The sequence below is a fragment of the Dendrobates tinctorius genome, unplaced genomic scaffold (genome assembly GCF_039654945.1).
Source record: "Dendrobates tinctorius isolate UK_male_01 unplaced genomic scaffold, ASM3965494v1 ptg000024l, whole genome shotgun sequence".
NCBI classification, from domain to species: domain Eukaryota; kingdom Metazoa; phylum Chordata; class Amphibia; order Anura; family Dendrobatidae; genus Dendrobates; species Dendrobates tinctorius.
The window spans coordinates 8741921-8886099 of record NW_027361692.1 but is presented as its reverse complement, the minus strand read 5'-3'; the positions used below and the strand labels follow the sequence as shown (position 1 = coordinate 8886099).

Below are 144179 nucleotides of genomic sequence, written 5' to 3'. Positions count from 1 at the left end.
AGTTCTCCAAAAAATATGACAAAGTTGTCATGGGAGATTTCAACTATCCAGACATTTGTTGGGAATCTCTCTCAGGCAAAACTAACAGGTCAAGGAAATTCTTATCCTCTCTTGCTGACAACTTTATCTTCCAAAAGGTAGGGGAGAAAACAAGGGGAACTGCTACCTTGGATCTAATCCTTATAAACAGGGAGGAAATGGTTGAGGAGGTAAAAGTGGCTGGAACCCTAGGAGGTAGTGACCATGCTATTTTAGAATTTTGGATAACTAGAGGAGGAAGACCTGTGAAGACTCAGACGTCAAGGTTAGATTTCAGAAAGGCAGATTTTAAGGGATTCAGAAAGAGAATTGGAGGGATCCAATGGCTGGATATCCTTAAAGACAAAAATGTCCAGGAAGGATGGGAAATCTTGAAAAATGAAATTCTCAAAGCACAATTGTTAACAATTCCGAAAAGAGGGAAGAATAGGAAGCATTTAAGGAAACCAGGATGGATGAACACAGAACTTAAGCACATGCTAAAAAGGAAGAAAAAAATGTTTATAAAATGGAAAGAGGGAGGCATATCTAAAGAAGAATATAATGCTGTCTGCAGAACCTGCAGGGCACAAATCAGATTACTAAAGCTGAAAATGAATTGAGGCTTGCAAGAGATGTCAAAAGCAATAATAAAGGATTTTGGGGATATGTCAAAAGTAAAAGAAAAGTCAAAGATGCTATTGGATTTTTACAGGATGAAAATGATGAAATGGTAAGACAGGATGTTGAGAAGGCTGAACTTTTAAATTCCTATTTTGCATCTGTTTTCTCTCAGAAAGGAAATGTAACATCAACTGTTCTTCACTGTCCTATTAAGGGAATAGAAGAATCCAGGATATCTATAAACAGAAAGATAGTGAGGAAACACGTAGCTAACCTAAATGAATTCAAGTCTCCAGGTCCAGATGAATTACACCCCAGAGTACTGAAGGAGATAGCAGAAGAAATTTTTGAACCCCTCTCCATAATCTTTGAAAATTCTTGGAGAACAGGAGAAGTCCCAGAAGACTGGAGACGAGCAAATGTTGTTCCTATCTTCAAAAAGGGGAAGAAGGTGGACCCAGGCAACTATAGGCCGGTGAGTCTGACTTCTATACCAGGAAAGATTTTTGAACAAATTATTGAACAACATGTATGTCAGTACCTGGATAAGAATGAAGTGATTAAACAGAGTCAGCATGGGTTTGTAACTAATAAGTCATGTCAGACTAACTTAATTTCCTTCTATGATGGAATCACTGATTGGGTAGATCAAGGAAATGCTGTAGATATAGTATATCTTGACTTCAGCAAAGCATTTGACAAAGTATCTCATACAATCCTTATTGAAAAAATGACTAAGTATGGAATGGACAAGGTAACTGTTAGGTGGATTCATAACTGGCTTAGTGATCGGACCCAAAGAGTGGTCGTAAATGGCTGCACATCCAGTTGGAAGAATGTCTCAAGTGGGGTACCACAGGGCTCTGTCCTGGGCCCTGTATTGTTCAACATCTTTATCAACGATTTAGATGAAGGAATTGAGGGTAAACTGATTAAATTTGCTGATGACACAAAGCTAGGAGGGATAGCTAATACTAGAGAAGAGAGAGAGAGGATTCAAAAAGATATAAATGAACTGGAGAAGTGGGCAGCAACTAACAGAATGGTTTTTAACAGGGAAAAATGCAAAGTACTACATCTGGGCAATAAAAATGAAAAAAGCATATACAGAATGGGAGGAATAGGGCTAAGCAACAGCACATGTGAAAAAGACTTGGGTATACTAATAGATCACAGACTGAATATGAGTCAACAGTGTGATGCAGCAGCAAAAAAGGCAAATGCAATTCTAGGATGTATTAACAGAAGCATACAGTCTAGATCACGTGAAGTCATTATTTCCCTCTACTCCTCTTTGGTCAGACCTCATCTGGAATATTGTGTCCAGTTTTGGGCACCACATTTTAAAAAAGACATCAACAAACTGGAGCAAGTTCAGAAAAGAGCGACCAGAATGGTGACCGGTCTGCAAACCCTGTCTTATGAGGAAAGGTTGCAGGATTTGGGAATGTTTAGTTTGCAAAAGAGAAGACTGAGAGGAGACTTAATAGCTGTTTACAAATATCTAAAGGGCTGTCACATTGTAGAAGGATCAACTTTATTCTCATTTGCACAAGGAAAGACTAGAAGCAATGGGATGAAACTGAATGGGAGGAGACACAGATTAGATATTAGAAAAAACTTTTTGACAGTTAGAGTGATCAATGAGTGGAACAAGCTGCCACGAGAAGTGGTGAGTTCTCCTTCAATGGAAGTCTTCAAACAGAGGTTGACAGACATCTGACTGGGATGATTTAGCGAATCCTGCTTTGAGCAGGGGGTTGGACCAGATGGCCCAGGAGGTCCCTTCCAACTCTACGATTCTATGATTCTATGATTCTATGAAAATGACTTCCTGAAACCTGTACAAGAAGTAACAGGATCAGACTCAGAAGGAGGAGAAAGAAAGCTGGATGCTGAAGGCTAAAAGCACTGGGCTCCAAGAAACCATCTACCTCAAACCGTCTACCTCAAGACAGACCCAGTCTATCTCAAAGTGTGTACCCTACGGTGGTTCAATGGGCACATGGCCCCCACACAGAATTGAAGACACAGATGAATGACCTGATTGGACTCAACTCACACCTCAACAGCAAAGATTCCCAGCAGCTGTTCGGCCACCGACAAATTTAACATCGGACAAGCGGGAAAAGTTCCCCAACATCGTCTGGCCTGAAGACTTCCCAGTAAGGAACCAGTTGGCGAAGACTACTGCAAAGAAGCTACTCTCAAAAATAGTGTGCAGATATGGGGGTTTCCAGAAGCAATAGCAAGTGATCAGGGACCCGCATACACAGCAAACCTTACACAAGGGATCTGATCAGCAGTAGGGTCAGACTTAGGCCTACACACTTCTCACCATCCCACACCATAGACTAGGTGGGACACTTAAGAGCAGCATGCTAAAAAATTTGCCCAAGAGACAGACAAACCCTGGCATTAGACACTCCCGTAGGCTCAGAAAAAAGCTGTCACCAATATGAGACTTTATTTGGGTAAAAAACCCAGTTTAGGGGTATTCTTTACTTAGCAGTTGACTATGCAATATGATACTTTGTCTGCATGTGTAATTGAATTTATCAAGAATCTTGCTAATATCCATTCTCGAGTTTTCTCCTTCATTGCCAGGTCCAGTTTCGGTGCCTGGTATGCACGTCCTGAAGTCAGGAGACTGCTGAGTGTTGGTGAAAAAAAAGTCCGTAAAGAGAAGCGCTCAATCCCAGACCGATGGCCCTTCTCCAAGTGCCGACGCCACCGACCTGGAGGGAAAACCCCACCTGGATCCATGCATCGCATTGCAGGAAAAGGCCTTCATACCAGAAGATACACCTGAGCTAGAATGATGCTGTGGATGACCTACCTGACAGAATAAATGACCTACCTGACGGAGAATACACATGTACTGACTGCATAGACTGCTAACTAAGAGACTTTGATTACATTGCACCACACCCCCTTTAGGGACAGATCTCCTGACCGCCCATTTGCGAAAGTCTGTACAGAGGAGGATGTATGCACTAGGCATATGTCAGTCCACTGGCAGCATAAAAGAGTTGCAGCGCTTTGGGCCAGGAGCAGGATTTTAGGGCAAGTGATATCTAAGGGGGGATTGTTATGGAAATATATATGTATATGTATTTCATATAGATCTAACTTGCCTGCTATAGGCTATATACTCCATATACTGCTATATACTTATGTACTCTTATATATTCTTATATGCACACAGATACATATTCACAGTTTGAACCTTATAACTAGTTGGTGGAAATAACCTGCTACCCAGTCATCTCATTGTCTTGTGACTTGAGAAATATCTAGCAGACATAGGGAGTGAGGAAGCAAGGCCAGATGGTCCGGCCAATATTGGAGACTTGCTGACGAGTGCAAGACTCCGGACAGTAAATCATGTGGTGTCTAAGTAACCCCAGGTCGGACACCCATATATGTTCATGCATTTAAACTGACCAATTAGCTAAGAAGTAAAGCCTTTATGTTAATGAGTATAACCACTCCTTTATACGAACTGATAAGAGACCATGAATATGAATAAAGTGCCCAGAGTTCTGCTGGAAGGTATTGCTGCTAACAACGTGTGGCGTCTTTCCTTCCTTGAGCACTCAATAAGACTCTGTCTAATCAGGACAGGTCACAGTATGCACAGGGGTAAAGTCACCCAAACCAAAAAATCCACGTCAAGAGAAATTTTACCACTATCATAAAGTACAGTATGTCACAAGTTATGACTTCATAAAGTGACAGTAGTCAGAATTGTAAAAATTGACCTGGTCAGGAAGGTGAAAACAGGCTTTGGGGTGAAGGGGTTAATGTAAGTACATTTTTACATTTTTAGTGGTCCTTCGGATTGGTTCGGTATGACAATGTAGCACTTGGACCAAAAAATGTTGTGCACCCCTTTGGTTAGAGGATCTGTTTACTGCTCTGATTTGACCACTGTTTGGCCACTCTACTGGATTAATCCCTTTGGCTCCTGTGTAAGGAGGTGGAGGGGACCCTCATGACCCCTTCTCTCTCCTATACACCGAGAATATATGTCAGATGCGGCACTCTGATGGTTCACTAATGTTTTATGTTGTTATGACATGTAGTAATGTCATTGTCATATGTTGTATCCTAAATGTGCATGTACTTGTATATATTTAGTTTAGGGATAGAATGAGTTAAACTGTTTGGGAGGAGTTGAAAGAGGGATAGTGCATAATCTCAGAACTTAGAGAAAGGACTTCCTGCTCCAAGAGCATAGCCCGGGCAGGCTTGCCCAGGGCAGGACATGCACCATAGTGAGGGCAGAGGAAGCCCCTGGGGGTAAAAAGCTGCAGCAGGGTGGCGAGCAGAGTGAGCAGACATTGGCTCTGCGGGATCAACCCCAGGAGCAATATGGAGTTCAGGACCAGGACAGGAGCTGGTGTCGTGCAGCCTACTAAAGTCGCAGGAAACATTGTCTTGTTTGCACCGTGTTCAGTAAAGTTTTGCCATTGGAATAGAGCTTTGGCTTATGGTGTTTCCTGAGACCTCGTCCCCTTTAACAGAAGTGAACATGTGCTGAAGGTAACTGACTGTTCCGCAGGACTGGAACTTCACATGTCTTTTCATGTGCAAGGTGCCGGGGTGCTCACTGACTGTGACTTAGTAAACTCGCCAACGACTACCACCCCGTGCCACCTTGTTACACTTTGAGTAGTGGGCAGGATCAAATCCAGAAGCCCTGCAGCTACAGGACTAGTGAAAAAGATTCCCGGGACTTGTGAACTGATGACTGAGCTGTGGTCCAAGATGGCACCAAACACTATCGAGAAAGAGACAGTCAGAGGTGCGAAAATGGAGAGCGGTGCTGCCTTTCGCGAGCATCCTAGAAAGATACTGGTGCCAAAAGGAAGGAGGCCGTGGCCTGAGTCGAGGCCACATCCCACTGTGATTAATGCCCGCCCAAAAAAGCTTCAGCCTTTCCAGCTGAATGTGAGGAAACGAGTGGAGCAGCGACAAGTGACCCCGCCCACGAACGGGAGGAGCCCAGAAGGACAAGACAGCGTGTCGGGAGAGGAGACGTCATTGCCTGACAACATACAGAGGCGAAGCATGTCCTTCCGCGGTGGCATCGGACGCCAGGCCAGGACTGAAAGCGATCTATGACCTGGGTGGAGAAGGGCCTGCACTTCGAGACCTGGTGGATGAGCAAGTGGATGAGCGAATGGGAGGAGTGGTGCCCTTTTCGACGGTCGGACAAGCAGGCTGTTGAGGATGAGGACATCACAGGTCTGGCCAAACCGAAACCGGAAACAGCCTGAAAGACCTTGGAGGCTGTTCTGAGAGGGGTCAACGCGACTGCAGTTCCCGGCTCAAGTGGTCGCAGGAAAAGATCATCAATGGGCGCAGCGGAGGTGAGTAGGGAACCTGCGTCCGACCAGACCACCACATTCGCTTTGGCTGTAAGTAGGTTGTTAGTAATTTTGGTCAGGGCTGTCTTAGTGGAGTTTTGGGGGCGGAAACCAGATTGTAGATTGTCAAAGAGCAAGTTAGATGAGAGTTGGGAGGAAAGTTCAGCGTGGACGTGCAGCTCCAGGAGTTTGAAAGCGAATGGGAGCAGCGATATTGGGCGATAGCTGGACATAGTGGTTGGGTCGAGGGTTGGCTTGTTAAGGATAGGCGTGATTGTGGCATGTTTGAAAGCAGAAGGGAAGGTACCAGAAGTTAGTGTTATGTTGAGGAGGTGGGTTAGGGATGGGATAAGAGTGGTGGTGAAGTTGAGGAGGAGGTGGGATGGGATGGGGTCGAGTGCACAAGTGGTGAGGTGTGATTTGGAGAGAAGATGAGCAAGCTCCGCCTCAGTGATGTTGGATAAGGAGGATATGGGGTTTGGGCATTGGTCTGATATACAAAGGGGTTGTTGTGGATGAACAATAAAGACTTGCTGTGTTTGGTCTATCTTGTTTTTGAAGTGCGTGGCAAAGTCCTCAGCAGAGATTAAGGAAAATGGAGGGGGCAGAGGAGGGTGTTAAAAGTATTGAACAACTGTTTTGGGTTGTGGGATAAGGAAGATACAAGGGATGTAAAGAAGGCCTGTGTCACGCTCGCGCCTTGGCTGAATGGCGCGAGCCGGGGGGGTTGTGGCCCCACTGTGCCACAGACCAGACTACCCTGGAAGGGGCGTGACTGCGACAGCTACCTTGGTCTTCACTGGAGCCTCTGATGGTGAGGTCAGGCTTGTGCGACAGATAGCTGTCGAGTGCCACTCTGGCTGTGGCTGCTGATCCCACTTGGAGACAAGTCACTTGGACAGGTGTGACTGACAGGCAGGCTGAGACACAGGGCAAGAAGGTATGACAGACACAGGGCAAGCAGGCGTGGCTTGGAGACACTGGTTAGGCGGGCACGGCTTGAGACACAGGACAGGCGGGCACGGCTTGAGACACAGGACAGGCGGGCACGGCTTGAGACACAGGACAGGCGGGCACGGCTTGAGACACAGGACAGGTGGGCACGGCTAGAGACACAGGACAGGCGGGCATGGCTTGAGACACAGGACAGGCGGGCACGGCTTGAGACACAGGACAGGCGGGCACGGCTTGAGAGGGAACAGGTAGGGACCTGTTCACACAGCAGGCGCAGGTATGGATGCAGGCAGGCAGGCGTGGAATATGAAGGAACAGGTTTGGACCTGTTCACACAGGAGGTGCAGGTGAAGGCAGGAGTGGAGAGAGAAGCTGCAGAAAGAGGTCCTGCAGTGGCAGCAGGAGTGGAGCAAAGCTGAACCACACGGTCCGTGGAGAGAAGCTGCATCAAGAGGTTCCGCAGCGGCAGCAGGAATGGAGCAAAGCAGAACCACAAGGTCTGTGGAGAGAAGCTGCAGCAAGAGGTTCTGCAGCGGCAGCAGGACTGGAGCAAAGCAGAACCACAAGGTCTGTGGAGAGAAGCTGCAGCAAGGGGTTCTGCAGCGGCAGCAGGAATGGAGCAAAGCTGAACCACAAGGTCTGTGGAGAGAAGCTGCAGCAAGAGGCTGTGCAGCGGCAGCAGGAATGGAACAAAGCTGAACCACAAGGTCTGTGGAGAGAAGCTGCAGCAAGGGGTTCTGCAGCGGCAGCAGGAATGGAGCAAAGCTGAACCACAAGGTCTGTGGAGAGAAGCTGCAGCAAGAGGTTCTGCAGTGGCAGCAGGAATGGAGCAAAGCTGAACCACAAGGTCTATGGAGAGAAGCTGCAGCAAGAGGTTCTGCAGCGGCAGCAGGAGCCGTGCAGACAGAGCGGCTAAGGAGCTGTGCAGACAGAGCAGCTAAGGAGCCGTGCAGACAGAGCGACTAAGGAGCAGACGCACAGATAGGGAGGACACAAGGAAAGACACGGCAGAGAAGGAACCACAGACAAGGAGACCGACAGACAGAGGTAAGACTGAGTTCAGACAGAGACACCGGGACAAAGACACAAGGACCAGGATATACTGCCTCCTGGCAAGCGGACAGAGAACAGACAAGGCACTGGGAACAAGACTCAAGGGCCAGGATATTCAGCCTCCTGGCAGGCAGACAAGGTACAAAGCAAGACTAGGAGTAAACCTCCAGAGAAGGAGCTACACAGAACAGGGCCTGGCTTCCTCAGCAGCAAGATACTAACTGAGATTAGACATTGCACAGGCAATGTTTCAGTGGGTGTGTCGGAGCTAAATAGTCAAGGGCTCAAGGTGATTGGTCAGGGACAGATTACACAGGTGCATCCTGACTGCATAAGAACCAGAGAGTTCTGGCGCCGCCCCCCTATACACACATAGCCAGGAAACATACAGGAGAGCAGAGACACAGAGTACGGAACATAGGGCTGGCAACAGACAGAATTCACAGCATGGCTTGAAGCAGAAAGTAAGTTGGTGTGCGGGGGATGGGAGGCCATGCAGTGATGCCAGCAAGGTTGTTATAGCCTGTTTAACAGAGGTGAGAGCTGATTTGAATGCAAGTGTTGCTTGTTTGGCTGCAGTGAAGTCGTCTTGCAAATGCGTTTTCTTCCAGCGCCGTTCAGCAATTCTGGATGCTTGCTGAAGCTTTTTAGTGGTGTTATTTTGCCAGGGTTGTCTATTGATTTGTTGCACTCTGTTATGCATGACAGAGGTGACCAAGTCGATGGCTGATGCAAGAGTGTCATTGTAGAAACTAGTGGCAGTGTCTGTGTCGTGGAGTGAAGATATGGAGGACAGAGGTAGAATAGAGTCAGAGAGTGTACGAGTGTCTAGGTGTGCGAGGCTTCTGCGGGGGTGCATGTGTTGCTGGACATAGGTGACAGGTGAGGAGGACAGGAATGAGAAAGAGAGTAGATGGTGGTCAGCTAGAGGGAGAGGGGAGGTTGTGAAGTTAGATAGGGAGCAGAGACGGGTGAAGACCAAGTCTAATGTGTGTCCATCTGTGTGGGTGGCTGAGGAGGACCACTAAGTCCAAAGGATGAAGTAAGGGACAGGAGTTTCGAAGCTGCCGACTGGTGGGTGTTAATGGGGATGTTGAAGTCACCCATGATGATGGTGGAAATGTCAGCAGAGAGAAAGTGAAGGAGCCAGGTAGACAATTAGTCAATTAAGGCAGTGGTGAGTCCTGGAGGTTGGTATATAACAGCCACTTTGAGGTTGGAGGGAGAGTAGATCTGGAAAGAGTGGACTTCAAAAGAGTGGAGGATAAGGGAGGGAGGAGGTGGGATTGGGTTGAAGGTGCAGTTGGAAGAAAGGAGAAGGCCCACTCCTCCACCATGTCTGTTGCCAGGGCGAGGACTGTGGGTGAAGTGGAGGCCACCGTAGCATAGTGGAGGGTGTCAGCCATGATTCAGTGAGGCCAAGGAGGGGAAAATTGCGAGAGGTAAAGAGATCGTGAATCGCATGGAGTTTATTGCAGACGGAGTGGGCATTCCAGAGTGTTAGGCATCGGGTTCCTGTCGCTGCACAGCAGGAATCCCGAGCCTTGCCTTCAGTGGTCTCCCATTCCTCTCCAGCTACAGTGGAACCTGCTCAGCAGACTCATTGATCCCGGCGCTCTGCCCACACCAGCATTGTGGGTTTGGTTGCTGCTGCCACCTCTGGTCCAGTTATAGCAACGCATGCTGGTCAGCAGCAAATGATTCCAGGGACTCTGTCCTCCTTTCGGTCCACTGAGCATGCCCGTGGGACGATCTCCCATTGTAGATCGGAGGTCTCATGCTCAGATCCTTCTCCAGCTCGGATTGGACCATCAGGAAGGCCCCGGAAGGACGCTGCTATAAAAGGTTCGCATGGCCGCCCCGCCATGTGCAATGATAGACATTGATTCTACATTGTTTAGAGGTATGAGTGATGATGGATGTATGAAACTGGTGACTGACTCATTAAGACTCCCTCCCTTTGATACGTGTTATAATTGGGTCACCGAGGAGGAAAGCAAGACCAAGCTAAGGCCGGTTTCACATTAGCGCTTTTTAAGCGCACGCACGGCCGGGGGTAGCTCCGCCCCCGAGCCGGCTCTCTGCCCGGCGTGCCCGCCCCTTGCTTGTAGCGCCGCCTACTAGCGGACAGCGGCGCCTGCGATCGGCGCACCCTATCTTTAGCATAGGGTGCGCAGATCGTGCGCAGGCCGTGCGCTAGTTGCGCTTTGACCTGCGCTGCGCACTTTTGACGGTGTGCTGTGCGCGCCAAAATCCGAAAAGTTTGATTTTGGCGCGCACGGCGCACCATCAAAAGTGCGCAGCGCAGGTCAAAGCACAACTAGCGCACGGCCTGCGCACGATCTGCGCACCCTATGCTAAAGATAGGGTGCGCCGATCGCAGGCGCCGCTGTCCGCTAGTAGGCGGCGCTACAAGCAAGGGGCGGGCACGCCGGGCAGAGAGCCGGCTCGGGGGCGGAGCTACCCCCGGCCGTGCATGCGCTTAAAAAGCGCTAATGTGAAACCGGCCTAAGCCACAGAAAACCAGAGAGGTTGGTAACTAAGCGGTTTGCAGACCCCTGATCCTATCCACATAACTAGCAGTAGCCGTGGAGCGTACCTACGATGATTCTAGATGCCTTGACACAGCCGGAGAACTAAATAAGCCTAAAGCAAGAAAGGGGAAATCTAAACAGAGCAGACCACAAAGGAATAGACAGCCCCCACACATATATTGTCGGTGAGACAAGATGAAAACACAAACGCAGGTAGGAAAATAGGCTGAGCAAACGATGGGGCCCAAACTAACTAGACAGGACAAGAAAGGAAAGACACTGTCTGCAATCACGCAAAAAACCCTGCAAAAAATGCCCAACACGTCTGATAGAAAAAATACTGAAGACACAAGACTTCGCCCACTATATCAGCACTCTGGTATATTCTGAAAACAGAGCAAAGAGAGGACAATCTAATAAGGAACAAAAACAAACTGGCACAAACAATAACATAAGGATGGAAATTCAGCACAGCCCCAGCCGGGGATGGCTAACCACACAAAACTGAAATAGACAAAACCAAATCAAATGTGAACAATAGCAAAAGAACACTTAGCTTGAGCATGCAGGGACTGAGCTGGATACTAAGACCTCAGGAGGCAGGAAAAAATCACCAGCAGGGATAGAGGGAGTCGGCTGTCTTAAATCCTGTCAGAAACTCCCAATGTCCAATCGTCCTCCTCATTATCAGGTGGCAGATCAGCTCCATTACCTCCTGTAACCACCAGAGGAAGCCCGGAAAGAGAACTTGCGACCCCTCTGTCAATACAACCATCTCCACTAGCTTCACCAGCAACCAGAGGTAGGCCAGAAAGTGAATTCACAACAGTACCCCCCCTTGAGGAGGGGTCACCGAACCCTCATCCACGCCACCAGGCCGATCAGGATGGGCCCGGTGAAAAGCACGAACCAATCTATCGGCATGAATGTCAGAAGCAGAGACCCAAGAATTATCCTCCTGGCCATAACCCTTCCATTTGACCAAGTACTGGAGTCTCCGTCTAGCCAAACGAGAATCCAATATTTTCTCTACCTCATATTACACATTGCCTTTAACCAATACAGGGTCAGGAGGTGCCGCCATAGGAACTACTGGCTCCACAAACCTCTTCAACAGAGATTTATGAAACATGTTTTGGATCTTAAACGTAACTGGAAGAGCCAATTGAAAAGAAACAGGATTAAGAATCTCCAAAATCCTATAAGGTCCAATGAATCTTGGCTTGAACTTTGGAGACATCCCTAAAAATTAACTTTTAATTCAATCACTAAAAAGCATATAATGGTAAAATTACCCAAATACACAGGGGGCCAAGGATGCAAGTCAAATCCAGACAGTACAATAATTCACAAGATAAAGGGCAAAAAAAGCTACTTCGCCCTAGTACGCCCTAATAAGGCCCTTCCTGACCGCGGAGGTTGGCACCCTAGTTGTTGACGATGTGGCGCCCCCGCTCAACGTCGGTGTCCCTAATAACGCCCTAGACCACCCTATGTATTCAAAAATAGGGGACACAAAAAATAACCGCACTCACACCCAAAATACCGAAAATGAGGAGACAACTAGTGTCTCGTGCAAAAAAGTGCTAAGTGCTGTAAACTTTAAAAGTTAATTTTTTAGGGATTATTCCTTTTCTGATTCTTCATAGACTATATAATCCTTTATACTTAGCTTTTGGAGGCTTTGTAGTTGAACTTTGGAGACGCAACCTTCATGGGAATATTCTTTGATGACAACCAAACCATATCACCCACTTTAAACTGGGGACCAATGGTCCTATGCCGGTTGGAAAACCGTTGGGCTTTTTCCTGAGAGAGGGACAACTTATCCACCACTTGGTCCGAAATCTGCTGCATTCTCTCTACCACAGTGTCCACACTTGGGCAGGTCAAAGATTCCACTTGCCCTGAAGAAAATCGAGGATGAAACCCAAAGATACAGAAAAAGGGCGACATCAAAGTGGCAGAACTAGCTCTATTGTTTAGCGTGAATTCGGCCAAGGGCAAAAATGAGACCCAGTCATCCTGATCAGCAGATATGAAACATCTCAAATAGGACTCCAAAGTCTGGTTTGTTCTCTCAGTCTGCCCATTGGTCTGAGGATGAAACGCAGAGGAGAATGATAACTGAATTCCCAGATTGGAACAAAAAGTTCTCCAAAATCTGGAAACAAACTGGATTCCTCTGTCCGACACAATGTTCACTGGAATCCCATGCAACCGAACCACCTGTTGTAAAAACAAGGGCACCAACTCTGAAGAAGATGGCAACTTTGGAAGTGGTACAAGATGGATCAACTTAGAAAATCTATCACAAATCACCCAGATAACAGTCATTCTCTGAGAGACAGGAAGATCAGAAATAAAATCCATTGAGATATGGGTCAACAACCCACTAGAATGAGAACAGGGTTTAGACCGAGAACAAGTCCCACAGGACTGCACAAAATTCCTGACATCACGAGATAAGGCAGGCCACCAAAAAGACTGACTCACCAAATCTCTGGTACTAAAAATACCTGGATGACCAGCCAACACGAAGCAATGAATTTCAGACATTACTCTCTTCCTTCACTGGTCAGGAACATACAATTTTCCCATAGGGCAACGCTCAGGTTTATCCTCCTGAAATTCCTCCAGGGCACGTCTCAAACCGGACGAGATGGCGGAAAGAACTACTCCCTCACCTAGAATGGCAGTAGGCTCGGTAACAATAAGAGAATCCGCAAAGAAACTCCTAGAAAGGGCGTCCGCCTTAATATTCTTAGTGCCCGGAAGAAAAGAGACCACAAAATTAAAACGCGTGAAAAACAAGGCCCACCTAGTTTGTCTAGGATTCAAGCGTTTGGCTGATTCAAGATAAATCAAATTCTTGTGGTCGGTGAGGACCACAGCTTGATGTCTAGCTCCCTCCAACCAATGTCTCCACTCTTCAAATGCCCATTTCATGGCCAGCAATTCCCGATTCCCCACTTCATAATTACGTTCAGATGGGGAGAATTTTCGAGAAAAGAAGGCACAGGGATTCATTTTAGAAGTCACCGGATGTTTTGGGGACAAAACAGCTCCTGCACCAATCTCAGAAGCATCTACCTCCACCTGAAATGGAAGTGAGACATCAGGTTGCCGTAGAACCGGAGCAGAAGTGAATCTCCGCTTAAGCTCCTGAAATGCCGAGACTGCCTCTGGTGACCAATTCACCACATCAGCGCCCTTTTTTGGTCAGATCAGTCAGTGGTTTGACAATACCAGAAAAATTACCTATAAATTTACGATAGAAATTAGCAAAACCCAAAAACTTCAGGAGAGCCTTCAAAGAAGTGGGCTAAACCCAATCATAAATGGCCTGTACCTTGGCCGGGTCCATTTCAATAGGCGACGGAGAGAAAATAAATCCCAAAAATGAAATCCTCTGTACACCAAAGAGGCATTTCGATCCCTTAACATACAGGGAATTTTCCCTCAAAATCCGGAACACAGTCCGGACATGTTCCACATGAGCATCCCAATCACTGGAAAAGATCAAAATATCATCCAGATAAATGATCAAAAACTTATCCACAAAGTCCCGGAAAATATCGTTCATAAAAGATTGGAAGACAGAAGGGGCATTAGTGAGCCCAAAAGGCATTACCAGGTACTCTAAATGTCCCTCCGAAGTATTAAACACAGTCTTCCATTCATCCCCGTGCTTGATGCGAATAAGATTATACGCCCCACTCAGGTCAAGCTTGGAAAACCAGCAAGCACTTTTATCTCTGGAAAATAAATCAGAAATCAGGGGTAACGTGTACTGATATTTAACAGTGATTTTGTTAAGGGAACGATAGTCAATACAAGGCCTTAATGAACCATCTTTCTTGGTCACAAAAAAAAACCCAGCACCTAAGGGTGAAGAGGATGGTCTAATATGACCCTTCTCCAACGACTCCTTGATATAAGATCGCATACCATCATGTTCGGGTACTGATAAGTTGAAAAGCCGACCCTTCGGAAATTTACACCCAGGCATCAACTCAATTGCACAGTCATAACTCCTATGAGGAGGCAAAGATGCAGACTTACTCTCACTGAATACATCAGAAAAATCAGCCAAATAATCAGGAATATCATGAGACTGGGGAGAGGTGGAGAAAACAGAAGTGCCACTGCGCATGACAAACTCCACTTACAAAGGACTTTCAGAACAGCAGAGAGAATTATAGGTTCCCCCCTGCCTAAAATCCAGGATCTTTATGATAAGAGTATTCGATCCCACACATTGAAAATTTCATCCGATCCCTCTCACCCGGGACACTCCTCATTCCAACTACTCCCTTCAGGATGTCGCTTCAGAGTCCCCAAATGCAGCACCAACCGCCATATGAACAGCTTCTATCCACTCTCTGTTCAACAATTAAATCGTCATGTGTAGACTATATACTGTATCTGTCTTGTTAGATGTTACTTGTTGTATCTGTTGTTATATATTATGTTGCCTCTTTGCCACAAAGAATTCCTTGTATATATGTAATATGTACTTGGCGATAATAAATTTGATTGATTGATTGATTGAACACACTGACAACCCCAACTCACCACAGACACAGATTTCCAATCCAAAACAGGATTATGAGCTTGCAACCAGGGAAAACCCAGAAAAATAGTATCATGCAAATTGTACAGCACCAAAAATTTACAATTTTCTTGGTGGTCCGGGGCGACCCTAATTATCACCTGGGTCCAAAACTGTGGTTTATTCTCCGCCAAAGGAGTAGCATCAATACCCCTCAAAGGGATAGGAGTCCGCAGGGGTATCATGGGAAAACCACAACGTTTAGCAAAGTTTAAATCCATCAGATTCAAAGCTGCTCCTGAATCCACAAAAGCCTTAGCGGAAAATGTAGATAAGGAGCAGATCAGAGTAATTTCCAAAAGAAACTTAGGTTGTACACCACCCACAGCAAATGTGTGTGCAAAATGTTTCTCTCATTTAGGGCAGACAGAAATAGTATGAGAGGCGTCTCCACAGAAAAAACACAGCTTATTACGCCTTCTAAACTCCTGACGTTGCGCCCTAGACAAAACCCTATCACATTGCATGGGTTCAGACGTTTGTTCAAAAGGCGGCAACGCCTCTCGTGTAGTTTTACGTTCACGTAGACGCCGATCAACTTGAATGGCTAATGACATAGAATCATCAAGACCAGAGGGAACAGGAAATCCCACCATAACATCTTTCTGATAACCCCTTCCGAAAGAGAGTTACCAAGGCACCGTCATTCCATGTAGTAAGGACCACCCACTTTCGGAATTTTTGACAGTGTAACTCTGCAGAATCCTGACCCTGGTTCAATGCCAATAGGGTTTTCTCAGCTTGATCAATAGCATTAGGTTCATCATACAACAACCCCAAGGCTTGAAAATATGCATCCACATTAGTCAGAATAGGATTTCCAGGTGTCAGAGAAAAAGCCCAATCCTGGGGATCACTGCGCAGCAAGGAGATGACAATTTTAACCTGCTGCTCAGAGCTCACCGATGAGTTAGGGTACGTGCACACGCTGCGGATTCTGCTGCGGATTGATCAGCGCGGATTTTTCAAAATCCACAGGTAAATCCTATTTGTGGATTAGCCTGCGGTTTTGCCCTGCAGATTTTGATCTCCATAATGGAGGAGATGGCAAACCGCAGTGAAATCCGCAGAAAGAATTGACATGTCAATTCTTTCTGCGGTTTTTAAACCGCAGCAAATCCGCGCGGAAAATTCTGCAGCATCTGCACAGCGTTTTTTTTTCCCCATAGGGTACAAAGGTACTGTAAAACACAGCAGAAACTGCTGCGGATCTGCAGGGCAAAATCCGCTGCGGATCCGCAGCAGAATCCGCAGCGTGTGCACACACCCTCAGTCTTCAAGGCAAGAAATAGTTTACAATTATTCTTAAAATTCAAAAATTTAGACCGATCCCCAGAAAACACATCAGGAGTAGGGATTTTTGGTTCAACAGCAGGTGATTGGGTGAGATAGGCAGAAATTCCCCGCACTTCAGCAGCGAGCTGCTCAACACGATCAGACAATTGCTTAATCTCCATTAAAGAAAAAATTCTCCTACAGCCCCAGAGAAAAAGAGGAAAAATATACATAAAAAAAAAATTCTGACACTTTTTTTTTTTTTTTTTTTTACAATTCTCTCCTGCTTTTGAGTACCCTAGAATCTGCGGTTTAGGCTCCTGATTCTGTTATGATTGGGTCACCGAGGAGGAAAGCAATACCAAGCTAAGCCACAGAAAACCAGAGAGGTTGGTAACTAAGCGGATTGCAGACCTCTGATCCTATCCACACAACTAGCAGTAGCCATGAAGCGTACCTACGATGATTCTAGACGCCTTGACACAGCCGGACAACTAAATAAGCCTAAAGCAAGAAAGGGGAAATCTAAACAGAGCAGACCACAAAGGAATAGACAGCCCCCAAACATATATTGTCGGTGAGACAAGATGAAAACACAAACGCAGGTAGGAAAATATGTACAAAAATACTTGGCACTCAAAAATGAAGAAGCAGTGTATTCTTTATTTAGCATCCAGACAAAAATAGACTCATATCGTATGAACGTTTTCGGTCCAACAACGGACCTTCATCAGAAAGGTTTTTTGGTTTCTTTTGGTAGAAAACTATAATTTACAGACAAGGTAAACAAGAGAACAAAACAAAAAATGTTTTTGTCAGAAACTGCAACGGACATAGGTTTCTATTATAAAAAAGGGTCAAACGTCAGAAGAATAATCTATAGTGATCTATTTTTGTCTGGATGCTAAATAAAGAATACACTGCTTCTTCATTTTTGAGTGCCAAGTATTTTTGTACACATTTACGGGTTGGAAACCTTACTTGAGCACCGAACAACCTTCCTTTTTTTCTCTGGAGTGCCGTGTTTTTTTTGCCTGCAGGTAGGAAAATAGGCTGAGCAAACGATGGGGCCCAAACTAACTAGACACGACAGGAAAGGAAAGACACTGTCTGCAATCACACAAAAAACCCTGCAAAAAATGCCCAACACGTCTGATAGAAAAAACACTGAAGTCACTAGACTTCGCCCACTATATCAGCACTCTGGTATATTCTGAAAACAGAGCAAAGAGAGGCCAATCTAATAAGGGACAAAAACAAACTGGCACAAACAATAACATAAGGATGGAAATTCAGCACAGCCCCAGCTGGGGCTGGCTGACCACACAAAACTGAAATAGATAAAACCAAATCAAATGTGAACAATAGCAAAAGAACACTTAGCTTGAGCATGCAGGGACTGAGCTGGATACTAAGACCTCAGGAGGCAGGAAAAAATCACCAGCAGGGATAGAGGGAGTTGGCTGTCTTAAATCCAGTCAGAAACTCCCAATGTCCAATCGTCCTCCTCATTATCAGGTGGCAGGCCTCTGTTAATTAGATCAGCTCCATTACCTCCTGTAACCACCAGAGGGAGCCCAGAAAGAGAACTCGCGACCCCTCTGACAATACAACCATCTCCACTACCTTCACCAGCAACCAGAGGTAGGCCAGAAGGTGAATTCACAACAGATACGCATGAGTTAGGGTCTTATAGTTAGAGTCAGTACCGAGCATTTGCACTGCTTAGCGCGACAGTGTACTCAGCTTTCCTTCCTGTAGTGCCTGAGGGCGGCAGTCAGTACAGGCATCACTTACTGCAGATACCGCAGTCTCTGACTGAGCGTCACCGTGCGCACTTAGGTGCGCTGTCCAGCACTGTGTTTACGCTGGTTAGGGGCAACCGCCAAGGCAGACATAGTACCCGCTCTGAGCAGTAATTTACTTTGAGTCGTGACCTGTGACGCTCAAGAGGTCACGCTTATTCGCCAGCTCGTACAGACTCTGTGAGGTAACAGAGTCTGTCCTTGCACGCGCAGGGTCTGAGGCTACCCGCCGGTGTCCGGCTACTTCCTATCCTATCCGTCATTGTCTAGCAGCAGTTTCCATCACTGCACGGTGGACCCCAGGCTGCGAACGCACCTCATTAACACCTTTTATTATTTGGTGCGTTCCACCAGCGCAAACATTATCATGGCGCCAGGGTCTGGCTAGCAATGGCGGACGATCAGCGTCTGCAGAGATATATCCAGCAGCTGGAGGGCAGGTTGACCGCTGTTGAGCGGTCAACCTCAGCTGCGGATGTCACTGCAGTCGCTGCTCAGGCAGTCGCGGAGGCTGTGTCCCGTGCCTCCACTTCCACTCCTGTCCCGACATTGTCCCGTCTTCCACTGCCCGATAAGTTCTCGGGTGATGGCGCCTCCTGCCGGGGTTTCATGAGCCAGTGCTCTATTCAGCTTGAGCTGCTGGCCACGCGTTTTCCCTCAGAACGGGCCAAGGTGGGATTCATTATCTCCCTCCTGTCGGGCAGGGCTCTGGAGTGGGCCACTCCCCTGTGGGAGCGTGGTGACCCTGTGGTTCAGAGTGCCGTCCAGTTCCTGGTATCACTGAAATAGGTCTTTCTGGGGCCACAGGTCACACACGATACCGCTCTCCAGTTGTTGGCACTGGTGCAAGGATCCTCCTCGGTCAGCCATTATGTCGTCCCTTTTCGGACACTGGCGTCCGAGTTGGAATGGCCTGACAAGGCGCTTATATCAGTCTTTTGGAGGGGTTTGGGGGGGACACGTCAAGGACGCGCTGGCCGCCAGGGAGGTTCCAGTTTCTCTGGAGGAGCTTATCACCATCTGCACCCGCATAGATATCCGTTTCACGGAGCGAGGGGTGGAGCGCTCCAAGTCCAGATTGAGGGTTAGGTTGGCTCCAACCTTCTCCAAACACCTGGAACCTCCCGATTGGGTGATCGAGCCTTCTGAGGCCATGGAGGTGTCTCGCACGGGATCCAAGTCTCGCTCAGTGCGCACCCCCGTGTTTTGTTTCCAATGTCGACAGCTTGGTCACCTGGCTAACAGGTGCCCACAGCGGTTGGGAAACGCCAGCGTCTAGTGGTAATCGGAGGGGGCCTTCTAGACACTGAAACTTTCTCCTCCAAGCTGTCCTTTAAAGGGACACTAGAGTGCGGTTCTTCCACCTTGGTGGTAGAGGTTTGCGTGGACTCCGGGGCGGAGGGCAATTTTATGTCTTCAGCCTTCGCCCAATGGCACGCAGTCCCATTGGTCCTGCTACCTCACCCCGTTACCATCAGGGTGGTGAACGGCTCGACATTACCCTCACAAATCACACATCAGACTGCTCCTCTTAGGCTCTCGCTGTCTCCGTCCCACCACGAGACCTTGTCTCTCCTCATTATGCCCGAGGGCATCGATCAGGTTCTCCTATGAGTTCCCTAGTTGTGCTGCCGCTCTCCTCACATAGAGTGGTCGTCGGGAGAATTCTTGGCTGGAGCAAGTCCTGTGAGGGTAGATGCGTGAGGGAGTGCGTTCATGTAGCTTCCACTGAGGTCCCCGCAGATCTCTCCTCGCTCCCTAAGCACTAACAATAGTACGCAAACGTATTCTCCAAAAAAGCGGCAGAGACTCTTCCGCCGCATCGCCCATATGACTGTCCTAGAGACCTTTTGCCAGGTGCGGAGCCTCCTCGGGGTCGCGTGTATCCCCTGGCTCTCCCGGAGATGGAGGCCATGTCACAATATATCAGGGAGAATCTGGCAAGAGGGTTCATTAGGAAGTCGGTGTCACCAGCAGAGTCGGGATTCTTCTTCCTGCAGAAGAAGAGTGGGGAGCTGCATCCTTATATTGAATACAGGGGTCTTAACGCCATAACCGTTAAGAACAAATACCCTCTGCCCCTGATATCAGAGCTGTTCAATAGGTTGTGCGGAGTGAGGATCTTCTCCAAACTAGATCTACGAGGGGCCTATAGCCTGATATGTATTCGTGAGGGGGACGAATGGAAGACGGCCTTTAACACCAGGGATGGCCTCTACGAGTATCTGGTCATGCCCTTCGGCCTCTGTAATGCCCCAGCCGTCTTCCAAGACTTTGTAAATGATGCCTCCCGAGACATGCTCTCACCTCGGTGGTGGTCTATCTGGATGACATCTTTATCGTCTCTCCAGATTTGGACTCCCACCAGAGAGACGTTTGCAAGGTCTTCGACCGCTTACGAGCGAACTCACTCTATGCCAAGTTGGAGAAGTGCCAGTTTGAGCAGGAGTCCATGCCTTTCCTGGGCTACATCATCTCGGCCCAGGGTTTGGCTATGGATCCTGCCAAACTGCAGGCAGTAATGGACTGGCAAGAACCCCACTCCCTTAAGGCGGTGCAGCACTTTTTGGGGTTCATTAACTGTTATCGCCAGTTCATCCCTCACTTCTCTACTTTGGTGGCTCCCTTGGTTGCCCTCACCAAAAAGGGAGCGAATCCTAAGATATGGTCGGAACAGGTATCTGAGGCCTTCTCCTCCATAAAGACCCATTTTACCGGCGCTCCTATCCTCCACCGTCCCGATGTGGATAAACTCTTTATCCTAGAAGTAAATGCCTCCTCCATCGGTGCCGGAGCAGTCCTTTTTCAGAAGGATGCTCAACGTCGGAGCATCCCTGCTTCTTCTTCCCTAAGACCTTTTCACCAGCGGAGAGGAACTATTCTATCGGGGACAGGGAGTTGCTGGCAATGAAGTTGGCCTTTTCTGAGTGGAGACACCTCCTGAAGGGAGCCCGTTTTCCCCTCCAGGTGTACACCGACCATAAAAATCTGGAATACCTGCAAATGGCCCAGCGACTGAATTCTCGCCAGGCCAGATGGTTACTATTCTTCTCCCGCTTCCGTTTCACCTTTCATTATCTATCCGGTGAGAAGAACGTCCGGGCCGATGCTCTCTCTTGCTCCGTGGTGTCATTGGAGGAGGAGTCTGAGACTCGGCTACTCGTCCCATCTGAGAGCCTGAGGACCGTGACCCCGGTTGCCCTTGAGTCGGTGCCTCCGGGCAAGACCTTTGTCCCTACCCGTCTGCAACCAGAGGTTCTCTCTTGGACTCACGCGTCCAGGGTTGGTGGTTACTTTGGGACAAAGCGGAACACCAAACTCCTGGCAAGAACATATTGGTAGCCCCATATGGCTCGGGACGTGGGAGATTACATTTGGGCATGCGTCTCCTGCGCCCAAAACAGGTCTTCTCGGCAGAGACCTGCCGGACTACTTTACCCCCTGCCGGTGGCGGACAGACCCTGGGAAATAGTCGGCATGGAATTCGTGAACTGCCCAAGTCCAGTGGCAGCAAGGTCATCTGGGTAGTCACCGATCATTTTTCCAAAATGGTGCACCTGGTGCCACTCTCGCGGCTACCTTCCGCACGGGGTCTGGCAGCATTGTTCATAAAACATGTCTTTCGTTTGCATGGTATGCCAGACAAGATAGTCAGTGATCGGGGTCCCCAGTTTGAGTCTCGGTTCTGGAGAGAGCTCTGTAGTTTGCTCAGTATTGTGCTAAATCTCTCCTCGGCCTATCATCCCGAGACGAACGGGTTGGTTGAGAGAGCCAACCAGACCCTGGTCACATACCTGCGATATTTTGTCTCGGACAGGCAGGATGACTGGGCATCCTTGCTACCGTTGGCAGAGTTTGCTTTGTACAACGCTGTGGCCGATTCCACCAATCAGACCCCATTCCTCCTTAATTATGGCCAGCATCCGCGAGTCCCTGTGCCCATGTCCGTGTTGTCCACTGATTCCAGGGAGGTAGACTGGGTGGTGGAGGCATGTGACATTTGGGACCGCACTCAAGATGCCATATGGGCCTCCAGGGAGAGAATGAGGTCCTCCGTTGACACGCACCAGCACCCCGCACAGACCTTTGCTCCAGGCGACTTAGTGTGACTCTCCACCCGTAACATCAGGCTGCGGGTCGAGTCCACTAAGTTTGCACCCTGCTACATTGGTCCCTTCAAGGTCCTTGAGCAGATCAATCCAGTGGTCTACCGCCCGGCCCGTCCACCACACTTGGCTGTCTCTGACACCTTTCACGTGTCCCTCCTTAAACCTGTTCACATGTCCCGATTCTCTGAGTCATCTGCTGGGACATCAGATCTGTCCTCGGATGAGTTTGAGGTCAATGCCATCGTGGGATGCAGGGTAAAAAATTTTATTTGGTGGATTGGAAGAGCCATGGTCCAGAGGCTCGAACCTGGGAGCCAGTGGAGAACATCCACACTCCACTCCTTATTGTGGCATTTGAGTGTAGCAAGGCTCAGAGGGGAGGGGGGCCCTAGGAGTGGGGGTAATGTTAGGCATCAGATTCCTGTCGCTGCACAGCAGGAATCCTGATCCTTGCCTTTGGCGGTCTCCCATTCCTCTCCAGCTACAGTGGAGCCTGTGCAGCAGACTCATCGATCCCAGCGCTCGGCCAACACCAGCATTGTGGGTTTGGTTGCTGCTGCTGCCACCTATGGTCTAGCTATAGCAACGCATGCTGGTCAGCAGCGAATGATTCCAGGGACTAAGTCCTCCTTTCGCTCCAATGAGCATGCCCGTGGGACGATCTCCCATTGGAGATCGGAGGTCACATGTTCAGGTCCTTCTCAAGCTCGGATTGGACCATCAGGAAGGCCCCGGAAAGACGCTGCTATAAAAGGTTCGCATGGCCGCCCCGCCTTGTGCTATGATAGACATTGATTCTACATTGTTTAGAGGTATGAGTGATGATGGATGTATGAGACTGGTGACTGACTCATTAAGACTCCCTCCCTTTGATACGCATGAGTTAGAGTCAGTACCGAGCATTTGCACTGCTTAGCACCGCAGTGTACTCAGCTCTCCTTCCTGTAGCGCCTGAGGGTGGCAGCCAGTACAGGCATCACTTACTGCAGATACCGCAGTCTCTGACTGAGCGGCGCCGGCGCCAGCACTGTGCTTACGCTAGTTAGTGGCGACTGCCAGGGCAGACATAGTACCCGCTCTGTGCGGTAATTTACTTTGAGTTGTGACCTATGATGCTCAACAGGTCACACTTATACGCCGGCTCGTACAGACTCTGTGAGGAAACAGAGTCTGTCCTTGCACGTGCTGGGTCTGAGGTTACCCGACAGTGTCCGGCTACTTCCTTTCCGTCATTGTCTAGCAGCAGTTTCCATCGCTGCACGGTGGACTCCAGGCTGCGAACGCACCTCATTAACACCATTTATTTGGTGTGTTCCGCCAGCCTAGCACAGAGTGATCCAGTTAGAGGGAGCAGGGTGGTGGGTGTCAAGGGCACGGATTTGAGGTTGGAAAGATTTTGGGTGTTTATATTGGGTTGGGAGCGATAGAAGGGGGTAATAATGGAAGGTATGCGCTGTGGGTGTCCAGGATTGGGATATGTCGCCAGCAGTGAGGAGAGACAGAGCAGGTGGGAGAAGGATAGTGGGCGACTTGTTTTGTGTTTTATTAGGAGAGATCTGAGGTTGAGGAGCAGGTCAGCGGAGGAGGTCACGTGGGGAGGCAAGAGGGAAGGAGAGATTATTACGTGGTTAGAGGGTGCTGGAGTTTGTGGATAGCGAAGGAGAGTGAGGATTAATGGAGCCAAAACCGTTAGAGAGTATCTCAGCATGATGAGAGTAAGGGTGGAGGAAAGAGAAATTTAGTATATTTAAACACATTGATTTGTGGTACCTTCTGTTTACTTCTGGCTCATTTATAAACATTAGGGTACTTTCATGGTCCCTCTGGGGCTTGCATCTGAACCCTCACCAGTCAAAACAGGATTCAGGTGAATGCGCCAAATGGGCTATAGACTATAATAGTGCCAAATGTATGCTCTGATGTGCATCATTTTTGGGGATATACACCTACTGGAAGTAGACATATGAGCATACCATAAAATTAGGAGGAAAACAAAAACGGAGGCCACTTGTTCTGCAAATACAAACACTGTATGAAGGAGGCCTTGGGTACAGCACAGATATTACAACAATTGTATCCAGTAACTGTGACAGACAACCTACATAAATAAAAATGGAAACTAAAATTCAGACTGAATTCTGCTCATTATACCACTCTACCTCTTTACCCTTAGATCATTTTTGCTGGTATTAAGGGAGCATGTAACTTGTCATACACAAAAGAAATAAATTACCATTATAAATAATGCAAAAAATAACTACAAAATAGTCTCACATCTGCACAATAGAATGTGTAAATGAGACAGCCTCAATGTCTCCTACATTCACAGAGAGGTGTGACTGTCCATTGTCCCCTTGGCATTAGCCTCACAAAGGCAACCTTATCATTGAGATGGTAATTTTACCACAGTACAGGTGTTTGAGGTAGACATAAACAAAGAAAAAAAAAAGACTATAGAACTTAGGTTCTTAACTCCTTAAGCCACTTTGTATTTTATGTTAATGACTAAGCCTCATTTTTCCAATCTGACCAGTGTACATGTAATCCCCAATGTAAGCATAGAGCACAAGATAAATGTGATTTTTTTTTTAGAGACAGAATAAACAAATCAAGGGCAGGTGAAGAATTTGTATTAATTTGCTTTACGCTATTCACCTTGCTGTATAAGTGATAAAATAGCTTTACCAGATTTATATTGTTTTTTAGTTTTTGCTACTGTCTCACTTTAAAAAGTGCTTTATCTTCAAGTTTTTTTTTTAATCACCATATTCTGAGAGCTTGAATTTCTTCACTTTTCTGCAGACAGCCATGTGAGGGCTTCTTTGAGGAGTTGAACTTTTTATTAGTACCATTTTGGGGTGAATAACATTTTTTGATCACTTCAATTCCGATTTTGGGAATGAAAAAAACCCAACAATTCAGGAATAGTATTTTTTCCCCTTTCTTTATTTATACTGTTCACTGAATGGTAAAAATGATATGACGGCTTTAGGGTATGTGCACACATTGCGGATTTGGCTGAATCTGCAGGTAAAATGACCTGCGTTTTACCTGCAGATTTCCTGCGTATTTTATGCAGATTTTGTGCGGATTCCTATAATGGAAGAGGTGTAAAAACGCTGCGGATTACATGGTACTGTACACCACATGGAAAACTGCTGCGGATCCGCAGCCAAATCCGCAACGTGTGCACATACCCTTAGGCCATGTGCACACGATGCAGATTTCCAGCAGATCCGCAGCGGATTTTTCCGTGCAGAAACACTGCATATCCGCATTGTGATGTACAGTAGCATGTAAGTCAATAGAAAAAAAAAACGCTGTGCAGACGCTGCGGACTTTTCCGCGCGGTTTTCTTGCGGTTCAAAATATGCAGCATGTCACTTCTTTTGTGCGGTTTTCCACCTGCTCCATTCTCCAAATCCGCAGGGGGAAATCTGCACAAAAACAGGAAGAAATCCGCAGGAAAAATACAGGTCATTTGACCTGCGGATTTCTTCAATTCTGCCCGGAAAAATCCACAGGGCTAAAAAGTCCGTCTGCACTCAGCCTTATTCTTCGGATCTGTGAGATTACAGTGCTACCACATTTAGGTTTTGCTGCTTTTACAAGAAAAAAAATTATAGAAAAAGCAATAGAGAGCTATCCCTTTTTTTTCCATTGACGGTGCTGAATAGGGGATCGTTTTTTGCGGGGCAAGAGAACGTTTTCAGGGATACCATTCCAATTCACATATGACATAGTTTTTGACATTTTTTTTAATATTTCTTTACGGTGTTCAAAGTAGGGGTTAAACAGCGCAACAGTTTTACACAGCCGGTTGTTCTGGATGCGGCAATTCCAAGTCCGTGTATTTTTGCATAAATATGCACACTCAGCTCCATCCATGCTGCTGGGAAAAAACAGCCATGTCTCTGTGTATTTTGCACGGTCCTTGTACAATCACGGACATGTGCATAACTCCATAGGTGATAATGGGTACGCGACGCATGTGGGAAAAACCAGATCCCTCACACTTATGCAACATGTGAACGAGGCCTAAATCTGGGTGACAGCCGCCAGCAGTTTGCCCCATCCAGATTCCGGGGTTTCCTCATCGAGCTCACATACAACATATGTTATTTAGGCAGATTTTTGGTGTCACCTTAGAAAATATATAGAAATTTAGAATGTGACTCATTTTTGTCAGATAATTAGCCCTAAACAGAGAAATAAATGCTGTACATGTGTAATGGTGAGACTAAATAACGAGGCGGTGGCGCAGAAAAATGTCGCTGTGGGGTCTTTTCTGTCACAACCTGGGGAGATGTTCATTGATAATAGAAACAGCAACCATGTTAGTATTTTGTCTGTTTATTTACTATTGGGGGCAGGACAATCACAGCCTCGCCCACTTTACTGTCCACAGACCCCACACACAGCCCACCCACCCCGTATAGACCCCACACACAGCCCGCACGGACCGTACACAGACCCCACATAGCTACGTGCAGCCGCGCCGCTCAGGCGGGAACCGCCGCACACGTGACCACAGGCTTATCACTCGCTACCACCAGCGCGTTGTTGCCCGGCTACGTGAAGTCAGCGGAGTATAGGGCTCGGCGGAACATGTCTGACTGGGAGGAAGAGTACGACACCGGCAGTGCAGAGAGTGTTAAGAAAGCGCCACCGGCCACGAATGAAAGACGTGAGCCGGCATGGAAGCGGCAAGAGTCTCGTGGCTGGAAGAGAGACGAAGGTGGCCGCTATTCCCACCAACCTAACCGGCAGACTGCAAAGGGGGCAATGGAGTTCAGAAGACGGGAGACTGACGACGACCCTGGAGCTAAACCCTTGTGTTTCCCCGTGGACAGCTCGATGGTCGGGAAGGTGATCGGTGAGTAGCTCCGGGGGGCAGCAGGGTGGGCATGTGCACGAGCGGGCACTGATCGCCCCCAACCGTTACTGGCTGCAGAGACACGGCCTGGCTCAGAGCTCTGCGCCTAATGAGGATGTGATTAATGTTATAATGTTGCGCAAACTGCAGGCAGAGTAGATCAGAGCCTGACTGCACAATACACATCTGGCCAGAACCAGATTCCTCCAACTCCATCATCCCTGGCCGCCTCTTCCCACTGATTGATGGGTCTTCCCTATAGTCAGAGACCTGTGGATCAGTGCTGGTAGAGTCCACCGGGTGCAGAGGAAAAGCGTCATAGAAACCCGTCACCACTTCTGGATTTGCATTTGGCCTACAAATATATAGAATCCCGAGTGTGGCTTTATTGGGTGCAGCTGTGCAGCTCCTCACCTTTCCAATGCAGTCTATCACAAGCAAAAACTAACATAAAAGCTGGCTGATTACATTTGGGAATGAGGAGTGGCGCAGGAGTGACGCTGGTTTCTAATGTAAACGTCAAGTATCCAGGAGCTGCGGCTCCTGGATACCGGATGTTTACATTAGAAACCAGCGTCGCTGGTCTCTCGCTGCCACATGCAGCGATGCGCGCTGGCCAGTGGGAGACCAGCGATCGAAAAACGGCCCTGGCCGATGCTGCACGATCAGCGATAACCGGCAGGGGGGCCCGGTCGCTGATCCCCGTCACACAGGGATCTCACTGGCGAAATCACTGTGTGTGATGGGGCCTTAAGGCTATGTGCACTCGTTGCAGATTAGATTTAGCTGCGTTATACAGTACCATTGTTTTCAATGGTAAGCTGAAAAACGCTGTGCACATGCTGCAGATTTTTCCGCGCGGATTTGCTGTGCGTTCAAATCCGCAGTATGTCAATTCTTTGTGTGGATTCCGCTGCGGTTTCACACCTCCATTGTAGAGGTGTCAAACCACAGGCTAATCCGCAGGTCTTTTGACCTGTGGATTTACCTGCGGATTTTTCCAAATCCGCACGGAAAAATCCGCAGCACCTAAAACTACGTGTGCACATAGCCTAAAGGTTCAATGCACCATCACAGCACTCGTCTCATTCATAACGAGCGTTCACTATGCCATACATCGTACTCCCTTTGATTTACAATTTTAACAGTATGGTTTTTAAAGACATTGCAATAAAGATGAAGTTTCAACGTCTATTCAACAATCTGATTTGGCTGTTTTGTTGCTGGAGCTTTTTTGTTTGATCGTACTCCTGCCCACCTTTTTATGTATCAGGAGACCTGTGTAAACAACTCTCGTCTTGATGAAGTGAGGCCACTGTGCTCCTGGCTTCGGTAGTGTCAGTCTCTACTTAAAGTCCAGATCCTTGGATCAGGAACAGAACAGACTTAGGAAAACATTTACAGCACATCCTGCGTTGTACTACTGTACCCAGTTTATTACATATTTTAGGAATTTGTCCATTTTATACTAACTCCATCAAAATGGGCACATACTTCGCAGCCCTGTTATAGGTGATATCTTGTTGTAAGCAGCACTCAAGGGGTCTCAATGTATTAAATAGCTGCACACAGCCACCATTACATCTAAAATAGGTAAATAATGTATATTTGCCAATATCATCCCTGGTGTTCTAGTACTGTGTTCCCAATCTTCCTAGTCGGCCTTTTATTGCAAAGAAGACCTACCGTAAGCCCTGTATGGTATACCCAAAGTGACCGTTAAAATGACCAACAGGGAGGATTAGGAAGGCGGCAGTGGATTACCAGGGATAACACTGAAGAGCTTATATTTTTAGCTGTAGTGATACCTGTGTGTGGCTTTTGAATGAACTCCTGTCCCCAGTTTGCCAACAGGGCTATGTACTCCAAACCTCCCGACTCCCTCAAGCACTGCCTCACTACTGAGCATGTACAGAAAGTGTAAAACAGATTCATCTCAACTAGAAGCCGAGATCCATAGATCAGGAACAGACATTTAGGCCAAGTTCACACTGGGCGTTTTTGCTCCTTTTTATATGCTAATTATCTGATGCTTTTCACAGTACCAGCAAGCCTATTAGATTTCAGAAATCACATGCATGCACATTTCATATTTTGTGCTTTGCATGTTTTTTTGTACATAGAGCATATCACTTTTAGTTTTTTTTTGTTTGTTTGTTTGTTTCAGCGTTTTTCACCCATGTAATCGAATGAAAAACAACTTGGCAAAAATGCAGGTTTGGCTCCAGCTTCTTTCCTGCCAAGCACTCAGGCTTTGCTGCAAAAAAAAGCATCAAAACTCCCAGTGTGAACTTGCCCTTATAGAACATTTCATAACTTTCCCAAAATTGTTATGAAAACATTCACAGCACATCTTGCACTGAACTGCTGATCCCAATTTATTATATATTTTAGAAGGCGGTCCATTTTATACCAACTCCACAGCCCTGTTTGCCAGTGACCCAATTGAAAGTGGAAGACCTTTTGATCGTGGTATGGTCCACATTTCACCACAATTGAGAGAATTGTACTAAAAAAAGGTTTGCAAAGACATGGCTCTTCTCAGTGCAGAAAGCTATTCTCATTTTGATACAGATTTCGGAGCAGACCGTTACCATTTAAAAGCACAAGAACTTTTAATCCCCCTTACCTTTTAGGGTACCGTTACACCTAGCGATGCACCAGCGATCCCGACTAGCGAAATGACGCGGTCAGGATCGCTGGTACATCGCTAGGGGGTCGCTAGTACATCGCTGGGGACGGGGATCGCTACTTACCTGTCAGACGCGGCGATCCTGCGTCCTTCCGCCCGGCTCCACGCGCCGCAGGAAGTGGCCGACGAGGAATGGTCCAGGAGCTTCTCGCGCGATCAGCGATAACCAGCGGGGGGAGCCGGTCGGAGGTAAGTATCACATGCAGCGATATCGCTAGCAATATCGCTGCAACGTCACAAAATCGGTGACTTTACAGCGATATTGCTAGCGATATCGCAGTGTGTAACGGGGGCTTTACTTCATGGATGCAGATTGACACTGTCACTTCTGATGTGATTGTCATTGAGGAGTTAACTTCTGCTGAGGATTTCTCGGTGTACTAACCAGGGCTGTGGAGTCGGTAAGCCACAGTTCCGACTCCGACTCCTGGATTTTATCAGGCTCCGACTCCGGCTCCGACTCCTTCATAAATGGCCAATTCATAACAACAAATTTACTGTTGTAAAATATTAAACATCGTGCTTATTCAGTTTCTCACCATCATATAAGTAATCAGACCACTTAGCGCAAAAACTACATTTATTAGAATACAATTAGAATATAGCAAATAACTTTTATAAACTTTTCTAAACTGTAAGTAAATATGCAATAAACACTTTTATGCAGTTAATAAGAAGAAATCTATAAATTTGTCCTCAGAAAAAGTATTGCCTCTGTCAGATCCTCCTTCATGGATGCCCTCAAATCTGATCTAATTATTTTGAGAGCAGAGAACAACCTCTCTACACTAACTTGTGTTGGTGGCAAAGCAGTAACCACTCGGGCAACATCTCTGACAATGTCAGGATACAGAGGAATCGCTTGTTGCACTGTTATTTTTGATGAACGGTCAAATTTCTCAATTTCTTTTAGTGCACATGAAAAATTCTGCTGAAATGTACTGGCTGTGTTCCTTGATGGGGATGACTCTTCTATGCGGGAAAGCTTTGCACGGTCCTTGTGATCCAAATATTTTTCGAAATTAAATTCTTCATCAGTTGATGATGAGGGTGAAGATGTGGCAGGACGCCCAAATTCTTCTTGTTCCTCCTGACTGTTCTGCAACCCTTTCATCCTTACTGCTATTTCAAACAGAGCTTCTTTTCCTTTACTTAGCTGTTGATCATCTAGAAGAATCCGATGCATTGGGTCTACATAAACAGCTGCCAAAAGAATGTTATTTTGTAATAGTAGCTCCTCTCTCTGTTTCATTGATGTAGCAATGCCACTTGCAATTAACCCTCCTCTTTGGGACAGGCGAAACATCAGGTTCTTCCACTCCTTTAAGAAAATACCTGGAGTTAAGTCCTCTGCTTGTAATTTTTTAGTCACAGTAAATGGGTGCTCTAGCAATTTTTCCAGCTCAGTCACCTGATTCCACTGACTTTCATTTAGCGTCAGTTGAGGGTTAGCCATGTCTACAAGAAATGTTTTCAGTTCAACCAAGCGCTGAATCATTAAGTAAGTACTGCCCCATCGTGTGGCTTGATCAATAATTGCCCCTTTTCCAGCACGTCTCTTCAAAATTGAGTCAACTTTAGGGGTTCTGGCAACAGTAGCCAATTTTCTCACCTTGCCAATCAGTGCAGCAGCATGTCCTTCTTGCAGACTGTCTCTTATAGCCAGCTGTAGCGTATGCACAACACAGCGCATGTGATGAATGAAAGAACATATTGACACAGTTTCAACAAGATCATCTAAACTATCATGTTGCTGTTCATCTGAAGCAACTTCAGTTTGCTCCTCAGTTACAATACTGTGTTCCTCTATTTCAAACATTTCTGTGTCTGTGGACCCAGAATGTTCTTCTAGCTGCTGGTCACCATCATTACTCTCATTCATTAGCTTAATAGTACTTATCATATTTGAAGCATTGTCAGTTACGACAGAAAGAACTTGCTCTTTTTTAAGTTCATAGTCTTGCAGAACCTTTTCCACCAAGACCTGGAGAAACTCACTGGTGTGATGAGCTTTGGTGTCTTTTACTGCCAATGTCTTGGTAACTATTTCATTTTTGTCACAAACAAATCGGACATTGATGGCAAAATAGTTCACTCTGTGACGTGTGCAGGCATCCATTTTAAGAAACAGAAAGCGTCCCTTGAGAGTTTTTTTAAGTTCTTCCTTTTGTTTAAAAGCTTCTTCGATTACTAATTTTCTAATACTCTCTCTCTCCAGAGAAACACCAAGCTTGCGGGCCATTTCCCCATTCAGACACATAAAAGCTGGTCGTGAAAATAATGAAATAGGCACACTATCCTTTACAACAAGCTCTATGATCTGTTTTTTAAATGTATCTACTGTCATTGTCACAGTAACTTTGTCACTGACAAAATATCTTGCAACTGATGGCTGCAAAGTTCTCTGCTCCTTTGTTTGGCTGGAAGAGCTGGGCACTGGTTCATTGGTTTGGATGCAGTCTTTCTCATCCACTGCTTTCAGTACTTCTGGATGAAAGCGCTGTAAATGTCTCTTTAGATTAGAAGCTCTGGTAGGAGCATTTTTATCTTTGCCTGAATATGCACTCATCTTGGCTTCACAGCATTTGTTTTCGTCTGGATCATTTGTCATACACTGACAGACATATGTTTTCTATCTTGAGTGATGGTGAAATGTTCAAATACAGCTGATTTAATGTGATGCTTCTTTGACATTCTCAGGTTTTTAATTCTGCATTCACAATCCAAATGACAATTGTTTTTCCTAAAAACAATTGTACAAAATTATTGCCAGGTCGTACAACTGATATAGTGGTCAGTAATACTGTTATTATTCCTCATGTACTCACAGTTAACTGATGCAAAGTTTGTTGAAAGGATAATACTTCTTAGGCTGGAGTCACACTAACCTGCGCAAAATACGCTCCGTATTTTACATGCGTAATACGGATCAATGACCCCTAAACAGTGCTCCGTAGGTCATCCGTAAGCAAGGTGTGGTCGCGTATTTTGCGCATGTGTGCATCCGTATGTAATCCGTGTGGCATCCGTATGCAATCCGTATGGCGAGATTTTCTCGCAGCCTTGCAAAATGGACATTTAACGGTTTTGAGGCCTGCAAACAATTTAAATCATTAGCCTGCACCCTATTTAGACACTCAGAAACAGGTTGCTGCCTACATTCTGTACATTTCTCACCTTGCTTTCACGAGGGGTGTTGGTGTTCTTTGTGCAGCATGGCAGAGGGTCTGAGATTCAATACAACTGAGGAGGTTCTCTTTACCTGGCTTTTGTCACGGCGCTTTGGCCAACCATATCCTGTGATAGTGGATCCGCGGAGGAGGAGACGCATGTGGGTACATCCACTTTTGAGGCAACGACTCACAAGAGGTCATTTTCACCGCCTCTATTCGTCTCTGCGGGAGCATCCGGAGAAATTTTACCAGTACTGTCGAATGAGCATTTCCACATTTGATCGCCTCTTGGAGACAGTGCGCCCTGGGATAACCTTTCAGGACACAAGGATGCGCCAAGCCATATCTGCAGAGGAGCGACTTCTACTCACAATACGGTATGTACTCCACGACCACATTCTCTATGTTCATAATGTGTGTGTTAATTTATGTTTTTTGGCCGCCTTGGACAAAGTTTAATACCCTCATATTCCTCAAAATATGTTTCACCTGACACAGCAGAATGTTACATCTAATATGTCCTGCATATCACTTAGTCATTGTGCCACCAAATATGTGTGTGTTCTTCTCTATCATTCCCTACCAAGTTTGGTCGGCATGTAACTGATTTTTTTTTTACTTTAGCCATTCTAAACTGTACTATTTCTGTTGTTCGACAGCTTCCTGTCCACTGGCCTGTCTTATGCCGCCCTCCACCATGAGTTTCTCATTGGAAAGTCAACCATTTCAGGCATAGTGAGGTCTACATGTGCAGAAATCTGGACAAAACTCCATCAGGTGGTCCTACCCGAGCCCAGGATGGAAGACTGGTTAAGGATTTCAAGGGACTTTGAGGAGGACTGCCAGTTTCCAAATTGTATTGGGGCCCTGGATGGCAAACATATCAGGGTGCGTAAGCCGCCGAACTCAGGCTCCCAATTCTTCAATTATAAGCAATACTTTTCTGTTGTATTGTTGGCTCTGGTAGACCCTCAATACAAGTTTATAATTGTTGACATTGGGGCCTATGGAAGGACTGGAGACTCTAGAGTCTTCAATACTTCCATAATGGGTCGGCGGCTACGCACCAACCAGTTGGATCTCCCACCACCACGCCAGCTACCAGGCTCCCCCGAACAATCAGTCCCTTATGTTCTTGTGGCAGATGAGGCCTTTCAGTTATCACGTAATGTCATGAGGCCATATCCCCGGCGCAACCTTGACCACAGGCGCAGAATTTTTAACTTGCGCCTATCACGTGCTAGGCGACTGGTGGAGTGTTCCTTTGGGATTCTTTGTGCCAAATGGCGGGTGCTCCAGTCTGCCATTCAGCTGAGTGAGCAAAATGTGAATGAAGTTGTGAAAGCCTGTGTTGTTCTGCATAACTTCACCAGGATACATGATTGTTCCTCCTCTGATGGTGTTGTGCGTAGGCCGGACAATGTGCGCAGGGTGAGACCACCTATCATCCCTCAACATAGACCGCTCTCTGGCCTCAAAGTGCGTGATATATTCACGAATTACTTTATCTCACCTGAGGGGGCAACTTCTTGGCAAGAGAATGCTGTGTCTATGTTATAATTTTTTTGTTTCAAAGTGTGTCTAAATATATATTACTCAAGCCTTTTTATGACCCTGCTTGAGCAAGCATCTGTGTGGATGGTCTCATGCGCATTAAATTTCTTGGTGAGAGCTGCCACCTCTCCAGAAATTCAAACACCTCATATAGGGTATTGGGGGGGGGGGGGGTGCTTGCATCAAGCAGGATCTGAATACACCCCCTAATACGGAGCCTGACCTCACGGGTAAGGGCACGGAGATAAAGGGTGAGGCTACGTGCATAGGCCTCCTCACCATCATCTGTAGTGACTCTGGACAAGTAATTCAGCACCCCAGTGTCCACATGGGTCCGGCTCTCTTGAATGGCGACCTGGCGCCTTCTTCTTATTCGCCGTGATGCAAGAGCAGCCTGTGGGGAGGGCCTGATCTGGGCAGTTGGGCTGCTGCTCAAGTTGCCCATCTCTTCCAGGATGGGTGAGGTTGCAGCTGCAGACCGTCCTGGTGGTGTGTTGTGTCGGGCACCCATTGGGTGGTCTTGTGATGCCTCCTTTTCAGACATCCTTCTTGTAGGGGGAGAAGATGGGCCAGCCACCTCATCCCCCTACAGGATCAATAATGGGCTCTGCCTCTGAGGCCGTTCCTCGATCCGTAAGGTTGGATTGAGTTCTGTTATGAAATAGAACAGAGGCAAAAATACATCAATATTTTTGTCCCTGTAAAGTATTTGTGTAATGTTTTTGTGTCATGTGGTGTGAGGTATGTACTTACGGTCTCAGAGCCAGAATTGGGGCTAGGAAGTTCAGCCGGTCATAATATATATATTTCCGCTTGACATGGCCAGCATCCCCACTCCTGGACCACTGCTGGCGTTCCCGGCGGTACTGGTCCCGGATGCTTCTCCACCGTTTCATCACATCTTCCACTGCAATGTGACAGGAAAGATTGTCAAAATCACATATTTGAGAGGTCACATTTTCAAACAGTAGTCTAGGCATGGGGCCTTATGGGGTGTGCGTTCTACCCATGGTGGCATATGTAATTGGGCCGATACCCAGGGTCTCATTAGCTCCCCTGAAACTAATTTTAGTGGCTAGGAGGATGAGGAGCTTGTGGCCTAACCCCTAATTATGGCTGTGTGAAGCCACGTGTCACATCCTAATGTAACGGCCTCATGAGGCTAAAATTACATGCCCAGGAAGGTGGGGGGGGGCTGATTGTTGAGTCATTTTATAGCACGCGCTAACGTTAATTATATTTTTATGGTTGCACTTACGAATTTTCTGCTGCTCATCACGTGGTCTGTCACCGAAGTCATGGTACATCTGGCGACAGATGCGCCTCCATGACGCCTCCTTTCTTGTGCGGTTCGCATAGTTTGCGTCGCGTGGGTCCCATATTTCTGGACGCTCCTGCACCAGCACAATTAGCATCTCCACATTTATGTAAGTGGACGCCATGCTGCTGCTGTACTCCGTGGAGGCGTACTTCCTGGATGTCTGGAGCGCTTTTTGAGCTCATTTGCATGTCTACGCTTCCTGATGATGGATTGGCCCATTTCCTGTTCACCAGCCAAAAGACCTGCGTATTGCTCACAGGTCACACGTGTGTTCAGTGTGTAATCCGTATTTTTTGCGCACCCATAGACTTGCATTGGCGTGCTACGGGCGTAGTACGCTGACAATCGCAGCATGCTGCGAGTGGCACGGAGCGGAGGATACGGAGGAGAAATATACGCCTGGTGCGAGTGACCCCATAGAGAATCATTGGTCCGTGTCTAATGCGTGCTTTTTGCGCCTCTCACGCACCCGTATTCCTCGCCAGTGTGACTCCGGCCTTACAGTCTTCCTCTTCTGAGTAGCAGGCAGCTGTGAGATGCTTGGAAGACGCACACCTAGTATGATCTAGTCTAGAGGAGGAGCTTTACTACTAAGAATTTGCAACACATTTTCACTTTCAGTTTCATACATTGTAAGTAGGGGGGTTGGGGCAGCATGAGGTTAACCAAGTATAAGATTAGATAAGGGCAGTGGAGAACAGTGACACACAAGAAGTAAGAAATGTCTCTATCTCCAGCAGAACTGCTTATCACTGTTGTTCATAGTTTGATAGAACATATATATTTGAGTAACATTTATAAAATTCATATGATAGTTCAATTATGAAATATTAATACATTTTTTTTAAAGCTGGAGTCGGTACATTTCTACCGACTCCGACCAAAACTAACTCCGACTCCACAGCCCTGGTACTAACATGGTTAATAAATGCACTTGTTATTTTTTTTGGTACCTGTCAAGAAAAAAAAATTGTATAAGATAATCTGGATAATTTTACTTATTGTCCATGTGAGTTTTTGGGAAATTGTGTTTTTCAGGGCGTGGAGGGGCTAAGATAAAGGAGCTAGAACAGACATCTAGTGCAAGGATAAAGGTAAGCAACATGAATCTCATTTTTTCCTCTTTTTTTTTTTTTTTGCTGCTTTTTTTAATGCTAATTTTCAGCTGCTTTTTAAAGTACCAGCAATGCCTAGGAGATTTCAGAAATCTCATGCACACATTGTTTTTTTTTTTTTTTTTGTCACCAGGATTTTGTGCTTTGCGTTTCTTTTCTTTTTTTTTTTTTTTCATGGAACATGTCACTACTTTCACTTTTTTTTTCAATCTTTTTTGCAGCGTTTTTTCACCCATCGATTTGAATGAATGGTGACACAAAGCTGCAAAACCGCAGGTTGACCTTTTTTGCAGAGTATTTGCTGCAGAAAAGTCAAGGACAGTATGATGTGACCTCAGTCAGCTCTGCTACATTTAGATGGCAGGTTGCATGATGCGACCATAGCCTGTCATCTAGCAGAGACACTGAGCAGCCAGGAAAAACCCACAGCTGGGTGCTGCAACCCTCAGCTGACCGCTTCTGATTGGTAGTGAATTCTTCCCCACCGATCAGACAGCCACGGTTCCCACGTTGTCAAAAGACAGCGTCCGCTGTGATAGGAGGTATAAAGTTTATCTCCTGTCACTGGTAGGACCACTGCTCCCTCCTTATGCCTGCTGCCGCTTCTAACAGTGAGAGCAGAAGCTGTTGATAGGAGTATTCATGAGCTGGCTCCTGTGCTGTAAATAAATTTAAAAAAAAAAAACCCTGCATGGACTTCCCTCTAGGTTGATAACTAGCAAGGCAAAACTCACAGCTGGGAGCTGCCTGCAACACTCAGCTGACAGCGTTGGCAAGGCTGGTTATCAAGAATAGAGGTGTCCCCGCGCCATATTTTTTAATTATATAAATAATTTTAAACTGCTTGGGGTCCCTTAATTTGTGACATCCAGCCTTGCTAAAGCAGACAGCTGGGGGCTGGTAAGAGGCCGTAGATATTGGGCCCCTCCCAGCTTAAAAATAGCAGCCTGCAGAAAAGGCATCTATATATCTGTTAGATGTGCCTATTCTGGTGCTTTGCCCCACTCTTCCCACTTTCCCTGTAGCAGTGGCAAGTGTGGTTCGTATCTGTGGGGTTGATGTCATCTTTTGTATTGCCAGGTGACATCAAGCCCACGGATTATTAATGGAGAGGCGTCTATAAGATACCTATCCATTACTAATCCTACAGTTGCGTTGTAAATAAAAACACTGCAAGAATAAAGTCTTTTATTTGACATAAAACAAGACACAGTTCTTCCTTTTTTATTTAAAAATAAGAAACAGTTATAATCACCTAAGGCCAGTTTCACACAACAGTTTATTTCCGGCACCAGAAATATCCATGTGTTGTGTGTGTATAATACATGTGACGGTTTGTGTGGTACTGATGCGGCACACGGTTGCCACACGTGTGCCGCATCAGTACCACACAAACAGTCGCCCAGGAAGAAGCGCTACAGTAAGCGCTGTTCCCCGGCGGCGAGTGTTGAAGACTGCTCTCCTCATTCTCCCCTGCTCTGCCAGCGATCGGCGTGAGCAGAGGAGAATGATGACTGTTGTATTCAAGTCAGAAAAATGACAGCAGATGGGGGCTTTTGGGACTATTACTCCCATCAACGTACACCTGGTGTCGCTAAGAACAGTTGCAGCAGGAGCGGATGATGGGGGTATTTCTCACCCGCCGCCTGCGCTATAACTAAATGAATGAACCCGACATGGGTTCCCCCCTATTGTTGGTAACAAGCCAGACAAAATTCACAGCTGGGGGCTGCAACCCTCAGCTGTCTGCTTCAGCAATGTCGGTTTTTTTTTTTTTTTTAAATATTTTACTAAACAATTTTAAAAAACTATGTGGGATCCCTCCCATTTTTGACAACCAGCCTTGCTAAAGCTCACAGCTGGGGGCTGGTATTCTCAGGCTGGTAAGGGGCCATTGATATAGGTTCCTCCCCAGCCTAAAAATAGCAGCCTGCAGCTGCCCAGAAAAGGCACATCTATTAGATGCGCCACTTCTGATGCTTTGCTCGGCTCTTCCCACTTTCAATGTAATGGTGGCAAGTTGGGTATTAGTTGGGGGGGGGGGTTGATGTCACCGTTGTATTGTCAGGTGATATGAGGCCCCGAGGTTAGTAATGGAGAGGCGTCAATAAGATGCCCACATTACTAACCCCATCATCACGTTGTAAGAAAACAGACACCCAGAATAAAGTTCTTTTAATTGAAAAATAACAGACTCCTTTAATAATCTCAATTAAACCATACTTACAACGTCGCCTAATTCCACCGAAGCCCTCGATCTCCTGTAATAAAACTAAAATGAAAAAGCAACAATATACCATACCTGTCAGTCTTTGTGTCCCACGTCATAATCAATGTCTGGGGGAGAATTAGTTTTCAACCTGGATGGTGCCAAGATACGACTGTCCAGGCTGAGAAACACTGGTGAATGAGATGCTGCGAGTGCAGCCTCAGTGACGTCACTGAGGCTGTGCTCCCAACTGGGCTGAACTGCGGTGTCCTCAGGACCGTGGGAAAATGCCAGTGATTAGGTAACCGCATTTCAAGCTCAGTGTCTTCATAGCAGATCACCGTGAGAATTTTTCTATCTGCTAAAAAGTAAGGGGGATTAAAAGTTTCATTGCATTTCATTTTTCACTATAAAAAATGCTCCCCAAGGGAGATTTTAATTTTATTTGCTCTTTGACAATCCCCTCAAGACTTAAGTATTTCAAAGATATAATTCATTAGTCCTTTTGGGCAAAACTATTTTTTTTTTTTTTTTTTTTTTTAATAAGCTTGTTGCATTTTACTTATGTTTAGATTGTGAATGAAGGTTACGAATCGATAGTAAAGATATTTGGAAATTGTGAACAACAGAGTAAAGCCAAAGAGTTGATTGAAGATATTGTAGGAATATATGATACACCGGAATTTGGTGAGTAAACTCTATTTTATAAATAAAATGCTAACTAGTTAGCACAGCGATGTCGCAAGCTTTGTTTTTTTTTTTTTGTTTGTTTTTTTTTCTCACATCTTCCCACATTTTTGGAACTTATAAATTTGGCTTGATTCTTACTTGCAAAGTGAACAAGTACCCACATTACACCTAAGATTTAAAAGTGGCGATAGCTGCATAAAATAGAAAAAAAAAGGACACACTTTTGCCCCCACCCTACCAAAAAAGTCTAAGGCTCTGTGCAGACGGTGCGGTTTCTACTGCGGATCCGCAGCAGAACTGCAGGTGATGTACAGTACCATTGTAGCCTATGAAAAATAAAACCACTGTGCACACGCTGCGGATTTTTCCGCGCGGTTTTTGTGCGTTTAAAAAAAAAAAAAAAGCAGCATGTCACTTCTTTTGTGTGGTTTTGCTGCAGTTTTTCACCTGCTCCATTCTACAAATCCGCAGGTGGAAAACCGCAGTAAAACCGCAAAAAAAAAGGAAGAAATCTGCAGGAAAAATGCAGGTCATTTGACCTGCGGATTTCGTAAAATCCGCGCGGAAAAATCTGCACCGTGTGCACATAGCCTAAGTGGGTAAACTTGCACAATTGGTGGCTGACTAAATACTTTTTTCCCCACTGTAAGCGCAATTCATATCGAAGAAACTTTACCACTATCATGAAGTGCAATATGTCACCTGAAAAACAATCTCCTGTTCAGTGGGATTCGGTGAAGCGTTCCAGAGTTATTACCACATAAAGCGACACTGGTCAGAAGTGTAAAATTTGGCCTGGTCATGAAGGTGAAAATGGTCTTTAGGGTGAAGGGGTTAAACAGCCATCAGTTTTTATTAGATGTTAAAAGTATCTGGTTTTTGCTGGGAGAGCATGAATCTGGAGATAAAACCCCTGTTTTGCTCAGCGGTGGAGAACATTTATTTCTTGTCACAACCCTGTGTTGACAGAGTTGTGTTTTTATGATATAGTGCCTCTGTCAGTTGAGATACAAGTGTCAAGAGTGGAGTTTCTTCTGTCTGCAACCTATCCTGACAAATGGCAAGTATGGGCTACAGTTGATACTATGGGGCCATTTTATCGGATTCTCAGAGAATCCCTTCAAGTTTGTGTTCTGTATTAGAAAAATATTCAGGATTGAGAGTCCTCAGTAGTTGATACCTTTTAATGGCTAACTGAAAAGATGGTAACACATTGCAAGCTTTCGAGACTACTCAGGTCTCTTCATCAGGCTAGACTAATACAAAATCTGAAGTCACATATTTATGCACAATACAGCCTAGAAAAAATGCAATAGATAAGACAAGTGACGTGAAGCAGAACTATCAATATGGGAGAGGGAGAAACATAAATATAAACATTGGACCAGTTCATAGATAAGGAGTCTGGATGTTTTATGGTCCTCTGATTGGGGTCTAGTTCTGTGTTGCCCCGCAAGGTTTTAAAAGGAAATTCCTTAATTGATGTAAAAAGACATAAATCCATGCGACACATTCATTCCAGCACTGAGAGTGTCAAAGTTCGTCATAAATTTGTACTCCCAAACTCGTCTCTCTCTCTGAGATGTGAAGTTACCTTTCAATACCAGTAATTTCATATCCATGCTGCTGTGATCAGGGATACAGAAATGTTTTGCCACAGGTAGATCCATTCTTTTTTCTCTTATTGTGTGACGATGAGCATTCATCCTTGTTCTAAGCTTTTGCCCTGTCTCCCCCACATACAGACCCCCAGTTGGACATTTAGTACAAATAATTAAGTACACCACATTAGATGTAATGCAGGTGAAAGTACCTGGGATCTTGTAGTCCTGATGTGAAGTGTTCTGTATTATAAATTCTAAGCTGTAAAAACAGTACAGCAGACTCCTAGATGCATTATTGTCTTGTAGAGCATGGGCCACAAAGATGTGTTCGGAGACTTTTATTACGTAGTTATAATCTTTCTCTTCAGATATCAATGTAATATAGTAGTTGGCGGATGTTTTTCATGGTGACAAATTCACTTTGCAAAATAAAAAATGAATTGGGTTATGGTTAAATTGTGCAAAGTAAATTGGTTAAAGTAACTTATTTAAATATAACCTTAACTATTGTTAAAGGAACTCTGGATCAACCTGATACATCAAGTCCAGAGCTGCAGGGTGACTGCATGACACAGGTCTTCTCTCATTAGCCGTTACTATAGACCCAGCACGTTGATGATCACATCAGGGATATACTGTATTTTGCACGCTATATGTTAAGAAACTTTACCCTCTATTAATGTATTTTTGTAATTGTTTAATGTAAACTGCATATTTTCTAAATGCAGGATGGGGACACAAGGATCGTTATTCCTCCAACTCTACGTCTACTCCTACTGAGGTTCAGGAAAAACCAGTGATAAATTGGGCTTTAATTCGACAAAATCAGGACAAATATCAAGCCGAGAAATGGGCAGGTTTGTGTGTTTTGATGTAATTTTGCACTGTCCTTTTGTGTTTGTTGAAGGAAATGTCAAAATCCTTTGCAGTGTAAATTGGGTACAAGTCTTCTTGTACCAATTTGTTCATAGAAAACTTTAAACGATACAGCTGAGTAAGTGGTCTGCTGAGTTCTTGAGTCTTTCCCTGCATGTCTTCACAGTGATTTGGGGGCTTTTGTATTTCTACATGTATCCTAGAGATTACAAGAACAGAGCAGACTGTTTTTTTTTTTTGTTTTTTTTGTTTTGTTTTTAAAAGATCCCATTAGTGATGTGGTTCACTCCAAAGGGATTCTGTCACCTCAAATGCATACTAAACGTGCTATACAGTGATAATTAGGGGACTAAAAAAATCATACTGGTAGGCTGAGTTCACACGTGGCGTTTTTTCCGCGTTTCCGTGGCGGTTTTAACCGCGCAATTTTGCAGCGAAAAATAAGCATCCCATGCATTCCTATGGGATTCCGCAATGCTGTGCTAATGCTCCGGTTTTTACCGCGGCGTAATCGCTTCGCGGTAAATAACGCAGCATGCTCATTAACTTGCGGAATCGCGGCGTTCCCGCACCCATAGGAATGCATTGTTCCGCTTACTTCTCGCATGTGCCTGTGCACACCATGCGGAAAGTAAGCAGAACAATTGCGGATGGTACCCACGGTCCGGAGGAGAGGAGACTGTCCTCCGGGCTTTGGGTACCATATCCCTGTAAAAAATAGAATTTAAAATAAAAAATATTGTTATTCTTACCTTCCGGCGTCCCGCGCAGCCTTCCCGCCTCTCTCCACGCTCTCGTTCCCAGTAAGCCTTTGCGAAAATGCCCGTGATGACGTCCGTTCTCGCGGGATCTCGAAGTCTCGCGGTCATTCGCGCGACGTCATCACGAATCACCGCGAGACGTCGCGATCCCGCGAGAACGGACGTCATCGCGGGCATTTTCGCAAAGGATTACTGGGAACGGATGCGCGGGACGTCGGAGGGTAAGAATAACACCATTTTTTATTTATTTTTTTTTTTTTACATTTTATCTTTTACTACTGATGCTGCATAGGCAGCCTCAGTAGTAAAAAGTTGGTCACACTCGTCAAACACTATGTTTGACGAGTGTGTCCAACCTGTCAATCAGTTCTCCAAGCGATGCTACAGATCGCTTGGAAAACGCTAGCTTTCTGCAAGCGAATTACGCTTGCAAAATGCTAGTTTTTCTGCGGGAAAATCGCGGGAATTTAAAATGCGATTTTCCCGCGGAATGGAATTCCGGAATTCTCGCGGTAATTTCCGCGAGAGTTCCGGTACGTGTGCACTTAGCCGTACAGTGCCTAAGAAAATAACTTGATTCATATACACATAAGGGAGCTTGAGTGCACTTTTTTGTAGCTAAGAGCTCAGTGCATCATTACGCCCCCTCATTTTGCATGTTGGGGTCTACTGGTGCATATAGTGGCTATGCGAGTTCTCTGGCTCCTGCACATGCTGCCCGCTACACTGAGACCTGGTAGTGTAGCGAACGGCCTCAACATAGAAGAGCGAGAGCGCAGAACATTGTCATCTTGAGGTAACACTCACTTTGGGACGTGAGTGCTGTCTTATCAGAAGCAGTAAAATCTCTGAACATGCAGTATAAGGTGGCATAATCATGCATTGAGCTCTTTGTCACACCAAGGGTGCACCAAAGCCATCTAATTAGCATGAAAATTAAGTGACTTTCTAAGGCACTGTACCAGTAACATGTACAGTACTAATGACTTTTATAGCAGCCAAGTCCCTTATATCCCTTTATTAATCGTTTATTGATGTTGGGAATGACAAATTCCATTTAAATGGGGTTGCCAACAGATTGTTTTGCATCTTACTGCCAACTTATCTTTTGAGAGCTGATAGTATCACCATGCTACCTTCTGCGACCTGCAGTAGACAGTGGGGATGGCTGCTCACTGTTGTATCCTCTTTAACTGCTCTGATTCTTAATCAGATGATTGATAAATGGAGATTTCCCTCTACAGTTGTCCCGGGGGTTTGAGCGCACTGCAAGGCTATCTGTTCAGTAAGCTTGCTGTTACCACATGCCTGAGGTGCCCCTATATATTACACTTAAGTTGATGAAAATGAACAATTTCAACATTCGACTGGTATAATTGAAGGCTAGATTAATGAGTGTAACAGCAATATATGTATGGCCTCAGTGAAATGATTGTTCACCGGATTTTCGTAGAACGATTGTTTAGCCATCAATTTTTTTTTATCTAATGTTTACAACCACCTTTTAAAGAGAACCTGTAAAACAAATGTAAGGGTCCCATTACAGTAAACGATGCACCAGCGATCCCGACAACGATACGATCTGGTCAGGATCGCTGGTGCGTCGCTACATGATCGCTGGTGAGCTCTCAGTCAGACTCACCAGCGATCATGACCAGCGAGGACGCTGGTATCCAAGGTAAACAGCAGGTAACTAAGCACGCACGGCGCTTAGTTATCCACTGTTTACCTTGGATACCTGCTCCCAGCGCGAGCACGCAGGTATCCAGGGTACACAGCGGGTAACTAAGCGATACATGCTTAGTTACCCGCTATTTACTTTAGATACCAGCTTACAGCGCTGGGAGCTCGCTGACCGTTGGTCTCCCGCTGCCACACGCAGCGATGCATGTTGGCCAGCGGGAGACCAACGATCAAAAAAAGGCGCAGGACATTCATGCATGATCAGTGATGCTCATAGACTGTAAGCTTGCGAGCAGGGCCCTCATTCCTCTTGGTATCTGTTATGATCTATGTGATTATTGTTATGCTGTAATGTCTATTGTCTGTACAAGTCCCCTCTGAAATGTAAAGTGCTGCGGAATATGTTGGCGCTATAGAAATAAAATTTATTATACCCGGCGGGGGGGTGGTCGCTGATGTGTGCCACACACAGCGAGATCGCTGATGCGTCACAAAATCGGTGACGCATCAGCGATCTCGTTAGCGATCTTGCTTAGTGTGAAGTACCCCTAAGAGTCTATCTCTTGAATACGTATGAATGCGCTGCTTGTCTTCAATTTCTGAGGTGGGCAGTTCTGACCAGTGGCATAGTTGAGCCACTCTTACAAATTGTACTCTTCCACGCTGTAAACAGACAGCTTCATCAATGAAGCTCGGTGGCATTGAAGCTGGCAAGATGCAGTGATCCAACCAGCTTCAGAGCAGTTCTTCTAAGCGCTAACAAGTGGCTTACTCTTCTTGTCAAAGAACATGACCTTAACTGTTAGCATGCAGCAGTGGCCTGTAATGCAGCTGAAGAGCTGTAAATATGAAACTAAAAATTCCTGATTCTGAGAATGGAGACCTGTTTTTAGTAAGAAGTAAATGCAATGTTATTTGTATTTACATGGACTTTACAATTTTAACCATTTATGAAGATGAGACTGCCATCATGCTCAATTTGGCCAGTGGTGACTGTTTTTTGTTTCTTCTAGATCTGCCTCCAATTCAGAAGGCTTTCTACAAGGAATCATCAAGTGTTGCTTCAATGTCTGAAGATGAGGTAACAGAATGGAGGTAAATGTGTGACTATGCTTATTGTGATGTGGAATGCTTAAAATGCCGCTCCGTTGTTTTTGGACTTTTTTTTATTTTTTTTTTTTATTTATTTATTTCACCGCTGGTGTTTTTAACCTGAGCTCCCTGTCTTGCGCACTCCCAGCATTTTTGCAGTTTTTCAGCATCACAGTGCCATCTTGTGACCACAGCTTCTGACTGTCCAGAAGTCAGACGCTACCTCACAAGCCCTAAATGCAAGTCTATGAGAGCCAGAACTAGGCTCTCATAGACATGTATTGAAACGTGACCTCCGCTCGCTCCATGAAATACTGGAGCAGCCGGCAGATCACAAACTGCCAGAGACCAACATGAGCGGCAGTGATAATAGATGAAGATGCCAGAAGGTGAGGATAATACTGGGGGCAGGGGACTTGGATTTAAAGCACCACGCCAGTGGTAAAATAAATTAAAAAAAAACAAACTGATGTGGTATTTTAACCCCTTAGTGACCACCAATACGTCTTTTTACTGACCTGCAATATGAGACTTGCTTCCCCCAATGGGTGATAATCCAGCAGCTGTCAGCTGTATACTATAGCCGACCAGTTGCTGCATCAGCCGCTATCAGTGTTGGTACCGACACTAGCTATTTAACCCATTAAATGCTGAAATAATGAATACAGCATGTAGATGATTAACAGAGTGTATGGGCTCCCTCTTTAATCCCGTCGGCACCCTGAGATCTTGATTGTGTGGTTCAAAAGTTTGCCATGGCAATTTATGGCCAAATAATGGCCTTAAAGTGTGCCTGCTGCAGTGGTCTGTTCAGAAGTTATCAACATTTTAAATGGTAAAAATAAACTTTTGCATTAATTCCTGGAAAGCGCCTGAGGGCTTATTAAACTACCTGAAAACAATTTTGAATTGTCCAATTTTTTTTTTTTTTCTTTTATACACAAACATTTAAAAAGAGGCACCCAAGCAACCGGTCCTAGAAAAATGAACAGATGGGAGAAAGGCTTTCACATGCAGTCCCACACTCATTTAGCTAAAATAAGCATAATCCGTTGATATTAGCTGTATCTGCTGACAGTCTATTTTGTATTGGTGACTCCCCACTATTCCTCAATCGATAATGTCGGAGAGAGAAGAATCCAGGCTGTTGTATTTACAACTTTCAATGCTTTTTCTCTCTGAACATGAGCAATTACTAGATAAGTCTTTGTTGGGGGGACATGGATGACTGACTTCTCATGCTCTGGTTTCCTCTGATGCATATAGAGAAGCTTTGTACACAGTTATGTTGAAAAGCAAATAAACTTCATATATCTATAACTGCCTATTTACCAACACAAAAATGAGAAACTAAAATAGCTGTTTGCCACTGTTGCACTTGGTCTAGATAGCCCTATTTTTATTTAATTCCTTTGTGTTTTGACAGGAAGGAAAACAATAACATCATGTGTGATGATTTAAAAGTTGACCAAAAGAGACCATTTCCCAATCCTGTCCGTAACTTTAAAGATGCATTTCAACCATTTCCGGAAGTAATGACTGCGCTACAAAATGCTGGATTTGAAAGACCTACACCAATTCAGGTAAATCTAAAGTAAAGGTATGAAGTGTGCAGTTTGAATAAAAGTGGGACTCTCGGAAGCAAATTCTTTTAGAATTGCTGTTTGTTACTTGTTGTAAAATCCCTTATATTTTAAGGGAGCCTGTCCTCAGGATTTTACACCCCAAACTTATTATTGAGAAATCCGTGTTGGAAAACATATGCAAAGGCAGCTGATGAATTATGACAGATCTGAAGCCTCTGTCTCTTCGTTCCTGTCCCAGTGCCCCCTCCTTTTTTTTGACTGATTGCTTTTTTTTTTTTTTTTTTTTTTTACCTGAAGTCACACTGCTTAGGGGCTGTCAGTGAAGCAGAAGGTGGTCATGCTGGGCAGGGAATAGAGCTGGTGTGACAGATGCAAATTAAGCTGCTGACATGAAGACCATCATTTCTAATGCTGATTTCTAAGTAGTGGAGGAACCGAACTAGCCATGTATAAGATATTGCTGGAATTGTCTCTGAAAGAGCTACATGCACACAGAGTTTGTGCAGGTGGAGTGGTGGGGGTGAAATCCTGTCGACAGATTCCCTTTAACACATGACGCTCTCTGCAGTACATGCAGTTAGCCATGACCATATGGGAACACAATACAAATGTCACCGAGGAAGTTTAGAAGCTCTGGAGAGGGACAGAAGTGCACACAAAATACTGTCTGGTAATGGTTAGGTATAATTCATAGTAGCACAACACCTATAAAGGGATGGAAAGTCACTGTTGCTGCTCCTTGGTTGGAGGAAATGGTTCTTCCAAAGGTATAAGGGCAAAAATGGAAGCTGGAACCTTTTAGGTGGGCTTCATTACAGGAATGAAGAGCCTTGGTGTTCCAAAACTGTTTTTATTAATACCAACACCTTTTTGTGCTGGACTTGCACCTTTTTCATGGTATAAAGACCAAATGACTTGGTTTTTATACCTTGAGAAAGGAGCCGGTCTTACACGGAGTCACGTTTGGGATTAATAGACTGTTTTGAAATCCCAAGGCTCTTCATTCCCACCTGCATCCCACCTAAAAGGTTCCAGCTTCTATTTTTGCCGCATAGAATAAGTGAGCACGTTTTTGTACTGTTCAGCTAAACAAATGAACTTTTCCCAGCTAATGCAACACATGTATAGTGGAATGATTTTGCCAGCTCGCAAGCAGAGTTAGCGGTTGTCAGCTATATGTCATAAGTGAAACGCTACTGCAATCTGTACTGGCACTGATTACAGCCATTTAACCCCTCAGATGCTGCTATGAATGGCGATAGCGCCATCTAGATGCTTGTTTGAGGAGGGGGCTCAATTTTTATCCACATGGCCACCCTTCAATTGCTATCATTGGGGCCTCATGGTTGACATGTCGATGCCAAGTAATTCTGTTAACTATCGTAAGCAGGGTCCAACACAGGTCAAATATCCTATACAGTATAACATCCAGCAATCACTGTAATTAGACCAGCAGTCAAACAAGTGAAAATGGTGTGTGGGGGGGATTCTAGTAAAATTTGGGGGAAAAAATGTGAAAACTTAGATTGTGCTCAGTAAACTACGGACAGTGTCAGGTCGGCACCATTATACTGATTACAATGCTACCTTGGTTGATGAATTCTGTCTTGTGGCTGTTGTTTAATCATTATTTTCAGTTAATGAGATTCTTGTGCTTCGGGGTAGGACTGTAGGGGGGATCTGCTCTGCTTAGCTATTCATCCTGATGGCTTATGACAGGTCCATCCCTGACCTGCCCCCTATTTTACATACTGCATAGAATATGGTTTGAAAAAAAAAATACACATTCATTAGGCAGGCACCCCCGAAACACGAGAATTTCAGTAACTGAAAATAAAGATTAAACAATAACCACAAGACTAATTTCATCACCCCAGGTATCATTTTAATCACTATAATGGTGGCGACCTGACACTGTCTGTAGTTTATTGAACACAATCCTGACAAGTTCACTTTAAGAAATGGGCAGCTTCATCAAATTGGTAAACATATATCTAGTTTTTTTTTTTTGTTTTTTTGTTTTTTGTTAGGCTCTTTTCTTTAAATATTATTTTGTGTATTATGGTTTGCTTTCAGTTTCTAATTCTGCCTTTCTTGATTTTAATTTCTTAAGTCTCAGGCATGGCCCATCCTCCTTCAAGGACTAGATCTCATTGGGATAGCACAAACTGGTACCGGAAAAACATTGGCATATTTGTTGCCAGGATTCATACACTTGGATCTACAACCAGTGTAAGTTTCTATTTTTCTTGTTTATTGCCTTAAAATTGCTTATTTTTCAGACTATAGGATGCTCTTCACGTTTAGAAGTCAGAAAATTGGAAAAATGATATTTCTGATGTATTAAAATTTAATTAATAAGTTTAGTTAAGTAAGCACTGAAGTCAATAAAGTATGAGGAGGTAATAGTTTGGTTAATATTCAGCTCCTGTTAGTGTTTCTCTGCTGCATTTTAGGCGTACACAGCTCTGGTAGTTTAGTGCCAGGTATGAAGTAGTGTTTTTCCCCATTGTTTTCTCTTTACTCAAGTCATGTGACTGATTATATATGATTGGGATATATTCTGGAAGGTGCTTCAGCTCCAGTGTTCAGTGGTTTGCTATATTGGGACCTGCTACATGGTGAGGATTGTTGGTTCAGCTCAAGGAAGGCCCATACACAAAATATGGCTGTCGGCTGATCTGTGGCTCGATCAGTCAGCAGCTATCTCTTCCCACTCTTCCATACACAGTAGTGCTTGCTCTATCAAACCCACCTTTGTTCTTTACAACAGGTGCCACTGGACTCCTCTGATGGTAGCTTCCTAAAGACAATCCGAAACTTGATATGCAGAATCCTTATCTCCCCAACATGATCTGTTGGGTGAGAGTTGTCCATGCATGTTATAGACAGTGACTGAGCTTGTTGAACACTCATTTTATCAAATGAAGTCATATGCCATCTGAGTGAAAGTTATTCACTAGTGATTGCAAACTGTAAAGGGTTATTCCCAAAATCACAATGTAATCTTATAATATACACATGTATTAATTTCTGGATATAGAATTCATGTTTTTACACATCTGCCCCATTTTGCTATGTTAATGCCTGCTGCAGGCAGATCAGTGATATTAATCTGCAAATACCACTCTGTAAAACCACACAGGCTTCCATACTATTATAGATTGCAAAAAGTATCATGCATGGTACTGAACAAACGCAGATGGTGCACAAAACAATGGTGGTAATTCTATACTTGGATCTGGAGCACAACTGATAGGGGTCTGCAGTACTGAGGAGTAGCAGGGTGCTTCTGGAAAATGTAGTTGTAATATTGTAAGAATATTCGCCCATTCAGTTATGAGAAGCTTTATGTACAGAGGGGCTAAGGGTGTGTGCACACGCTGTGGATTCTACTGCAGATCCACAGTGGTTTTGGTCCTGCAGATCTGCAGCGGTTTTTGTCCTGCGGATCCGCAGCAGTTTCTGCTGTGGTGTACAGTACCATTAAAATCAATGAAAAATTAAAACCGCTGTGCAGACAGTGTGGATTTTTCCGCGCGGATTTGCTGCAGTTTCAGAACCGTAGCATGTCAATTCTTTGTGCGGATTCCGCTGCGGTTTGGCACCTCCTCCATGGCAGGTGTCAAACCGCAGGGGAAAACTGCAGATAAACTGCAGGTCTTTTGACCTACGGATTCATCTGCGGTTTTTGACGAATCCACGTGGAAAAAAATCCACAGGACAATCCACAGCGTGTGCACACACCCTAACTGAGACACAGGTACAAGAATAAAGAAACTTTGGGCTTATACTGTATATATTAACAGTAGGTATATATTTACTATGGTTTGTAGAAAGTAATGTTACTGTGTGAATAAGCATTTAATCATTTTTCACAAATGGTACAACCTGGCATGACTGCTTTGCATTAAGAGCTGATTACCATTTACATACCAAGTTATTATTTCTTAAATCCAGGAATTGTTATTGAACACTTTTCCAAATCGGCATCTAAATTTAGATACTTAAGGTAGAGTGAGCTGTATCCACAAACTTTTTTTCTGCCCCCTTCTGTACAACCTGGATCTGGCATAGGTAAAGCTTCATGTAAAAATTGCAAAATCAACATTAACATGTGTTTTGCAGCAAGCATTCTGTAACCGCTCTTCAGTCTGAGATGAGGACACAGAGTATAGGCATTCCTTTGGGTTTTCTAAACTAGTCACCCTCTTGCAAGAGCTGTTTGTAACTATTAGAAATGGAATAGCTTTGAGAGGGGCTGAAAATGCAAATGGAGAGCATGTGTGGTGTGAAGATTTAAAGCCATTGCAGAACTACAGCAGATCACCCTTCAAGAATATTTACTTATTATGCGTTCCTTATATTGCGCCATCATATTCCGCAGCTCTTTACAGATATTATCACTGTCCCCAATGGGACTCACAATCTAGATTCCCTATCAGTATGTCTTGGAAAGTATGGCGTGTAAGAAAACCAGAGAACCCAGAACAAACCCACGCAAGCAGGGACAGAACATGCAAACTCTGGTGGCTTTTGAACACAGGACCCCAGTGCTAACCACTGAGCCACCATGAGAATATTAGTCCACAAGTTTCACATCTTTCTTGGTGGTCTTACAGTTTTGTATTCTATTTTGTAACATACAATACTTCTAATTCTCTCTTCTTAACTTAGTCCTAGGCATAAACGTGATGGTCCGGGAATGTTAGTTCTAGCTCCAACACGTGAGCTAGCTCTTCAAGTGCAGGCCGAGTGTTCAAAGTACAGATATAAAGGTTTCACCAGGTATTGTATTAGGGTGTGATAATGAAAATGATGCACGTGTCTTATGAATAAAAAAAAAAAAGATTGCTTCTATTTGTTATTAGACTTTTATCAAAAGTTTCACTTTTACCAATTTGAATTTTTGGCCAACCCTGGACCGTCCAGTATGTACAATTTTGTACGGTGTCGTGGGCAAAATGGATCACCTGTAGAATTTGATAGAGCAGTGCTCTAATTGTCACCTCACCAGGTGGGACTGACGTTGGGTGATCACTGATTTGGAGATGGGATGAGGGGGGGGGCGGTTACCAGTGTGAGACATGTAGATCCGGAGAGCTCACTGCATTTGTAACACCTCCCTTCATTCATTTAATGAGCTCTTTGCACAGATTCGCAAGGAAATCTATGTCCGGCCTATGAATCTGAACGATTCATAGTTATAGTTACATTGGTTGAAAAAAAGACCTAGGTCCATCAAGTTCAATCTTTCTCCTCCAATTATAATTTTTTTAATCATTAATTTAAAAAATGGATTTGTGTGGAATAAAACATCAGACCACAGATATCAAAGTGTCATTTTATTCTACTTTCTTGGACCTGTATGCCCATATAGAAGGTTTAGGAGGGTCTATCCTGGTGAAAGATTCCCTTTTAAATGCCTGATCACTGACACTGTATTTAAGTAGCACTAACATATTCCACAGCACTTTACAGTCTATGATTTGGCAAGAAAGTCATTAATAGAATTGTGTAAATGTGTTTGTGATCTCTATTGGGTCGTTGCCAGTATTCAAATGGTTGGTCACTAATGCAAATAATCTGCTTATGTAAATGGACTTTAAGGGTGTATTTACATAAGTGTGCTTTTTTTCGGTAATAAGCATGTATTTTTTTGTGTTTTTTTTGCCACACTTTACCCATTTAAAAAAAAAAAAAAAAAAAACTGTAATCGTGCAGCCAGGCTCTTGATTCATGCTGCCAGTGGATTGGGAAATGTGAATCAAGTGACCGGTTCCCTTTAAGTGTGTTTGCATCAGTTTGTATCTTAGAGCAGATACTGGCTAGTGACAACTGTTGACGAAGATACAAATTGATGCAGACACACTTAAAGGGAACCGGTCACTTGATTCACATTTCCAAACCACAGGCAGCATGAATGAGAGTCTGGTTGCATGATTACCGCCAGCAGGAGAGCAGATTTTGCCTGCAAAAAAAAAAATAGAATGTGTGAAGTTTCTACTTGCATATTTAATTTTCTAAGGGATCGCTGCATAAATCTCCGTAGTCTCACTCGTCACTCTCCATGAGGAGAAACTTTACACCTTTATTTTTAGACAATCATAGAAAGTTTGCACCAGTTTTATTGTTTCATTTGCTGAAATTGTGAAATATTGCACCTTTTTTATATTTTAGCATTTGCGTTTATGGTGGTGGAGATCGTAAGAGCCAAATAAATTTGGTTACAAAAGGAGTGGATATTGTTATTGCTACTCCCGGGAGGCTGCACGACCTGCAAATGAACGATTTTGTTAATCTGAGAAGCATAACCTACTTGGTAAGTGTAGAGCCTACTCCAGTAATTATACAAGACATAGAATTGCAGGAAATGCTAAAGATTCATTTAATTATTATACATTTTTATAGCGCCATTTATTCCATGGCGCTTTACATGTGGAAAGGGGCAAATATAGACAAGTACAATAAACATGAGCAGTACAAGACACACACAAGTACAGAAGGAGAGGGCACCCTGCCCACAAGGGCTCACTGTCTACAGGGGATGGGTGAGGATACACTAGGAAAGGGTAGAGCTGGTCGTGCGGCGGTTCAGTAGACTGAAGATCACTGCAGGTTGTAGGCTTGTCGGAAGAGGTGGGTCTTCAGGTTCTTTTTGAAGGTTTCCATGGTAGGCGAGAGTCTGATGTGTTGGGGTAGACAGAAGGGCGTGCACTAGTGTTTTTGTGGTTTCATGGTCAAGGAATGCACGTATCCGGGAAATATTTTTGAGTTTGAGACGGCAGGAAGAGGCAAGGGTTTGGATGTGTCTTGAAAGAGAGGGCAGAGTCAAGGATCACCCCGAGGCACCGAGCATGCGGGACTGGGGAAAGTGAGCAGCCATTCACATTGATGGATAGGTCTGGTAGAGGGAGATGGGCAAAAGATTATGAATTCTGTTTTGTCCACGTTCAGTTTTAGAAAGCGAGCAGAGAAGAAAACTGAAATAGCAGACAGATATTGTGGGATTTTGGTGAGTAAGGAGGTGAGGTCAGGTCCAGATAGGTAGATCTGCGTGTTATCGGCATAGAGATGATACTGCAACCCGCGAGATTTTATGAGCTGTCCCAGACCGAGGTTGTAGATGGAGAAGAGTAGGGGTCCTAGAACTGAGCCTTGAGGAACACCGACAGACAGGGGGTGAGGTGAGGAGGTGGTGTGGGAGAGGGAGACACTGAATGTTCGGTCTGTTAGATATGATGAGATCCAGGATAGGGCCAAACCTGTGATGCCAAGAGATGAGAGAATCTGTAGCAGGAGGGAATGGTCCACAGTGTCGAAGGCAGAAGACAGGTACAGGAGGAGGACAGTAGTGTTTGCTCTTGGCGGTTAGTAGGTCATTGGTGACTTTAGTAAGGGCAGTTTCAGTTGAATGCTGCAGTTGGAAGCCTGATTGTAAGCAGTCAAAGAGGGAGCAGGCGGAGAGGTGGGAGGACAGTTCAAGATGGACATGCTGTTCCAGTAGTTTGGAGGCATAAGGGAGAAGAGATATCGAGCAATAGCTAGACACAGCGGATGGGTCCGACCGCTCCTTCAGTGTTCTGTTTTCTGGCTCCACTTCATCTCCTCTTCCTCTCACTGTTGGGGTACCTCAGGGCTCAGTCCTTGGCCCCCTTCTCTTCTCTCTCTACACGGCCCCAATTGGACAGACCATCAGCAGATTTGGCTTTCAGTACCATCTTTATGCTGATGACACACAACTGTACACATCATCCCCTGACCTTACCTCCGCTGTACTACAGAACGCCACTGACTGTCTGTCTGCAGTCTCCAACATCATGTCTGCTCTCTATCTTAAACTCAACCTCTCCAAAACTGAACTTCTTCTGCTCCCACCATCTACCAACCTCCCTAAATCTGACATTTCCCTCTCTGTGGGTGGTACCATAATAACACCCCGACAGCAGGCGCGCTGTCTGGGTGTTATGTTTGACTCCGATCTCTCATTCACCTCCCATATACAATCTCTTGCCCGCTCGTGCCGCTTACACCTAAAGAACATCTCTAGAATCCGCCCTTTTCTCACCATGGAAGCAACAAAAACTCTCACTGTCGCCCTGATCCACTCCCGCCTGGACTACTGTAATGCTCTATTAATTGGCCTCCCTCTCACTCGACTCTCCCCTCTCCAGTCTATCCTTAATGCAGCAGCCAGGGTTGTCCATCTGGCTAATCGTTACTCAGACGCATCCGCTCTTCGCCAGTCGTTACACTGGCTGCCAATTCATTACAGGGTACAATTCAAAGTACTTGTTCTCACCCACAAAGCTCTCCACAGTGCGGCACCCCCTTACATCTCCTCCCTCATTTCTGTCTATCGGCCTAACCGACCGCTGCGCTCTGCAAATGACTTTCGACTAACCTCTGCCCTAATCCGTACCTCCCACTCCCGACTCCAAGACTTCTCCCGTGCTGCGCCAATTCTCTGGAATGCTCTACCCCAAGATATTAGGACCATCCACAATTTGCATAGTTTTAGGCGCTCGCTCAAAACACATTTGTTCAGAGCGGCCTATCACATTCAGTAATCAAAGTCATGTTATGTTTGTGTGTGTGTGTAGCCCATTCACTATCTCCATCTAACCCCCACCCCCTGAAGATGGCTGGACCATCGTTGTAAATACATCATTGTAAATACAAACCTGCGCTTTGTATCTCCCCCACCTCATTGCAGATTGTAAGCTCCCATGAGCAGGGTCGTCTTATTTCGCTTTAATTATTGTATTGTTAACGTTGTTACTTATGACTGTTGTTTTTGAAACTGTTCAACTGTAAAGCGCTGCGGAATATGTTGGCGCTATATAAATAAAGATTATTATTATTATTATTATTATTATTATTAAGAGAGGTCTTTTTGGGGATGGGCGTGATCGAGGCATGTTTGAAGGATGAGGGGAACACACCATTTGTAAGTGAGTGGTTGAAGAGGTGTGTTAGAGTAGGGATGAAGACTGTGGCGAGGTTAGGGATGAGGTGGGATGGGAGTGAGTCAAGCTTGCAAGTGGTGAGGTGTGATCTTGATAGGAGGGTGGAGAGCTGATCTTCTGTCATGGTGGAGAAGTTGGTTTTGGAGGAAGAGGGCTGAGCAGCTAAGAGGGACATTGGGGGCTATGGGCCAAAGCTTTCTCTGATCGTATCAATCTTCTGCTTAAAGAAGGAGGCAAAGTCTTCAGCGGTAATGAGAGAAGGTGGTGGGGGACAGTAGAGAATTGAAAGTGTTGAAGAGCTGTTTAGGGTTGTGAGACAGGGAGGATATGAGAGATGAGAAATAAGTTTGTTTTGCAGCAGTGAGCGTGGACTTGAAGCTGGTGAGGGACTGCTTGTATGCGGTTACATGCTCGGCAGAGTGGGATTTCTTCCATTTCCACTCAGCAACCCTGGAAGCCAGTCTTGGCTCTTTGGTGAGGCTGGTCAGCCAGGGCTGCCTGTTGATTGTACGAGTTTTGCTATGTGTGAGGGGGGTGGCTGAATCAAGTGCTGCTATTATTGTAATGTTATAAAAGGTGGCAGCAGAATGTATAAAGTGACCTAAATAAGTGATGCATCAACTACTATTGGTTTTAATCTTTAACACGGAAATATTTTTTGACAAAAGAAGCACTCCCACTAACTTTTTTTTTTTTTTTTTATGCATTAAATGTGTGTGTGTGTGTGTGTGTGTGTGTGTGTGTGTGTGTGGATGTAATGTAGTGAAAGTGTATTAATATACTCTCCTACCGCTGCTGTCTCCGGTGTCCATTGCCGCTCTGCTTTTCTGTGACATCACAGCTCTACAGACTGTCCGGGTCTTTTCGTTTTTGACCTTTTTCCTTTAGAGGATGTGTGGCTGATTCCTCATGTGGCCATTACTGATCCTTACAGAGAAGATGTTTTTCTGTTTTATTTTTGTTTGTTTTTTTGATAATGTAACATAGAGCAAGCACAAAGTGAAATCTAAAATTTTAAGATCCAATTTAGACAAGGTGTGAAGTGAGGGAGATATATGTAAACCAAGTCCAGTGCGGAGATGTGTTTCTAAACTCTATAGTAGAAATTGTATGCAAAACTGAGATGAGCCTGCTTCTACTGCAACGACGTCAAGTGAAGCCTCCGATTTTATGGTTTGGATTGTACTGTATGTAGATGTGCTATGCAATATATTTAGATTTATTCGGACTCCCATGACAGCACCACGAGAGAGGGGATCCGCCCTATAGGAACAGGAAACCTACAGATACAAAAGGGCGGCACCTCTCCCACGCATCAGTTGGTTTCCTGTTCCTGAGGGGACGGGATCCTACAGAAGATTTGGATCCCAGGCCGGCCAGCCGACGCCGGTAGCGAGGGGGTCTCCTACCTCGGCCTGGTTCGGATTTCCTGGAAGACGCCACGGTGGCCCAGGATGGGTGTCACGGCGGTGGCGTGGACAGCAGGGAGCGGCGTCCGGAGGATGGCCGTCTCCAGGAATTTAGCCGCCGCCGGTAAGTATACCCCCCCCCCTGGGGATTTCCGGCTCCGGCGGCGCACATGGGTGGCAGCGCTGTGCAGGGGGCTGCGACCGGCGCTGCTCCGAAGCTCCCGGGCGTCCCGCGGGGCTTCCGGCGTTTCCGGGGTAGCGGTGACGTCAGGGGGCGGGCGGAGGAGGCGCTTCCGGGTCAGCGCGCCACTGCGCATGCGCGGCAATTCCAAGATGGCGGCGCCCATCGGAAACACAGATGGCGCGAGTTCGGGCGCCAGCTGGGGTAGGGAGCTCCATTAAGGGGGGGGAGGGGCGCGGCATGGATACTGCTGACCGGAGGAGGGGGTATTTAGGCGGGACCCGGGCAGGGTTCCTTGCCTTGGCCACATTACTACATGCAGCAGTGTGCAGCAGCAGCAGTGGTAATGGAAAGCGATCGAGAGCAGCAGCAGCAGCGGCAGAAGCAAGGGCAGCAGCGGCAAACATCACTGCCGCCCCTGGATGACCTCCGGCAGGTCAAACAGAAAAAGAAAGGGTCCCGTGACAGTAATGCGGGACGAAGTGACCAGTCCACTCGTAAGAGCTCCTCCAGGCAGACAGGAGCATCGACCGAAAGAAATCCCCCTCGTTCTCCGGTACTTGATTGTGGCACTGGTAAGTGATCTTCGTGAAAGTTCACTCAGTGACGGGACCCCCCTTCTGTGTTTTTCCTTTTCTAGGGAAAGAAAGCTACAACTAAAAATAAGCATAGGGAATGCGCACTCTGTGCATGCCCATTACCGGATGCGTGCCTCAAAAGATTGTGCCCCCCTTGTATTCAGTAGACGGTGGCAGATGAGTCGCCTGCAGTAGCGGCGAGTTTGAGAGACATTGTCAGGGTAGAAGTGAGGGAAACCCTAAAGTCCTTGTCTCAGCCGCAAAGTCTAAGGGGCGAGGTCCCGGCGGAATCTGATTCCTCGATAGAGTGGAGAAAAAGCAGAGACTCCCAGGCTTCATCTCCCTCGTCCTCCTCAGGAGAAGAGGACTCGGGGCGATTTTGTCTGCCTCTTGACCGGGTAGATAAGCTGGTCAAAGCAGTCAGAGGGACAATGGAGGTAGAGGAGCCTAAGCCCCATTTATCCATGCAGGATGTCATGTTCGGTGGGCTGGAACAGAGGAAGCGGAGAGTCTTTCCGTTGAATCAAAAAATACAGGATCTGATCCACAGAGAGTGGAAAAAACCGGACAAAAGAGGGTCGCTACCACCCGCCCTCAAAAGGAGATACCCCTTCGACGATCCGGCAGTAAGTTCTTGGGACAGAGCCCCCAAATTAGACGCTGCCATTGCGAAGGCATCAAAAAAATCCTCGCTCCCATTTGAGGACATGGGAGCCCTTAAAGATCCCTTAGATAGGAAAGCTGATACTTTCCTAAAAAACACCTGGGAGATGGCGGCCGGGTCCTTAAGACCAGCAGTGGCTTCAACGTGCACGGCCAGGTCCATGATGGTCTGGTTGGACCAGTTGGAGTCACAACTAAAGCAGGGTACATCAAGACAGACAATTCTTGGGGCCCTACCGACCATCCAAGAGGGAGCAGCCTTCCTGGCAGACGCCTCAGCGGATGCAGTGAAAATGGCCGCCAGAGCAGCAGGTCTTTCTAACGCAGCTCGCAGAGCCCTGTGGCTAAAGTGCTGGCAGGGAGACATCCAGTCCAGAGCAAAGCTCTGTGCGATTCCATGTGAGGGCGAATATTTGTTTGGGACTGTCCTAGACGAGCTGCTTGAAAAGGCGGGGGACGACAAGAAAAAGTTTCCAAACCTTTCATCAGCGTCCTACCGTCGCCCATTTGGTAGAAGGAGATTTGGCCAGGGGAGAAGGCGCAACTCTTCGCCTGTTAGAGATCGACCCAGATGGGAAGACAGAAGGAGACGAGGCACGGGCTATATGTTTACACGCTCGTCGAGAGATCAAAAGAAACCAAACCAATGACTAGCGGTTCCCGTAGGGGGTAGACTGTCATCCTTCTTCCCGGCATGGTCACAGATTACGAATAGTGACTGGGCGCGTAAGGTAATATCCACCGGGCTTAGGTTGGAGTTTACCCAGATCCCGCGGAACACCTTTAAACTGACCCCCTTAAGATCTTCTCATCTCGAACAAGCGGCTTTAGAAGCGGAAGTCTTGAGCCTATGTCAGAAAAATGTTCTGGTAGAGGTTCCAGAGGCTGAAAGAGGAAGAGGGTTTTACTCTCCCCTGTTTCTAATCCAGAAGCCTGATAACACATTCAGAACGATTATAAACCTTCGTTCCCTTAACGAGTTTTTGATTAATCATAAATTCAAAATGGAGTCCATTAATACAACAATAAAAATATTGTTTAAAGGTTGTTTTATGGCAGTCAAAGATTTGAAAGACGCGTACTATCATGTACCTATCCATACAGACTTCCAGCAGTTCCTGAGGGTGGCAGTTTCAGTAGAGGGCACAGTACGTCATTTTCAGTATAGAGCCCTTCCCTTTGGTCTCTCAGCAGCACCCAGGGTTTTTACAAAGTTAGTGGCCGAAGTTATGGCTCACTTACGGGAGGTGGACGTCTTAATCATTCCATATTTAGACGATTTCTTGATTGTAGGAAAATCGGTGGGTCATTGTAAATCCCAGATAGAAAAAGCTAAATCCAGGTTAGAAAACCTGGGATGGATTTTAAACTACGAAAAATCCCGACTCCAACCCTTAAAGATACAGAAATTTTTAGGGTTGATACTAAATTCAGACACTCAGCGGTGCCTGCTACCACTAGATAAAATACAAAAGATACAGGAGCAGGTCCTTCGGGCAATGGATAATCCATCTATGACCCTCAGACAGGCCATGTCCCTGTTAGGTTCTCTAACTTCATGCATCCCAGCAGTAAGGTGGGCACAGTTCCATACCAGAACCCTTCAAAACGACGTCTTGTTTAATAGCAGGGCCCTTGGAGGCTCCTTACAAGGTCGGATGTGTCTAAGCCCCTCAACTGTTACATCACTGAGATGGTGGCTTGAGAGCGAGAACCTAGCGTCAGGGGTGCCCTGGATAACACAGATAACCCGTATTATAACCACAGACGCAAGTTCCTTCGGTTGGGGAGCCCATATGGGGGACATAGTGGTACAGGGCCAGTGGGATTCTAATTCTGAAATCTCATCCAACCAGAGAGAACTATTGGCGATAGAGCGGGCAGTCAAGAAACTCATTATCTACCTGCAGGGCCATCATGTGAGGATACACTCGGACAACCAGGTAGCGGTAGCATATGTCAACCACCAAGGTGGAACCCGCCCCAGCGCTCTGATGCAGATAACAGAACGGCTCCTCCAGATAGCAGAGGAAAATTGTCTATCTTTGACCGCGCTCCACATCAGCGGAAAAGACAATGTAAGAGCAGACTTTTTAAGCCGCAAGGCTCTAAGACAAGGAGAATGGGCCTTGAACAAAAATATTTACCGCCAGATTGTCCGCAGATGGGGCCAGCCAGAGGTAGACCTCTTTGCCACCAGGAAAAACAGAAAAGAAAGATTGTTCTGCTCTCTGAACCCCAGGGAAAATCCCCTGGCGGTGGATGCCCTACTGATAAGATGGGATTTTTCTCTGGCATACGCCTTCCCACCATTGAATCTTCTTCCTCTGGTAGTCAGGAAGATCAGAGAGGATCAGGCAAGAGTCATACTGATTGCCCCCTTTTGGCCCAGGAGGACCTGGTTCGCATGGTTGAGGACCATGTCGATAGGCGAGCCCTGGGTATTGCCGAACCTTCCGGATCTCCTCTACCAGGGGCCAGTCAGCCACCCACAAGTAGCGGGACTTCATTTGACGGCGTGGTATTTGAAAGGTCACTGTTAAAAAATAGAGGGTTCTCCAAGAACTTAATTGACACCCTCCTAAGAAGCAGAAAATTAACCACCACTAATATCTATGCTAGGACCTGGAAACGCTTCCTGTCCACCTTTCACTTTGACATCAGAGATGGAATTCCCACGAAACAGATTCTGGAATTTCTCCAGAAAGGTTTCGAATTGGGTCTCTCCACAAGCACGCTAAAAGTACAAGTTTCAGCCTTAGGGGCCCTGTTTGCAGCTGATATTGCAAAAGATTATTGGGTAGCAAGGTTCATCAGAGCAGCGGCCAGATCGAGACCTATACACAAAGACAGATGCGTACCGTGGGACTTAAACTTAGTCCTTACAGCCATGACAGAAAGTCCGTTTGAACCTTTAGATTCCGCCTCACTAAAGATTATATCCCTTAAAACAGCATTTCTGGTAGCAATAACATCCGCACGTAGGGTGAGCGACATACAGGCACTCTCCAGATTGCCTCCTTACACAGAGTTCTTACAGGATAGAGTGATCCTAAGGCCAGATCCAGCATACCTTCCCAAGGTAGCAACACAATTCCACAGGACACAGGAGATAGTTCTGCCTTCCTTCCTCCCTAACCCAACCAACCCTAAAGAGCAGAAACTCCAGACGTTAGATATTAGAAGATGCTTACTGACATATTTAGCAGCCACGGATCCTTGGAAGAAGGAGAACGCATTATTCCTATCCTTCCAAGGTTCCAGGAAAGGATACAGAGTATCAAAACGCACATTAGCAAGGTGGATTAGGGAGGCTATCTCTCTTGCCTACACAGCAGGTGGCGGTCCGGCTCCACAGAACCTGAGGGCACATTCCACTCGGGCCATGGCATCATCCTGGGCGGAGAGATCTGGAGTATCAATTGATCAAATATGTAAGGCGGCCACCTGGTCATCTCCTTCCACCTTTTTTAACCACTATTGGTTAGACATGGGTGCCTCCTCAGACCTCACCTTCGGGCTAAGGGTGCTGCAGGCTGTAGTCCCTCCCTAAGTTAGTTTACATCTCTGTAATTCTCTCGTGGTGCTGTCATGGGAGTCCGAATAAAGTTACGTACCGGTAACAGTATTTTTCGGAAGCCCATGACAGCACCCTTAGTTCCCTCCCTTGTTCACGTATAGAGGTGCACTCCTTTAGAAGATTGTTTATAGAATCACCATAGGTGGGAGATGGTATGAAATAATTTGGTTAAATAGGGTAGATAGGTTGTATATATCATATGTTGTGTACTAACCATGGTAGCCTCTCAAGCTCTGTAATCCAACTGATGCGTGGGAGAGGTGCCGCCCTTTTGTATCTGTAGGTTTCCTGTTCCTATAGGGCGGATCCCCTCTCTCGTGGTGCTGTCATGGGCTTCCGAAAAATACCGTTACCGGTACGTAACTTAATACTTTCAGACCATGTACACAAATATTTTTCTCATCCTAAATAGGTTTTGGATGAAGCAGATAGAATGCTGGATATGGGCTTTGAACCCCAGATTATGAAAATACTAATTGACGTTCGTCCTGACAGGCAAACCATAATGACTAGGTGAGTGCGTTTATTTGGCAATATGCCTTAAGCATTTTTTTTTTATTTTCTTTCTTGCACCAGTTTTCTTTTTTTTTTTTTTTTTCAATGATTATCAACAGCATATAATTTTTTTTAAGCTCCATTTACACTACTGCTCAGTATAAAGTATGCATACATACCGTACAGTATTGAAGGGCATACTGTGGCAGGTTTATGTTTCATTCCTGCATAGACTACTACACTTTTAAGAACAACAACCCCCCCCCAAATGTGGAAACCCATGGCAACCATATCCATAGGTAAATGGTGCGAGAACTTGCAGGCCACTGGCCAGTAAGATTTGGAACATTACTGATTGTCATTTTCTGAAGTGGGCCCAACAAGCTCATGCGCCCGGCCATGTTATGGCTCTGTTCGACTTTACATCCCCAGTTATACAGGACCGTAATACAGCATACCGAGACGTGCATCGGCCCTTTCTGTGATGCCATATGCCTCTGATCTTTCACAGCCTGTTGAAATGCAATATTGGCCTTGCTTCTAGGGGAGTCTTGGTTGCATGTGGCACACATTAGTCTATGCAGCTGAACACACAGGTGATGTGGTACTGTGTTGCATCTGTATTGCTCAGCCTAGAAGCAAAGACTACATGCGGTAGCATGGCTCATGTCCCCTTTCTGGGTATTTATCTGTACATTTTGTAAGCTTTTGTTCTTTATATTTTGTAGTGCCACCTGGCCAGAAGGAGTTCGACGTTTGGCCAAATCGTATTTAAAGGACCCAATGATGGTATATGTTGGCACTCTCGATTTAGCTGTAAGTTTTTGTTCTTTTTATGAAGAAAAGTGGCAGTTAGTCTTTAGGAAATGGTGTCATTTTGAAGGTCTGAACGTTGACACCCACACCGATGGAGAGTAAATGCTGTAGCCTTTCTCTGCACAGTGACTAACCATAAGTGCCACTAGTGGAAAAGACTGAACGGGCTGCAACATTAACCTCAGGATCATAAAGCGTTCGCATATCCATGCTACCCACCTCGTTTTTATGTAATGTAGCAGTGTGTTTAACAGTGCTAGCATTGGATTAACACCTATATGAAATGCTCCATCTTTTGAATTTCTTATTTTTATTCTTATTCCATACGTTATCACTGGAGTTAAAGTGGACTATTGCCAGACACCCTGGAGTAGCAGGGAATTTACCCTGGGGTTCATGGCTTATTTATAAGAAATGGGGAAGTACTTTTCTGCCATTATTATACTTCCGTAAACTAATTAAGAAATAAGTAGAATGGTTTTCTCCTTGTAGATTTATTTTGTTATGCTGTCGTATTTTATGGCTTTCATAATTTTACATCTTTTTTTTTTTTTTTTTTTTTGAATTTTTAGGCTGTTAATACAGTAAATCAGCGAGTCATTATTGTTGCAGAAGAGGAGAAAAGAGCATTCACTACAGAGTTTATCGATTCCTTAAAGCCTGAAGATAAAGCCATCATATTTGTGGGAAAGAAATTGATGTATGTTTGCAGCCCTAAATACATGATATGTACACATTTTGGAGACGTGACCATGTGGGGGGAATGCCTTGCTGTTTGATATTAGAGAGAAAGGCTGACTTTCTGATTTATGATGTGCGCACAAATAACATTTGTGGTCTGACAATACCAAGCTGTTCTATACCTTTTGTGGCTCAGTTATAGACTTTAGTGTTTTGGTTAAAAAGGGTGTCTCATTTTCTTAAATTGGGAAAGTTGCAAAGTGCTTCTAGAAACAAGCCACTTTGCAGTCTATTTAGAAAACACTCTTTCCTATAACACTTGAAATCACTGGCTGAAGGTAGCTGGATCTGTACAGTTGCAGTGCCCTGCGCTTCTACAATGCTGCAGAGGCAAAAGTACAGTTTTGGCAGTGGTGCAACCATGCAGCTGGTCCAAACTGTCAATCATAAAGAGCAGCTGCAGATCAAGTACTCAGCTGGAGATTGCTTACTGATATTGCTTTCTCAATCTCTCATCTTTTATTATTATTTATTTTCTTCCATTGTATATGATCTATAAATGCCTTTTCATTCAATTTCAGTGCTGATGATTTAGCCAGTGACTACTGCCTTCAAGGAATTCCAGTCCAGTCTTTACATGGTAATAGAGAACAGTGTGATCGAGAAGAAGCACTGAATGATTTTAAGACTGGTAAGATACATTGCATCTATTTACTGATATTCCCTAAAAAAAGTAAAATTTAACACTAATGGTAGATTGATAAATTGGGAAATTTTTACAAACACAATTGTTAGAAGTGGGTCATGCCATTTTGTTTTGGTGCAACTGTACCACGATTCTCCACTTAGCTTAGTAAATCTCCCTCACTGTATCCTGAAACTCTTAAAGGGGCTGTCCAGGTGTGGTACAAATGTCTCTCCAGTCTCTCCGTGTGACTGCAAACTTGTGATTCCTCACACTGTGTGCTGTCGGGATTCTCCATTCTGACTGCAAGTATGTGATGTACTCTCTTCCAGCCACATTCCAACTTCGTGTGTGTGTGTGGCTTCACTGAGGATTCACAAATTTGCAGTCAAGTAACTGCAGAATTTCTTGCCAAACCTGAACAATCCCTTTTAAAACCTGAAGGTTTTTTTTCTCACTTGTCATGAGTGTGAGAAGGTTGGATATCACTGCATTAACACACGGGTTTTGAACGTGCAACAATTCACACCATGAATCCAAAATCATTTTGATAAACATCATGGGGCACGTTTATTCAGACTAGTGTTAAACCAATTTATTCTTTTTTTTTTTTTTTAAGTTATTAAAAATAGCACTCTTCTTTTATTATTCTTTTATGCATTTGATACAGTTTTAGACCAAGAATCAAATCAACACTTCATATGTGCAGATTTGTTCCAAAATCTGCAACATTTTGTGACCTGACGGCATAGTAAATCTAACATCTGCTGGCCAGACGCCTTCTGGCAACTATTATTAGACATTTTTGGGACCCTCGCACAAAGTTATTATCCTAGTGTTCTGTATGCTAGTTTTAATGAAGGGAGATCTGGATTAAGATGCTTCAAGTTCATTTCTTGGCCATCACCTCTTGGTGAACTTGGTGCATCTTTCCCACTGTCATGCACCATCAGAAATCTACTCTAAGTAGCGTGTGATGTACACGTCTAGTGTAATATATGCAACTGTAATTTATGCCACTGTAATTTATGCAATGTTTCACCTTGTCAGGATCGCTGGTGAGTCGCTATGTGATAGCTGGTGAGCTGCCAAACAGGCAGCTTCACCAGCGATCAGGACCAGCGACATGCGGGTAACAAGTAACGCACTTCGCTTAGTTACCCGCAGTGTATCTTAGTTACCAGCGCGCTGATGCAGGGAGCTGGTAATCAAGGTACACATCGGGTTTCTAAGGGGCGCGCAGCACTTAGAAACCCGATGTGTACCTTGGCTACCAGCTCCCTGCATCAGCGCGCTGGTAACTAAGGTACACATCTGGTTTCTAGGCGTTGTGCGCCCCTTAGTAACCCGATGTATACCTTGCTTACCATCTCCTGGTCTCCCGCCTGTCACACGCAGCGATGCGTTCTGACCAGCGACCCCAAAAATGTCCAGACCTTTCAACAGCGATCAGCGATACCCAGCAGGGGGGCCAGTCGCTGATCGCTGTCATACACAGAGATCTTGCTGGTGAGATCGCTGTTGCGTCACAAAACGGGACTTTAGTCACAGCATTTTAGGTTAAAACTGTTTTGAATCAGATCCTTGGTATATGCCAGTGTGGGTAACATATATATCTAAAAATATATTTTACTTTTTATCTTTTCTGCTCCTGTCCTATATGTATTAGTCATCCTGTCCTTAGTCCCATTTGTTTGTGTGTGATGCATTTGAGGCAGCATCCAGTAGTTTACCTGTGTATTGCCAGACCATTGTGGTTTCACTGTACATAAATTTATAATGTGAAAAATTGAAGTTTTATGAGCAAGACAATACATAGTATGCTTATCTTGTTATATTCAGACTGGTAAATGGAGTGTGGTTTGAACTTTTATAGATATTTCTGCTATACGTGTATGGCACATCTCAGGAAGGGGTTAAAGATTAAGTGTTTTGTTTCATTAAAAGTTAATGCAAAAATTAAGTTACAGGTCATGAAAGATAGACTTTTACAAATAAAAATCGAAACATGCCTTAGACAGAACAGGGTGAACATTACAATCTTAAGCAGGTGAGCTGAAACGTTCCCATTAACAACCCAGTGATTAGGATATGCCGCCTATATCATATGTCTGGGCGGTCAACGCTTCGGTTTCCCACAATTGTGATTGTGCCGCAACCTTTTTTTAAATGAGCTCCCTGTGAAGCATGTCTTGTATAGATTGGTAACTTCTTTTTTTTTTTTTTCCCGTTTAGGGAAAGTAAGAATATTAATAGCTACTGACTTGGCATCTCGTGGATTGGATGTGCACGATATTACACATGTTTTCAACTTTGATTTCCCACGTAACATTGAAGAATATGTTCACAGAGTTGGTCGTACAGGACGAGCTGGGTAAGTACTAGATATGCTAACTTTAACGAATTGTATCTAGAAGCAGTATTTTCTCACAATCCCAGTGTTACATTAGGCTACAATGGGATAGGGTGCTATGGGTTATAATTGGCATAAAAGTTCCACAGTGCAAAACAGCAGACTGCAACTGTTATATGCACACAGCTATGCACCACATCCCTTTACCATTATGTATTAGTATGCTTTCCCCTCACTGTATGTAAAGCATAGTTTACTAAGCATTTAATTACAGGCTGAATACCTAATAAAGATGCTTACTTTTATTGCATATCACTAGGTAATTGTATGGCATATATTTACGTACATAAGGAGTTATATTTATGGTATACATGTTGGAAGCATGTACTACTGTATATGCCGAAAATAAACAGAAGCTGTTTAATCAGTTTGTGATTTCGCTTTTTTTTTTTTTTAAGTCGCTCTGGTGAATCCATAACTTTGGTGACTAGGAAGGACTGGAGAGTTGCAGGAGAACTTATAACCATTTTGGAGCGGTCAAACCAAGTAAGTTGCTTTTCAACAACTTTTCTTATTATAAGGCCGGATCACACATGCGAGAAACTCGGGCGAGTCTCTCATCTTGATACCCGGCACTGCCGCCGGCACTCAGGAGCAGAGCATGCGGCCGCATAGTTATACATGCAGCCGCACGCTCCTCTCCCGAGTGCCAGCAGCAGTGCCAGGTATTAACATGCGAGACTCGTCCGAGTTCCTTGCATGTGTGATCTCGGCCTAAGAGTGACAATATCTTCATTGAGAAGTGGCTGTGTACAAACTATTACTATATCCAAATGCTATAAGTAAAAAGGTATTTAAAAAGATTCTGTCAGTAAGACCACATACAAGGTATGTTTGCCTCTGAAAGCTAGATACATCATCACCTTTTATTGTTTCTATTTGTTGCTGTATTTGAGACAATAGCGTTTTCATCCATATGCAAATGAGACATTAAAGGGGTTGTCCGGGCTTTTCACATAATCTCGGTGCATATCTGGGCTGCAGAATGTTGACAATAAGTAATTTACCTTCTGTGGCCAATTTGCATGGTTTCCATGATATCATCTCTTGCGTATAAGAAAAACGTCCGGGGGGGTGTGTTCTGGCATTGATATGAGAACTGGTCGTTTCCTCCTCACTAGTTTCACTTTCCATAGATCACTGTTCAGCGTGTGTCTGGCGGAGGAGCAGCTGGGTGGTTCTGCTCTCTGCACTGAGGCTGCTAGAGGGGGAGGATTTGTTACTGTGTGAGGAGGGACAGGCTTGTTCATGTGGACAGGGAGGGCCTGTAGCTATGGAGGGTGGGGTTGTTGCTATAGAGGGCATGTTAGTAGAGTTGGAGGAAATGACCAGTTCTCATTTCTTTTTTCCATAAATGTGTTTATTAAACTTTTCAAAATAAGGTACAACAATCCAGAAAGATGATATACATATGAATACACCAGAATATACAGACAGGTAAGATACAACATTGTGAGGGACAAAACAAGCTTGTAATCCTAGACCTCTCAAATCAGACACGTCATGTCCATTCACATTTTAGTAACCTTTGGACTAATCATTCTGAGATGGTGTAGAAAAAAGGCAGATGTAGAGAAAAAAAAGTCAAGAAGAGGGAAAGAGAAAAGAGAAAGTTGGTAAGAAATGGGGGAAGGGGAGGGGAAACTAAACCAACCTCGGTCCCAGCTACCCTACAAAAATTATGAAAACTCAGTTAACCAGCCCGGAAACTCCAAACTCTCCTTGAATGTCTCCCAGAGGAACCACATTTGTCCCCGCTCGGTCACAGATTTGTCATCTTGAGCCATCAACGACTCCATTCGGTTCACTCTATCCATCTCGGACACCCACTCCACCGCAGACGGAACCCTTGTCGCTCTCCAGTACCGGGGAATAATTGTTCTGGACGCTACTAAGCAGAACCTCATAATTCCTTTCTTTATGGATGTTATAGACCTGGGAATCAGTGAAAGGAGAGCTATTTGAGGGGATGGCTCACAGCGAACGCCCGTCATCAAGCGAAAGGCTCCAAAAACGTCCAAAATGGAAGAAGACTGCAAGACCACCATATATGAAGCATAGACCCCTCCTCATTGTCACATCTCCAGCATAAGTTTGAAATTGCAGGATTTATTTTATGGAGGAGCACAGCACACCTATACCAACGCGTTAATATTTTATAATTTTTCCCTTGTGATCTGCAAGAGATAGAGGTCTTGTGGGAAAGGATAAAAATCTTCAGACAGTCTGCTTCAGAGAGGGTGATCCGCAGATCTCTCTCCCAAGCTGTAATAAAGCTGGGGGTGTCAATAGATAACGTTTCCAGGACCAAACTGTAAAGCAAGGAGACTGTGTGGGTAGGACCCTCTGCAGCCAGCATCAAGGACTCAAATCGGGTCGATGTGTTAAAGGAAATACCCGAAAGGAAGTCCTTCAACTGAGCGAATTCAAGCCAAGATAGCGATTTGCTATGGCAGGTGTCCCGCAACCTGCCCAGAGAGTCTGTCTGCCACCTGGCCCAGTCTCACCCGATCGGCAGATCTCCAGCATAGAAACGCAGTCCTGTCCACTGCTGGAGGGAAAGCAATGTTGTCAAAGAGGGGGCCCAGTCTACTCGGAATGTTAGAAAGTCTCAGTCTCCCCCGATTTCTATCCCAAAATCTCAACACTATCTGCGTAAGAGGTGGAAAGTCTGAGATCGGGGGCCTAAAATTGGCACCACACCATGGTATAGAGAGCTAGGAGAGAGGAGTTTTTCTAAAATCACCCACTGTTTATGTAAGTCGCTATATCTCCAGTCAACTATTCTAGTCAGGAGAACGGCATGATATCTTTTGAAGCTAGGAAAACCTGAGCCCCCCTGTGTCTTGGGTCTGATCAAAACCGAGAGCCTAATTCGGGGTCTACGAGCTCCCCAGACAAAACTATTAATAGCGGATTGTAACCGATTAAAAAAAAAAAATAGTCAGGAATTGCTGTTGGGACTGTTTGAAAAAGATAAAGAAAGCGGGGAAGAATTTCCATTTTGATGACGTTTATATGACCAAACCATGAGAACTGAGATCTATTGTATTTATTTTTTAAGATCCGATAGAGTTTTGTGTAAAAGTGGGACATAGTTTAGGGAAAAAAGATCCACTTCGTTACTGGCGATCCAAACTCCCAAGTATTTTATAGCTTTCTCTTTCCATTTAAAAGGGAATGAAGCCCGGAGTCTCTGGACCAGGTCATCAGGGAGCGATATATTAAGGGCCTCTGTCTTTGAATAATTAACTTTAAAGTTAGATACTTCTCCAAACCGTTGCAACTCTCTCATCAGCACTGGGAAGGCAATGGTCGGGTTAGTGATATAGATCAATAGGTCATCTGCATAGATAGAAAATTTAGCATGATTTAACATGATTCCGACCAACCTGAAGGCCCTTGATATCAGGAGCATTCCTCAGTGCGATTGCAAGATGCTCCATTGCAATAACATAAAGTAAGGGCGAAAGAGGGCCATTAGCTATTTGTAAGGGGTATGACAAAGTACCATTAACTGTAAGTCGGGCTGTGGGGCCTTGATATAGTGCCAGAATCCTACCCAGCTTGTCAGGTACCAAAACAAGCTGTGTCAAGGCAGATCTCATAAAGGTCCATCCTAGACGATCAAACGCCTTTTCTTCATCAATATAATTATAGAAGGATAGGGAAAATGAAGGGAGGTCAGCTCACCAGTCTCGGTTGCGATCCATAATCCTTCTGCGCACGGAGTCACCTTGATCAGGGGTGTTGACTGAAGCAAAATAAAGGATGGAATCTCCAGCGCTGGACTTCAGTTAAAAATACATCATTTATTGTAAATTCTTAAAATAGAACAGAAAAAAGTATGGATAAGGACATACAGGCAGATGGGGTCTCTGGTGGTCTCCAACCAACGCGTTTCGACCTAGAGGGTCTTACTCATGGTTCCATCCTTTATTTTTCTTCATCAATGGACAATAGACATGCTGGAATTTTATGTTTACGCATATGAGAGGCAAGGAGCAATGTTTTTACAGTATTATCTCTAGTCTCCCTGCGTTGTACAAAACCAGCCTGGTCCGCGTGAATGGAGCCAGGGAGTAGAGGGCTTAGTCTTTTGGCAATTGCTTTGGCGTATACTTTTACGATCAGTTCTCGTTTCAATGCCATAAATCACCCCCCTGGACGTTTTTGTTAGAAGCAAGAGATGATATCTTGGAAACCTGCAAACTAGTGACAGAAGGTAAATTACTTATTGTCAGCATTCTGCAGCCCAGATATGCACTGAGATCATGTGACAAGCCCGGACAACCCCTTTAAGTGCTTTTGATGTGACCTAGCTCTTCCCGTGCCTCTGCCTTCCAATGTCTCCATGCCCATTACCAGTCTCATTAGCTATCAATCAGGATTGTATTATTTGTAGAGCACCATTACTTCCATGGTGTTGTACATGAGAAGGGGTTGCATATTAAATATAAATAATAAACAAACCATGTCTGACTGGTACAGAAACCAGAGGGCCACGTCCTTGCGGGTTTACATTCTATAAGGTCTCAGTGGAGGTAGCTTTCAAAATCCAGTATGATGGAGGGGGAGGGGGTGGGGGGTTGGTTGATCTTGCTGACACAATTTCTCTTTTACAAAAAAGAATTATGAAGAAAAATCATAGGATATGATATGGACATCTTTTGTACCAGTAAAGTTTGCAATATGAATGTGACTGGCTGTATGTGACTGTCTACGTAGCACATGTTCTAATCTGGTCCATAAATCAAACCAGACTTGTCCATGCTGGGTTTTTTTTTGTGTATTTTTTTTTTTCACACTGTACCAATGTCCATGTGTGAAATATCCCATGTGATCTAATATATGGGTCCGTATGCTTTCCACACAAAAATGTCTGAACGTAGCCTAAACATATTCAAGGCATATAGTCCCAGATGCAGAAGGCCAAACATCATGGCTCTTGCATGTTTCACTGTAGACCATGTTAGATGGCCGCCAGGCAGGTCCTCGAGGGGAGATATTTGTCATCACGGTGGTTAATCTCGATGATGGAAACCCGGTAAGCAGGCTTCAGTAGAGATGGTGCTGAGAGTGTTAGTCGGGCATAGCAAGCTTCGGGTATGTCTCTTTCCTCATGTGCAGGACCTTAAGTATCCATGGTTACGACCACTGATATAGTGACAGCTAGTTGCTAGTGGTCATAACCATGGATACCTAAGGTCCTGCAATTCTTGCACATGAGGAAAGACCTAGTGAGTCAGAAAAACTATCCTACATTTCTAATTGGAGGTATTTGCTAATATTTTCATTACACCTATTACATATTGGGTAGGATCTTGGAGATGGGAATACCCCTTTTTAATTGAGTATGAGATCCACACACACAATTCCAGATTTGCACACCTTGGCTGCTATCCAGGGCTGTGGAGTCGGAGTTAGTTTTGGTCGGAGTCGGTAGAAATGTACCGACTCCGACTCCAGCTTTAAAAAAAAAATGTATTAATATTTCATAATTGAACTTTCATATGAATTTTATAAATGTTACTCAAATATATATGTTCTATCAAACTATGAACAACAGTGATAAGCAGTTCTGCTGGAGATAGAGACATTTCTTACTACTTGTGTGTCACTGTTCTCCACTGCCCTTATCTAATCTTATACTTGGTTAACCTCATGCTGCTCCAACCCCCCTACTGGCAATGTATGAAACTGAAAGTGAAAATGTGTTGCAAATTCTTAGTAGTAAAGCTCCTCCTCTAGACTAGATCATACTAGGTGTGTGTCTTCCAAGCATCTCACAGCTGCCTGCTACTCAGAAGAGGAAGACTGTAAGAAGTATTATCCTTTCAACAAACTTTGCATCAGTTAACTGTGAGTACATGAGGAATAATAACAGTATTACTGACCACTATATCAGTTGTACGACCTGGCAATAATTTTGTACAATTGTTTTTAGGAAAAACAATTGTCATTTGGATTGTGAATGCAGAATTAAAAACCTGAGAATGTCAAAGAAGCATCACATTAAATCCGCTGTATTTGAACATTTCACCATCACTCAGGATAGAAAACATTATGTCTGTCAGTGTATGACAAATGATCCAGACGAAAACAAATGCTGTGAAGCCAAGATGAGTGCATATTCAGGCAAAGATAAAAATGCTCCTACCAGAGCTTCTAATCTAAAGAGACATTTACAGCGCTTTCATCCAGAAGTACTGAAACCAGTGGATGAGAAAGACTGCATCCAAACTAATGAACCAGTGCCCAGCTCTTCCAGCCAAACAAAGGAGCAGAGAACTTTGCAGCCATCAGTTGCAAGATATTTTGTCAGTGACAAAGTTACTGTGACAATGACAGTAGATACATTTAAAAAACAGATCATAGAGCTTGTTGTAAAGGATAGTGTGCCTATTTCATTATTTTCACGACCAGCTTTTATGTGTCTGAATGGGGAAATGGCCCGCAAGCTTGGTGTTTCTCTGGAGAGAGAGAGTATTAGAAAATTAGTAATCGAAGAAGCTTTTAAACAAAAGGAAGAACTTAAAAAAACTTTCAAGGGACGCTTTCTGTTTCTTAAAATGGATGCCTGCACACGTCAGAGTGAACTATTTTGCCATCAATGTCCGATTTGTTTGTGACAAAAATGAAATAGTTACCAAGACATTGGCAGTAAAAGACACCAAAGCTCATCACACCAGTGAGTTTCTCCAGGTCTTGGTGGAAAAGGTTCTGCAAGACTATGAACTTAAAAAAAAGCAAGTTCTTTCTGTCGTAACTGACAATGCTTCAAATATGATAAGTACTATTAAGCTAATGAATGAGAGTAATGATGGTGACCAGCAGCTAGAAGAACATTCTGGGTCCACAGACACAGAAATGTTTGAAATAGAGGAACACAGTATTGTAACTGAGGAGCAAACTGAAGTTGCTTCAGATGAACAGCAACATGATAGTTTAGATGATCTTGTTGAAACTGTGTCAATATATTTCTGCAGAATTTTTCATGTGCACTAAAAGAAATTGAGAAATTTGACCGTTCATCAAAAATAACAGTGCAACAAGCGATTCCTCTGTATCCTGACATTGTCAGAGATGTTGCCCGAGTGGTTACTGCTTTGCCACCAACACAAGTTAGTGTAGAGAGGTTGTTCTCTGCTCTCAAAATAATTAGATCAGATTTGAGGGCATCCATGAAGGAGGATCTGACAGAGGCAATACTTTTTCTGAGGACAAATTTATAGATTTCTTCTTATTAACTGCATAAAAGTTTTTATTGCATATTTACTTACAGTTTAGAAAAGTTTATAAAAGTTATTTGCTATATTCTAATTGTATTCTAATAAATGTAGTTTTTGCTCTAAGTGGTCTGATTACTTATATGATGGTGAGAAACTGAATAAGCACGATGTTTAATATTTTACAACAGTAAATTTGTTGTTATGAATTGGCCATTTATGAAGGAGTCGGAGACGGAGCCTGATAAAATCCAGGAGTCGGAGTCGCAACTGTGGCTTACCGACTCCGCAGCCCTGCTTCTATCAGTGATCTTATTATGGGTTGTCTGAGGAATGTTCTGCCATGCTAAATGCACTTAGGCATGCAAATCATCCAGTTCCCTTTGAAGTGACGCCACAGATGTGCCTAATGGAGGACCGTTTTGGAGGTACTGCAGGTTAAGACGTCATGTAGTAGACCTTGATGAATCGTGGTCCCATGTGCTTTCAGTGAGGCAGAACATTCCTCATACAACCATTAATCTCATTGATGGATGCCAAGGGATGTAAGTGCCTGTATTTCTGCATGTGGTGTTCATACTCGATACCAGATAGATCAAGTTGTTTTAATTAAGTGCCGACTTTTTCATAATTTCTCAATATTGAAGAGTGATGTAACCAAGCAGTATGCCAGTAAGTTAACTACAAAAAATTATAGTGGTTATTCATTTAATATCAGGTATTTTCACTCATCTGTGAGTAAGAAGATAAACTCCTCATCTAGTTTATCAAGGAAGGTGCACCCAGCTGTGAGAAGCTGGCAGGGAGACCCAGCAGGCACCTCAATTCCATGTTTAAAACTATATCTCTAAAATGGGTTTAAAAGTAAAATCTAATATGGAAAAAGAAAAGCTGTCACAACATCGTGCCCATGATCAACATAAAATTTGTACTTTTTCTGAAAATGTTGAAGTTCTATAATTTGATGCCCCGATGCGAGCACAAAACGCAATGCGAAAGCACCCTTATTCACTTTTTATATAAAGAATGTGAAGATTTATACTATTCTGTGTTTTATTAGGAAGTTCCACATGAGCTGGTTGATATGGCTGAGAGGTATGTCCAGTTTAAGAAGAAAAAAGACAGCGAAAGAGAGATGATCCCTCGAAAAGGCAGATGGCGTGACAACTAATAGGTGTGGCATCCATTTTTGTAACCATTATCTACTGTATGCTCTTGCTGCTGCTTTTAGTGTAGTGGGTTCCAACCATGTAAGCCAACAAATTACTTTACTTCACCCTTTATATATTATAGACGTAATTCTTAATGTCATGTATTTCATACAGTGCATATTGTCATTCCCATGGCACATGATTGCTACAGATTTTTTTGTTGCATATTCACATTGTGAATTTCTAGTTTCACCCACACTGTAAAGTGTAATTGGACTATCAGGCTGCATTCACATATGTTTCACTCTGTGGGTCCTCCTCCAATTTTGATTCAAATGCGTTAAAGGCATATACATCCTTTGTATACCTATTCCCTGACTAGGGCTGCCCTTGTTATATAAGAAAACAGTAGTAAAAAGTGTTTTTTTACTAATTAACATAAATTGGAAAAAATGCTCAGACCTGCCTTTAATGCTACAACTTCTGGGTTGTGAGATGCTGTCATGGAACGCAATCCTTTTCAGCCCCCCTCTTGCTGGCTGAGCGCAAGAGTACAAGTTGTGTTATTTCCGCTCCATTCTTTTCAAGCGCTAAGCTGCAGTACCAAACCTAACTCATGGATAGTCATGTGGTTTTAGTACTAGATTACCCCTTTAAAGCATAATCCCTCCTCTGACACGCTATATCTTATTGCTCACTTGATAAATTTTGGCAGGTGCCTGCTAGAAATGAATTCTCATGGTGAATTATGAAGCCATAGTCTAAGGGTATGTTCACACTGGGCATTTTTGCTGCTTTTTTATGCTAAGTTTCAGCTACTTTTTGCAGTACTAGCACAGCGTATGAGATTTCAGAAATCTCATGCACACACGTTTTTTTGTCATCAGGATTTTGTGCTTTGCAACGTTCTTTGACATAGAGCATGTCAATTGTTATTGTTAGGTTCTTTAGAAGGACGTAGATCTGGGGATTTATTTTGACAGAATTTTATAGGCTGAACTGGATGGACTAATGTCTCTTTTTGGCCTTACTAACTATGTTACTATGTTATGTTAATTCTTTCAGCGTTTTTTCTGCATTTTTCACTCATTGACTTGAATGGATGGTAAAAAAAAAAATAAAAAAACGCTGCAAATACGCAGTGTTTTTTTTTTTTTTTTTTGCAGCGTATTTGCTGCAGAAAAGTCAAGTACAGCAGGGTGTCAGCTCCGCTACATCTAGATGGGAGGCTGCATGGTTGCATGAAGCAGCCATACAGTCTGTCATCAAGCAGAGCGGAACCGAACCCCATTCACTTGAATACGGGACCCGACAATACAGTGTTTGACGCGCTGTCATATGCATGATAGTGCGGCAAACACAGTTTTTGATCGGCAGTGAAACCATCCCCACCGGTCAGAGCCACGGTTCCCATGCTGTCAAAAGACATCGTGAGCGCTCCGCTGTGAGCGGAGGTATAAAGTTTACCTCCGGTCACTGGTGTGAGCAAATGGGACTACAGCTCCCATCATCCAACACCTGCTGCCGCTAATAACAGTGAGAGCCGGTGTGGATGATGGGAGTATTTATCAGCCACTCCTGTGCTGTAAATGATGAAAAAAAAAAAACCTGCATGGTCCTATTTTTTGATAACCATCCAGGCGAAACTCACAGCTGGGGGCTGCAACCCTCAGCTGTTGGCGTCAGCGAGGTTGGTTATTAAGAATAGAGGGGTCCCCACGCTGTTTTTTATTATTTAAATAAATAGTTTAAAATAAGAATGGGGGGGAACCCCATGCCATTTTAACAACCAGCCTTGCAAAAGCAGACAGCTGGGGGCTGGTATTCTCAGGCTGGTAAGGGGCCATGGATATTGTGCGCCCCCCCCCCCCCCCCCCAGGCTAAAAATAGCAGGCCGCAGCTGCTCAGAAAAGGCACATCTATTAACTGTGCCAATTCTGGCGCTTTACTCAGCTCTTGCCCTGTAGCGGTGGCAAGTGGGGTTGATGTCACCTTTGTATTGTCAGGTAACATCAAGTCAGCAGCGGAGAGGTGTCCATAAGACATGTATACTTTATTCTGGCTGTGTCTATATTTACCATAGCACTATAGTAAAGTCTTTTATGAGAAATAAAACAAAACACAGTTTTTCCATTTTTATTTAAAAATAACAAATAGTTATGCTCAACTAATTCCACCGAAGCCCTTGTTCTCCTATAATAAAATAAAAATAACAATATCCCTCACCTGTCTGTCGTTCTGTCCCATGCCGTAATCCATGTCTGGGGGATAATTTAGTTTTCAACCTGGATGGTGCCTAGATGCGACCATCCAGGCTGAGACCCACTGGTGAATGAGATGCTGTGAGCGCAGTCTCAGTGACTAGCGGTGATGTCACTTAGGCTGCGTTCCCAGATGGGCTGAACTGCGGTGACCTCGGTGAGATCCACGCTGGCAAGTACTCTGCAGTTGAACTTCACAGCAGTGAAATTCTCCCGGTGAACTCGCCACTGCACCTTTGCGACTTTCTTATTCTCTCAGTTGAAGGACTTTACTCTCGGGGTGTGTGTGTTTTTATACAATATGACTATGGGGTTAGTAATTGACGCCTCTCTATTACTAACCTTGGGGCTTGATGTAACCTGACAATACAAAGGTGACATCAGACCCCCCCCAACTATCACCCTACTTGCCACCGCTACAGGGCAAGTGGGAAGAGCGAGGCAAAGTGCCAGAATTTATAGATGCGCCTTTTCTGGGGCGGCTGAGAGCTGATGGTTTTTATCCGGGGGGCCAGTATCCATGGCCCCTTCCTAGGCTAGTAATATCAGCCCGCAGTTGTCTGCATAGCCTTTGGTTGTTATTAATTGTAGGGGACTATACGTAATTTTTATTTTTTCCGTGCATCCCCCATTTTAATAGCCTGTAAAGGCTAAGTATATAGCTGTGAGCTGATATTAATAGCCTGGGACTCAATTTTATCAGCATGCACAAAGAGACACTAGTTAGCCCCAAAAAACGCAAACGAAACACACCAAAATGTGCGTTTTTGCTGCAACTTCTTTCCTGCAAAGAAATCAGCTTTTGCTGCAGAAAAAAAATGTCCAGTGTGAACTTGCCCAACACTCCAGTGGGTCAAAGTCCAGAGGAAATGTGCACTGTGCCAGCCCACGATCATGTGTCTTTTCCATTCGTACCAGATTCATCCGCTCCACACCGCTAGTGTTCATGTGACTCCCAGAAGTGTCTGTGAGTGTTTCTTGAAATGTTGGGCCCAGCCAAGAGAACTTCTACTCATTATTGCTAATGATCTGTTTTCTTTGTCATTCTTGTGACATATCTAAAGAGATTGTTTCTTCTCCCAAGGACATTTTGTTGTTTTGGACTAATTTTAATATTCACCTTTTTTCCAACCAGGAACTGGAACAGAAAGCTGATTGGATGAGAGGCGATCAAGTTCTGTCAAGAATATTTTTATTTTCACTGTTTAAAAAAAGGCGGAAAGAAGGTGGTCTTCTCTGTCCGGCCAGCTGTTTTTCTGGTGAGACTAGTAAAATAGTGATGATTAAAAAGAACAAAGTAGGCTGTTTTTGCCCTTAGGCCAGGGTCACACTTGCAAGAAACTCGCATGAGTCTCACATCTCAATACCTGGCACTGCCGCAGGCACTCGGGACCGGAGTGCTCAGCTGCATAGAAATACATGCAGCCGCACACTCCGGCTTGAGTGCCGGCGGCAGTGCCGGGTATTGAGATGCAAGACTCATGCGAGTTACTCGCAAGTGTGACCCCGGCCTTATTTTATCCCTGCTGCTACCGAGGGTATTCCAGCTTTTGTTTTAAATCCGCCATATGGTTCCCGAGCCTTTTTGTTTGGTGGTGAGTTTTTGGTCTTTACCAAGGGGGTGTTTTTCACTTGGCAATAATGCACAGCAGCCCAAAGACCTGTCTCCAGAGAACACTGTGATCAGTGTCCTCTTTGTGAAGACCATAAAATCTATGTAAAAAGGCCTGTATCTGGTACTGTATGGCAGATTTAAAAGGAAGTGCAAATTGTTTACTAAGGGGAGCATACAACAAGCAAAAAGGATTCCAGTGTTGACCTGGTAACGGGTCCTTATCGATTCCTAGGGTATCATGCCACACTTGATTTTCTATGAGAATTTTTTTCTCAAAATTTAAACATTGCCGCATATTGTTAAATTATATATGGCCAGTCATATATTGGTAATTGTCTCATTTTCGAAGACAAATTTTTTTTTTTTTTTTTTTTTTTTTTTTTTTAACCACGTGATGTCCTTGAATGCAGATGTATAAATGGGAAGTAATGAAATGTTAAGTGCATTACTTGTGTGTAAACGTGTCAGCATGTTAAAGTGACAAATGACAGCATAATTTGCTGGGTAGCTGTCTCTACCAATATAGCTGTACTTGCTGTCTTAACATCTGATTTATTAATATAGGACACAATATTTTTTTTTTTGTCTAGAGCGGAACTCCTCTTTGCATTTCTAGTTACTTACACTTTTAATATTTAGAGTCCTATGGACTGAATTACTGAACTATTTAGGTGGAAACTATTGCTATTCAAACCCTTTTCCTAATTGGATCCGAAAAAATGGATTAGGAATTAAAAAATCTTCTGACTAAGGGCTGGAGTCACACTGCCGTATTTCTCATGCGATAATTTGCTCTGCACGGACTGGCCGGCACCTCTCCTGACCTGAGCATGACAGCGTGATGGATTACTATGCAGCTGTCAAGCTCAGGTCAGGAGAGCCGACAGCCAGTATGAGTTTTACGATGCGACTCTCGCATGAGAAATACGGCAATGTGTCTCTGCCCTAAGGGAGGCTTTACTGCTTGTATGCTAACTAATGCTTTTGGCGAGCAGTCTATTGATATAAATTATAGAGGAACTGGCATTTCTGTTGGGTAAAAACTTGCAGGCTGTTTAAAACCTGTATCACATGGTTCAACTAAGAAGGCCAACTAAAGGATACAAAAGCAGAGACCAAGTACCCCAGCTAGTTACATATTGGTGGCATATGGTCATTGTATGCTTTCAAGGCTTCTGAGATGAGCCCTTTAAAATAATAGGCTATTTAAAGAAAACATGTCGTGTGTGATCTGATCGGTATACAGCATAGTATAGAGAAGAAGCTAAGCAGAATAATATAAAGCTGTTGGAAAAGATTTGTTTTAACTTGTACACATACAATCATCAGGGATTTCACCATATAAAATCTGAGTCCAGTGGGTGGTCTTTCTTGGTAATTGACATTGAGTAGGTCCCACCCACTGGACTTAAATATACAGTCACAAGTGATTTCAATAAATGCAAGTTTTACTGACGCTTTTCCCGCAAAAATGTATAAGAATCTGATCAGCTCCTCCTGCCTTATAACATCCGGCCTGCAGATCAGATACTATTTTCATCACGACAGGCTCCTTTTATATCTCACAGCAGATTCTAGTTTTTCAGTCCTGTCGTGAGATGGCTGATCATTTTTAACACATGGATTTATGTGAATTGGCACACTCTTTCTATATCTTCACGGGTGCTGAAATTATTCCAAATACATGAGCAGTTTATATGGAATAGTAAAAGTTGCCTGTATTTTATAGTGCCTGCCGGATCACCAAAAAACACAGTTCAGTCCCATACATGTTCAGTAAATTGTGTCCCTTATGTACTACCAATAATAATTTGTTATTTTTGGGTTAGTATTGTATATTCTTGAAAATTCCTTTTAAATGAGGCTTTGGTGCAACTAACCCACTTTTTTTTTTTTTTTTTTTTTTCCTCCATTATTTTAATTTTTTTTAACGCTACAGTTTGCAAGAAATGAAACGTCTTTTACTGAAAAGATTGTTTAATAAAATAAAACTGACAAAATCTGTTGTAAAAAAAAAAATATTTAAAAAAATATTGATGGTATTTGAACATATTTTGCTAGTATATAGTTGTAAGTTGCCATGACACGAAATGTTCCAGTTTCTTAACATGTTATTGTTGTCAACAATTTTTGTGTGAATAAAGTTTGTTATATCTGGACTGAGGGGTTTTTTTGTATACGTTTGGTGTACAAACTTTCTCTTTTGCTTAAGTATCCATGTTTAAGGTGCCTCTTTCAGGTTTGGGTTAAAATTACCCGCCAGTGCGATTCTCAATATCGGCAAGATTACGGTGATGCCAAAATTGCATTTTTTATTTATTTGTTTTAGTTAACCTCTTCATTACATAAGACTTAAATTTGCATCATATGTTGTGTCTCTGCCTTTGATGCGGGCTTGCAAGCCAAGCCGGCATCTTTCCAGGTAGATGATGTCTGAAGTATTCAGCCATATTCGGTCTCTATAAGTCATGGGTGAGCACAGCTACGCTTTCAACTGTTAGTTAAGTGCCGAAAAGCAAACTCTTTTAACAGCATTTAACAAGCCCATTGGCGAGCCCTTGACTTGATCATGGGGCATCGATGAGTTGCCATGACAGTGGAGGGTCTGCTGAAGATGCCCATGCCTGTCATTGAAAGTCCTGTGAAAGCCTACGGATAGCTGGCGTCAAGAGGAGACTGTGAATTTAGCTATAAATGTACAGAAGAACAAGTGATCGGATGAGAGCAGCTTCAAATTCCCTAAGAGGACTAACAAATACAGTAAAAAAAAATTAAAAAAAACAAAACTTTTTTTTACTTTAGAAGTTCAAATCACGACCCCCCCCCCCCCTCCTCTTTTGCCCCATTAAAAATTAAGCAATTAAAAGCATTTGGTATAGCTGTAATTGTGATAGTCTAATCTATCCATTTATAACATACACTGTTAACCGATCGGGTTAATTTATGTTATATACACGATACACTGTTAACCGATCGGGTTAATTTATCGTGTATATAACATAAATTAACCCGATCGGTTAACAGTGTATCGTGTAAAAAATCAAAATGCAAGAATTACATATTTTCGCCACTGCAAACATTGTAATAAACATTGTATCTACACCAAAATGGTATCAATAAAAACGTCAGCTTAGGTTGCAAAGAAAATACGTCTTCACACCGCTCCATATGCTGAAAAATTAAAAACGTTAACAGGTCTCGGAAAATGGTGATACAAGCAAAAATAGTTTTTTTTACAAATTTTTGAATTTCTTTTCACCCTAAAGATAATTAAGGGGTTAAATAAAAAAAAAGCTATACTTGTTTTGATATCTCTGTACTCGTACTGACCTGGGCAAATATATTGCCAGATCAGTTTTACCATATGGTGAGCATGGCAAATAGGGGCGTCTTCAGCAAATGATTGAAGAAAAAAAAAAAGGGATCGTTCCAGCTACTAAAAAACTTGCTTTATTGAAGAAAATTAAAATAACAACATGTCTGTTTTTTCCTCTCCAGCAAAGGATACGCTGGGGGGCACTAGAAACGGCTATGCGTTTCGATCCACTAAGGATCTTTTTCACAGCTGTGGAGTGATGGAGTAACACAAATCTTATACACATCAGGAACCAATAGCAGATACACTTAGTCACATGATTAACCCCTTCACCCCCCCCCCCCCAAGGGTGTTTGCACGTTCATGACCGGGCCAATTTTTACAATTCTGACCACTGTCCCTTTATGAGGTCATAACTCTGGAACGCTTCCATGGATCCCGGTGATTCTGACATTGTTTTCTCGTGACATATTGTACTTCATGATAGTGGTAAAATTTCATTCAAATAACTTGCGTTTATTTGTGAGAAAAACGGAAATTTGGCAAAAATTTTGAAAATTTCGCAATTTTCCAACTTTGAATTTTTATGCCCTTAAATCAGAGATACGGCACACAAAAAACTTGATAACTAACATTTCCCACATGTTTACTTTACATCAGCACAATTTTGGAACCAAAATTTTTTTTTGTTAGGAAGTTATAAGGGTTAAAAGTTGACCAGCGATTTCTCATTTTTACAACACCATTTTATTTTTACGGACCACATCACATTTGAAGCCACTATGAGGGGTCTATATGATAGAAAATACCCAAAAGTGACACCATTCTAAAAACTGCACCCCTTAAGGTGCTCAAAACCACATTCAAAAGTTTATTAACCCTTTAGGTGCGTCACAGGAATTTTTTTTGAATATTTAAAAAAAAAAATGAACATTAACTTTTTTCACAAAAAAAAAACTTCAGGTTCAATTTTTTTTATTTTACCAAGGGTAACAGGAGAAATTGGACTGCAAAAGTTATTGTGCAATTTGTCCTGAGTATGCTGATACCTGATATGTGGGGGGGAACGACTGTTTCGGCGCATGGCAGAGCTCAGAATGGAAGGAGCGCCGTTTGACTTTTTCAATGCAAAATTGGCTGGAATTCAGATCGGACACCATGTCACGTTTGGAGAGTCCCTGATGTACCTAAACAGTGGGAACCCCCTACAAGTGACCCCATTTTGGAAACTAGACCCCCCCCCCCAAGGAACTTATCTAGATGTGAGGTGAGCACTTTGAACCCCCAAGGGCTTCACAGAAGTTTATAATGCCAGGGCGTGAAAATAAAAAAATCGTATTTTTTCCACAAACATGATCAATTAGTCCCCAATTTGTTCATTTTCCCAAGGGTAACCGGAGAAATTGGACCCCAAAAGTTGTTGTCCAATTTGTCATGAGTACGCTGACACCCCATATGTGGGTGAAAACTACTGTATGGACACACGTCGGGGCTCGGAAGGGAAGTAGTGACGTTTTGGAATGCAGACTTTGATGGAATGGTCTGTGGGTGTCATGTGCGTTTGGAGAGCCCCTGATGTACCTAAACTATTGAAACTCCCCACAAGTGACCCCATTTTGGACACTAGACCCCCCCACGGAACTTATCTAGATGTGTGGTGAGAACTTTGAACCCCCAAGTGCTTCACAGAAGTTTATAACGCTTGGACGTGAAAATAAAAATATCATTTTTTTTCCACAAAAATGATATTTTTGCCCCCAATTTTTATTTTTCTAAGGGTAACAGGAGAAATTGGACCCCAAAAATTGTTTTGCAATTTGTCCTGAGTAGGCTGATAACCTACATGTGGGGGTAAAACACTGTTTGGGCGCATGGCAGAGCTTGGAAGTGAAGGAGCACCATTTGACTTTTTCAACTCAGAAGTGGCTGGAATTAAGATCAGACGCCATGTTGCATTTGGAGAGCCCCTGATGTGCCCAAACAGTGGAAACCCCCAATTCTAACTCAAACCCGAACCCCAACACACCCCTAACCCTAATCTCAGCCCTAGCCCTAAACCTAATGGAAAAATGGAAATCCTTTTTTTTTTTTTTTTTTTTTTTTTGTTATTTTTCCCTAACTAAGGGGGTGATAACGGGGGGTTTGATTTACTATTTATGGCGGTTTTTATATTTGGCAGCTGTCGCACGCTAAAAGACGCTTTTTATTGTAAAAATAGTTTTTGCATCACCACATATTGAGAGCTATAATTTTTCCGTATTTTGACCCACCGAGTCATGTGAGGTCTTATTTTTTGCGGGACGAGTTGACGTTTTTATTGGTACCATTTTCGGGCACGTGACATTTTTTTGATCGCTTTTTATTCCGGTTTTTGGGACGCAGAATGAACCAAAGAACAGCGTTTCATGAATTTCTTTTGGGGGGGTGCGTTTACACCGTTACGCGTGCGGTAAAATTGATAAAGCGGTTTTATTCTTCGGGTCAGTACGGTTACAGCGATACCTCATTTAGGTCGTTTTTTTATGTTTTGTCAGTTTTATGCAATGAAAACTATTTTATATAAATAATTATTTTTGCATCGCTTTATTCTGCGAGCTATAACTTTTTATTTTTTTTGCTGATGATGCTGTATGGCAGCTCGTTTTTTGCGGGACAAGATGACGTTTTCAGCGGTACCATGGATATTTATATGCGTTTGATCGCGTGTTGTTACACTTTTTGTTTGGCGGTATAATAAATCATTATTTTTTTGCTTCGTTTTTTTATTTTTTAAGGGGTTCGCTAAAGGGGTTAACTAATGGGACAGTTTTATAGGGCGGGTCGTTATGGACGCGGCGATACCTAATGTGTACTTTTATTGTTTTTTTTATTTCCAAAAAATGGATTTATTGGGGGAATTTTTTTTTTTCTTTCTAATTTATTTGTCGATTATTTTTTTTTTTTTTTTTTTTTTTTTTTTTACTTTATTACATAGTCCCAGGTGGGACATCACTGTCCTGTGACAGATCGCTGATCTGTCACAACTCAAATCACTGTGACAGATCAGCGATCTGTCACAGGCAGTGCAGAAGGCTTCCTCATGCCTGCGCTTTGCAGGCACTGAGGAAGCCAGCTTCCTGAAGGCCCCCGTCGCCATCTTGGATTCGGGGGCCTGCAGGAAAGGAGCCCCCCGCTGCACATTGCGTTGCCGTGGGGAGCTCAGGGAAGCACGGAGGGAGCCCCCTCCCTGCCAATGCTTCCCTTTAACCCCCGGTACACCGCGATCATGTTTGATCGCGGTGTGCAAGGGGTTAAGGTGTCAGGGACGGTCCGTGACCGCCCCTGACACATTGTGCCGGGTGTCAGCTGTGATAATAGCTGACACCCGGCCGCGATCAGCGGCACTCACCACGTGGGCGCCGCTGATCGTGGTAGACGTACTATCCTGTCCATGGGCATAGGGGCCCGGGTCCCATGGACGGGATAGTACGTCGGATGTCAGGAAGGGGTTAAACACTAAGGTCCTTTGCACTTTTCTCAGAGAAAATAGAGATTTGCGTTATGCTGACGATAAAATAATTATTTCACATTAATAACAAATACAAATATATAAAAAAAATAGAAATAACCAATTAGTAATGGTACATGATTTCAGTTCTCTTATTTAGACCATTAGGATATCTGGACCCTAAGCAAAAAATCCAGAAAGCCTCCCTTGTGAGAAGTCGTCTTTTTACATCTCCATGTTTCAAATTTTTAATGCATTCAATTCCCACTACAGACATTGCATCCCAATTACCATTGTGGTGCATTAAATGTCTTGAAGCCATAGAAATATTACGTGTGCTTAAATTATTATTTATTCGGACTCCCATGACAGCACCACGAGAGAGGGGATCCGCCCTATAGGAACAGGAAACCTACAGATACAAAAAGGGCGGCACCTCTCCCACGCATCAGTTTGGTTTCCTGTTCCTGAGGGGACGGGATCCTACAGAAGAACCGGATCCCAGGCCGGCCAGCCGATACCGGTAGCGAGGGGGTCTCCTACCTCGGCCTGGTGCGGATCTCCTGGAGGACGCCACGGTGGCCCAGGATGGGTGTCACGGCGGTGGCATGTGCAGCAGGGAGCGGCGTCCGGAGGATGTCCGTCTCCGGGATTAGGCCGCCGCCGGTAAGTATTTTCCCCCCGGGGGTTCCCGGCTCCGGCGGCGCAGGTACGACGGCAGCGCGGCTGCAGGGGGCTGTGACCGGGTGGCGCTGTTTCCGGGGCTCCCGGGCGTCCCGCGTGGCTTCCGGTCTTTTCCGAGGTAGCGGTGACGTCATGGGGAGGGCGGAGGATGCGCTTCTGGGTCAGCGCGCCACTGCGCATGCGCGAAGGATCCAAGATGGCGGCGCCCATCGGAAACACCGATGGCGTCGGCTTTCGGACCGGGTCCGGCGCCAGCTGGGGTAGGGAGCCCTGTTAAGGGGGGGGAGGGGCGCGGCATAGATACTGCTGACCGGAGGAGGGGTATTTAGGCAGGACCCCGGCAGGGTACCTTGCCTTGGCCACATTATTACAAGCAGCAGCGTACAGCAGCAGCAGTGGTAATGGAGAGTAATCGAGAGCAGCAGCAGCGGCAGAAGCAAGGGCGACAGCAGCGACAAACATCACTGCCGCCCCTGGATGACCTTCGGCAGGTCAAACAGAAAAAGAAAGTGTCCCGTGACAGTAATGAGCGGCCGGGACGAAGTGACCAGTCCACTCGTAAGAGCTCCTCCAGGCAGACAGGAGCATCGGCTGAAAGAAATCCCCCTCATTCTCCGGTATTTGATTGTGGCACTGGTAAGTGATCTTCGTGAAAGTTCACTCAGTGACGGGACCCCCCTTCTGTGTTTTTTTTTCTAGGGGAAAAAAGCTACAAGTAAGACTAAACATAGGGAATGCGCACTCTGTGCATGCCCGTTACCGGACGCGTGCCTCAAAAAATTGTGCCCCCCCTGTATTCAGCAGACAGTGGCAGAAGAGTCGCCCGCGGTAGCGGCGAGTTTAAGGGACATTGTCAGGGCAGAAATGAGGGAAACCCTAAAGTCCTTATCCCAGCCGGAAAGTCTAAGGGGCGAGGTCCCAGCGGAGTCGGATTCCTCGGTAGAGTGGAAAAAAAGCAGAGACTCCCAGGCTTCATCTCCCTCGTCCTCCTCAGGAGAAGAGGACTCGGGGCGATTTTGTCTGCCTCTTGACCGGGTAGACAAGCTGCTCAAAGCAGTCAGAGGGACAATGGAGGTAGAGGAGCCTAAGCCCCAATTGTCCATGCAGGATGTCATGTTCTGTGGGCTGGAACAGAGGAAGCGGAGAGTCTTCCCGTTAAATCAAAAAATCCAGGATCTGATCCACAGAGAGTGGAAAAAGCCGGATAAAAGAGGGTCACTACCACCAGCCCTCAAACGCAGATACCCCTTCGACGATCCAGCAGTGAATACGTGGGACAGAGCCCCCAAATTAGACGTAGCCATCGCAAAGGCATCGAAAAAATCCTCGCTGCCCTTTGAGGACATGGGATCCCTTAAAGATCCCCTAGACAGAAAGGCTGATGCTTTCCTTAAAAACACCTGGGAAATGGCGGCCGGGTCCTTAAGACCAGCAGTGGCTTCAACGTGCACGGCCAGGTCCATGATGGTCTGGTTGGACCAGTTGGAGTCACAACTTAAACAGGGTACATCAAGACAGACAATTCTTGGGGCCCTACCGACCATCCAAGAGGGAGCAGCCTTCCTAGCAGATGCCTCAGCGGATGCAGTGAGAATGGCCGCCAGAGCAGCAGGTCTCTCTAATGCAGCTCGCAGAGCCCTGTGGCTAAAGTGCTGGCAGGGAGACATTCAGTCCAGAGCAAAGCTCTGCGATTCCATGTGAGGGCGAATATTTGTTCGGCGCTGTCCTAGACGAGCTGCTCGAGAAGGCGGGAGACAAGAAAAAATTCCCAAACCTTTCGTCTGCGTCCTACCGTCGTCCATTTGGTAGAAGGAGATTCGCCCAGGGGAGAAGGCGCAACTCTTCGCCTTTTTAGAGATCGCCCCAGATGGGAAGACAGAAGGAGAAGAGGTACGGGCTATATGTTCACATGCTCGTCGAGAGATCAAAAGAGACCAAATCAATGACTAGCAATTCCCGTGGGGGGTAGACTGTCATCCTTCTTCCCGGCATGGTCACAGATTACAAATAGTGACTGGGTGCGCAAGGTAATATCCACCGGGCTTAGATTGCAATTTACCCAGATCCCGCGGGATACCTTTAAACTAACCCCCTTAAGATCTTCTCATCTCGAACAAGCGGCCTTAGAAGCGGAAGTCTTGAGCCTATGCCAAAAAAAATGTCCTGGTAGAGGTTCCAGAAGCTGAAAGAGGAAGAGGGTTTTACTCTCCCCTGTTTCTAATCCAGAAACCTGATAAGACATTCAGAACGATTATAAACCTTCGTTCCCTTAACGAGTTTTTGATTAATCGTACATTTTAAAATGGAGTCCATTAATACAACAATAAAAATATTGTTTAAAGGTTGTTTTATGGCAGTCATACATTTGAAAGATGCGTACTATCATGTACCTATCCATACAGACTTCCAACAGTTCCTGAGGGTGGCAGTTTCAGTAGATGGCACAGTGCGTCATTATCAGTATAGAGCCCTTCCCTTTGGTCTCTCGGCAGCACCCAGGTTATTTACAAAGATAGTGGCCGAAGTTATGGCTCATTTACGGGAGGTTGACGTCTTAATCATTCCATATTTAGACGATTTCTTGATTGTGGGAAAATCAGTGGGTCATTGTAGATCCCAGATAGAAAAAGCTAGATCCAGGTTACAAAACCTCGGATGGATTTTAAACTACGAGAAATCCCGACTCCAGCCCTTGAAAATGCAGAAGTTTCTAGGCTTTTTACTAAATTCAGAGACTCAGCAGTGCCTGCTGCCACTAGATAAATTACAAAAGATACAGGAGCAGGTTCTTCGGGCAATTGATAATCCATCTATGACCCTCAGACAGGCCATGTCCCTGTTAGGCTCTCTAACTTCATGCATCCCAGCAGTTAGGTGGGCACAATTCCACACCAGAGCCCTTCAAAACGACGTCTTGGTTAATAGCAGGGCCCTGGAAGGCTCCTTACAAGGTCGAATGTTGCTAAGCCCCTCAGCTGTTAAATCACTGAGATGGTGGCTCAATAGCGAGAACCTAGCATCAGGGGTGCCCTGGATAACACAGATAACCCGTATTATAACCACAGACGCAAGTTCCTTTGGTTGGGGAGCCCATATGGGGGACATAGTGTTACAGGGACAGTGGGATTCTGATTCTGAAATCTCATCCAACCAGAGAGAGCTATTGGCGATAGAACGGGCAGTCAAAAAACTCATTATGTATCTACAGGGCCATCATGTGAGGATACACTCGGACAACCAAGTAGCGGTAGCATATGTCAACCACCAAGGTGGAACCCGCTCCAGCGCGCTAATGCAGATAACAGAACGGCTCCTCCAGATAGCAGAGAGAAATTTTCTGTCTTTAACCGCGCTCCACATCAGCGGAAAGGACAACGTAAGAGCAGACTTTTTAAGCCGCAAGGCTCTAAGACAAGGAGAATGGTCTTTGAACAAAGATATTTACCACCAGATTGTCCGCAGATGGGGTCAGCCAGAGGTAGACCTCTTTGCCACCAGAGAAAACAGAAAAGAAAGATCGTTCTGCTCTCTGAACCCCAGGGAAAATCCCCTGGCGGTGGATGCCCTCCTGATAAGATGGGACTTTTCTCTGGCATACGCCTTCCCGCCATTGAATCTTCTTCCTCTGGTAGTCAGGAAGATCAGAGAGGATCGGGCAAAAGTCATACTAATTGCCCCCTTTTGGCCCAGGAGGACCTGGTTCGCATGGTTGAGGACCATGTCGGTAGGCGATCCCTGGGTACTGCCGAACCTTCCGGATCTCCTCTACCAGGGGCCAGTCAGCCACCCACAAGTAGCGGGACTTCATTTGATGGCGTGGTGTTTGAAAGGTCACTATTAAAAGATAGAGGGTTCTCCAAGAACTTAATTGACACCCTCCTAAAGAGCAGAAAATTAACTACCACTAACATCTATGCTAGGACCTGGAAACGTTTCCTGTCCACCTTTCACTTTGACGTCAGAGACGGAATTCCCACGAAACATATTCTGGAATTTCTCCAGAAAGGTTTCGAATTGGGTCTCTCCACAAGTACATTAAAAGTGCAGGTTTCAGCCTTAGGGGCCCTGTTTGCAGGTGATATTGCAAAAAATTATTGGGTAGCAAGGTTCATCAGAGCAGCGGCCAGATCGAGACCTATACACAAAGACAGATGTGTGCCGTGGGACTTAAACTTAGTCCTTACAGCCATGACGGAAAGTCCGTTTGAACCTTTAGATTCTGCCTCACTAAAGATTATATCTCTTAAGACAGCATTTCTGGTAGCGATAACATCCGCACGTAGGGTGAGCGACATACAGGCACTTTCCAGATTGCCCCCTTACACAGAGTTCTTACAAGATAGGGTAATCCTAAGGCCAGATCCAGCATACCTTCCCAAGGTAGCAACACAATTCCACAGGACACAGGAGATAGTTCTGCCTTCCTTCCTCCCTAATCCAACCAACCCTAAAGAGCAGAAACTTCAGGCATTAGATATTAGGAGGTGCATACTTACATATTTAGCAGCCACGGATCCTTGGAAGAAGGAAAACGCATTATTCCTATCCTTCCAAGGTCCCAGGAAAGGATACAGAGTATCAAAACGCACGTTAGCAAGGTGGATTAGGGAGGCTATCTCTCTTGCCTACACAGCAGGTGGCGGGCCAGCTCCACAGAATCTGAGGGAGCATTCCACTCGGGCCATGGCATCATCCTGGGCAGAAAGATCTGGAGTATCAATTGATCAAATATGTAAGGCGGCCACCTGGTCATCTCCTTCCACCTTCTTTAACCACTATCGGTTAGACATGGGGGCCTCCTCAGACCTCACCTTCGGGCTAAGGGTGCTGCAGGCTGTAGTCCCTCCCTAAATTAGTTTACATCTCTGTAATTCTCTCGTGGTGCTGTCATGGGAGTCCGAATAAAGTATTAAGTTACGTACCGGTAACGGTATTTTTCGGAAGCCCATGACAGCACCCTTAGTTCCCTCCCTTGTTCACATATAGGGGTGCACTCCTTTAGAAGATTGTTCATAAAGTCACCTTATGGGGGAGATGGTATAAAATAATTCTGGTAAATAGGGTAGATAGGTTGTATATATTATATGTTGTGTACTAACCATGGTAGCCTCTCAAGCTCTGTAATCCAACTGATGCGTGGGAGAGGTGCCGCCCTTTTTGTATCTGTAGGTTTCCTGTTCCTATAGGGCGGATCCCCTCTCTCGTGGTGCTGTCATGGGCTTCCGAAAAATACCGTTACCGGTACGTAACTTAATACTTTTCTACATCCCTAATATGCTCCAAAAACTGAAGATTATAAGAATGAAATGTTGAAATTGTTATCAGATCATGAGGTTTATGAAAAATTGAAATGTAATCCTACTACGATATATAGTCATTTAGCTGGAGATATTATTACTGAGGGTCGCAATCTGGGCATTTTAACTAAAAAGCAAGCTCAGTACTTAGGAAGTAAAAAAAAAAAAAATCCGGTTTTCCCGATTTATATATGGCTTGCCTAAGATTCATAAGGCCAGACATCCCTCCTATGAGACCAATAGTATCAGGCATAGGCTCTGTTAATGAGCACCTGTGCGAATGGGCTGATTCTCTGCTTCAACCGTTAGTACGAAACCTTCCTGGTTATCTCAAAGATTCCAGAGATGTATTGGCTACTTTTTCTAATAAAATCTAGCAGGATAATTTTACATGGCTGAGCTGCGATGTTATATCGCTATATACCTGTATTCCACACAATTTAGCTATGGAGGCACTGAAATACTTTTTATCCAATCGAAGTGGTTATTCAGAAGACTTTATTAATTTTCTGCTACAAGTAGTTTTTTTTTTTTTTTCTTTTGAAACAATTTTTTTGCTTTTGATGGAACTATTTATCTACAGAGATCTGGAGTTCCAATGGGAGCAAAATATTCTCCTTAAGCCAATTTGACTATGGCATACTGGGAAAAGGAGTTTCTGTATTCTGTGAATAATCCTTTTGTGGGTGATATTAACTGGTATGGTAGATACATCGATGATACCCTAATTATTTGGGAGGGCGATGTATCTACCATACCAGTATTTATGGAGTACATAAATTCTAATAATTTTAATATCAAATTCACCCACAGAATTGAAACAACTAAAATAGCATTTTTGGAATTGTAGGGAAATGTGGGAAAAATTATTAAATCCAGCACTTACTGTAAACCCATTAAAGGTAATACAATATTGCATGCCCACAGTGGACATCCCAGACATGTTATCAGATCGATCCCCGTTGGAGAACACATTAGATTAAAGAGAAATTGCACAGATGAACAGGATAAAAACAAAGAATTTGAGGATTTGCTACAAAAAACGCGGCTATCCAAATTGGATGTTAAGCCCCTGTCACACATAGCTGAGTCACAAGTTTTGTGACGCAACAGCGATCTCACCAGCGAGATCGCTGTGTGTGACACTGACCAGCGACCGGCCCCCCTGCCAGTTATCGCTGATCGTCCTGGAATAGCCAGGACATTTTTTTTGATCGCTGGTCTCCCGCTGGCCAGCACGCATCGCTGCGTGTGACAGGCGGGAGACCAGCGATCAGCGCGCTGGTGACTAAGGTAAACGCAGGGTTTCTAAGCACCAGGCGGTGCTTAGAAACCCGATGTGTACCTTAGTTACCAGCGCGCTGATGCAGGGAGCTGGTAACCAAGGTACACATCGGGTTTCTAAGGGACGCACGCCCCTTAGAAACCCGATGTGTTCCTTAGTTACCAGCTCCCTGCATCAGCGCACTCGTAACTAAAGTACACCGCGACGCCGCGCGCTCGGCGTCGCTGGTGCTGATCGCTGGTGAAGCTGTCTGTTTGACAGCTCACCAGCGATCATGTAGCGACTCACCAGGGATCCTGACAAGTTGATATCGTTGTCGGGATCGCTGGTGAAAGAGCTAAAAAAAAAACACAATAGGGATAGAATTAGTCTGTTGGAACCAAATAATAAAAATAAAGTGAGAGGGGATATAAATAAAAAAAAGTTTATTAGCCTGGAATATAGTCTTCAATTTAATAAAATCAGGGAAGTTTTTTTATAAGTGTCAACCAAAGTTTCATCCTCATATAAAATTGGTAAGAATATTACAAACTGGCACCAATGTGACAGCTAGGCATGCTCCTACAATTGAGGACATTGTTTCTCCAGGTTTTTTTTTTTTCAGTGCAATCCACTGGTAATTGGTTTAAAAACTACAGGTTTTTACAAATGCGGTCAGAATAAATGCAAAATGTGTAGATACATACAAAGGGTTAAGAAATTAAGTGACATCAATAATGTTCAAACTTACAATATAAAACAATTTATTGACTGCAATGCAGAAAATGTAGTTTATAAAATACACTGTGAAATATGCAATTTGTTCTATATAGGTTGCACAACAAGGAAATTAAAAACTCGGATTTTGGAGCATATTAGGGATGTAGAGAATAATAATTTAAACATGTAATATTTCTATGGCTTCAAGACATTTTTTAATGCATGTATTGTAATGGTTCCAATGGATTGTGATGAATAAGAAAATGCTCACACAAGAATTGAATTTACTAAATTGATTTACTATATAAAGTGATAAGATCAAATAATAAACAATATAAAACTATAAATACATATGCATTAATCAGAAACAAGCATTATTCATACATTACATTATTCAGATAGTCTCATCTCCGTGTCCTCTCTGGTCTGTCACATCTCTTTCTCTGTGTCTTTTAACAATAGCACAATGCATCAGGGTTGTTTTGCTACTGATTATAACCCAGGATCTGTTTGCCTCTGGTCAACTTGTCAAAGTTGTCTATCACTGTTCAAAGTTCAACATATGTTGCTTATTACAAAGTTAACTCTTCATGCTCATAGCATAACGCTCTAAGATGGTAACATATGGGCATCATGACTTCCATAATCGCCTATTCTGAAAACTGGTTACCTATCGTTATCCAGACACACACGCATACATGTCAGATATGTATCACAATTGGTCCTCGATTATGGATGTCATGCATGAACATTGCTACATGAGACCATCACATTTTGGTCTCTCGTCAATCGAGAATCATACTATTATTGAGCACAAGACTTCCTTGTTCAAGCAACATAAATATTCATTATCTATACAGTTGTTATTCCTATTGTAAGAATACACCACACAGAATTAGTTGGAAAGCTCCTTGTAGAATTCCCATCAACCACCCCCAAGTGAAAGTATTCAGTATCTATCACTGTTTGTCAACGCAAATATCAAAGTGGTCACTTGTGTACAAATCAGGATAATGAATCTTTGAAACACAGAGCTTCAAAGACCACAGAACAATTCCTTGTCTTATGGTATTGACACAGAGCAAACGCTTTGTGGCTCAGTGTCAAAGTTCAGCATTAATATTACACCATAGTATATTGCAATATAGTGTTTGGATTCAAACAGCCATATTTCATATTTGCAATACTTTCCATCCTTGGTCTAATGACCACACTATATCAAAGCATATAAACAATATATTACAATATGTAGGCTATAAGATATCCATATTTTTATTAGCACCACAATCCACCCTTGGATATCTTATAGCCACACATTATTTATCCAACAACAACAAACCAATGCATGCATAATACAAATTACTCATTAAAAGTTAACCTAGAGCTAACACCTGACCCACTAGTTATATTAGTTGGAATATAACAAAAAGTGATATTTCCAACCAGGGCTGTGGAGTCGGAGTCGGTGTCGGTGCTCATTTTGGTGGAGTCGGAGTCGGTATAAAATGGACCGACTCCTAAAATATATAATAAATTGGGTACAGTAATTCAATGCAGGATGTGCTGAATATTTTTTCATAGGAGTTTGGGAAAGTTATGAAATGTCCTAGAAATGGCTGTTATATTCCTGATCTAAGGCTACATTCACACACAGCGTTTTTCCTGTGTTTTTTGAGGATACGTTTTTCAGCTGCAAAAGCTGATCATCTTTTTAAAAAACTGCATCACCTGAAAGGTTTTTGAGCTCATAGATAATGTTTTCAATAGCAAAAGCAGATTAGAAATCTGCTCTATCTATCCATTTATCCATATCTGTCTATCCATATCGTATCTGTACCAAAAAGAATGAAAACCGGGTAGTACACCAATATATATTCTGTTCTATCTAAATATCTTGATTATTGGATCATAAAAATGATTAAATGTCTGAGGTTCACATTGTACTACAATAAATTTTTCACTTAAATATAAGCAATATGTGTGGGAGTCGGAGTCGCGGAGTCGGTGTAAGGGAAATTGAGGAGTCTGAGTCGCAGGTTTGGCTTACCGACTCCACAGCCCTGTTTCCAACGGAAAACATCCCACCTCTAGGCATCTTACATGTTCTGCAAATGATGGAGAGATCACTATACTGTTACACGTCATATTTGGCCACCCTCATACTTTTGCACTTTTTATCTGAACTGGAGCCACATATAATAGCCCTCTCCCCATCCCCAGTCTGATTCATCATATTTAAATGTTTATCACAAGTCCACTGACAGCATGGATCAGCTGGCATCATTCTTGGAATCCTGTTAATCATTTCTCCCATTAGACATTTTCTTCAGTACAGTTCACACTTTGGGTCACATCTTCTTGGTCTTTGCCCTTCCAAAATGGCTAGTGTTCATCTGTTCATCCACTGAGCCAAGTAAAGCCATAGATTCTGTTTGGTTTTCAGAAATCCACATTTTCCATAGTTGGCATCTGTTTACTGCCTGAAGATTGCTTGGCTCTTGAAAGCGGTCGCACAAGATGAAAGCAATAATACAACACTTACAGATCAGATTTTGATCTAAAGGGAAAACAAAAACATTATTATCTGAGATCACATTGACTGCTACTTCAGAAATGACTTGAGCCGATGCAGGACACCTAATTGATTCCACCAAATTTTAGAAATCCACTGACTGAGCTATTCTAGCTTCTCTCTGTATTATTGACATGTCACTTTACTCAATATTCATGCATTTCTCCTGGATAAATCTGATCTATCACATTACCTCCATTCATTGAAATATCAAACATCACTGTTCAAGGTGCAACTTACAAATGGATTTTACAAACCTATTATGTTCCTAATTGAAAATAAAGATTAAAAACATACATAAAACTAAACCACAACTTTTAGCTAAATACGGTCCAATTCATCACAATGGGATGATTACTTATTCAATTGTTTGCAAACAATTATTTTAACCTTTACCTTTGAGCTCATTAGTCTACCCCCATGTCTTATATTAAATACATTGAATCCGATTCCTCTGAAAAACTGGTTTGTCCAGTCTGGAAAAAGAAAACACAAAGAAAAGGTTAGAATACGTACAAGTCAAATACTGCACTTTGTCCTTATCCTATCTGTACAAAAACAAACAAACAATCCTCACTGGACACTGTCTTAAAAGGATAACACAGGAATGATGACTGGTGACCCATGTAAAATGATCCAGCCCCATAGACAGAACACTGGAATAGTAGCACCGTCTTTTTGAGGTCTACAATATGACAAGTTCTGCTTTTTCCCAGTCTCACTCTTATCCACCGTTGGGATCTGCATTTCTTGCCACTTTTGTGCAGTTGTAGCAAAGTCAGCTTTTTTACAGGAGTCTGTAAATTCAGTATCGTAGATGGCAAGTTCTTCCTTATTCTCAATACCATCAATATTCTGGTGCAATGAATGGCTTTCTGGTCTGAGATTACAATAACGTTTAATGTGGCCTATCTTCCCACATTTAAAGCAATACCTAGGCCTGTAAACAGCAGACACATTCTTGGATACTTCATCCTGCTCTTTTGACTTAAGACACCACTCGTTTAATAGTTTTACAAATCTTTCATATGAACTAGTATTTCTTAGAGACACTATTGTGGCATAATCTACATTACAATGATTTGCCATTGAAAATAGAAAACTAGGATCATTCTGAGATATCTGGATGATTGCAAACATTTCTGTACAATGCCAAATAATTACTACAGAACAACATGGGATCATCAGATCGCCTGAATCTGAACATTGCCGGGGCCTTGCCACCCCTAGTATTTCTTCTACTTAAGGTAGATTGCAACTCAGATCTATTAGACACACTGCAATCTTCTACCTCATTCTGGTTTTGCTTCCCTGCTGCTGTCTCTACAACCTGGATCTGGCAAATGCGATGAGCTTTTAATGGGTTAAGAAGAGGATCCATTTCTTCCATCTCCCCATCAAAATGATCATCCCCCTGTTCTGGGATGGTGACAATTTTGGAGTCAGTTGACTCCTGTGCATTACTATCCCACTGATCTGGGTTCCTCTCCATCTCTGCTCTGGCTATGGCCAAAGCTTTCTTCCTGTTCACCTTCTCCCTCTTCTTTCTGCACTTATACTGTTTTACACATACAGCAGTCTGTTCTGCATCATGCTGAATTCCAACACATTTGTCCATTACTAACTTATTCTGACCCTGTGCTGCATTCTGGGCCTCACGTAGCTGTATTTCCAATTCCTGCACTTTAGTTAACATTTTTTGCAGGATCCAGCCACACCTACCAAGAGCACAAAATTCTTTCCCTTTTTCTACTTTTACTTTCTGCAAGCATTCTGCTACCTCAGCAGGCTCTGCATCTTGCCCATATTTGTCCCAATGTTCACTTGAACCAACACTGTGCGACCACATAGTCGCCAAAATATCATATGGGGTTTGGGTTTCCTCCCACCCTGGAGTCTCAATAGACTCACTTACAACCACTTTTTGTTCTATTTCTGACAACTTTCTTTGCATATGGGTGTTTTACTCATGCATATCTCGGTATGCACTGAGTAAAATCCACATACGCCGTCCTAAAGACACTACATCACCTGCTTTAGCAGGGACACCCCTGAGTACATTAACAACATCAGTGGGTGCTGACCCTTTGAGCTTATTCTCCCAGGGTTCTGCCAATCCACAACAACGCATTTCCTGCGCTATAATATTGTATGGAGCCCTGGTCCAGCCGGGGATCTCCACACAACCATCCTCTTTCTTTTTCCCTTTCTTAAACATTTTGTTTTTCTGACTTTGTGCCAAAAAGCCGAACATTTTGGCCTAGTGCCAACAAATTATTCTCTTACTCTAAAATAAGTTAGGACGTGATGATTATTTCTTATCCCAACAAAGAAAAAAAACAAACTGAGCCTTCTGCGTATCCTGCCGACTACGCTAATTTATGTATTGCCAACTGTTCAGCAATAAGGTTCGGATACGGCTTTAAAGAAGGCTATTACTTGGATATAACACAATTTTATTATACAATGATTAATTTAAATGATAGAACACCAAGTTAATGGAATGGCAGATATAATATTACCCTGTCTTGTTAATTAATTTCATGTGAATCATACAATTATTATGAATTATAGTACATAGAGAAATAAGTATCCATACTATACATTACCAAGCATTGTAGCATCACTTTTCTACTGGAGGGACCACAGTGTCAGTGAGAAGGAAAATACTCTGGTCTTGTCATCACAGAAACCGTGCACCCACGATAGCTTCTGGAAATGTCCCCCTCTACTGACACAGGGTCCACCTTCTTATACACAACACTCCCACATTACAACTGTGCAGTTTCAAGATTCTGATGCAGACTAAACAATGCACCACAATGGTAATTTGGATGCAATGTCTGTAGAGGGAATTGAATGCATTAAAAATTTGAAACGTGGAGGAGATGTAAAAAGACGCCTTCTCACAAGGGAGGCTTTCTGGATTTTTTGCTTGGGGTCCAGATATCCTAATGGTCTAAATAAGTGAACTGAAATCATGTACCATTACTAATAGGTTATTTCCAGGACTGTGGAGTCGGTAAGCCAAACCTGCGACTCCGACTCCTCAATTTCCCTTACTCCGACTCCACGACTCTGACTCCCACATATATTGCTTGTATTTAAGTGAAAAAATTATTGTAGTACAATGTGAACATCAGACATTTAATCATTTTTATGATACAATAATCTAGATATTAGAACATAATATCTATTTACTAGAATACAACTTTAGAACACAAAACTAATAAATTGTAAATATGTAATACACTATGTAATTTTGATTATATACTGTGTGTATATATATTGTGTATATATACATAGTTTATTACATAGTGTTTATATATATGTGGCAAAAAACTGTTTTCAACAAAAACATACTAAATAACATTTGTGCAGTCTATGAATTTGTCCTAAGAAATAGAATTGCCTCCATCAGATCCTCTTTCATAGATGACCTCAAATCTGAGCTAATAATTTTAAGGCTAGAGAACAACCTCTCTACACTAACTTGGGTTGGAGGCAAAACTGTAACCACATGGGCAACATCTCTAGCAATTTCCGGGTATAAAGGAATTGCCTCTTGCACAGTCAGTTTTGATGAACGGTTGAATTTTTCTATTTCTTTGAGAGCAAGTGAAACATTTTGCTGAAATATGGTCAATCTGCTTGCTATAGGAGACAGAGTGAACTCTTTTTCCTTGCGGCAACGCTTTGCCTGCTCCATGCCATCCAAATACTTGTCAAAGTCAAACGCCTCATCTGATGAGGATGAAGATATGGCAGCAGTAGTACTGTCAGGACCCAAGTCCTCTTGCACCTGGCAGTCCTCCTGTAGGCCACTAATCCTAACTGCTACCTTAGTCAGAGCTTCTTTCCCTTTAGTAAGCTGTTGATCATCCATCAATATACGAAGACTTGGATCCACATAAACAGCTGCCAGAAAATTTTTATTTTCCAATAGCTGTGTCTCTCTCCGATTCATTGAAGCAGCAATGCCATCTGCGATTAAACCTCCTCTTTGGGACAGGCAAAATAGCAAGTTCTTCCACTCCCTTATGACAATGCCAGGAGTTAAATCCTCAGCTTGTAATTTTTTAGTCACGGTAAATGGGTGATTAAGCAATTCAGCCACCTGTGTCCATTGACCTTCATTTAGGGTTACCTGAGGGTTCGCCATATCTATAAGAAACGGTTTTAGTTCAAGCAATCGCTCAATCATTAAATAAGTGCTGCCCCACCGAGTGGCTTGATCGACAATTGCCCCTTTCCCAGCACATCTCTTCAAGATGGAATCAATTTTAGGAATTCTGGCGGCAGTAACCAATTTCCTCACTTTTCCAATCAGATTTACAGCATGTCCCTCTTGCAGACTATCTCTTATTGCCAGCTGCAGCGTGTGCACAACACAGCGCATGTGATGAATAGGAAAGTGTTTTGAAGCACCTTCAACAAGATCATCTATTTCTAAAGTATAATTTTGCTGTTCTTCTGTTGTAATATCTGTTTGTTCCTCAGTTACATGAACAGCGCTGTGGCCTTCCATCTCAAACATACTGAATCCTAGCTGTTTTGTTCTAGCTGTTGTTCATTATTCTCATTCATCAGTTTAATTGTATGCATCATGTTTGAAGCATCGTCAGTTACAATAGCAAGAACCTGTTCTTGTGTGAATGTAGCCTTAGATCAGGAATAGAACAGCCATTTATAGGACATTTCATAACTTTCCCAAATTCCTATGAAAAAAATATTCAGGACATTCTGCATTGAACTACTGTACCCAATTTATTATATATTTTAGGAGTCTGAGTCGGTCCATTTTATTCCGACTCCACCAAAATGAACTCCGACTCCACAGCCCTGGTTATTTCTATGTTTTTTTTCTTTTTTTATATATTTGTATTTGTTATTAATGTGAAATAATTATTTTATCGTCAGCATAACGCAAATCTCTATTTTCTCAGAGAAAAGTGCAAAGGACCTTAGTGTTTAATCATGTGACTGTAAGTGTATCTGCTATTGGTTCCTGATGTAACATGCAACGAAGGTAGTGCAAAACAATGTGAACGTCATCTGGGACAATATAATAAACAATATGTCATCAATGACCGTGATTAATGTCCCAGTACATTTGTAGCATTGGACTGTAATTGACCAGTTGCCAAAATACATATAGAAAGAGGGGGAGGAGGACGAATCCAAAAACGGCAACTAGACGTCATAGTGAAAAGTATATTTTATTTTGTGGTAATGCAAAGAACAAATGACTAAAAAAACATGCAAGTACTAGTTAGTCATAAATAAAACATGATCAGAACCCAGGGTGCCATGTTGCCAATAATATAAGAATATTGTCATATGGAACATAAGAACATTATTTCATCAGGATGAAAGCGACAGAGACCAACAAAATCTCCTATAGGCAAATATTGCTAAACTTCTCCCTGAATACAGGCAGATATTATAAATAATCGCAATCACACCAGTACATGGTGATTTACCTGAAAACAGACAGTGCTGGCAAGAGAGGGGTCCCCGGGCCCGCCCCAACGCGCGTTTCCGACACACCTTCGGGGGTTGCCTGAAGAAGGTGTCCGTTTCGGGCGGGCCTGTATCTGCCTGTATTCAGGGACAAGTTTAGCAATATATGCCTATAGGAAATTTTGTTGGTCTCTGTCGCTTTCATCAGCTAGTATTTGCTTGTTTTTTTAGTCATTTGTTCTTTGCATTACCACAAAATAAAATATACTTTCCACTATGAAATCTAGTTGCCGTTTTTGGATTCGTCCTCCTCCCCCTGGTTCCTGATGTGTATAAGATTTGTGTTAGGCTAGTTTCACACTTGCTTTTTTTTGCAGCGCGTTTTTCCCGCAAAAAAACGCATTGAAAAAACGCATACAAAAGCATACAACTGCTGCGTTTTTTTCAAGCATTTTTATGAGCATGCATGAAAAAAACGCAGCGTTTTTATGCGTTTGTATGCGTTTTTAGTGCGTTTTTACCGCGTTTGCGTTTTTTTCCAACATTAGGTGGCCCCTCACACTAACCCAAACCATGACTTTACTAACCCTAACCCTGACCCTAACCCTAACCCTAACCCTGACCCTAGCCCTTAACCAAATCATACTTAACCCTAACCCAAACCCTAAACCCTAACTAACCCTGACCCTAACCCTGACCCTAACCCTTAACCAAACCATACTTAACCCTAATCCTGACCCTAACCCTGACCCTAACCCTTAACAAAACCATACTTAACCCTGACCCTAACCCTAACCCTGACCCTAACCCTTAACCAAACCATACTTAACCCTAATCCTGACCCTAACCCTGACCCTAACCCTTAACAAAACCATACTTAACCCTAACCCTAACCCTGACCCTAACCCTTAACCAAACCATACTTAACCCTAATCCTGACCCTAACCCTGACCCTAACCCTTAACAAAACCATACTTAACCCTAACCCTGACCCTAACCCTGACCCTAACCCTGACCCTAACCCTTAACCAAACCATACTTAACCCTAATCCTGACCCTAACCCTGACCCTAACCCTTAACAAAACCATACTTAACCCTGACCCTAACCCTGACCCTAACCCTTAACCAAACCATACTTAACCCTAATCCTGACCCTGACCCTAACCCTTAACCAAACCATACTTAACCCTGACCCAAACCCCAACCCTAACCCTAAACCCCCTTAACTAACCCTAACTCTAACCCAAACCCCTAAATTCCATGGTTAAAAAAAAAAAAAACGCATATGCAAAAAAACGCATACATGAGCATGCCAGTGCGCACATATGCGCATCCATAGGCTATAATGGCCATTTTTAGCGCAAAACGTGCGCATATGTGCGCATGCGCTTTTTTGCAGGGCCAAAAAATGCAACATGCTGCGTCTGGAAAATACAAACGCACACCCCAAAAAAACGCAGCGCATGAAAATCGCATACATGCGCTTACAAGCGCGCAGGTATGCGCACCCATGTTAAATATAGGGGAAAAAACGCATGCGCACATATGCGTTTTTTTCCAGCGCTAAAAAACGCAAATGTGAAACCAGCCTTACTCCATCACTCCACAGCTGTGAAAAAGATCCTTAGTGGATCAAAACCCGTAGCTGTTTCTAGTGCCCCCCAGCGTATTCTTTGCTGGAGAGGAGAAAGCAGACATGCTGTTATTTTAAATTTTCTTCAATAAAGCAAGTTTTTTAGTAGCTGGAACGATCCCTTTTTTTTTTTTCTTCAATCAATGCTTTGCTGAAGTCCAGACAAGGTTCCGTGCTCCTGCTGTTTGATTGGTGAGCTGGCTAGGGCTTTTCGGCCCATATCTTTATATTTGTGCGTCTTCAGCAAATCCCTAGCTGCCATAGCAACATATTGGCGCACCACAATTGCATTGCTCAGTGGTACAATGGGCATGTATAGTGTTGCGCCACCGAGACAAGCGCTTTGAATGCCTTTGTCATGTATTTACAGCAGCTGCCGCATCTCGGCTCCACATGCTGCTGTTAGTGGCAGATGATGGCTGAATATCACAAGGCGCTGAGTCCGCTCCTGACGAGCACTATAAACATATTGCGCTAGTTAAGATGTTACTTAACTGTCGTTTTCTATAAATTTTTTTAATAACTTATTAATACATGTGTGAGGGATCTCACAGGAGAAGGGAGGACTTCGCTCACCTTTGGGGAGGGGAGAGAAGGACCCAGCAGGGATAGCCTCTCTGGCGCCACCACTTGCTTCAGGTCAGTTAGGGAACTGCACCGAGGGCAAATAGTCGCCGGAAAGGCTTCCCTTATAGGTACGAGTTAGGGTGTGTGCACACGCTGCGGATTCTGCTGCGGATCCGCAGCGGTTTTGGTCCTGCGGATCCGCAGCAGTTTCTGCTGCTGTGTACAGTACCATTATAATCAATGGAAATAGAAATCTGCAGTGCACACTGTGTGGAATTTTCCGCGCGAATTTGCTGCGGTTTCAAAACCGCAGCATGTCAATTCTTTGTGCGGATTCCGCTGCGGTTTGGCACCTGCTCCATGGCAGGTGTCAAACCGCAGGGGAAACCCACAGGCTAAGCCGCAGAAAATCTGCAGATACACAAATCCGCGTGGAAAATTCCGCAAGACAATCCACAGCCTAAGTGAGGCGCTCCCAGTGAGGGGGGATGATATATATCTCCAGTCCAGGCTGGAGATATATATTCAAACCTCCCGGCCGTCACTGCCAGAGTTCCTCACTAAAACAATACAGTATTCTGCCACCAGTTCCTCGTTCTCCATAAGCCCCGTCTGACAGCAGGCTTATATCGGGTCAGAAACCAACCCGGGAAGCATTCAATTGACCAACCGAGCGTGCAGACGTGGGGATTCGTGAATCGAGATAAAAGAGCAGCCTGAGATTAATTTTATATTTAACCGCCAAAAAGGTGCACTAGAAATGTACAGGTACGGTATATATTTACATGAACAATATACAGGTATACAGCTGATAGGGAGAGAGTTAAATTAACCCTTCACGGTTGAGCCAGTGATGTCCAAATTATTCCAAAGAGTGTTGCTAGCAACTCAAATGACCAAACGGAGACGTGTCTCTGTATGGGACGATCCAAAGAGATCGGTAACCCGTTTACTGTAGTCACTTCTTTTATAATATTTTGCTTAATTATGCAAGGTTCTCAACTACCAATAAAATCATTTCACTTTATAAGCCAATAATATTGCAAGAAAACCGGAAACTACATATATGTCCGTACCTAGATAGCGTAGAAAGTAGTGTAATGGCATATTCAGAGCAATACACCTCCCAGCCCCTTATCTTTGCACTTGATGAGAACAGTCTGGTTTCATGACAGCCCATGCCAATTACAAAAATTTATCTTACAGCAACAAAAATGAAGAAACGAAACCTTCAGAGAAATGGAGAAGTGAAACTTCAGCTCTGATTTTAGTTTTAACCCTTCACACAGTCACAAGTGTAGTACAAGGATAGGGTATAGATTGGTTGCAATTACCGTATTTTGTAGCATGTGACCACAGGGAGGTGCTGATGATCACAGGTCCAAATCTTAGTTACAGGCTTTCCAGGCTGCATCAGAATGTATCCTCCTACATTATGAAACAAAGTCCAAAATGAGGGACTGCCTTATATCTCTTAGGCTGTTTCCTCCTACACTCTGCTGGTGCAGCCTCTCCCACATCGGAGAGTATAATTTTCTGCCTAGAACCGTGGAGGTTCATAACTTTCCGCCCTAAGCTCTGAGTGGGTCGGTGGTGCCGCCAATGGGTTCCGCTGGATTTTATCTGCGCATATTGACTAAATATGCCTACCGTATGTGATTCCTGTTAGCTATCCTGTATAACTCCATAATGCAGGATTCTGGAGGTGGCTAAATAATATGGGCACATGGGGAAAGGAATGCCGATTCGGATTATGTGCTCGGCTAGTCTCAGAGATATTGCATTCTGTTATTATAGGTCATTTGTCTCAATGTGCTTGAATCAGTTTGCCTGTAGCTGCAGGAGCTCACACCTTGGTGCTAATTGGTGGGGACCAAGCTTCAAAGAGCTTGTCCCTGGCATTTTTAATTAAACGAAAGCAATGAACCTATGGTATCCCAAGGGTGGGGGCACATTTTAGGAGGGGAGAGACATTTACTTTGTCCCTTACAACATGTGAAAATAAGAAACTTTGCAATATAATTCTGCATCTTTCCTCTCTTGGACTGATTTTTCATTCTGAATACTTTTAAATCACGGATAAACTGTCTTCAGTGATGCAGATTTTCCATTTACGGAGATAAGATTTGGCAGTTGCTACTCCTAAGAATCTATGGAAAGGGAAGGAAGGTGGAGCTATTACAATTTGATTTCACATCAGCATATAAAAATAATAATCTTTATTTATATAGCGCCAACATATTCCGCAGCGCTTTACAGTTTAACAATTTCAAAACATAAGTCATAAGTAACAACATTAACAATACAATCATTAAAGCAAAATAAGACAACCCTGCTCGTGAGAGCTTACAATCTACAATGAGGTGGGGGAGGTACAAAGTACAGGTGTGTATTTACAATGATGTATGTACAATGATGGTCCAGCCATCTTGAGGGAGTGAGGGATAGATGGAGCTGGTGAATGGGCTGCACATGCACACTTATACATAAAATGACTTTGATTAGTGAATGTGATAGGCCGCTCTGAACAAATGCATTTTGAGGGAGAGCCTAAAACCATGCAAATTGTGGATAGTCCTAGAATTCCAGAGGATTGGCGCAGCGCGGGAGAAGTCTTGGAGTCGGGAGTGGGAGGTACGGATTAGTGCCGAGGTTAGTCGAAAGTCGTTTGCAGAGCTCAGCGGTTGGTTAGGCCGAAATGAGGGAGATGTAGGGGGGTGCTACACTATGGAGAGCTTTGTGGGTGAGAACAAGTATTTTGAGTTGGATCCTATAATGAATGGGCAGCCAATGCAAGGACAGGCGAAGAGCGGACGCGTCTGAGTACCGATTAGCCAGATGGATGACCCTGGCTGCTGCATTAAGTATGGACTGGAGAGGAGAAAGTTGAGTAATGGGGAGGCCAATTAATAGAGTGTTGCATCAGTGGATCAGGGCGACAGTGAGGGGTTTTGTTGTCTTCATGGTGAGAAAAGGGCGGATTCTAGAGATGTTCTTTAAGTGTAAGAGTGGGCAAGAGATTGTATATGGGATGTGAAGGAGAGATTGGTGTCAAACATAACACTCAGACAGCGCACCTGCTGACGGGGTGTTATTATGGTGCCACCCACGGAGAGGGAAATGTCAGATTTAGGGAGGTGAGTAGACGGCGGGAGCAGGAGACATTCAGTTTTTGAGAGGTTGAGTTTCAGATAGAGTGGACATGATGTTGGAGACTGCGGACAGACCGTCACTGGCGTTCTGTAGTACAGCGGGGGTTAGGTTGGGGGATGATGTGTATAGTTGTGTCATCAGCATAAAGATGGTACTGAAAGCCAAATCTGCTGATGATCTGTCCAACTGGGGCCATGTAGAAAGAGAAGAGAAGGGGGCCAAGGACTGAGCCCTGAGGTACCCCGACAGCGAGAGGAAGCGGAGATGACGTCGAGCCAGAGAACAAAACACTGAAGGAGCGGTCAGAGAGATAGGAAGAGAACCAGGAGAGAGCAGTGTCCTTAATGCCTAGTGACTGGAGCCTAGAGAGTAGGAGACAGTGGTCAACAGTGTCGAAAGCTACAGAAAGGTCGTGAAGAATGAGCAGAGAGTGGTCACCATTACATTTTGCTGTCAGAAGGTCACTGGTAACTTTGAGTACAGTTTCAGTCGAATGTAGGGGGTGGAAGCCGGACTGTGAAGGGTCTAGGAGGGAGTGAGTGGAGAGGTAACAGGTAAGGCAGAAGTCGACTAGGCACTCCAAAAGTTTTGAGATGAAGGGAAGATTGGAGACTGGTCTGTAGTTGCTTGTGCAGGATGGGTCGAGAGTGGGTTTCTTTAGTAATGGAGTAACAATAGTGTTTGAAGGAGTATGGGAAAATGCCCGAGGAGAGGTAGAGATTAAAGATTGTAGTTAGGTGAGTTGTGATGACAGGAGAGAGAGATTGGAGGAGATGTGAGGGAATGGGGTCGGTAGTGCATGTAGTTGGACGAGGAGAGGAGTCTGGAGACTTCTGTGATGGGATCAAATGTGGACAGAGAGCCAGAGGAAATGCAGGGATGGGAGTCACAGCGATCGGTGGTTGGGAGTGGATTTCCTGACGGACATGATCTATTTTCTCTATAAAGTGGGAGACCAGGTCATCAGCATAAATGTCTGTGATAGGGGCTTGTGTTTTTGGCCTGAGGAGGGAGTGAAAGGTGTCAAAAAGTCTCTTGCGGTTGTTGGCTAGTGAGGAGATGAGGATGGTGAAGTAGGTATGTTTGATGAGGTGAAGGGCAGAGTTATAGGTTCTTAACATAAATTTGAAGTGGATGAAGTCTGGTGTGTGTGTTTTTCTCCATAGGCATTCAGCATTCCTAAAAACTAACTCATTTGACGTGTGCACTAAGGTTTTTTTTTTTTGTTTTTTTTTTACAGCAGCAGTCTCATCTGGATCGCCTACCTCTCTGGGGTTAACGTCTGGTGATGAGAGTCTGAATCCTACTTGGACTTTATTTCGTCTGGCCCTGGATTCAACTGGAAAAAACTTCCCAACACCAAAATGGGTATAATCAGCAATTGTATAAATATATAATGCAAGTGGATATATACTAATTTATCTACCCAAAAAGATTTTTTTAAAGACTAAAATGTATACTCCAAATAACAAAAAAATGGAGTTTCATACAAAAAATATTAAAAACAAATAATTTTTATTACGCAAATTGTTATATATATAAAAGACCATGTAATGGTTTAATAGTATAACACTAATAATTAATACATGGGTCCAGGGCATATAGTAAGACCATATTGTCAAGATGTAATCCTTCAACTAACACAATTGTGATGGCGTTCTTTATAACATGGGAACAACCCTAAGTATATAAGTCATCAGACCGCCTCTGAAGGAAACAGTGAAATGCCATAAAAAAGTGCTTTAGTGCATACCCATAAAGTATATTGCTGAAGTGCCTGGGAGCCACGTGCCACCCCTGACGCACGTTTCGCGTTTGCTTTTTCAAAAGGGAAAAAGCATTCATGAGGATGGTCTGAGTGCCTGACGTCCACAGATGGGGGTTGTGCTCACAGTCCAACACCTTGCAGGATGCTTGGCATTTGCCACACAACACCGGGATTGGCAAATTCGCCACTGGCGCCCTGTGCTCTTCACAGATGAAAGCAGGCTCACACTGAGCACGTGACGCCATGGAGAGTTCTGCCTGCAACATCCTTCAGCATGACCGTTTTGGCAGTAGGTCAGTAATGGTGTGGGGTGGCATTTCTTTGGAGGGCCGCACAGTGTTGGACTGTGAGCACAACTCCCATCTGTGGATGTCGGGCACTCAGACCATCCTCATGGAGTTGGTTTCTAACAGTTTGTGCAGACACATGCACATTTGTGGCCTGCTGGAGGTCATTTTGCAGGGCTCTGGCAGTGCTCCTCCTGTTCCTTTGTGCAAGACAAAGGCTGAGGTAGTGGTCCTGCTGCTGGGTTGTTGCCCTCCTACGGCCCCCTCCACGTCTCCTGGTTTACTGGCCTGTCTTCTGGTAGCGCCTCCAGCCTCTGGACACTACGCTGACAGACACAGCAAACCTTCTTGCCACAGCTCGCATTGATGTGCCATCCTGGACGAGCTGCACTACCTGAGCCACTTGTGTGGGTTGTAGAGTCCGTCTCCTGCTACCATGAGTGTGAAAGCGCAACCAACATTCAAAAGTGACCAAAACATCAGCCAGAGGCATTGGTACTGAGATGTGGTCTGTGTTCCCCACCTGCAGAACCACTCCTTTATTGAGTGTGTCTTGATAATTGCCAACTATTTCCATCTGTTGTCTATTCCAATTGCACAATGGCATGTGAAATTGATTGTCAAACAGTGTTGCTTCCTAAGTGGACAGTTTGATTTCACAGAAGTTTGATTTACTTGGAGTTATATTCTGTTAAGTGTTCCCTTTATTTTTTGAGCAGTGTATTTTATTTAGTTAAACAGTGACAGCCGGGATAAAGGACTCAAGGAGATGTTGTTGAATACTGTGATTGACACAGGTTATAGGGTGAGAAGAAGCGATGAGCTTGTTAACTTCTGTGACAGATTCAAAGATGAAAAGAGAACTTGAGGTGCGGGAAGAAAGGCAATCCAAGCAGTGAGTTATGTGGGTGAAAATGTCCTAAGGGATATGATTAATTTTTTCTTGGAAATAAGTGAACAGATTGTCATCGCTGAGGTTGGTGTTGGGGGCTGTACTTTAGGCCTCAAGAGGGAGTGGAACATTTTGAAGAGTTGTTTTGGATTGTTGGATAGTGATGTGATGAGGGTGGTGAAGTAGGCTTGTTTGACCAATTGGAGACCAGAGTTACAAGTTTGGAGCATAAACTTACAGTGGATGATGTCTTCTGCTGAATGTGATTCTCTCGACTGACACTTGGGACTCCTACAGAAAACATGTTTGCAGCATGTGCCAGGATTGCCACTGTCTGTGTCAGGTTATTTTGCATGTAGAAGGTGTTGTTCATCCAGGGCACTTTCCAATGTCTTATTATTTTATCATTATTATAATGTGACAATGTCACGTCTGGACAGGAGAGGGAGGAGATTGAAGTTAAAGATGATTGTAGATACTTCATAAGTTTCTAGGTATTGATTGTATGTAGATTTCTGTATATGTGATCTACGCTGAGAGGGTCGACAGTTCTTGACAGAGAAAGAAAGAAGGTTGTGGTCAGAGAGCGGGAGAGGAGAGTCTGTAAAGTCATACACTGAGCAGATATGGGAGATGAAAAAGTCCAGTGCATTCCCATCTTCATGTGTAGGTGATTTTGTTAGCTGTGAAAAGCCCAGAGATGAGGTTAGAAAAAGATGAGTGACAGATGCAAAGAGTGGATTATAAATGGGGATGTTAAAGTCCCCATGATGAGAGTGGAAGTGTCACAGGATAGGAAGTTTGAAAGCCAGGGGGCAAGTGATCCAGGAACTAGTTTGATTTGCCCGGAGGCCAGTACACAGCTGCCACTCGCAGGAAGAAGTGTTTGAAGAGTCTAACGGTATGAACCTCAAAGGAAAGAAACGTAAGCTGGAGTACCTTTTCTCTATGATCGCTTACTGAGGAAAACCTATCCCACAGAATCAATGAAATCCAAATAACCCTAGGAAAAGAGGATAGTCCAAAGTAAACAGGAAAAAAATAATCTGAAGTATAGTGATCAGTTTCTTGTAAATTCAAATAGGGGATTGGACAGGAATCTCAAATGTTTTTACTGAATGAATTCCAATTATTTTAACACATTATTACCGATCAAACTTTTTACCTGCAAAAATGGGGTACCACAATGCATACCACTGGCTATGCTAACCTATATCTCGGTAGGTGAAAACATTCCTCCAAGAATCATTAACAGAATTTCAATATTAACAACTAATGTCTTGAATTCACACCTTCATTTAGTAAAACTAGTGTGAATTTATTCTATCTCAATATTGTTGTGGATGATGACCAATTAGCCACCAGAAGCTTTCGTAAAGAGGTAGACAATAACGGTTGCAAACTTACCTCAAGATGTCATCTTCCAACATTGTTGGCAACTATTCTGAAATGTCAATATCGAGGTCGCACCATAATTGTACAAATGTAGCAGATTATTTTACAGAAGATCAAGCAATTGAAGAATCATAGAACCACCTCCTTAAGCAGAACATTATTAGAGGAGGTCAAATGATTTTCTCAACAAAAAATTGTTTCAGCATACACAGGAATCAATGATACCCCTTGTCCACTAGTTTCTTATTAATGAGATATCCTGAGGATAGATCATCACTGTCTGATTGGCCAAGGTCCAACACCTGGCACTCCTGCCGATCAGCTATTCCCAGCAGCGAAATGCTCAGAGAGCAGGCACTGAGAAAGCCTGCAGCAGCGCCTGTCAGATCGCTGATCTGACACAGCGCTGTACAAAGTGCTAGATCAGCGATCTGACGCTAGACATTAATGTCCCCCTGGGACAATAAAATAAAGTAAAAAAAAAAAAAAAATGCGTGTAAAGATAATTTATAAAAAATCTCTAAATAAATTTAAAAAAAAATTCCCTAATAAATTCATTTTTTGGAAATAAAACCCAATAAAAGTACACATATTTAGAATCGCCGCGTCCATAACGACCCGCCCTATAAAACTGTCCCACTAGTTAATCGCTTTACTGATCACCCCTTAAAAATAAAAACAAAAACAAAGCAAAAAACAATGCTTTTGTTATGCGGGGCTTAGGTCAAAGGAGGCTGAAATACCCGTGGCCCCTGTGGAGTCCCTCAAACTAGGGAAAACCCTGTCTGACCCTCAACCTAGGGTTTTTGCTAATGGTGCAAATGCCTGAGCCTCTAACCTTTCCTTATCTCCTGCTCAGCCCTAAGCTGAACCCTACACCCAGTGATCTGTCAAACCACCAAAGCCCACACAGTAATGACAGACAGGGAGAACTTAAACCACACCGCGCTGCAAACACACAGGACAATACTGTAATGTGAACAGAGCAAAACAAAGCACAAATATAGGAAGGCGAAAAGGTAACAACGGATCATACGCCACCAGATATGAATTTCTCTCTCCAACACCTCCTCTCCAGACCGGAACCACTTGGCATAAAACACAAGCTATAATCGGCAACGCCCACAGGCCAGCACGACTATTTAAAGACCGTGGGCGTGACCAAACATCCCACCTGATTTCCAGCTAGATTAACCCCAGATAACCTGAGTAAAATCAAGCCGGCGCCACTGAGACTATAGTGGACGGAGATGGAACTACCGCTGCCTGCCGGACGCTGTGGTGTGAATAGCGTCCGACATGACAGCTTTATCATCATACCGCCGAACAAAAAGTGCAATAATGCGTGATCAAAAAGAAAAATATAAATAACCATGGTACCACTGAAAACGTCATCTTGTCCCGCAAAAAACGAGCCGCCATACAGCGTCATCAGCGAAAAAATAAAAGTTATAGCTCGCAGAATAAAGCGATGCAAAAATAATTATTTTTTATATAAAATTGTTTTCATTGCATAAAAGCGCCAAAACATAAAAAAAGGCATAAATGTGGTATCGCTGTAATCATACTAACCCGAAGAATAAAATGGCTTTATCAATTTTACCACACGTGGAACGGTGTAAACACACCCCCCAAAAGAAATTCATGAAATGCTGGTTTTTGTTCATTCTGCGTCCCAAAAATCGGAACAAAAAGTGATAAAAGGTCACATGCCCGAAACTGGTACCAATAAAAACGTCAACTCGTCCCGCAAACTATAAGACCCCCCCAGGATTCGGTGGGTCAAAATATGGAAATATTATAGCTCTCAAAATGTTGTGATGCAAAGACTATTTTTACAATAAAAAGCATCTTTTAGCGTGCAACAGCTGCCAAACATAAAAACCCGCCATAAATAGTAAATCAAACCCTTTATCACCCCCATAGTTAAGGAAAAATAATAAAATTTAAAAAAAAAGTATTTCCATTTTTCCAGTAGGGTTAGGGCAGAGATTAGGGTTAGGGGTGTGTTGGGGTTAAGGTTGGAGTTAGAATTGGGAGGTTTCCACTGTTTAGGCACATGAGGGGCTCTCCAAACGCAACATGGCATCTGATCTCAATTCCAGCCAATTCTGCGTTGAAAAAGTCAAACGGTGCTCCTTCCCTTCCAAGCTCTGCCATGCGCCCAAACAGTAGTTTACCCCCACATATGGGGTATCAGCCTACTCAGAACAAATTGCACAACAACTTTTGGGGTCCAATTTCTCCTGTTACCCTTGGAAAAATAAAAAATTGGCGGCAAAAATATCATTTTTGTGGAAAAAAATTATATTTTTTTTATTTTTATGGCTCTATGTTATAAACTTCTGTGAAGCACTTGGGGGTTCAACGTGCTCACCACACATCTAGATAAGTTCCTTGGGGGGTCTAGTTTCCAAAATGGGATCACTTGTGGGGGGTTTAGGCACATCAGGGGCTCTCCAAATGCGACATGACACCCGCAGACCAATCCATCAAAGTCTGCTTTCCAAAACGTCACTACTTCCCTTCCGAGCCCCGACGTGTGCCCATACAGTAGTTTTCTCCCACATATGGGATATCAATGTACTCAGGACAAATTGGACACCACTTTTGGGGTCCAATTTCTCCTGTTACCCTTGGGAAAATAAAAAAATTGGGGACTAAAAGATCATGTTTGTGGAAAAAAATGATTTTTTTATTTTCACGCCCGGGCATTATTAGCTTCTGTGAAGCACTTGGGGGTACAAAGTGCTCACCACACATCTAGATAAGTTCCTTGGGGTGTCTAGTTTCCAAAATGGTGTCATTTGTGGTGGTTTCCACTGTTTAGGCATATCAGGGGCTTTCCAAACGCGACATGGTATCCGATCTCAATTCCAGCCAGAAAAGTCAAATGGCGCTGTTTCCCTTCCAAGCTCTGCCATGCACCCAAAAAGTCATTTACCCCTACATATGGGGTATCAGCGTACTCAGGACAAATTGCACAATAAATTTTGGGGTCCTGTTACCTTTGGGAAAATAAAAATTGGGGGTGAAAAGATCATTTTTGTGGAAAAAATATGATTTTTTAATTGTACAGCTGTACTTTATAAACTTCTGTGAAGCCCTTGGGGGTCTAGTTTCCAAAATGGGGTCACTTGTGCATGCTTTCCACTGTTTACGCACATCAGGGGCTATTCAAACGTGACATGGCGTCAGATCTGAATTGCAGCTAATTTTGCGTTGAAAAAGTCAAACGGCGCTCCTTCCCTTCTGAGCTCGGCCATGCGTCGAAACAGTGGTTCCTCCCCCCCACATACCAGGTATCAGCGTACTCAGGACAAATTGCACAATACATTTTGCAGTCCAATTTCTCCTATAACCCTTGGTAAAATAAAAAAATTGGACCTGAAGTAATTTTTTGTGAAAAAAAGTTAAATGTTCATTTTTTTTAAACATTCAAAAAATACCTGTGAAGCACCCGAAGGGTTAATAAACTTTATGTGTGTGGTTTTGAGCACCTTGAGGGGTGCAGTTTTTAGAATGGTGTCACTTTTGGGTATTTTCTATCATATAGACCCCTCAAAGTGACATCAAATGTGATGTGGTCCCTAAAAAAAAAAAAAAAATGGTGTTGCAAAAATGAGAAATCGCTGGTCAACTTTTAACCCTTATAACTTCCTAAAAAAAAAAATGTTGGTTCCAAAATTGTGCTGATGTAAACTAAACATGTGCAAAATGTTACTTATTAAGTTTTTTGTGTGCCATATCTCTGTGATTTAAGGGCATAAAAATTTCAAAGTTGGAAAACTGCAAAATTTTCAAAATTTTTGCCAAATTTCCGTGTTTTTCACAAATAAACACAAGTTATATGAATAAAATTTTACCACTAACATGAAGTGCAATATGTCACGAGAAAATAATGTCAGAATCACCGGGATCCATGGAAGCGTTTCAGAGTTATTACCTCATAAAGGGACAGTGGTCAGAATTGTAAAAATTGGCCGGTCATGAACGTGCAAACCACCCTTGGGGGTAAAGGGGTTAAGTGAGTGAAATTTGTTCATACCTTTTCATTACATACCTTACATTGCAATATACTCTGTTAGAGCAGGTATTGTGAACCAACAACCCTACCACAAATATGTGTCATCTGATTTACCAGTTAAAAACAATTGGGAATTATTCTTGTGTATTCATGTGTATGTAATTTCCATTTCAACCAGAAAGTACTCTACCCATAATCGCCCTAAACCAACCATATAAGTACTAATAAGAGGTAACAATAACTTGTACAGCATGCAGCAATCGTGCATTAAATGGTCAGATACGTTTACACTAAGGGTTCGCTCACACTCGCGTATAAATCGGCCACCTGCAATGCAAGAAATATTCGGATAACACTCTGACCGATGTTATTCAATGAGACAGTGTGCAGATCTGTGTATTTTTTGTCAGCTGCATTTGACATGAGAAAAAAATTGCAGCATGCTGAGATTTCAGTCCAAAATCTGATGGGTGCAAGAAAAAAATCAGATGCCATATTGACCATCAATATACAGACCACCAGTAAGGCATCAGATTTTTACAGGTACATTACAATTCTATAAAATGGGAAACTAAATGGTCCTAAAAAATTAATGATTAATAGCTGCTGAATAAATAAAACGGATTGTACCCGGACAGCACACCAATGACAAGTAAGAAACAATTGTCCCACTCCCGGATTAGAATGAGACCGATTTTTTTAAAACACTTGTGTGAGCGAACCCTTATGATGATTGGGCACGGGATTAGGATAATGTAATAAGTATTAACTTGTTTAAAGGGCTTGACTGCTTTATGTGTATTATTTAAATAATACTGTAGCTATAGAAACAAGGAACAATGGCAACTTAATAGTATATACTCATTAGTAGAGTTCCATTGTTTTATTACTTGAAGCCCCTACCCTTGGTCTTTCTTTTCCCTCTGATAACATACTGCATCCTGCCAGAAAGTGACCACAGATAGAGGGTCAGGTGACATGACCCACACATCCAGGGCTGGCGTCACCACACAGCGCATTTGGCAAGTGCCAGGGTCCTGGACAAATGGGGGCCCACTTCCGCCATTAATAATAAGGTAGATCCTGGTTCCCTCATTGGTAGCTTACCCCCCCACGGACTCTATATCCTGACATAACAATGCTAGGAGTTGCAGGTGCAGATGCTGTTCAAGCATCTCTTGCCATGGAGCCACAGACATTATTACTCCTGTGTCTGTGAACTACTATAAGTGACATCAAACAGCCTGCTTAGAAGGATTCTTTCTGAGTGTCCATAATAATTGCCCATCACCACAAGTCCATAACTGTCATTTAATTGTGTCGGCGGCCTCAATTTATAGCCTATGGTTCCCGCAGGATGTTTTGTTTTGCCCCATTGGTTTGGTGCTGGCGTACAACAAGTACCTGAATGCCCTGTGTGTGGAAATCACAGTCTGCTGATGTAGAAAGCATGTGACACCAACATGATAATAACCCACCCCAATTTTTTCATTTAAAGCAGGGTCGGCATCCTGGGAGTTGTAGTGTGACATCAGTTGTAAGTTGCCTGACGTTGATTACACAAGAACCACAAGACGGATTTGTTCACCCCAGCTATAATATTAATCAGTGTAACAGCGGTAACGTGACAGTGTCCGCAGTTTACTTAGCAAAATCCTGCTGACCGGTTCGCTGAAGGAATGGGGGGGCACAAGAATTGGCACATAAGGGATTGACTTGCATAAGTCCCCTCTGTTGTATGGTATTGTAGAATTTACAATAGATATCCCTAATGTAATGTAAGAAGTAAGTGAAATAGGCTATGAACTGTGATGACCTTGGTGACATCAGCGCTCGTCGCAGCAGCTGGATTCACACACTACTGTGAGCTTGTTCTGGCTGGCTTGCTAAGCAGTCACGTTACTCATGTCACTGCTTATAACACCATCTGAATGAATCTACGAGTTCTACATCGTCGTGGGATGGATTTACGGTGGACCACTTTTTAATTTTTTAAAGGTAATAAATAGGTAAAAGAGGGCTGGGGAGTGCTTTGTATAAATAAAGTACTTTTCTGTGTGTTTTTTTTGCTTTAAACTTACGGGGTAAGAAATGGGGTTTCTTATAGATGCCTCCCCATTACTAACCCCTGGGCATGTTGTCATTAAATAGGTGACATCAACCTCAAAATTAGGAGGGACCCCACGTAATTTTTTTGGGGGGTCCCCCCTTTTTAATAACCAGTAAAGGCTAAGTAGACAGCTGTGAGCTAATATTCATAGGCTGGGAAACTCCATGCTTATTGTCCACTTCCCAGACTATTAAGACCAGCTCTCCCCTGTCTGCTTTCCCTGAGCTGGTTAATAAAAATAAGGAGGACCCCACACCATTTTTCTTTTTATTTAATAGCTAAACACATGTACGGTAAGCTACACACACACACTATACTAATTATTTATCTCAATTACCTATTTTCGTCAATTTATTCTATTTATATATCTATTTATTCTATTCTGTCAGTTCACGCTGTGAATTTACTGTACTTGGCTGATGAAATGTTGGGTTTCCTATGGGATGGGTGTTAAAAATTGCATGGCACATGCATGGTCTGTGTGCAGTGCTTTTTTTTTTTCTCACACCCATTGACTTGCATTGGTGAGTCTCAGTCATTTTACACGGCCATGCGCAACATGCTACGATTTTTTCCTCACCCTACTTCCAGATGAGGAAAAACTTGCAGATGAGCACTGCCTAATTGAAAAACATTGTTGCGAGTGCAATGCGATTTTTTTTTTTCCGCACATTGCACTTGCCGATTTTATACGCAGATGAGAGTGAACCCTTATTCTGTATTATACAGTGCACAGTACCACTTCTCCTTTCTTCAATACTGGGCTTAATACTCAGTATCTGTATTATTCTGTATACATACACTGCACAGTACCACTTCTCCTATCCTGTATATATACACTGTACAATAGCACTTCTCTGATAATTTACACACACGTGGTCAAAATTGTTGGTACCCCTTGTTTAATGACAGAAAATCCCACAATGGTGACAGAAATAACTTGAATCTGACAAAAGTAATAAATAAAAAATCTATGAAAATGAACAAATGAAAGTCAGACATTGCTTTTCAACCATGCTTCCACAGAATGTTTTAAAAAATAAAACTCATGAAATAGGCCTGGACAGAAATGATGGTACACTTAACGTAATATTTTGTTGCACAACCTTTTGACGCAATAACTGCAATCAAACAATTCCTGTAACTGTAAATGAGACTTCTGCACTTCTTGACAGGTATTTTGGCCCACTCCTCAAGAGCAAACTGCTCCAGTTGTCTCATGTTTGAAGGTTGCCTTTTCCAGATGGCACGTTTCAGCTCTTTCCAAAGATGATCAATAGTATTTACGTCAGTGCTCATAGAAGGCCACTTCAGAATAGTCCAATGTTTTCCTCTTAGCCATTCTTGGGTGTTTTTAGCTGTGTATTTTGGGTCATTATCCTGTTGCAAGACCCATAACCTGCGAAGGTTTCTGACACTGGGCAGCACATGTCTCTCTAGAATCCCTTGATAGTCTTGAGATTTCATTGTACCCTGCACAGATTCTAGACACCCTGTGCCAGATGCAGCAAAGTAGCCCCAGAACATAACAGAGCCTCCTCCATGTTTCACAGTCGGTGAAGTGTTCTTTTCTTGATAAGCTATCCGTCTGTGAACATAGAGCTGATGTGGCTTGCTAAAAAGTTCAATTTTTGACTCATCTGTCCATAGGACATTCTCCCAGAAGCTTTGTGGCTTGTCAACATGTAGTTTGGCAAATTCCAGTCTGGCTTTTTTAGGATTTTTTTTTCAACAATGGTGTTCTCCTTGGTCGTCTCCCATGAAGTCCACTTTGGCTCATACAATGACGGATGGTGCGATCTGACACTGATGTTCCTTGAGCTTGAAGTCCATCTTTAATCTGTTTGGAAGTTTTTCAATTTTCCTCCTGCGGCCATGTCCAGGGAAGTTGGCTACAGTCCCGTGGATCTTCATTTTCTGAATATGTGCACCTGTAGTCACAGGAACATCAAGCTGCTTGGAGATGGTCTTATAACTTTTACCTTTAACATGTTTGTCTATAATTTTCTTTCTAATCTCCTGCGACAACTCTTTCCTTTGCTTCATCTGCTCCATGTTGAGTGTGATACACACCATGTCACCAAACAGCACAGTGAGTATCTATAGCCCTCTATACAGGCCCACTCACTGATTCCAAGATTGTAGACACCTGCAATGCTAATTAGTGGACACACCTTGATTGATCATGTCCCTTTTGTCACATTATTTTCAGGGGTACCATCATTTCTGTCCAGGCCTATTTCATGAGTTTTACTTATTTATTTTTTTAATTCTGTGGGAGCATGGTTGAAAAGCAATGTCTGGCTTTCATTTGTTCATTTTCATAGGTTTTTGATTTATTATTACTTTTGTCAGATTAAAGTTATTTCTGTCACCATTGTGGGTTCTTCTGTCATTAAACCAGGGGTACCAACAATTTTGCCAACGTGTGTACATACACTACACAATGCCACTTCTCCTGTCCTGTATATATACACTGCACAGTATCACTTCTTATGTTATGTATATTTGGTGTAATTCTCAGTATCTGTATTATTCTGTATATATATGTCACGATCGTGGTTTGTGGAACCACTGTGCGACGGCCGGCAGAAAGACTGGAGGGGTGTGACTAAGCAATCACCTGACTATTCACTAGAGCCTCTGATGGTGAGGATAGACTTGGCTTCCGATGAACAACAGGTGCCACTCCAGAGCAGACCAACGGCTGGACCTGAAGGACAGACTGGATTGAGCAGCAGGCAGAGCTTGTATCAGAGTGCAGCTGACCAAGTTCATATCAGAGTGCAGCAGACAGAGTTTGTGCCAGAGTGCAGCTAGCAAGTTTTGCTTCAGGGTGCAGCAAGCGGGATTTGCATCAGAGTGCAGCAGGCAGGATTTGCTTCAGAGTGCAGCAGGCGGATTTGCTTCAGAATGCAGTAAGCGGGATTTGCACTTAGAGTGCAGCAGGCAGGACTTGCACTGGTATGCAACCTTTAACAACATAGACTTTCAGTCAGGAAGGTTGCTCCGCCACCTCCCAGTGGAGAGGAAGCAATATATAAATAATGCCTCAAAACCATTGGCTGGGGAGGAAATAGCAAGTGCACACACTGACCCTTTAAGAGGGAGGGAGAGTGTGTGGCCAGAACATGGCCAGAGACCCAGCTGGAAGTGCTGAGGAAGAGAGAGACCAACTGCAGCGCAAGTGAACTGACACGCCAGGAAGCCAGCGTGGTGGTACCAATATACACTGCACATGTTCTGTATATTGGGTATCATTCTCGGTATCTATTATTCTGTATATATACACTGCACAGTATCCCTTAAATAATCTTAATAATATTTATATAGCACTAACATATTCCGCAGCACTTTACAGTTTGCACACATTATCATCACTGTCCCCGATAGGGCTCACAATCTATATTCCCTATCAGTATGTCTTTAGAGTGTGGGACTAAACCGGAGTGCCCGGAGGAAACCCACGCAAACACAGGGAGAACATACAAACTCCTTGCAGATGTTGTTCTTGGTGGGATTCGAACCCCGGACTCCAGCGCTGCAGCCTGGTTAGCTGCAGCGCTAACCACTGAGCCACCGTGCTGCACTTCTCATGTTCTGTATATTGGGTGCAATTCCCGGTATCTGGATTATTCTGTATTTATACACTGCACAGTACCACATCTCCTGCCCTGTATACTGGGTGTAAATCTCAATATCTGTATTATTTTGTATACATACACGGCACATTACCACATCTCCTGTCCTGTATACTGGTCTTCGGGAAGGTCATTATTGATGGGTTTATTATTTTCCTGAACAATCTGTTTAAAGTGGCTATCTGTTTTTTTTCCCCCTATCAGAACCAGGGCTCTGAAGAGAACCTCATGTGAATGCAGTGGTTAATGATGCGAAGTGCAGCTCCATTCATTCGTGGCTATTCAAACAACCCCATTAAGGGAGTGCTAAGGGATATGACCAAGTAAAGCAACATTAGCTGAATCTTGCATCATGCCTCAATGGGGGGAAGATAAAAGTATGTGGGCTGATGGGCTTTGTGTGCCTTAGCTGGTTTTTCAACCCAGTTCTTCCCTGAGCTGAAAAGTGATGGGTGTGTAGCAAGGGTGTGACACCACGGCTTATCTAATGCATGACTTACTGGTATGGCTGACAGAGGCACACGCCGCTCATCAGATGCTTTGGATTCATGAAGCAGTGTGCACCTCTTCATGAATCGGCAGCGCCAGACTCCACCATGCCCCTCATCAAGACCTGCAAGAAAATCGCCAGTCCTAATAAATAGGAGCCAATGTGTTTACTACTTGGGTAGAGAGAGTTAATGCCTCGATTGATCAAATTTGTAAGGCAGCCATCTACAGCTTTCCTCTTAGATTTCTTACATACTACAGGCAACAATTTATTCCACATGAGGCTCCATTTTTTGGCAGAATGCCTTTACAGTCAGTGATCCCTCTCTAAGTGTTCTAGTTGAGTCTTGAGGGGTGCTGTCACACATCAATGGGCAAAATTTGAGGTTAGACTCATCAGTAATTGAAACAGCCAAAAAGAAGCATTAACAGCTCAGCAGATCTAGCACATGTTTATTTCAGGGAAGGATAAACTGTAGCCATGATATAGACTTGATCAAGCAATCAAAAATAATTGAAAAAGGGTTTTAGAAAACAGTTTCCCGAAAGATCTCATTTGTTCTGCATTAAATAAGAGCCTATGGTTCACCCAGGATAAATGTATGGAGAATAAGATCAAGTGTGATAAAAAAGGGAATATGAATGATTATGTTGGAGATATAATTTTATCACAACATTTATCAAATGATTTAGAAATTAGGAAGATTTTAAATAATGCCTGGCATGTTGTCAGAAAGAATCTCATATTAAAAGTCCTCATCACCATAGTACTGGAGATCAACTTTCAAAGGAGAATAAGCATAACAAATATGAAATCACCAAGTAAAATTAGGCAAATTACAGATTGGAGACTATAACAAATGTCTATGTCTATGGGGTTCTAAATAGTGCTACTGTCGTGCACAATGAAAAATGCTCCAATTCGTACAGCACAGGGAAACCATTGTCATAAATCATGTAAGTCTGATTTCATCATCTATGGAGTAAACGGTAAGTGTGGTCTGCAGTTTCTGGGTCGTACGAGACAGACTTTACGATATCGAATGAATGGTCATCAGCACAGAACAAAAAATAACTTCTTACAACAAAGTTTATCAACAATTATCCATTACACATAGCGGCAAGTTTGAATGCATTACAGTTTCACCACTAGAACAGATTCCTGTTGAAAGCCCACACAGTCAAAGTACCCTTAGGTCTCATGTATATGTCCATACAAATTGGTCCGATATAGTATTGCAATGCAGAGACTGGCCACGGCTCTCCCGATCCAAGCATCACAGCCTCATAGAAGTATATGAAGCAGTCATGCTCCGGTTGGGACAGCCACCGCCATTCCGCACACTGTGGTCTGAGATCAGACCAGTTTGCACGAATGTCAGCATGAGCCCTTTAATATAAGAGAATCCTATTGGCTCTATAGATTGCAAAGTCTGTGTCCTAATGGGTTAAATGATGTTACTGAATCAATGTAATGTGGTCAAAATATTTTTTTTTTTTTGCTTCTTTTGGAAATGTCCACAACGGAATTATCTATAGTTTCCTCATTCATTATATTAAACTTAAAACGTTTGGTCAACCTTCCTAGAAGATAGGTGTTAATCTTTTGCGGTTAGTTTTTACCACATATTTAATGACTAATTTATATCATGTTTTTTTTAGAATTTGTGTTTACATGTACCCTTTGATATCTCTCTATATCTGTGAATATATTTTAAAATTGATATTAATACTTTTGTACTAATTTAAGTATTTTTTATATATATAATATGTGGATGTGTTTAGCGTAGAAGATAAGTAACATGTGACTTTAACATTGTACCATTGCAGAGGTGTTTGTAGGTGAGCGCTTAGTTATATAATCACTGCTCTCCATTCTTACACATTTCAAACATACTCGCGCTGTGAATCAATGGAGAATAAAAATATATATATATATATAGTTATCTGCAGGATCAAGACTATAAACTCCTAAGCATTAGATGTTAGAAGATACTGAGTATTGATGGATCAGACTACAAAAAGACAAAACAAAATATAAGTTTTAAATCTGAAAATGCAAAGTCATATCCCCCCCAAAAAAAGTGTGAAGTGTCCGGGTTAGACTCTAGTGACTAAGAGCATGGTCGGTATTGCGTTCTAATAGTTATTAAAAACACCTGCCATATAACTATGCAGACATAAATAAAAACAGAAACAAACACACTGGGGGAACCATAAAGTGCTATAAATGTAACTTGCACATACCCCCTGTGATAAAACACTCCGGGATCGCCTTTGCTGGGGTCAAAGGTCACGTGCGTTCAGCATGAAACTCAGGCGCAGAGCTGGGATTCGGGTATATCTGACACTGGGTCAGGTTTATTAACGGTGAAAGCAATGCATAAAGGAAATAAAACATAAAACAAATCCTTGCCTGTCCGGCACTAACTAAACAAGGTACAACCTAACTACCAACTGGCAGGCTTCTCCCGTCCAGCCAAACCACAGTTGCAGTGGGCACTGCTTTCACTCACGTGTGTCTTTCACACAGACAGGCTCTCTGTGTTCCCAGGCTGAGACACTCACACAATCACCTGGCATCCTTTTATATCCGTCTCCCATTATTCATTAGTAACCAGGTGCGATACTGACCAGACTAGGCCACATAGGAAAGGTATCTGGGCGAGATATACCTGCCCTCATCCACTATTCCCACATATCCCCCCCTCTGCTCAGACCACTCCGGTCGAGCAATGACACCCGCCAAACAGTGCACTCGGGACAGGGCATCTGCATTCCCCATCTGTACCCCTGGGCGGTGCTCCACCATAAAAGTGTAGGCCTGCAGGGCAAGGAACCACCGGGTCACCCGGCTATTCCGTTCCTTGTTCAAGTGCATCCACTTGAGAGGGGCATGGTCAGTGATCAGCCTGAACTTTCGGCCCACCAGGTAATATTTGAGGGCCTCTAGAGCCCACTTAATGGCTAGGCACTCTTTTTCTATGACTGCATACTTTTGCTCATGTTTGTTCAGCTTCCTGCTGAGATAGAGGACTGGGTGTTCCACTCCGTCCCTCACTTGTGACAGTACAGCCCCGATACCGGTATCAGAGGCATCCGTTTGTACCACAAACTCGCTGCAGAAGTCCGGAGTCACCAGTACTGGTTGAGAGCAAAGTGCCCGTTTTAGGCTATGGAAAGCTTCTTCAGCCGCTAAACTCCATTTAATCATGACGGAGTCTTTCCCTTTTGTAAGATCTGTCAGGGGGGTAGCAATGACTGCAAAATTGGGTATGAACCGGCGATAATAGCTGGCGATCCCCAGAAAGGCTTGCACCTGCTTCTTGTTGACAGGTTGCGGCCAGTCCTGAAGCGCCTGAATCTTATCGAGCTGGGGTTTAACAATACCCCTCCCAATTACATACCCCAAATACCGGGCTTCTTCTAGCCCGATGTGACATTTCTTGGGGTTCGCGGTTAGACCTGCCTCCCACAGGTCGTCAATCACAGCTTGTACTTTCTGGAGATGAGTCAACCAGTACAAACTGTAAATGACAATGTCATCCAAATAGGCCGAAGCGTACCGCCTATGTGGCCTCAGGACTCGATCCATCAGTCTCTGGAAGGTCGCCGGTGCCCCGTGCAGTCCAAACGGCATATACACATACTGAAATAAACCTTCCGGCGTAGCAAATGCCGTCTTTTCTCTGGCAGCCTCAGCCAGAGGGATCTGCCAATACCCCTTTGTTAGATCTAGGGTCGTAATATACCGGGCTTTTCCTAACCGATCTATTAACTCGTCGACCCGGGGCATAGGGTAGGCATCAAATTTTGAGACCGCATTCAGTTTCCTGAAGTCATTGCAGAACCGGATGGTGCCGTCCGGTTTAGGAATTAGCACAATCGGGCTGGACCAAGCACTGTGCGATTCCTCGATGACTCCTAACTCTAACATTGCCTTCACTTCTCGGGAAACGGCTTCACGGTGCGCTTCTGGGATTCGGTAGGGTTTTACGTGAACTGTGACACCAGGTTCCGTTACGATGTCATGTTTCATTAGCGTAGTCTGCCCGGGTTTTTCTGAGAAAAACTTTTGGTTGTGAAGTAGAAACTGCCTGACCTCAGTCTTTTGCCGCTCCGAGAGAGTGTCTGCAACCCGTACCTCCGGTACGGTATGCGAGCAGACGGGACGAGCCAGCTCCGCTGACAAGGCAGACTGATCTTTCCAGGGTTTTATCAGATTTACATGATAAATCTGTTTAGGTTTCCGTTTACCTGCCTGGTATACTTTGTAGTTTACTTCACCAACTCTTTCCTTAATCTCAAAGGGGCCCTGCCACTTTGCCAGGAACTTACTGTCCACCGTGGGGACCAGGATCAACACCCTATCTCCGGGTGCAAACGTACGGATCTTGGCGCCCCTATCATAGATTCTTTTTTGGGCTCCTTGAGCCTGCATCATGTGTTCTTTGACGATAGGCATAACAGCCGCAATACGGTCCTGCATTTGGGATACGTGATCTATCACCGTTCTCAGTATCTGCTTCAGAGTTTTATTGAACCGTTCGACCAACCCGTCTGTTTGAGGGTGATACACGGATGTGCGTAACGGTTTGATTTGTAACAATCGGCAGAGCGCCTTCATTACCCTGGACATAAAGGGGGTCCCCTGGTCGGTGAGTATCTGTTTTGGTATACCGACCCGACTAAACACATGCACCAGTTCCTTGGCAATCGTCTTGGTGGCCGTGTTACGCAAAGGGATGGCCTCCGGGTAACGAGTGGCATAATCCAAGATGACCAGGATATCTTGGTGTCCACGTGCAGACCGTGGAAGGGGCCCAACTAAATCCATCCCAATCCTCTCAAACGGGACCTCAATAATAGGTAGGGGTACCAAAGGGCTACAGAACCGGGGCTTAGGCGCAGAGGCTTGGCAGTCAGGACAAGACTCACAATATACACGAATATCGTGATGCATGCCTGGCCAAACAAAACAGTGTAATATTCTTTCGGTGGTTTTCTGGATTCCCAGGTGACCTCCCATCACATGTCCGTGGGCCAGATCCAGCACCTGCCGCCGGTAGGGTTTTGGCACGACTAATAGTTGCACCGTGTCTTCCCCCTTTTTCTCTATCTGATAGAGTAAATCATTCTCCAGAACCATGTAAGGATATGCCAGCCTAGAGCCAGGTTCTACGGGTACCCCATTTATCACTTTTACATTTGTCCTAGCCTGAGAAAGGGTAGGATCCTTTATTTGCTCGCTTAGGAAGTCATCTTTCTGAACTTCTAAATCTGGCAAACTGGGAGGTGGACGGCTGTTGACCTCCTCCTCTTCCCCGGTCTCCTCCGTATCACCCGCCATGACTGAAAACGGGAACTGCAGGTCATTTCCAGCATACTCTTCCCCCGAGTCTTCCAGGGAGACCTCTTCCAGGGGTTCGGGACCCACACACGCCCTGGGAGAAGAATCATGACCACCCGAGGGCATCAATTGATTCTCCCACAATTGCCAGAAGTGGGGAAAATCCTGGCCCAAGATAACATCATGCAATAATGCATGACATGGGACACAACAGCAACTGAATAGAGAGCCAGGATGCAGAGTGGAGTCCCCGAAGCAGGCTACAGCTGTCTGTCATACAAGTAAAGACTAGGAACACCTAGAGAGGGGCATTTCAGGGTAACTAAGTACTGGAGTGCTTCACACCTAAAGGTGCATTGGAGGAGTCGTTCAGTAAGGTACATGTTGGCGGAGTGTGGAAGGGAGAATCCTATCCTGCCTGGAGGTTGGCTGGAGCCCTGACCTGGAGAACATGGTACGGAGGCAGGCATTTGTGTAAACTGCAAACAGTGAGTAAAGCTTTGGAACCGCATACTCTGGTGTCCTCCAGTTATTCCCGCACCATTACACCTGGGTACCAGCCTCCATACCATTCTGCGCCTCTCCTCATCCATTGCACCTACACTGCCCTGGGCCTACAGCTCCACCTGTGGGGAGCTATACCATCTCTGCTGCATCACACCATCAGTCCCAGCGGATCTGTATGCAGCGTTGGCTTACCATCTCACTTGCCAAACACCACGGGTGGTGTCACAAACTATTCATATAAACTTTAACACCATTAACTACATCACCGCCATTGATATTGGGCGCCCAGGGCCACGGACCGGGTCACCGCTGCTGTGACACATTCCCGCCTTGACACCGGCCCGGTACTGAGTTCCCCGCTGCCCTGGGTGTGCGAGGGGGACCCAATTTTGGAGCTGTGAACAGGATGACGAGACCCGATACCATCGGGTTCTGTGTGCCTTGGATTTACAACTTTTGAAAATGTGCAGAAGACCAAATTTAATAGACTGTAAAATGGACATTAGAAATGGCCGCTGGCGGGGGAAGAAGGGTGTGAAGAGATGGGAGGTCCTAAGAAAAGACCGCGAAGAGTCTTGGGCCATCCCTGCCTGAATTACTATGTGACCGATGCATGGCCCACCCCCCGAGGGGTTCATATACTGGCTTGGTATGGAGGCGCGGAAAGAAGACGCCGTCCCCGGAAGGAGGGGCAGAGAAAGCCAGTGGCGAGCAGAAATGCGGAGCAGGAAGAAGAACCCCAGAACGCCATCTTGGAGAGTGAGGGAAGGAGGCCTGCGGAGCGCGGGGAAGTGCAAACCCCCCGGCGCCATGGCTGACGGCTCCAACCCTGAAGCTGGCATGATTTACCGGCAGCTACAGGATGAGATCACGGAACTGACTGCCCATCTGCAGCTAAGAAGAGAAGCGCTGGAGAGGCTGAGACGGCAGTGCGCCCCGGCGGGGCCTACATCAGCGGTACCCCCCTCCATCGGTACCCACCGCTACCGCACCGGACTGTTCCCCGGCAGCGTTAATTTTCACCTCCACGCTGTCCATGCAGCTGAGGCCCGCTCGCCCGAAGAAGTCACCGGAGGACCCGGGAGCTGAGACCGTGCTCCCGCCCGGACCTGTTGCGGCTGCGCAGGTCCCGACCGAAGCCCCCGCGGATCCGGAACCACCATCCGCTCCTTCACCGCCTGCACCGGAGCAGAGGCCGCACCCCCAGGAGGCCCCAGGTATGTCGGATGTTCCTCCACCTGGACAGGCCCCGGGGTGTGCTGCAGTCGCAGCGGCTGGCCAGGTCATCCTGGATCTGGTCTGGGACCGAGATGCTGGTGCCGTGGGTAAGAGCAGGTCCCGGGAAGAGTGGGAGAAAGAAGAGAGTTGGGCAGGATGTCGGAACACTATTCGGCAGCTGGCAGCGGAATATCGGGAGAGGGAGCAGAGGAAGCAGGCTGTGCTGGGCCCGTATCTGGCCCGGAAGGAGAGGGCCCGTGAAGGTCATCACGGCCCCCGGGATGCAGCCGGATGGGGGCAGGTGCTGAATGTGAATAAGGAGAGGGGTTTTGGATTCATCGCTGACCCCAAGCGCATTGGTGACCTGTTCTTTAACCGGAGGGATGTTGAGTCGCATTTGAGAAAGGGACATCCTGATAGAGATCTGCAGCCTGGGGAGTATGTGACCTTCACCCGGCAATGAGGGACTCCGGGGGTGGTACGCCCTGAATGTACGACGTATCCCTGCAGAGTTCGTCGAGAGGTACCTGCCATCGAAACCAGTCAATGCCCCTCCATCCAGAGGTACCACTCAGACTACTCCGGTACCTGATCCTAGGAACCAGGCTGCTCCTGCAACACCTCCAGTTCGGCAGCCCAAACCAAAGATCCCTGGCTTGACACCGTGGGAAGAGGAGTACCTATGGATTGCCAATGACTGCTTTGAATCTGGTAACCACAATTGAAATTTACATTTACTAAATCTCGTTACCCAGGAGGGTTTGTTGCACCAGTTGTGCTTTGTTGCTTTTGCTATCATGTTTTTCCGGTAGCACTTTTGTTGCCTGTTTCTACAAATGGGACTGTGGAGATCATAGACGCTGATTGATCCAAAAACTTTTATTGTAAATAGTTGCACCTCTTTAGGTGCCCTTTCTTGGTTTTACATATAAAGAGACTCTTTGCGAAGATAATGTTTTTGCATGGACACTTTTCGAAGAATGATGTCTACCTCAAGGGACACTGCAAGAAATCCCGGCTGGGAGCAGTGTTCAGCACCTTACAAGAATTTTGAATGTTTTATGATAACGTATTTGATAATGTTGTGTCTTATGAAAAGTAAATGTCTTTTATAGAATGTTTGATACAGAGAATTAGAATAGAATGTGAGAATTGAATAATGACAGAAGAATTGAAAGTGACAGGTGACAAGCCAAGCAAAGATGGTCAGTGTCTTGCGTCCAGTAGAAAGAGAAAGAAAGAAAGAAAAAGAGAATAATTGATAGAAAATGTAATAAAGAAAATGTGTTGAGTATAGCACTTTGAATTGAGAATTGCACTTAAGTAAATTTTTGATACTAAGATAGGAAGTTAACCTGTTTGTAACGTTTAAGAAATGTACCTCCTACATTAGGAAGATTAGATAAGTATTGTTGAATAGCATTTAAAATTTTTGTGTGTTCCTGTATTGTACCTTTTGTTGTTTACAGCCCGCGGACGTGCTGTGTTTAACGGGGGGTATGTGGCGCCCCTGAGGATTCAGTCGCCACAGAGGTACTGCACCTTCTCCTAAGGTGTAGTGCCCCACCATCCAGGTAAGTTGGGAACTCCTGACCATCCTCCACACCTGCATTCCACACACAGGATAGTTCAGCGGGGCCACCTAACAGCTTCATGCTGGGGGTCAGCAGAGCACCCCTCGTGGAACCCTGCTTCGTCACATGAGATGTGCTGGGAGGCGAGTGGAGAGAGATGATACAAAAGAGTGGGAAGAGTGAAAGTTATGGGTTAGTTGATTGGAGGAGAGAGAAGAGAGAAGATGGGTGTCTGAGCGACGTGCTGCAGCAGGTCCCAGTGATCTGGGCTGCTGGCATGAGAAAGACCAGAGAAAGAGACTGATAAGATTGATAACTTAACCTTCCATAAGAGAGAGAACAGATCGGAACGAAGGAGAATAGAAGGACGGTGGGAAGCAGGTTGAGAAAGAGAGAGAACCCTTCCAGTCCAGAGAGCGCAAAGGCCGGGGCCCGGTCCCTGAGGTTGATTGGATCTTTATGTCCGGCAACAGACACCGGAGGAGTAGTGAGCCGCTAACGCCTTGCTCCCATCATAGACTTGGGACACAACAGCAACTGAATAGAGAGCCGGGACGCAGAGTGGAGTCCCCGAAGCAGGCTACAGCTGTCTGTCATACAAGTAAAGACTAGGAACACCTAGAGAGGCATTCCAGGGTAACTAAGTACTGGAGTGCTTCGCACCTAAAGGCGCATTGGAGGAGTCGTTCAGTAAGGTACATGTTGATGGAGTGTGGAAGAGAGAATCCTATCCTGCCTGGAGGTTGGCTGGAGCCCTGACCTGGAGAACACGGTACGGAGGCAGGCAGTTGTGAAAACTGCAAACAGTGAGTAAAGCTTTGGAACCACATACTCTGGTGTCCTCCAGTTATTCCCGCACCACTACACCTGGGTACCAGCCTCCATACCATTCTGCGCCTCCTCATCCATTGCACCTACACTGCCCTGGGCCTACAGCTCCACCTGTGGGGAGCTATACCATCTCTGCTGCACCACACCATCAGTCCCAGCGGATCTGTATGCAGCGTTGGCTTACCATCTCACTTGCCAAACACCACGGGTGGCGTCACAAACTATTCATATAAACTTTAACACCATTAACTACATCACCGCCATTGATATTGGGCGCCCAGGGCCACGGACCGGGTCACCGCTGCTGTGACACATTCCCGCCTTGACACCGGCCCGGTACCGAGTTCCCCGCTGCCCTGGGTGTGCGAGGGCGACCCACAGACATAAATAAAAACAGAAACAAACACACTGGGGGAACCATAAAGTGCTATAAATGTAACTTGCACATACCCCCACTGTGACTATTACCTCTGAATAGGAGTGCAGTGGGAAACGCCCGGTGGTTCACTAATGTGAACAGACTTTTAGGCTGTGTGCCCACGATGAGATTTTTAAGCGGTTTTGCCGCGATTTTCAGCGCAAAAACGCTGAGAAAACGTTTAAAAATCGTGTACAGAACTCACCCCATGCATTCCTATGGCATTCCGCACATGATGTGCTAATGCTGCGCTTTTTTCCGCGGCGGAATCGCATCGCGGAAAAAATTGCAGCATGCTCATTCTTTTGTGCGGAATCGCAAAGAATTGCCGCGATTCCGCACCCACAGGAATGCATGAGAATCGCTTACTTCCCGCATGTGGCTATGCCCACCATGCGTGAAGCTAAGCGTCTCATGTGCGGTTGGTACCCACGGTGTGGAGGAGATGAGACTGTCCTCCAGGCCCTGGGTACCATACCCCTGTAAAAAAAATAAAAAATAGGGGTATATTTACCTTCCGACATCCCGCGCTGCCTTCCCGGCCTCAGCGTTCCCAGTAATGCCTTGCAGCAAGGTCCTGTAATGACGTAGTCTCGCGTGACTCTAGCGGTCTCGTGAGAGCGCTATAGCAACGCAAGAACAACGTCATCACAGGTCTTGCAAGGCATCGCTGGGAACAGGAGCGCCGCTGAGACTGCGCGGGACGTCGGAAGGTAAATATACCACAATTTTTTATTTTTTTTAGCATTTTTAACATTCTATCTTTTACTATTGATGCTGCATAGGCGGCCTCAATAGTAAAAAGCTGGTCACACTTGTCAAACACTATGTTTGACGAGTGTGACCAACCTGTCAATCACTTTCCAAGCGATGCTTCAAATCGCTTGGAAAGTGCTGGAATATCGCGAACATAATCGCGGCGAAATCATGCGGAAAAAAACGTGCGATTTCTGGGAAGGATTCCGGTTTTCATTGTCCGGATTAAATCGCTACGTGGGCACATAGCCTTAAGCAGTAGATTCACCGCTGAGATCGGACTTTTAAGCGGTAGAAGCCAGTGGCATATACTTGCTAATCGTTTAGGAAGTCTCTCAATCAGTAGATAAAAAAACAAATAAAACACCGAGCTCTGTTCCGGCCGGTAACAGGCTCCAGGTGCAGGCAAACGTCCGATAATTCTCCGATAGTGATAGATCCCGCCTGAATGGCGTGAAAGCAGGGAAAAGAGCATAAATAATCGCTCACCAAAGTAGACACTGTCCAAAGGCGGTCAGCATACCAGCCGCATTATAGATTGTAGACACCCGCGGTCAGCGTGGTGTGAGTCCGGCAGGACCTGCGATGATAATTCAGATCACGTGAGGCGCGCAGTATTTACTATTTATATTCTATTGCTTTGACATAAGAATATGGGCGACCTTTGGGAAGATAGAAAGGATCGCATCAATTACATCTAAACTTTTTTTTAATATGGGCAATCAAACGGTTCCTAAAACTACTTCTGAAAATATGAACACTGTGAAGGAATCACTTAAACGGCTAGAACAATTATTATTGAAGGAAATGAGGGATCTTTGGGAAGTGGTTACTTTGGAAAGGTACTTGGCGTATGATTGCATCCCGAAAGGTTTATTAATCCAAAAAAATCTCTCTAGAGATATAGGAGATGAGGTAACCCTTATGGAATGGGAAATTCTACTTAAAGATCTCTCCAAACAGGCTGTTTCCTTTATTTAAATTATTTAAAGTTATTGATCCCTTTAAAGATCATCCTGAGATTAGGAAATTATCAAGTAGTTTTAAAAACCGCTTAAGTATCAAAGAAAAAGAAATTATTGAAAAGAAAAAACGTAAATTTGGGAGAGATGCAATTCCGAATTATGAATCTCGACACCAAGAAGATGATCAAGAGTTCGAGCTTGTCGATCAGACCGGTGATAGCCAATTATTAGTTAATATTTCTGAAGAGGAATTCTCTATACATACATCTCCAATAAGCGCAGGCTCACCTAATCATATGAGTCAACCTAGTTTTGTCCTCCAACCCCCTGGCTCTCCTTTACAGAATATAGAGCCTCATACTATTACCCCTATTATTACTAATAATCGGTTTGGTGTTTTAGATACAATAACTGAATCCCCAAGGACTGTATCACCAGAACCGCAAACTAGCTCGGGTATAAGATCGCAGAGAGATAGTACTACTAGCAACAAACGACCACAAAACAATCGGAAAACTATCAATTCGTTTTTTCCATTAAACCAAAGAAAAACCGCATTAGGGGCACTAGGGGGGGGAACTCGCCCAAAAAAAGAAACGTAAGGAAGTAATAGACCATGATCAAAAAATCTTTAATCTTAGCAAACACGAACTCACTGACAATGAATTATCTCTATTGGGGAAAGGGTTAAAATTTGCACCAGCAGCTAAATTTAATACATTTCAAGCCTTTATTGGCATTAAGTAGTTTATCCGAAAATTAGCTCTTAAAAAATATTTTAACAAAAAGCCCCAAGGAGGTAGTGATGTATTGGTGGATCCTGAAAATCCATCTAGGTTTACTTCTTTGCGCCCTAAATCGAAATTTAACCCATTAAACGAGTATTCTGATGCATTTGAATCATTTAAAAAAAATGTGATTTACGATCTAAGGAAGGTCAGTAACAAAAAATGTTCTACCATTAAATATAACCTGTCCAGTAGGGAATGGAATGCTATTCGGGTATTACAACAAAAGAAAGACATAGTTATCCGCCCTGCGGATAAAGGGGGTAGTATTGTTATTATGGATTACTCTAACTATAATATGGAAGCTCTTCATCTTTTGGGCGATAAACGAACATATAAGATAATGAAAGATGACCCCTCTGATAAATTTGTGAATGAGCTTAAAGATCTGTTAACAAGGGGGTTAAATAATGGGGTAATCAATAAACAGGAGTTTGATTATATTTACACTCACTCACCCAGAATTGCAGTTTTTTACCATATACCGAAGATCCACAAAGATCAGAACAATCCGCCGGGGCGTCCTATTATCTCTGGGATTGGTAATTTGACTTAGAATTTATCCCATTATGTGGATTGTCACCTTCAGAAAATAGTGTCTAGCCTTCCATCTTGTTTAAAGGACAGCAAACATATTCACAGGTTTTAAAAGAAATACAGTGGTGTGACCACTATATTTTAGGTACGTTAGATATTACCTCCTTGTATACAGTTATCCAGCATGACAAGGGAGCGGAGGCAATGACTCATTTTTTGAGTCAATCACAGTTATTTACTCCAGAGAAGGTAGATTTTTATCAGGGAATGTGCTCTTTTTATTCTTTCACATAATTATTTTAGGTATGAGGAGAACTACTACACCCAGCGGTGGGGTACAGCCATGGGTACCAGATTTGTGCCGGGTTATGCTAACCTGTACGTGGGCAAGTGGGAGGAGCTCCACATTCATCGGGGCGGCGGCCTGTGCGCGGGGACTGCGCTTCATTGATGATGTCTTTTTCATCTGGGAGGGAGGTGTTTCTTCTCTTCAACAGTTTTTAAATAACATTAATAAAAATGAGTTTTATTTACATTTCACTGCTACTACTAGTAAGGTCGGTGTACATTTTTTGGACCTCAATATTTTTGTTGACTGTGGCAAAATTCAAACTTGCACTTATAATAAACCCACTGATTCAAATAGCTATATCTCAATGACTAGTTGCCATCTCCCAAGATGGCTGCTTAATGTTCCACGCAGCCAATTTATGAGAGCACATCGTAATTGCTCCAGCCCCACACAGTATGACCGTGAGGCAAATACTCTTACCAAAAAATTTTTGGACAAAGGGTATGATTATCAGCATTTAAAAGATACCCAAGTCAAGGTGAAAGAGATTCCTCGGGGTCAATTACTGTGTACTAACCAATTAATAGAGGAAGAAGATCCTAAAGAAACCGAGCAGATAACTATACCAATCATTACACAATATAATTCAAATATTCACTTATTCAAAAAAATTGCTAATAAACATTGGGATCTTCTAAAAGAAGATAAGATAATTGGAGACAAATTATCCCAACATCCGCGATTTGTGTTTAAAAAGGCTAGAAATTTAGCCAACATTATTGCCCCTACAGTACGGAACTCTATTTTTCCAAGTGTTACTTTGGGTCCTTTTAAGGAATCAGTAAAAAGGCTTTTTTCCTTGTAAAAAGTGCAAGGTGTGTAAAACACTCAATCCTACTAAACAGCAGAGTGTAATTTCAAATGATAATATACAATTTCCAATAACAGATTTCATTACATGCACTACTCAAGGCGTTATTTATGTTATAGAATGTCCGTGCAGAAAAATGTATGTGGGACGCACTAAGCGGCCACTTAATAAGCGTATAGGGGAACATCTTCGCAATATAAGATCTAAATCTGACAATCATCCTCTATCTAGACATTTTTCATCTGTTCACAAGGGGTCTTTGCGGGGTGTTAAAATAATGGATATCAAAAAGGTCCATAAACACTGGCGCAATGGGGATTTTATTAAATGAATGTCAAAAGTAGAAACCAGGTGTGTTTTTGAATTGGACACTTTAAAACCGAGGGGACTTAATAATGAGGTGGAACTGCTTGCTTTGGATTAACATCATCTGTTTGTACTAGCTATTCATTGCTGAGCCAAGGGTATTTAACCCCACTGAGTGCATGATGACCCATCCCTGAGGAAGGAATCCGTGCTATTCCGAAACTAGTTGGAATTTTGGCTCAAGCAGCACTCTTGTTATCAGACATCACGTGACTGCACGCCTCTCGTGATCTGGATTATCATCGCAGGTCCTGCCGGACTCACACCACGCTGACCACGGGTGTCTACAATCTATAATGCGGCTGGTATGCTGACCGCCGTTGGACTGTGTCTACTTTGGTGAGCGATTATTTATGCTCTTTTCCCTGCTCTCACGCCATTCACACGGGATCTATCACTATCGGAGAATTATCGGACGTTTGCCTGCACCTGGAGCCTGTTACCGGCCGGAACAGAGCTCGGTGTTTTATTTGTTTTTTTATCTACAGATTGAGAGACTTCCTAAACGATTAGCAAGTATATGCCGCTGGCTTCTACCGCTTAAAAGTCCACTCTCAGCGGTGAATCTACTGCTTAAAAGTCTGTTCACATTAGTAAACCACCGGGCGTTTCCCACTGCACTCCTATTCAGAGGCAATAGTCACAGTGGGGGTATGTGCAAGGTACATATATAGCACTTTATGGTTCCCCCAGTGTGTTTTTTCTGTTTTTATTTATGTCTGCATAGTTATATGGTAGGTGTTTTTAATTAACTATTAGAACGCAATACCGACCATGCTCTTAGTCACCAAAGTCTAACCCGGACACTTCACACTTTTTTTTTTTTTGGATATGACTTTGCATTTTCAGATTTAAAACTTATGTTTTGTTTAGTCTTTTTGTAGTCTGATCCATCAATACTCAGTATCTTCTAACATCTAATGCTTATGAGTTTATTGCCTTGATCCTACAGGTAAATATATATATATATATATATTTATTCTCCATTGATTCACAGTGCGAATATCATTTTGTTTAAATTGTTTATTTTCACCCCTGGTGGTGTGGGGGTTTCTTACTCGCTGCTGAATCAACCCTTCACTCTAGCGCCGTTGGTATATTATAAACATTTCAAACATAGTTTCTTCTTGTCCCTGTTACCCCTTTTGTGTAGGATCTGCCACACCGCGGTTGTTTGTTTCTGGATGTCCATTCATTTGTCCCGTTACTACATTAGAGGGGTACTGTGATTGCTACACTAGCTGATGAAAGACTAATTTAATGTGTTACTCAGATTTGTGCCCCTTGGTGCACAACTCAAGAAGGTGAGAGCCTCATCATATATTGTACATTTCACTCGTTGCTGCTGTCTAATATTACTCTCAGATACCACTGCTTTTTTGTCTGCTCTTCATTGTTTTTTTTATAAAACTTCAGCTCAATCCCAAGGCATGACGACTTGATGGATAAACTATCTGTAGGAAAATTGATCTTGTACTTATCAGTAATTGGGTTTGCTTCGGTTCATAGGGAAATAAAGGTTCTGCTTCCTGTTCTGCGGTACGAAATAGGCTTTCTCTCTTTGAGTAATGTCATGAGCTCAAGGAAAATTGATTACTGATAAGTGTTATTTCTACTTTTCCATTACGTCCCTCCGAACAGCACCATGGAGGTAGTCATTCCTTGACCTATAGTGGGACAGGATTACAGAGGTGTTAAAAGGCCCCTCCCACCTCCACCCTCCAGTGTTTTTCCTGTCCCTACAGGGGATGGTTGTATGAGAGGTTGCTCCTAGAGTGAAGATAGCCTGTGAAAGTTTTAAGGCCTTCCCTTCCTCCTGTCAGGCAGTCCGTAGCTGACTCCTCTCTGGGTAGAGGTTTCTCAGCTATTAATCGTTGTACCAGGCAGACTCAGGGGTTGGGGTCTCGGCCTTCCCTTCTCCCCGTCAAGCGGACCACAGCCGACACCTCTCTGAGAAGTTCCTTGGCCAACAAGCTAGCTTGTGCAATGGGCTCAGGGGGATCGTATGGCGCATCCAATCCTTCCCCATCATGCATCCGGGGTTGACACTTCCCGGTTTTTCTAGCAGGTATGGAGCCAGCACAGGTGAGTGCATGGTGGAATGTTGTGTTGATGACCTAGGCCTTTGGGCTGATGCTAGTTTCATGCCTTTGTGCTGAAGCTGGGCCTAGAGCTCCATGTGCTGAGATATGTTTTTACATATACGCAGCTAGGCCTTGGACCTCTAGGCTATAGTAAGGCCATATGTCCAGTCTACATCTCATGATTTGACTTCAGTTAGTTGCATGTCATGTCTGCACAGAGCCTTATGATTGGGCTTCAGAGTGACTTTGTGAAGCATGTTTTCCATTTTTTGGTTCAATAAACAAGTGTTTCACTCTTTGCAACTTAACTACTCCATCCATAGAAGGACACATGGTGTTAATGCAGCACTTTGTCTCCATAAAGACTGCCCTCCAGCTGCGGCTCATTAATTGGCTCCTTCGGGTGGGGTCAGTCTGACAATTGAGATGTAATATTCAGACTGGTGGTTTTTCCGGAACTCTGATAGATTGCTTTCTTGGGTGTAACTGTGGTCCTGGTCTCTTGTTTGACACCTTCAAGCATGGCCATAGTCTGGTTGTGCATCATATTGCATCATAGTGCCTCTGTTCATCATATTGCATCATAGTGCCTCTGTGCATCATAATTGCATCATAGTGCTTTGGTGCCTCTGTGCCTCATGGTGTATCATTAGTGTGTCATAGTGCTTCGGTGCTTCATAGTACCTTGGGTGTTGTGGCATTGTGCCTTTTTGCCTCTGGCTGTGGGCCTCTGGTTTAGACTTCCTGACATGTGCCTTGTTGCGTTGCCGTACCTTGTATTGTCGGTCTACCACTTCACATTTAATCTAGGGCTCCAACTCCGGTTGTGTTTTTGGACCTAGGTCCAGCTTCTGTTGTTTCATTCTTTGCAACTGAGCTTAGCCAAAGGAACAGCTATGCTTGAATGGGCCTAGTAATTTAGCATTTCTTTGGTTTGGAACAGTACTCTCAGGTGAGCTACGGCCTTGAGTGCTAAAGCCAGGTCTCTTTCATAGTTAGCTTTAAAGGGTGACGCACGTCTTTTGGGTTTTTTCCTACAAAATGAAATGCTACTGTTCTGGGAGCAGGAAATTCCATGGGAAAGGAAGGAAAGAAAAAAAAGAAAAGGAATAAAAAGAATCCTTTCCGACTCCACATGCGGTGGTCGGACTAGTTTCCTTGATCATCATCCAGTAGACAGATTCTCGTCCCAGAAGTATGTTGTTTTATGCTTACCAGGGACGACATCACTGCCTTTGTACCTTGGTGCGAATCAGCAGCACTGCGTCAGGTGGCAGAGGATCCCATACTTGCTGCTTGTACAGCAGCCAGGGCTCCTAAGTTAAAGAATCTGCATCCTGGACTCATGCAGTTGAGAACCCATCGCCCCACTGTCTCACATTAGATAATCCCCCTCTGTGATGGAAATAAACCTACTTTTCTCTAGCTATAGAGTAGGGTTCCTGGCACCATGGCAGTCTGGATGTATAAATAGCACTGAGAAGATTGCCTTTAGGCCTTTATTGTTTCCCTGGCCGAGAAGGATTCGTATAGAGGCAGTTTAATATAATCTCTTGTGTCAAAGGATCTTTACCAGCAAACCCCCCCACTTACTTTCATCGATTCTAGAACACAGACTCCCTGTGTCTAACATCAGTAAAACAGGAGTGGTGATCCACATTTCCCTTTCAGCGCTTCTGATGAGAAGCCTGACGTTGATAATGGCAGGGGATATTACCTGCCAGATGGCATGTTTCATTAGTTGCAATTATATTCAGCCCTCGCTTGGGGTCTCTACCTCTAAGGATTTGGAATAGGCAGAGGCGTAGCTAGAGCTTTTGCCGCCCGGGGCTGTTCCCGAATTTGGCGCCCCCCCCGGGCGGTGAATGGCCTGCTCGGATGCGGGGTCTGGAAAGGAATAAAATGGCCGCGCTTGGGAGGGGGTACCGACCTGGGCGGTTACTGGTTAGGGATGTTAATGATTAATCACACAGACATTCTGACACACTGCCTGCGACAGTGCTCCCAGGCAGCACAGACAGTAATGTGCAGGCTCAGCTCCGCCTCCTCTGCCCTTGGCTGCAGTATAAGTTACACTTACACAGGCTGCCTGCGGCTGCCTGCTGTGTGTGTGACTGTGTGACACTGACGAAGGAAGCCGCCCGCAGGGAGAGCTCAGCAGCTGACTGAGCATGGAGGGAGGCTGGGGAGAGGCAGAGCGTCCTCCTCCCAAATGGTGAGTGACCCACCTGCGCTAGCCGCTGCCAAAATCTCCTGCTATACACACAGTCTTCTCCTGTCACTGTGCCTCGGCCGCCTCCACGCTTCTCTCCCACAGCACAGAGAGGAGGAATTTCTGCTCCTGCCGTGCTGCGCCGCCCCCACACACGTGCCGCCTGGGGCGGCCCAACTCCCCCGCACCCCCCTTCCTACGCCACTGGGAATAGGCATGATCTCCTCGATGAGTAATATATGTGCATCCCAATGCTCTGCCCATTATCCATGTACTAACTGTTATTGGTTTGATCTTCCAGCAGTCCAGGGTCTCTGTCTTGCAGGTTTCCTTGTAGTATGGCAAGCAGGTCTGTAACCAAGGTTTAATCTGAGCCCAGGAGGACCGATGAAGGAACAGTCCTGTGTTGTTGAGCATAGGCAGCCGATTACTGGTCTGTACAGTCCTCATTGCATTGTGGCTGTGGCTATCACTATACTTTTGCTGGGCAATAAGGTTTTTAAACCTATTCTGGGGCTGCAGTGTTTATAAGTATCTATCACAATAACTGTAATTCACTGCGGTTCATTATGGGTATTGCGGTACAACGGGTGTGTTTTACTCTGTTTTTGCTGCATATCTTGTTTACCACATTCATACTGAAATTGGCCATTATAGACATGTATCAGACACTACAGTGATTATCTTTGCGGATTTCTTTAGATATCTATATTTTTTTTGTTCTTTCAGATCATTTCTATATCTATTGTGAGGTAGCGCTGTTATTCAGTTAGGGGATCCTCGCTAGGCAGCGAACAAAACACATCCGGCACCGCATTTTCATAAATCATAACATAGTCCATGCGGTTTATTCCTCCATCATAAACCCACAGAAGCAACATAAATGGCATATAACAGCATAGCGTCCATTATAGCTTCACTCTGGTAGCAATGTCCAGCATACACAGGCTCTGCAGCCTCATAATTATCTCACCCACGTCAGGGTTCTCTCATGGCTGTTGCTCCACGCTGCAGACATCCACTCTCTCCTCTGGGACTCTCAGACGCTGGCAGCCATTACACCCAGCCACACACAGGCTGTTAGCCAGGAGACAACTCTCCTCCCGGGACCTTCCGTTCTGGACCAACCAGGTCCCTGCATTCACCTCATGTGACCTACCCTGGCCACATTATATGGTCCATAGTCACGCCCACCGGGTCACATGATTATGACCTCATCACAGGTCCTTCACACACTCACATAGTCTTTTACAATAGGGTTCTTAAACACACCCCCTGGGTGGGTTTGTAGGTAACCAGGTCCGCCCATCTCTCTAGTTACCTGGAGACTTCTCCCTTACACCTTGAAACAACACCTCAGCAATATCATTGCTGATCAATACACATACATAAGTTTCCATCTCAAGGCCTCCCACCTTGAGATACATAACCATCCTTCAGGATTCTGCCACTCATCCTTTCTCTTGGGACATCCACACAGCGCCCCCTAGTGGACACAGTGGTTACTACACCACACTATATAAACACATGGGCCATGCACAGTGAACAAGTCTGTAGGACAGTGTTCACACCACCAAAAGACTGAAACACAGAAAAACACAGTTTAACAAACATATAAAAATACTCTGTTGTAAAAAAGTAATAGTAAACAGCAAGTGCGAGTAAAAGGATGATAGCAAAACAGGGTATTTGGTTGATACTTTTTTTTACAAAAAATGTATACTAAGCTGCTCTACCAAATGTCAAGGTATACCCATATCAGAGCTTTCCCTAACCAATGTATTTAAAAACCTGACCATGTGTATGGTACCTACATGAGCAGGATTCAGAAAGGTAATGTATCTAGCCTGGTTCTTGCCTGGGACTTTGGTCCTTGATCTTCTGTATCCACCCTGGGACCTTTCCTTTGGCATTCTCCATGGTTTTGTCCAGAGGGACGTAATGGAAAAAGGGAATTAGACATACCGGTAATTCTGTTTCCAGGTCGTCCCTCAGGACTCTTTAGGCTTACACAAGATCGATCTTCTGGCAGATCGTTCATCCATCAAGTCGCTATGGCTCGAGATGGAGATGGAGCCGGTAAGTGGTCTTACATACGCGTTTGTAAGGACGCGTTTAGACCATTGCCTTCCTTCTGTGGTACTTTGTCAAAACACTGGAGGGTGGAGGTGGGAGGGGCCTTTTAACCTCTCTGTGATCCTGTCCCACTATAGGTCAAGGAAGGACTACCTCCATGGTGCTGTCCTGAGGGTCTACCTGGAAACAGGATTACCGGTAAGTCTAATTCTCTTTTTTTTCAGCTTCTAAATGGTCACTATGTTCTT

General features: G+C 44.1%; 1 protein-coding gene and 1 long non-coding RNA gene across 4 annotated transcripts; one reads left to right on the top strand and one right to left on the bottom strand.

Moving 5' to 3' along the window:
* Positions 1-26786: 26786 nt before the first annotated feature.
* DDX43 (DEAD-box helicase 43) lies at positions 26787-109998 on the top strand. Of its 3 annotated transcripts, none has more exons than XM_073569336.1 (18): positions 26787-27238; positions 37017-37072; positions 39875-39989; positions 42325-42453; positions 45930-46011; positions 47435-47591; positions 49708-49826; positions 52272-52382; positions 53775-53916; positions 63387-63487; positions 64198-64285; positions 64858-64985; positions 65548-65657; positions 67887-68025; positions 68463-68550; positions 76354-76467; positions 79841-79964; positions 109721-109998. In XM_073569336.1, exons 1-16 carry the CDS (start codon positions 26971-26973, stop codon positions 76462-76464), a joined length of 1944 nt encoding a protein of 647 aa, XP_073425437.1. In that variant the 5' UTR covers positions 26787-26970; the 3' UTR covers positions 76465-76467; positions 79841-79964; positions 109721-109998. The 3 variants fall into 3 exon arrangements, with proteins under 3 accessions (XP_073425437.1, XP_073425436.1, XP_073425435.1); XM_073569335.1 differs by having other exon boundaries at positions 109718-109998; XM_073569334.1 differs by lacking the exon at positions 109721-109998 and adding an exon at positions 82260-82479.
* On the bottom strand, positions 97119-98156 carry LOC141084554 (uncharacterized). The gene is made up of 2 exons (XR_012231031.1): positions 98057-98156; positions 97119-97645 (listed from the first exon to the last, which is right to left on the bottom strand). It is a non-coding gene; the product is annotated as an uncharacterized lncRNA (long non-coding RNA).
* Positions 109999-144179: the final 34181 nt, after the last annotated feature.

What these genes read in the sequence shown, in the direction of transcription:
- DDX43 (XM_073569336.1), top strand. Translation starts at nt 26,971, where the DNA reads ATGTCTGACTGGGAGGAAGAGTACGACACCGGCAGTGCAGAGAGTGTT. An exon ending in TGAGAAGCATAACCTACTTG is followed by an intron (nt 53,917 to 63,386) that starts GTAAGTGTAGAG and finishes CATCCTAAATAG; the next exon opens with GTTTTGGATGAAGCAGATAG. An exon ending in TTTTGGAGCGGTCAAACCAA is followed by an intron (nt 68,551 to 76,353) that starts GTAAGTTGCTTT and finishes GTGTTTTATTAG; the next exon opens with GAAGTTCCACATGAGCTGGT.